Source organism: Ascidiella aspersa, chromosome 8, assembly GCF_963924565.1.
Source record: "Ascidiella aspersa chromosome 8, kaAscAspe10.2, whole genome shotgun sequence".
In the NCBI taxonomy this organism is placed as follows: Eukaryota; Metazoa; Chordata; class Ascidiacea; order Phlebobranchia; family Ascidiidae; genus Ascidiella; species Ascidiella aspersa.
The window spans coordinates 23338377-23482555 of NC_139454.1; the positions used below are offsets into that span (position 1 = coordinate 23338377).

The following is a 144179-nucleotide window of genomic DNA, read 5'->3' on the forward strand; positions in this document are numbered from 1 at the left end:
TCGGCGGCGAGCGTGAAATTTCGAATTTTTGCCATCATTGTGGCTTGTGCAATTAGGCCTGAGCTGAGCGTTTCAGAGCAGGAGCCTTAAACTTTTTTAATGCGGACTCCTATGAAAAAAATTGGGTACTTGGGGACCAGTCTCGCCATAAAAGTTTTAGATGTGGCGACATATATTGAGTAGACTTAAGTAACCTGCTGTTTTCATTGCAACAAATCTGAAACTAAAATGAAGTCAAAATTAATTCAACTAGAAGGCGCAAAAGCGTTTCTTTTTTTATTAAACTCATTTTTTTCATTGTTTTTTCTAGTTTTTTAAATACCCACCAAGATTTAAAATAGTTGGCCCCCTAAAACTAGTTTACCTTCACTCAAGGGGTTCATGGACCCGAGTTTTAAAAACGTCTGTTTTAGGGAGCAAGGACCTTTTTTGTGGTTGTAATTGAGTCCAGGTAGGGTGAAGTAAAACGAAACTTTGTGCGCCTGACGGTCTGGGTAGCGAAACAGTCGGAGCCTTTTTTGTGGCATCGGGGGCTTTACGTAGCGTGCGAAAAACCCGACTGAGACTTGTTTTGTGAATACGTGTACAGTTTTTTTTTTTGAGAAAAATGCTGAAAAAAACGAAATCTTGTTTTTGACAGCAATAAGCACTAAAAATGCGTTATGTTGTGTATAGGTAGAGATCAGCCCATTTCACGATAAAATGTAAATCAGCTGTTCGCAACAACTTTTTTATTGCCTGTAATGTAAAGAAGGAAATGACACATTGCTGCGCTATATGGCTTACTTTGTATCGCCGCAAAACCGCGTTGCAAGCGAATTATGCGTCAAGTCTGTGAAAACGTAAACCTGTGTACACAAGGCAATGCGCCCCGGGCCCAAATAGGCGGTTTCTGAATTAAGTCCGAACTGTACAGACTCGCCTTAAGCTTTGAGAATCAAAATGCAATGTTGTTATTATTGTGTCGGGCAAGTTGACAGGTCTTACTTCGAATATTTAGACATATAGATGAAATGGTATGAAAAATAAACCAAAAACAGCCTTCAAAGGGGATTTTTGCAGTGCGAAATGCGTTTCTGTGGTAAGCGCGCTAAAGTTCAGTTTTAATTTAAGACTTTGAGTTGTTTTTAAGTTGTAGGAATGTAGGTTGTATTAGCACTATTGAACGACCTAAAAAATAGGAGTTTACCAAACGAAATTGTTTTTTGCATAGTTAAATAACTTAGATTTTACCGTCCGTCATTACAAATGGTTTAACTATACTCCTTTGAACCATTTATATAAAAAACGATGACAGCTGTAACATGAAACATGGCCAGGTATATGAATAAAACAGATTAAGCTGAAGTGAATGACTAAGGCCAGGTTCTACACCGGATCTATTTTGTAAACTTTAAATTGCGAAAGTTTTTCCTGCGACAGTTTTAAACTTTTTCAAAATGAAGTATAAAAGCGGATTGTTGATAAATTAAATTTAAAGTATTGGCTGTTTAGTCTATACGTTAAAAAAAAACATCTTAAAATTAATACATTAAGTTCGTAACCTAACCTTTAAAGTACTAGGTAGCGTGAAATCGTTTCGTTTAACTCTTTATTCGTTTTTAATATCCTATTATATATTTGTTCATCCTAACATTGCAAAGATCGTTCAATTATACCTTTTGTAGCTTTAACAGGCCTGGAAATGTTCTAAAAAGCCATAAATTGTCTAAGTTATCTTATTTGAGGCGCGGTTGCTGTCCTTTCTATAAAATATAAACACAACTATGACCTAAAATTTCTTTAGCATTTTTTTAAGTGCTATAACAAAGTGCTTTACAAAAAAAACGTATTTCCAGTAGATTGTACGCTTGAGGGCGATTACCACAATTGCTTGACTTGACCGAGTGAGAATAGGAATACTCAATTTTCATCCCAATTACTTTAAAATATAGAATATCGCAGTCCGGTGAATTGTGTGGGTATGTATTGTGTGCACAGGCAGCGGAGCCATGTCGGCCGTTTATACTTTTAATGATCGATAATGGCCTTTTGTAAAGACGCCTGTCATAAAAACCTGAATAGGAAAATTATAAAGCGAGCGTTTACCTATATTACGTCTCCATACAGTGGCTGTATAGTGTGGCTGTGTATGGAGCATGATTGCCAATCGATTCTAAACTACTTTGTCCAAACAGCAGTGTTGTAATGACTTAAGTCAATGACTTAACTTAAGTCACTGTTTTCCAATGACTTGACCTTGTCTTTTGGACAAAATGAATCGACTTATAAATTTGAGTCGTTTGGACTAAATAACTTAATTTTTGAACAAATGGCTTGGGTTGAACTTGGTTGAAGTGTTTTAATTGAGCATTTTTAATTATAAAATTGAATTATTTATATTACGTTTTGCACATAAAACAATTTGCTTGCTATATATTGCGTTTTGTGTTATTTTTAGTTGAGTTATTGTGATTCATCGGACGAGTTTACCAGTTTTAATAGTTTAACGTTTAAATTTTTTTGACGAGGACTTGAAATTGACTTGCTCTAATATTGATTGACTGGGACTGGATTCGTTATTTTTTCAACGTTACTCGACTTGGACTTAAGTTTTTTCAAAAATGACTTGACTTCTAATTTTTTTTTTTTACAAATGACTTGACTGAGGCTTACGTCATTTCAAAATGACTTTTTTACAACACTGTCTTTTCAAAATGACTTTCTTACAACACTGTCTTTTCAAAATGACTTTTTTTTACAACAGCCTTAAAATGAAACGCTATCCCGTGTTTAACGTTATAAGGTGGTTAGCGTGTTTATTTAGCGGTCTGAAAACAAATTGGCTTTCCTGGTTTAAATGGTGATTTCTTTGTAGTTTTTCCACCAACAATAGCACTACGGCTGGCGGGCGGCAAATTGAAAAGTGCCAGTCTTTCTGTCTGCGCAGATATTAATTTCGCAAAAGCGTTTTACGGCCAATGCAATTTAGCAGACGTGCGCCTACAAAAGTAGTAAAGTTCTTGTTCATGAACAATACGTTTTATGGCTGTTTCGGCGACATTTGAGTTCCAGCCTAGCTGTAAGGGCTTTGGAAATATTACAGTATATTTAATATATTTTTTTATATGAATCGCATTGGTTTGAAAAGGCTTGTGCTTAGTGAGAATCAAGCGGCAAATTTAACACAATATGCTGTTGTATATTCAATAGAAAAAAAAGATTTTACCGCACTGAAGATGGCATAAGCACTTGCCGAAACGTTTGCAAATAAAAGTATGAATCTTTTATCTTTTATTTGGGCCACTCTTTTTCTTTTTCTATTGAAGATTATGAACAGATCCGTGTTCAGTGTTCCTGTCGCTTATGTTATTCAAGATCCCTGCACTTGTATTTTCTGTTTTTTTATTAGGGATATCTAATACTTGACATTTTATTCCGATAGCCGATATTTTGGACAAAGAGTATCGCGATTCGATTCGATACCGAATGACGTCATTACCGTGCTTAAACAAGAAAAATAGATAACAATGTAAGATAGAAAGCTATTGTTTTTTAGTTTATCACGCCAAAATTAGCTTTAGTGTTACGAAATTTAGTAACTTCAACATAAAACACATAGAGTTAATCACTTGTGAATCGAGTTCAGTGAAATTGAGTTCACAAATATTTTTTTGCTGTTTATCCAGGTAGCATTATGTTAAGAAACAATAACTTTATAAAAAAAAAAACTTGAAATAAAGTTGCAACCCTGGTACGTTAGAGTAGACTGACTGAATGAGTTTTTTGGAAGGCATTTTAACAGAAAACAAGTGTTATAAAGTGGTTCTTCTGACAAATATGTATCCAGTGACGGCGTTCTATACACCCTTCTGTAAGTTACAAGTCTTTTGCCCTGAAGAAGATTACCCGTATAGGTAATCGAAGCGTCGGCGCTGAAAACATATTTGTCAAAATAACCCCTATAATTGATAGAATGCCTGGCAGCAACGGTATATTCATTGAAAACATTTAATTTGAATCTAATCGCTTGTGAACTTTCTTGCCAGATCAGTTATTTTTATCGCAAATGTCGTTTTCACGCGACAGGAGCGTTTAGTGAGTTAGAAATTGTTGCGAAACGCACTTGGAGCGCTGCTGAAAATGCAGCGGAACCGCCGGGGAGCCACCCGATTGTGGGACTTCCGGAGAAGACAGGACGATTCGTCTGGAACCCAAAGTCGGCGCCAAAACGCCCCGTCGGACCCAGCAGGTGAACCCACGTGTGGCAACCTTGTTTTTCGATTTGTACAGGTGGATTTGCCTTGGAAGATTTTGCGGCAAAAAGCGAAAAGTCATCGCGGGTTTTAGCATGTTGTGTTGCGGAGTAAAAAAAATATCGAAAAAATGTTATTTTTTAATAGCTGAAACAACATAAATAGTCGTAACGTATATTTGACCCAAGTAACGTCCAATGAATTTGTTTATTGTCAGGAAGCTACTTTTGTCAACTGTTTTAAATTTGGGTTGACTTGCACAGTTGATGTGTTCTTTCAATCTCGTTGATTGTAAAGTTACAGTTAACCACTCAGCAAAAATACGAGCAAGCGTGCCGCGAATTATTTATAATTTCTGTAGGACGCCGCAAGCCAAAAAAAGGTTGCGAAACACTAGTTTAGAGTGAACTGTGTCATTTGGCCCAACACTCTTCAATAAAACGCGTAAAGTGGGCAAAAATGTAAGTCAGCAAAGCAGAGATTCCTAATTTTGGTGTATGCTACTGCTACATGAACCACAGTCAATTAGAACTACATTAAATTGGCAAAACGTGCACATTTCTAGAGCGAAAATGTTCACATTTCTATACGACACTACACGCTTGTTATGTCAATTTGCAAGTTCATTTTGACGTAGAACCAATAGAAAAGCTATAAAACAACAACGCAATACGTTGTAGTTTGTGGCTTCGGTAATTTACAAGTCGCATTTTGACGTAGAACGAATAGCAAAGCCTCTTCAGATCAGGTACCATTTTGTGAACGCTTCGTAAGTACAGGGCTGTACTGTATAGTTATGATGGTGCTGCGGGCCAGACAATCGAACAACATTTACAGTTTTTATTAAAAAATCGTGAAATATTAATATATTTTCAAAACACTGCACCCATAAAGTAAGATCATGTCACTGAATCATTACCAGCAGAAAAAGGCAGTTTTACTACAATGCACACTATGACGCAATAATGGAGGTTCCGTCAGTGTGACGTAATACAAATTGAAAAATACCAACGATTCCGTTACAAAAATAACTTATTAAAAAATATTAAAAATGAATGGGTTACTTGACGGATTCTGTGCGGGCCACGTAAAAAGGTAGCGCGAGCCGTGCTGTGGCCCGCGGGCCGTATGTTGCACGCCTCTGTTGTAGATGGACGTAGAATGAACATTAAAGCTCATACAGAAGTAGGAAGTATTTCTTGAACGTTTCGAATAACTCTCAATATAATGGTTTAAGGTTGTCGTTGGGCGTAAAAAGAATTTGTAAGCTCATATACATATAGTGGATAAGATTTACTGGACTGTTCGCATAAATGTGTTCATCAGTTATTTTTTCACAACGCTAAACAATTTATTGAAAACGTTTTCAAACGCAACCTACTTGTGTATGGGCTTTGGTGGTTGTTCTACGCCTAACTATGCAATCTCCAGCCTTTATAATTCATTGCTGCATTTTATCTGTCTACTTTCCCAGTCGTTTTTTTGTAGTGTAGTTACAAAACATTCTGCTTCGGTAGGTTCGGTTTTACAACGCTGAACAGAGGATAAATTTCAAGGAAAAACGTGACGATTTCCTGCTGAAAATGCAATTTAGTTTGCAGCTGTGTATTTTTTTTGTTCCATTAAACATATACTTTTCAAAATAACAGCTGCATGAAATCTAAAAAAAAGTCTAAAAACGTGGTTAAGACAAAACCGAATTCAGCATAAATAAAATAACACTTGTATAAAACAGGTTAAAATGGAAAAATAAAAACGGCAAATAATAATCGCACGGGTAAAAGTACTTTTAAGATCTGTGTTCATTTTAAAATCAGGCGTATTGCTTAGTCACGTTGACATTAAAAAACAGCATTGTACTGAAATGAGCGACTAGCAATATTGGCCTCGTAGAGAAATTTCGCACTTTGTCCTGGAGATATAACCGACCCATTCAGATTCAGAAACCGTGGACGGTGCGTTGCAACAACAACATTGTCCCGGGTTGTGTTGGCCAACACTCAGTCTCAGCCTGGAACCCTATAGTTGTGTTAATCCCTTAAATTTTAAGTGTTGGGGAATGCGGACCCGTTTGTGTGCATACCAAGTAATTTCAGGGGCTGGTCGTAATTATGAAATTATGTTTGTCATGTAATTATGAATGTATTTCGTCTTTGAAGATTTACCAAATTCGATAAGGCAAAAAGTGCACCTTTATTAGTAAAATTCGTTTTCAATCAGGTCGTATTAAGATTTTCTACCATTTTAAATATTCAATTTTCTATAACATTACTTTTAATTCTGTGTTTATTTACAATAGGATCCCGTGGACTGTTCAAAATATCAAAGTAATCTGCCATGCGAATAACGAAAAAAGTTGGAACTACTGCTTTAGCCATTTACTTGCTCTTGGTAAAAGTAAAGCGACATGCGTGTTCCCAGCACTTTTGTTGTTGACCCACTTGCACTTCAAAAAAAAAGAGCAAAAAAATTCGACAAAAACGGAGCCATCTTTTAAAACGGCCATATACGACCCTCGGCGCGTCTATTGACTGTACAATTAAAATATCTCAGTCGTGAACCCGTCAAGGAATTTTGAAGCTTAAGAGGAGCCAAATTTCCGCCTGCAATATGCGTCGTTTGCAATTAATCGAAGCGTCTCAAGTTTGCCTTGGGGGGCGTTTGTTTATTGGCATGAATAATTGATTGGCAGCGACATTGACATACTTCTGGAAGATACTTTCACTTGACTTTTTTTGGCAAATACTTTAGCCTAACGCTGTTCGGAGTTATTGAAAGCAGGGCTGCGGAGTCTGTTAAATATATTCTGAGTGCAACTTCCGAGTCGCGAGTCCGGTTCAGGCTCTACAGCAAGATATCAGATTTTTCGATGCCGCATCCGTTTAATTCCCTAATGTGGTGCCAGACAATGGGTAAACAACATAGTATTGTCAGGTATGCAATGAATAGTGCGCATTGGAGTCTCGCATGCTGGCCTGAATACCACTTGCAATACGAATAAATATGTTTTTTTGAAAAATTTGCAACGCAAAAAGGTTCCAATTAAATGGGTTCTGAGTGATGGAGTTGCAGTTATAACTTTAAAATCGGCCCACGGGCCAGATCCAGCCCGCCAACGCAAATCATCCGGCCTGCAACCTATTTCACAAACTGGGCACGAGGCCATTCCTCATATATTTTCTGGCTATTTCAACTACGTAAAAGCATTTTTTTGCGCTTTGCGTAAATCTTGTTCCTCGATCGAGTACAAATTGCAAAATACCCTAGTTTTATGCCTGATCAACTGTCGTTGCGGTTATAAAAAGACGCGTAAATTCTACACAGTTATTATTTAACGGCCAGCAGATAACTTCTGAGTTTGGTTTGGCCCGCAACGAGAAAAAGTTGCCCACCCCTGCTGTACAGCCTGTATTCCGCCCATTAACGTACGTAAATACAGTAGATATTCAGCAATTCACTCATAGGGGTGTCGTATAATTTATCCATCCACAATACGTATTTAAAAAATATCCACTTATATGCTATCCCGCCTTTACAATTTACGTGCAAATCAGATTCAAAATTTGCTACTGCGCATACACACGTCGGACTCGGGACTCGGGTAGTTTTAAATTGTTCTTACTCGAGTCCCGTGCTCGACTCCGCAGCCCTGATTAAAAGTAAAAAATATCTTCCGGTTAAGAATTACACATCTACTTTGGATATAAATGACGGATATTCTTTTAACGACATTTTTTGGTCTATAACTGTAACACGGCACGCCTACAAAATTATTGCCTTGCCAAGATTGTGGTTGATTTGCGATATTTTTAGTTTTTTGGGAGTAGTAGGTTACTGTTATTTATTATTTTGCCGGACAAAAAAATTAGTGAAAAGGCGCTAAACTGTTCCTTTTCTCTACCTTCCTCTAAAGAGAAGCGACGGTCCCGGATTGACCGGAGGTCGTGAGTTCGAACCTCACTGCAAGCTAGTTGTTTTTTTAGCCTGTCCTGCTTGCATCATTGATCGACAGTTTCGGTGAACATTCCCTTGGAGAAAATTAATTTTAAGTTACATTCATTCTATAGTAGTTTTACCGACGTTTGTGCCATCACGAGGGAAATGAATTTTTATCGACCAAATCAACTATATTTAACCACGTGGTGACAGAGAGTTAAATAACTTATAAAATTTCGTCCACCAGATGTCAGTACTGCGCAAATTAAATCCTTTATTGAGATCCGCAGCAAAACTTGCCCAAGGAAGTAGCAAGCGACGTTCGAGTGTTTTAGACAATACAAATGCTAATGTACGTACTACAGTATAAAGGTTTTTTATAGCAGTCGTTTTCATCCGGTTCACCACTTATAAAATCTAATATCGTTTTTACCAGTGCTATAATGACTTAAGTTGGGACTTGTCACTGTTTTTAAACTACTTGACTTAACTTAATCTTTCAGACAAATGACTTGGGTTGAAATAAGGTGTTTTGATGAAGTATTTTTTTTAGTTGAGCTATTTACGCTAATTTGTGCACTTTTTTTTTGCTTGCTGTAACTTGTCTTTTTTTAGTCCAGTTATTGCTCATAACCGTATGAGTTAATTCTAATAGTTTACTTTTTCTATGACAAGGGCGTGACTTGAAGCTGACTCGCTCTAACTGCGACTTGACTCGGGCTTGTTATTTATCAAAAAATACTTTACTTCGGCTTAAGTTATACAAATAACTTGACTGGGACTTAAGTCATTTTAAAACGGCTTGTTTACAACTCAGCTCTTCGCCAATCGTGCGCGAACCTTCGTAACCTTTGCCAGGTGTGCTGTGATTGGTCGAAAACCACGCGATCTGATTGGCCACCGCAGCGCAGGTGTTTTCGGTTTGCTTTCGCCCGCAAAGAACAGTCGCCATTCCGATCAAGATAAATCGAATTGCAAAACGCGCGACGCGGCTTTGTTTGCCCATTCAAGATCGATTGGCGATACTTTCGGGGCCAAAGTTGCGATGTAACTGCGCGCGTCGGAATATTTTGGACGCCTGTCGCTATTGATCGCACTTAGGCCAATTACTGCAGCAGTCCGGGATACGTTTTAACTTTGTTTCGATTGGATACGCAAAAAATGAATGTTCGTTCGTCGACTGGCCTTCTTTCTGCAGCGTATGCGACTTTGATTGTGAGTGTAGGGCGATTGTTGTTTGACCCCTGAAAAAAGGGAGAAATTTTGAAGTAAAAAAATGTTTTTTTTCATAAAATTATTAGTAATACTTTGATTTAAACAAGGCATTGTTGTATAAGGCATCATTGTTTTTGCGTCTATAGTCACTTTTTTAACTAAATGACAATTTCGACTACACTTTTTGTTAATTTTGTAAAACGATATTTGTGCATTTTGTAATCGATTTTGACTTGTTTTTGACCTGATGTGTAAATGGCTAGAAATTCAAAATTTTGAATTTCTAGCCAAGTCAAAAAGAAAAAAGCCCTCCTTATGACTTAGGGATGTATTATATATATACTTGTTTTTTTGTCCCGACCCCAGTATCATATATTCCAGGCAAAAGTACCGTCGATACGGTAGGATACCAAAATGCGTTCGCAAAAACGAAAAAATTAAATGGGCAAAAATGTGCAAACGTAATGCTTTCTTTATTAATTAGGCTCCGGAGAATTTGTTATTTTTAAATTTTAATATACTATGTTTTTTAAGAATCCCATTTAAAGAAGAAAACGCTTGGTTAAATAAATCATGGCTGAAATACTTCAATGAGTCAAGTATCAGATCGGAAATGTATGAGTGCCGATACTGCCACTTAGCATCGGACATCGGCACCGATCCAATTCTATATCAGAAATCTCCAGGCTATAATGTCTGGTACAGAGTTATTTTCTCTTAATATAAAGATGGGTCACCACGTTGTTCAGAAGCATTGTATTAAACTAATCTAGGCAAACACTATGAATGGTTAGCAATAGCAACCAATGTTCTTGGGGTAAGTGGTTGAACATGCTTGAGAAGTACTGTGCTAAATTAAACTATAGATAGACCTTATAAATGCTAAGCAATGTCAACCAGTTACGTCTCACGAAACACCTTATATCTATTATTTGCCAAATTGTCGATGTTCCAAGTTCTGACAATTAATAGACATTCGCGATTAACTAATTATAGGATTTTGAAACAGAGAAGCTTTTTTCGTGTGTTTTAGGTATTTCGATGTACTTTTTATACCAAAAGTAAAGCGAAAATTTTACAAGAACGAAAAAAAAATTGTTCTAACGTTAACCCTGGTTTTGGTTCAAATAGAACAGGCATCAGGTATTTTAGCATTTTAAGTAGATTTGAATTCATTTTTTTGCGCAACTTTAAAAGTGAATGAAAAATTGGACGTACAAAGCATAAACCGCGATTTACCATACAATCATATGGTCGGACTATAGTTAGCCTTAAATTGAACTGCCTTTCTAACTAATTGTTCACCTGCGCTCTTTCCAGCTTGTTAACGTAGAACAGCAATTTGTCATATTATCAATCATAGAGCGAACAATATACACGGAATATTTTATGAGTCATGTTGTTATTATTACTCCATATAGTACGATCAATATCTCGTTTTTAATTTGTTTTAACGCCTAGTGTGGCCACTGACCAACGTGTCTTACCAGTATTTGTAACCTAATAGTTATTTGCAGTCGATTTTATACTTTTTTTAGGAATCTCTTAGGTTACCCTAATGTGAATGTAACCTTATGTTCTATAGAGTCCAATGTTAAGTTCTAACAAATTCTAGTTTCTCGAATTGCGACAAAGAAATAAATTTTGGTCCGCTATGACAGGAAAAAAGAATGAATGGTTACTGATATAAAACAAATATTAGGTCAACCACGTCAAGAATAGTTGAAAATTTTGTCCACGAACATAAAAGTACTACAAAAAGTACCACCACACCACGAAAAACCCAAAAATACGTTACAAAAAAAATAAAACAATCCTTCTCAATAAAAAGCTGTACGTCATTTAAAAAAAGTTCACACCAACAAAACACACCTAAATTATGGTACGCGGTCTTCGAAATTCTAACAATTTCTATAATTAGCGATAAAACAAGCAATCGACACGCACAACGTAGCCGTTTACCACAAGCAAAGCAACCTACGTCGCAATTCCAAGCCATCTGGCGGGCCACTCCCCCTAAAACACCCCCCACACGATGTGGAAAGACGCCATTCAATTTGTATCGATCGGCCCACAACAAAACACCCCCCCCCTCACCCCAAAAGCGAACACCAATTCATAGTCGCAGGCCGCTGAAACAACATTAGCGCTATCGCGTAACAGCGTTTGAAATGATTCGCGCAAAAAGGGAAAAAGGGGCGATGTTTGTAAGCGGGCGTTAACGTTATAAAACAAGCGATCAGACCTAGATACCAGGGTGTCTCTTGGCGTTGTTTGCCTTTCGGCTTTACATTGTACAGCAGCCACTGTTATGCGGTCGCCAACGTGAGCTGAAAACGCGCGTTTTTTTGTCGAAGTTAGAGTGAACCTGTTTGCTTCCTAAACGATGGCGACGGAAAAGACGGCTCCGCCAAGCAGCGTTTTTAAGGATATGGGTGAGTTTTTAGAGCTGGAGTTTGATATTCTGTCTATTCTAGACCAGTGGTTCTCAAACTGGGGTCTGCGTATCCTCTTAACATGAGTGTATTTCAACCTATGGTTTGCAACCCATAATTGGGTGCCGTTTGATTTGGTAGGGTCGCCGAATGCAGTAGCGCAGATGGTTAGATTTATTGTTTCTTAGCAAAATTTGCGAAAATTACTAAAGCATTACAAAGACAGGAACCATATTTATTAAATTGTTATTTTTTTAAATTCTTGCGCGAATTGTACTAGATTGCGTTTTTCGGCAAATTTAGTCTAAGAGGCAGCTACAATCACTACGACTTAATTGTATTATTGTACCAGAAGCTGATATTGTAAAAAGCAGTTGAATTAGCAAGACAAATTTAATACCCCACTTGATATCACAGTTAAGACAGCTTAGCCGTGCTTCCACTAATGAAATATTGATTGCCTTAAGCATGATATCCTGTAGAATTAGATGTATCATGTTTCTAAGGGACGCGATTTTTTTAATGTGTGCAGTGCAGGGATCAGTAAACTTTTTGTATAAAGGGGCGGATAACTGCAATGACTTACGATGCCAGGCCGGCTAAAACTATTTTTCGAACCAATTTGATTTGATTTTAAGACTGTTTATAAAAACAGTATCAAATATAAAAATGATTTCTTAAAATTTTCAGAAATATATATTTCGCCGTATGAATAGGCATCACCAGTTTCTTTACAAAAAGAAAACATGTATAAAATGCAAAAAATAGTAGTTTAAATGTAAAATATATTTTTGGCATTCATAACATGTTTGCTTTTTGTACAGAAACTGATGATGCCTGTTCATAAAGCGAAATATATTTCTGTAAAATTTGAAGAAATGATTTCATGTTTTATAACTGTTTTCATAAACAGCCCTAACATCATTTACCTTGTGAGCTTTGTAAAGTTGTATCAGTAATGCTCTTGTACGTGAATATACAAATTAGTATGTATCTGATAAGATGTATATAGATTAATCTTCACAAGGTGACAAGATATTTTGTCTAAGTAAGATGTCTGCAGATTGTGCCTTGATAAATTAAGTAAGATGTCTGCAGATTGTGCCTTGATAAATTAAGTAAGGTGTCTGAAGATTGTGTCTTGATAAGTTACACAACGTAACGAAAGAAACGCTGTTCAATTTATTGAAACGAACATGTGCATTGGCTCACATAGCAGGCAACGTACAACTATATGACAAAAAATACCACATGTAGCAAACCAATTGTTTCACGTGCAAAAACCTATTTCTGGCCGGTTTAATTTTTTTTCCGGATTTCCATCTTATTTCGCATTCGGCACTTTTCCATTTTTTGTGTGGCCCTTCACCTTTTTCCAGCTATTTTTCCCTAAATAAGCCTATGAGGGTGCACCATGCTCTTTTGCTCCATCAGTTTCCTGTTTGAAGTGCGATGTTACCCATAGGCTACACCGCTACACTAATGCAGTTGAACTCGAATGGGAAGCATCTATTGCATCTAACAATCTTCATTCATAAAGTTTTACTTTTGTCACGTTGGTATGATAAAGAATTGTTTTGCGACCATTACACTTGTCTGGTATGTTCAAGGTGTAACAGACTTTTGCCACGCATATTAACTGAGAAGTTATGTTTAACAGCTGGTTTTGAATTAAGGCTGTTAATTAAATTGTACTGAGCTGATCGGCACGAGAAAGGCTTCATTGGAATTGTAGGAAAAGTTATTTCCGAATCCACAAGTAGACAGCACCGACAAAACTGCCGTAGTTGCAGCCTAGTAGCTCATTAGTTTTTTTAGTAAAAGCTGAAAATACGAATTAGTGTTAATTTGATGTGCGGCCCTCCTGTAAGCATTCCCTAACTGGCCCTTGTGTTAAAAAGGTTGCCCACCCCTGCATTAGTCCATAGTTTGTCTTATTCCGACCTGTAATTTATTTCGATGTCGTCGTCATTCTAATTTCGGTCTTATTGCTGGAATCAGTTCCGACGCTCGCAGCGCAAAAGCAAACGCGATCAGCTTTGATATCGGTCGCGATATGCAAAGTACATAGGCATTTCGGCTCCGAATCGATAAACACTGGTCGCAATAACATACAGCGATGAATGATGGACAGGGTTGTCGTGCTAGACGTGACGGCTTTTCGCAACGCGCGGCCCCTTTGTTACGTCATCCCGGCACCGACAAAGCTACAAATCATGTGCGAAAGTACTGCACACTAACGTTTGAAGGAAGTTAGAGCTTTGAATGTGCGATGCGCGGGTTGTTTACCTCAGGGCAGTGGTTCTTAACCTTTGGTAACCCTGTCGAACCCCTTATGTTATTCTGCAAGCGTTCGTCGAACCCCAAATTTTCGCTCAGTATTTGTTTCTTCCTCCTAGCAGCTGAAACTGGGCATATTTAAATTATAAACGTACATTTATATAGGTTAAATCGGCCAAACTTTCAATTTATACCGTCACATGACACCTTTGCACATAAAAGAAGTTCGAATTTAGCTTGAAATAACAGCATTTATGTTTCAGAGGACGTTTTCGCCCAGGTTTTTTTTAAGGTTTGGTTTGGGTGACCGCTAAGTAGTTTTAAGAGACCGCAAGTGTTTCATTTAAATACCAAAAAGTTGCAAGTCCAAAATTTGGGAAACCGCTGGAGAAATTTGGGGGGACCGTTTCGGCCCCCAAAACACCTTAAAAAAACACTGTATTTCGCCGAACCCTTGTAACAGCTGCGTCGAACCCCAAGGGTTCGCTCGAACCCTGGTTAAGAACCACTACCTTAGGGCATGGGTTCTTAAACTGTTTTCACCGCGGACCCTTATTTTTTTGCTTTGCGTGGACTACGGTAGGCAAGTTTTTCAGAGATGACGTCATGATTTGACTTCACAATACAAATAGACTTCACAAATCTGTTGATTTCGGTCCAAAGAATGTGAAAGTAAAAAGGAGTCTATAAATGCAGTCAGTGCAAAACCGTTTTATTTTTAATCAAACTGTTTTCTTTAAAAAAATTATTACTTTTTAAATATACTGTAATATATCAATTAGACCTCTATGAACCCCCTGAAACTAGTTCACGTACCCCCAAGGGGTCTATGGACCCCAGTTTAAGAACTCCTGGTTTAGGGTTCCTCGACCCCTTTTTTCGCGCCGACCCAAACACTATAAACGTGTAAGCGGACTCCAGACGTGAGACCGAATCTAGAACCAACATCAACGTCGGAATAAAACACATTAAGGAATAAGACCGAAATAGGACTAACACCTAATAGTCGTGAAACCGTATAAATAGAAACAAGTCTTAAACACGTCAAAATAAAACCTAAATGGTCAGAATCAGGGCTATATAACCTTTAACCTTGTGGTTCTCAACCGCCGCACTCTTCTAATGCCCAAGGGTGCCGAGAGACATTTGAGAATCTTTAAGAATCTGATTTTCGCTCAACTCTTACAACTTTTTGTGTAAGATTCAATTAAAACTCCTTCGTTGTTCAAAGTTAATGTATGTTGTTGCAGCTCCGTTTATTTTGACATTCTAGTGAATTACCTACGGAAAAATCTTGTAGGTGTGTCGCAATCTATTTAATATTTCTGAGGGGTGCCGCAAGTCATAAAAGGTTGAGAACCATTGGTTTAACCTAACCTCTAACCCGACCTCTTAGTACATCACTAAATCCCCTAATAAATTTAACCCTAACCTATTTTTATCCTCTACCATTACCCACCAATAACCCCAAACAAGGGAAAACAACCAATGCTAAAACAGCGACGCTCTAACGACGCCATTCAAACTAGGGCGCTCAAACGTCGACACTGAAACGGCCAATGCCAGACCGATGGTCCCCAACCGTCCCACACCCTCTTCCTATACAGTTTCAAGCGTTATTTTGGTCATTTACAGATTTAAGCGTTATTTTGGACGTATTCCGACAGGTTTATGTCTTTAACAAACGATTTAGATGTTATTCTGCCATGGATATTACGGCGAAGTTGGATTTATTAGGTAAATTGTTAATATTGGTGTTGGATTCATTAGGTAAACTGTTAATACCATTTACATAATAGATTTGCTGTGCATTGAGGGCGACTTTCAAGTTAGAATAATCGTTGTTTTATTGGAAGTGTGCGCAAACATTTTTTTTTTTTACTGTCACGCAAGCTAAAAGTTTGAGAGCAACTGAGTTGTGGTATTATTGCTTTGTATGAAGTGTACCCCGAATTTAAAATATCCCAAACCAAAAAATAAAGTAAAAGACCCACTGTTGTGAGTTTAGGTTAATAGGGTTGTGATTGATTTAGCATTACAAACGGTACACACAAGAAAAAAACTGAAAAGATTTAGCAATTTTATAAAGGTGATTCAGAAATACTGTTACAGCACACCGAAAGTCATTCGTGTACTAACAATAGATAAGACGCAATCGTTGGTCAAAAAGCAGCATTAGAAGGGCTAGATCACAGTTGTTGAACATACACATGTGTGTATCTTTCATTGAACACTGTTACACTACATTGCTGTTTATTATTCGTTTTACTTTGAAAGAACAACAGTTACACAGCCTTTACCCGTTCGGGTTTACAGTACACACATCAAGCGGACTGCATACCATAGAGGAATCCGTGGTGTAACTACTGTTCTGCGGCTGCGAGCGTTTTGTTAATGTTTAACAAAGGGAACCCTACTCCTGTATGTTTTGGCTTTGGTCCGAAAAGGGCCTTGTTATTACACTCAATCCGCTCGATGAAAAGCTGTAACAGCCTTTTATGTTTTACTTTTTTTCTAATATAATTGAGGCATGATAGGTTATGTTGTAAACAAGTAATTTTTAAAAAAAGTCACAATCATACCATTTGCAAAATGAAGTCCAAGTCAAGTCATTTAGAGTAAATAACAGGTAAAGTCCCAGTTTTAAGTAATCATTAGAGCAAGTCAATTTCAAGTCAAGCCCTTGTCATAAAACTTAAACGTTGAACTATTAAAATTGGTAAACTTGTCCGATTATTATGAGCAGTAACTCAACTAAAAAATAACAAATCACAACATATAGCAATCAAATTGTTTTATTTGCAAGACATAACATAAATAACGCAGTTTCATAAAAAATTGCTTGATAAAAACATTAATTTTATCCAAATAATTTGTCCAAAAGATGTAGGTCAAGTCAAGTCATTTTTCCATTTAAATTAAGTCAAGTCAAGTCATAAAGTGACTTAAGTACAGTCAAGTCAAAAGTCAGTACAACACAGCTGTGAACAAAGTTGACCGCTTGTGCGACGATGTATTCTTAACCTCCGCTATAGAAACTTAACGTCACTGTCGGCATGGAGTTGCAACACATACCTCTAATTGCGCCTTTTTTTGAGTTTGTCAAACAATTAGACAAGCGACTAATGAGATTAGAGATTTGCTTGGTTCAATTACACCCACAGGTAACGTATGGCTCGCCGATCGATAGAGCGCCATGGAGACAAACAAAGCCACGGTGTCTGGTTGCCTTGAACGTAAATTTTACGAGCGGAATAAGGCCTACGTAGCTACGGGCAGCCTACACGCAGCAACCCTGGTAAATAATTGTCGCTTTGGAGGCAAGGCGACCAAAAATGTCAGTTTAACGACGAATTGCGACCGAAAAATGCCTGTTTACGACGAAGTGCGACCGGAAATAAGTCAAACGTCGTAAATCCTGTTGTTCTGAGAAACGTTATCTACTTTGCCTTGTAAACATCCGCCGTGGCCGAACGGAGAATACCCTGGATAAATAAAACCAGTCGTCTAAGACAGGCGTTCTTGAACTGTTTTAAAGGCGGACCCCTTTTTATTGGTTTTGGGCCAGGCTCGACATGAAACTTTAGAGATGACGTCATACAACAAGTAGATTTTAGACATCTGTCGGTGTCCAAAGTGAACCGGAAATAAAGTCTAAATAAGTTTAAGCAAAAGGCGCCAAAGCGTTTATTTTGAAACTCTTGAAATATTTAAATAGAAGGTGCCAAAGCGTTTTTTCAACTAAACTGTTTTCTTTTTAAAAAATTGATTAATTTTTTTTCAACTTTTACACCAAAATTTTAATGAGGCCTTTATAGACCCCTAAAACTAGTTCACTTACCCTTAGGGGTCCATGTCACAGTTTAAGAACCCCTGGCCTAAAGGAAAAATGTCGGCATCTGGGCCACAGTGTGTTATGTCTTATACTTGGTTTTATGTTTGGATTGTAAAACCTCATATTTGAAGCAAAAGTACCGCGGTCCGCTACCAAATGACGTCATTACTGTGACCTGATAACCAAATTTGCGAAGTCAAAAAGTGGTAATAAACCCTATAGTGTTTTCCAAATGTCTTTGAATGGACTTTGAATCTAGTTTATGTGCAGCTTAAGTATATAGTTGAATGTGGCATTGTAAAAACGATATTCAAACTTTTATTATTGTGTTGACAAAAGCATTTTTTTTACTGTTTGGTTTTGAATTATTTTCAAAACACGTTGAGTCATTCAAATTTACGTTTTTAAAAACCTATGGATTGAGAATTTGTTTTGCCTTTAATTCATTTAAAGCTGTGACAACTCGGTCATATTACAAATAAATTATGGTTTATTCTTGGCACATTTCTTCGCTGCCCAACGTTATTTCCAATTATAAGACTATATTGCGAGACAAAATACCACCAGGTCCGCGCCTCCACCAGGTCCGCGCCATTGCGAATAGTCCCCCGCGGCCAACAAATAACGGCAAAGGTTGAAAATATTACTGATAACAATTCGTCTGTCGCTTGGAATTTGGCAAATGGAGGGATCCGTCTCGCGGCGTCGTTGTGCATCAGACGATATGACAATCCGGAGCGCCAGCGTAACCGTCGCGAATCGGCGTGCCGTCAGTCGAACAGGCTAATTTGAAATCCTGATAAAATGAAGGCTTGAAAAATGAACGCAGTATACGCACGGGAGTAAATACGAACGTATGAAACGCACATAAGAAAACACGCGCACACGCACCGTACACACACGCACACACGCACCGTACACACACTCACACACGCAACGCCAACACGCACATACGTTAGGGGTTGGGTAATATACTGTATCGGCCTGATTATGGCCATTGAAGTCTCATTCCAACGGGTTTAGGACTTTCCGAGTTGGACGGTTTTACGACGATTAAGTATGTATTAGTCCTATTTTGGTCTTATTCCGAACTGTGTTTTATTTTGGCGTTCATGTTGTTCTTAATTCGGTCTTAGGCCGGAGTCCTTTCTTAGCATTTGCGTTCAAAACACGAATGCTATACGCGCACGGGAAATTTGATTTGTAACGAAAACACGTTCTTGGATAAAAATCAGGAGAACTACACCCTATTGTAGCAGGAACGACGTTTAGGAGAAGCGCATGGTAGACGTATGACACGTTTTACACTCCTATACCTTAGGTGATTAATCGATTAGTCTTTAGTATTTGATTTGCATTTATTAGTTCTTGGAAAGACGAATCCGAGCTATGTTTTCGGCAAAAGGCTGCTTTATCGCTGCAATACTAAATCGAGGCAAAATAAAATGCTGGGCGTGCGAGGCTAAACTTGTCATTCAGGTCTGGCACGAGGCGAAATAAATAGGTAATTTTCAAAGATAAAAAACATCATTTCAACCTACTTGTTTGGCGCGCCACAGTCAACGACATGCAGTTATTTGGAAGCAAAGGTCTTAGAAACTTTAACAAGTTGAATCTAATCACATTCAACCCTGATGAAACAAGTACCATATGATTGCTTAACGAAACCATGCTACAAGCTGACACACTTTCGGGAGTAAAGAATCTCACGCAGACAATAATATGTATAAGAAAGATCCTTGCTTTCGTTCAGGCGCAGTTAAGACCGTTTATAACAACATATATAAAACATAAAATAATTTTCTAATTTTACAAAAATATATGTTTTGCCTTATGGATAGGCATCAACGGTTTCTGTACAAAATGCAAACGTCTAAACAGTGCGAAAAATATCAGTGGTATATTTCAATTAGTTTCTGAAAAAGGTCAGTAACTATGTTTTGTTTTGTAAATTCAGGTGTCACAACAAATTGTATTGTATTGTAGACAAGTTTTGGCACAACCGTGCTTCATCAGTTTAAAGTGTAAAGCCTTGTGGTACATTTGCTATTACCCGAATCTGTAGTATTACTAGAATATTCCAGTCAGAATATTTTGAGATCATTTTAACAGTTTTATGTAATTAAGCAATCCTGACCAGTGCACCCCGACAAAATTCAGTTATTTGAAATATTGAGTGCTTCGAATCAAACAATAATCGTGCTTCAAGTTACATTTAAGCAACATATGCTTTGACTAAAATGCAATAATAAAATAAATGATTGCATACGATTATATGCGTTTTGTTGTAAACTAACAGTATAGGCTTGTGCTAACTGAGGGGTTTGTTCTAGAATCTAGATATCCTGTTGTGCCCGACGAACCAACAGCCGAAACGCTTGTCTAATTTAAAAATGCCATTGTTCTGGCAATTTATTAAATCGGAATAAAAATGTAATACGAATACCAAACTCATACAGAAGTAGGCTAGTTATCCTTCTGAACGCTTCGAATAACTTTTTATTTTAAGTGGGCTTAAGTCAAGTCATTGACTTAAGTTACGCCAGTGTTTAGTCAAGTCATTAGTCATTACAAAACTGACCTCCGATTCTTTAATTGACCAGGGAAACCACGAAAACTTCGCGATCACTTCGATCAAATACTCAAGCATTTTTATTTCTTTCCAGGAAGTCGATTTTCGATCAAAGTATGTCCAAACGCCAACCAGTTGGTGCTCGCCTTCACAACCTTGCTCTTCTTCGCTTCCTTCGAGTGCCTTCTTCTCACCATAATGACCGTCGGTCCCGGGTTAGAGGGTCGCAGGTTCGAATCCACTCGCTGCCGAGGTGAGACTAACGCGGTGTTTCTTTAAATGTGGCGATTATACTGGAGCCGATACCCGTTACCGACTGGTAGTATCGATACTTGTCCGATAATAGGGTCTAGGGATGTTTGTTACTTTACATTTTATTTCGATATTGATACTTAATACTTTGAACTAAAAATATCGATCCTATCCAATACCTAATAACCTCATTGCATGTTCAAACAAGCAAAATAGATGAAATTGAACCGTTCAAATCAACTTTTTTCAGGTTACTAGACCAACATTTGCTTTAGCGTAAGGCAGCGTTTCTCAACCAGTGCGCCGCGGAGCACTGGTGCGCCACGAAAGGCTGCTAGGTGCGCCGCGAGCAAAAGGGAAAAACAGGTCGCAGTAAGTCCAAAATTAATCGGAATAAGACTTTAATGGACAAAATAACGTTTTTAGTCTCAAAGGCTGGAAGTCTCTTTAAAGATATGCAACTATAAAAACCTTATAATAAACAAATGCAGGCAATTTGGGAGAAATATCGGTTCACCTAAAAAATTTCGCGTTCGCTTCACTTGTGAGGCGCGCCGCCATGTTTTTATACGTCTCTAGGTGCGCCCCCAAGTAAAAAAGGTTAAGAAACACTGGCGTAAGTTGTGTATATTTACCATTTTTTGATAAATTTATCTTTTGAGGTAGAAGTCGCTGCGCTGGGTCGCAAATCATGCATGAAATTTTTATTATAATTTGGTATCGAATCGGCACCGATATTACCCTAGTATCGGACGAGTATCGATACTTACACTTGACATCGGGTATCGGCCCCGATCCAATACGAAGGAAATATAAAATTTAAGCTTTAATTTGCATTCAAACGCAGCTATTCCACATTGAAAAAGAAATATCAATTAAAACCTGGACAAAAATTTCCTTAACTTTTCAATTTCTTCTATTTGCATGTTGAGCGTTTTAATGACGTCATTTGGTATCTGGCTGGAATCGCGATACTTGTCCAAACTATCGGGTATCGATGTCCGAGTTAAATGTCAAGTATCGGAAAACCGTAATTTCAAACACCGAATAAAGGTTGAACCTTAATTAGTTCTAAACTGCACTGAGCGCCCGAATAAATTATCAAAAATCCCCTTATCCATTTATTTATTGTTATCTTTTTCAATACTACACTCAATATTGCTTATTTTCTGTTTTATTTCTGTCATAATTATGCCTTAAAATCCTATTGGCACAGCTGACTTGAAGGTCTCTTCAAGCCCCCCGCTGTTCCAGCTATGTTAAGGATGCAATTTAGTTTTATTTTCGTTCGTCAGTTGCCATTACTTGCTATAAAGCCCAGTCGCTATCTCTCATCTCAAGCACAAGGTTGCAAATTTGTGTTTAACCGCCCAAACGCAGCGTTCATCTTTTTGAGTCTGTTTAAAGCGCATTGTAGCCTTTTTGTTTTTCCATAGTGTTCAAATTTCCCCCATAAAAATCCGTTTTGTCGCAGTCATTACACCACTTACTGTGTTTTAAGTATAGACCCCCTCTAAAAACAATTTGTCGATGCAGTGATCAACTCCTTCTACAACGGAAACACCAGCTGCTATGTGAGCTCAATCTCGACCAGCGCCGCCAAGAACATCTTCCCGTGCCTCCAAATCTACGTCGAAGCCGCCAGCGCCGGTTCCGCTGGAAACCGAACTAAACGCGGGCTGCACGAGGGCGACGCCTCGCGGTCGAGCGGCGCGGAAACAATAAACCGCGCGATGGAGATAGAGCGCTCGAGGCGAGCTGCGAGCCAAGACGGGCAGCCGCTGCTTATGTTCCAAAGCGAGCTGAACTTCGCGGGCAACGATTACATGTACAGGCGATGCTCGTACTTGCCGCGCCACTGCCCGCAAGACTTAAACGCAATTCAGTCCGAAATCAGCAGCTACGAGCGCAAGTACGGCAGGATCAACCAGACCTACCAGTGCTACTACAGCGCTTTGCCCGACAGTAGCGGCGATTTGCGTGGCCGCGTAATGCGCCAGAAGCTAGTCAGCGTCAGGGACATGGTCTACTCGCTTCTCTGGCCTTTGCTGGGCATGCTGGCCAGCGCTCTGGGCTGTGTTGGCTTCTGGCGGCGCAATTACAAACGCATGAGTCGCTTGTTCATCTACAACAGCTGGTCGGCTTCGTAGGGCCGCGGAACCTTGCTGGTTTGATAGTTGCAAGGCAGAAGTGCTGTTTTGTTTCGTATCGTCGGGAGAGCGAATTGCGAAGAGGCGTTGGTTTTGTGCTCGTAAGATGAAAATGACGATAAAATAGAACTTGTCTTACAGCGGTTGAGCACAAAAGTAGGCCTTTTAGGGTGAAATTTGCCCGTTAAAATCAAGTTTGTCATTTTATCAAAATGCGTATTTCGTACACACTCGGTTAGTAATTTAATTATGCTTGCGAGATGAAAATGACGATAAAATGCAACTTGTCTATTCGCAAAAGTTGGCAGTTTGGGATGAATGGAATTGGCCAGTTAAGTGGATGAAATTGGCGCGGTAAAGCGCGACCAATTTTTTTTTATTTCTATGAAAAACGCATTTTTCGTACACATTCAGTTTTTGATTCAATTTGAAGTGAAAATAACGTTGGACTCGGGAACGCGAAGTCTTAACGTTGGCCAGAGAAAAAAAACGACTTGGCCGAGTGCCGAGTCCAAATACGAATCTGCAGCGCTTCTTTAGACCAACGCGAAAACACCTAGATATGTGGTCCCAAGAAATGTACCAAATATCTTAAACATTTTTGTAAAAGGTTTTTAACTGATCACTGATCACTATGGCGATTATTTTTTGACCTAAAAAATAAGAAATTTTGACCTAATTTGTAAATTTTAAGAAAATTTACAATTTTTTTGACAAGGCAAAAAATAATCGCTCTATACTGATCACCAATATCCATCTTATCGGTCGTTTCTTTCGATCTGTTAAACTTTTTTTAATGTTCCGTTTGTGTGTGGCCGCACAAAACTCCAGGCCCGAAGATTGCACTCCTGTTTTTTTTTTGTCCAAATGCCGGATTTCGCATTTAACCGCGATTGGGAAAGTGTAACTGTAACGTGTTTGCTGCGCGAAAATCTATGTTATGCAAACCATTTTGTTCCCGTTTACTGTATATATATATATATATATATATAGGCTATATACTGTATGTATACATAAGTTACAGATGATATACTCTGTGTGCCTTTCGATTCCACCGTTTAACGCTTGTTTTTCTGTAAAGATCGCCTTTTACGTGATTCTACATCGACGATAACGGGACAGTACACTGTTACGCTATTCACAAGACAATTTCGAAACGCAATCGAGTCTAAATTGCAGACGTTTTGCGTTTTTTTCTCAAAAACGTCTGCAAGTTTTCTGTCTTTGCGTTTTTTTTATTTAGGAAAATAACGTACAAATGCTGCATTTTAAAGCGCCTTTTTAAATGACTAAACCTATGCTTGACTGCACTCTTCTATTTTTGCCCTTCTATCCGAGGAAAAAAGATCGACGTTGTTTTTCTTGGTCGTTTTTGAAAAATCGTGTCATGCCCTTGGTCATTTTTAAATATAATTGCGTTCCGAAAAACCAACCCTTTGGATTTGCGATAATTAAGATTACGGTCAGAATTAGTAGAAATTAGTAGATAGTTAGGTAGTTAACCACTTCTATATGTGCTTTAATATTTCTACCACGTTTACCTTCGGCTAGGCTTCCCAGTCAGAAATTTTAATGCGGGCCTTACTCGAACTATCATCGGTGTTAGTATGGCCCATTACCAGATTACCACAGAAACCCCATAGATATATCCCAGCTGGGAGACCGGAAAGGTAACATCGGCCCATGTTAGATTTTCTTTGATTTCCCATACATGGCATCCCACATATGATTCAAGCGTGAAACTAGCCTGGCCAATTATATTCCTGCTTTACACCAATTTTAAAATAGCAAGCAATCAATATTTATTGTCATTAAATTTCCGCGCACAGATGCACAATAATAGCACGTACAAAAATATCAAACGGTTATTTAAAAATAAATGTTAAAAACAATTGAATAAAACGGCTTAAAAGAATAACTTTGGAATGATTAAATATAAACACAAATAGAAAAAAAGAATTATAAACATTGCTGTAATAAAAAAAACATGGATACAACTTTTGACATTACACGAGTTACAAACCGCAAAATACTAAACAATTAAATCATAAGTTATGGCCAATTCTTTCACAGAGTTTTGACAGTTGATGGAATGCTTAACCAAGAGGTTCGTAAACAATAAATGGCTAAATGTAACTGTTGACGGTATACTCATAAGTAAACACATATTAATGCAATTTATGCCTGAGTTTTGGTTTTCATATCCACTTGTAATTGTTTCTTGGTGGTTACAAACACAATATTGAGTGTTGAGTGAGGATATGGAACATCTGTAATAACATAATTAGTGTTAATGTATGTGTATACATGTATATATACACATAAATATTAAAACTATGTGCTAGTAAAACGTTTGAACTAACTATGTTTACAAAAGCAACAAACCAAATAAAGCCTTTTTCTTAATAAAAATAATTCATAAAACATGTAATTATAATTTAAATTTATGTTAGTCACTGTATTTTAGAAAAAATTCTTACCTTGACAGTTTATTTTTGTTCTTTGATAGCATTCGTGTAATCTCTGCATCCCTGTGTGGATGTAGCCTGTTTAGCAAAAAAGTGCTTGCAGGAATGCTTGTCTGTAGATGACTTTTTGAAGTGGTGCACTTCAAGTTCTAAACAAAAACAGTTAAATGGCAACAATTTTTATAAAAATGATGTGCTTGTAGTTGTACCCTCCAAATAATTACACAAAACACATATTTAACAATATAGCACACAGGAAAGTATGGCAAGTGTACACACAATTTTTTTAGTAGACCTAATCTGCACCCCAATTTGCCTATGATTCATAAGTGGGGTGAATTTTAATATTTTGTGCACTCTCATCAAAACATGCCATACTTTCCAGACTAGGTTATACTGAACCAAAAAATTCAATAAACACATTTAACACAATATATTATGTATGTAGAGACAATCATTTAAATCAAAATATTTATATAATGATATAAAACAACAAAACTTGGAATAATCCTCACAGTAACAAAAAAATAAACCATACCTTTTTGTACCTTTCATACTTTTTTCTGGCTTTCAATTATAAAGAGTATTCCACTTTCTGAAAATAAATACATGAAATATCTAAGGAATGTATATTTTTATACAGAAGTAAAATAATTGTTCTAGTGTAAACTGCTTCAATTATAACTTAAAACGAGGTCCTTGTAAGAATTATTTCTTCATTTTATAGGTATAGTAATAGTTTTTATGAACTTTCATTATGGATACTTAGTATTTTTCTGTTACAAAATCTTTAAAATCAAGTGGATTAACTCATAATTTAGCTAAAACTGATAGGATGAAACAATATAGTTTGAAGTGGTATTGGGATATTTTCTAGTTAAACATTTTAACATACAAATTTAACATTAAAAAAAAGAAAAACAACAGACATTTTGACTTACCATATGGGGATTTGGTTTGAGATGGACTTTACATTTCTTCATCATTTTTTCTGTTCAAAGACAATGTAGCATCGATCCTACAACCTTCCTTAGCTGCATAGTAAGTTTCGTTGTCCACAAGCTACAACAACTGCACTTAGTTTCATAACATTTTCATGATACGCAAAAACTTAAAAACTTGCGCTGCTTCTTCAATGCATCCGTTTGGTAAAAGAAAACAGTTCACTTTTTAAAAAAGGTCGAACAATTGTCATTGTGACGTAACGTTTCCCGCCAACAATTTTAAATTTGTTAACGGTGATTTTAAAAAGTGTTGCTGGTAATTTTAAATTTCATAACGACGAATTTTTTTTTAAGATTATAAAACATTTAAATAAATAAAAATGTTACACCTGGTAGTGGCCAAGAGCTTACACATAAAATGTTACGTTACGCTCGGTCGATTTTTATTTAAAAATCGATTTCCTGCCGGAGTCTCATTAAGAACAGTTTAGGTAACCAATATGTTTGGTATTATTAGTACAATGACATTTTCACGCTTGATCCATAAAACACACATTGGTTATATCACATGTTTTCCAAAAAAAATAGTTTATCCTCACCCTTTTGAGCTCATCGTAATTTGGTAAAACTTAGGAAGCTCAAAACATGGAACCCGTGATGAACAAGTAATATTAGATATTCAATTTGTTTAAAGTCATTGATGTGGGCTTAAAAAACATGCAGGAAATACCATTGACCTATCTTCGATTTTTCCGCGGGTTATTATAGAATATCATAGACACAGTTTACAAAAACCTCAGCAATTTTTCCACTTACAATAAAACACTACTTTTTTTGTCGCTAAAAATCTTTCTACTTTGTTTAAAGTGAATTATTTGAGCTTAAAAACCATGCAAGAAATATCATGGGATAATCTTCGATTTACCCGTGGGCTATCATAGAATATCATAGAAACAGCTCATAAAAACCTTAGCAATTTTTGAATTTACAACAAAAAACTAACGTTTATGTATCAAAACATCTACTACACAACATCTTACACTAAATTTCGTTAAGATAAGTTATCTTAATTTATCTAAGATAGGCCACTGCTAATTCGAACATGCCTAGTTTATCTAAGATAGGCCACTGCTAATTCGAACATGCCTAGTAAGGCCCAGGGATAACTCCAAGATAATTTCTGACTGGGTTGGACAACTAGATTTATTTCAGCTTTTTAAAATTAGATTAGAATTAAAACTAGAGCATTTTAGTTTTTCCCAATTAGATTAGAATTAGATGGTTTTGAGTTTTCTTAGATTAGAATTAGAATTACCGAATTCCTAAAAATCGAATTTCAACCTCAATTTGAACTAAAAACACATTTCATTATTTACAATCAATTTGATTTAATTGTAATTTTTCTTATAAGAACGTGAATCGTAAATATGCGTGTGCTAATTTTTATGCTTTTTAGACTGAAAAAATTACATACGGTACAAGTCGTTCAAACAAAAGGGATTTAATTCAAATTCTGTGTTTTAACTGAGAAAATGCCGTTGGACAAAGTAGCATATGTGGTAAAATCCGAATTAGATTAGAACTAGAATTAGAGCAAACAAGCAAATCACAAATTAGATTAGAATTAGAATTAGAATTAGTCGCATTTTGCTCTAATTTATTGAATTAGAAAACTAGAATTATCTAGTTGTCCAAGTCTGCCTTCAGCTAGGGATGTCAGACACTTGATATTTAATTCCAATATCAATACTAGATATTTTCAGCAAGAAGTATTGCGGTCCTATCCGGTATCAAATAATGTCATTACTATGGTCAAATTATTAAAATTAGTCAAACTGGAAAGTTCAGTGGTAATGATTTTGTTGGGTATAAAACCGAAATTTTATTTTGCGCTAAGAAGCATATTTATATTTTATTTTATTGGACTATTTTCTTGCAAATCTGTCTTTGGAGGTAGAAAACTCTTATAGGTTGAATCACGAATTATATAGGTATCGGATCGGCACCGATACCACCCTAGTATCGTACGAGTACCGATAGTATCGCTTTGCCTTTAGTATCGGCTCCGATCCGATATTGTTGGACATCCCTACTACCTTCAGGCTTCAACCATTATGCCCCAACTAATGGATTTATCTGCACTTCCAATTTATTGTTTGCTATCGTAAACCAGAATGATTTTCCTGTTGAGTGTTTTGTTTTTTTCGTAATAAAATTAGCAACCCTCCCAAAGCTGTTTTTAGGATTACCCAAAGGTTGTTTTTAGGATTACGTCAAGGCGTTGTGCTCAAAAATGACTGCAGTAGTTCACATGGTAAGATTTATTGGAGTTTGTTGTGTGCAAGATTTCTCCAAATTTGATAAAACTGCAGAGACCATACAAAGACGTGGTTCATATCAATTGAATTTAAACTTATTGATGCTAATACCTTATTTGTGTTTTTTGAAGGCCCTGTTCTTTCAGCGGAACTCCGCAATCAAAGTTGTTCGAACTTAGCTAATTCATTTTTGGTGCATATCATGTTCTGCCCTTTTATTGAGAACAAAATAACCGAACCTGCTCAATTTACTATTTTTGCAAACCTATAATAGATATTAAAAAAGTATTACATAGTTCTCATGGAAAAACAACCAATAAATTTTGGCTTTTATGGCTCCCTTAGCCAAAAAGGTTCCCGACCCTGTCCTAGACGTACATACGCGAGTTGCAAGATTAACGTCGCCTGTCGCTGTGGCGAAACAATTACTGTGCCGCTACGTGTAGCGTGATAACGTAGCGTTAGTGTTTTTTCGGGCGACCAATAACTTTCCTATAACGGTCGCCTTATTATTAATTGTCCATCAAATGGTGATGGACGAGCAACTAACGTGCAATGTCAGGTGAACATATTTCTCATTTTTTTATTCGTCCCACTACTAAGCAAGAAGGCCATGGCAATGCGCGTTTAATTCGCAACTTTGCGAAGCTAGACTTTATAATCTGGCGTGCAATAAAACGAAATTCAGAAATCGTATTTACGTTTGTAATGACATTCGCTTGTCTTAATATAAAACAAAGCCGAATAAAAAAATTGGCGGAATGGAAGAAAAGCTTTGCAATGACTAATTAAGTTAATTTAAAGTAAACTGATTCCATGATTTGTTTAATTCATCAAAAGTAAGTGCTTTTATTCGTTAGACTTCGTTTAATGGCTGTATTTATTATTACCGAGGAGTAATAAAACAAGTGAAAACATATTAAAAACAATGTTAGTTTTTTTAAAGCGAAGGGGCCACGAGGGTTAAGAGATTTTCAAAGGGGGCCACGGAGCATAAAAGGTTGAGAACCACTGACCTAAACTGACGCTATTGCAATAACAGAATCAACCGCTTCGTTGCAAAACGGAATAGATTTTACCTGCGCGACATGCGCATGGGTGGCATACCGGGGGGTGACACTCCGCTGTCGTGGTGACACAGCGGAAACGATTTGCGCCGGTTATTGTCCTTCTGCGATTTGTGTGCACCCATTGTGTGCACCTCGAAGCAACGTACATCGCCTCTGCTTAGAGAAGCTACAGCTTCAAATCAGGGAGACGCAATAAACGCAATCTCAGTATAGTCGGTACAGACGTAAAAATTAGCTCAGAAACCGAAATAGGAAAAGCGTTAGGGCAAAACGAGGCTACGACGCAATTGTTCAGCCGCACAAAGAATAGAACATAATTTGAATTAAAAAAGCTTTTAAATTAAAAGTGTTCAGTGTTTTATAAAGTTGTTATGTTTTTCCGTGTTGTTGATTTTCTGCGCAAAGCTTGAAAAATCTATTTTGATAAGTATAGAACCAGTTCTTTAGCTTGGCGCAACTAGAATATTACTAACAGTTGAAGATGTGTGCTGTAGGTGTTAGGGCCTGTTTAGGCCAGTGATTCCCAAACTGTGTGCCGCGGCACATTAGTGTGCCTCGAGAGATTCTCAAGTGTGCCGTGAAACTTTTTGTAACTTTGGAAAAATTGTATTAGCAATAGGCATACACGCAAGAATTAGACCAAGTACGCACTATCCATTACAAAATTGATAATATCAAGACATTGCTACATATAGTATGTCGTGTGTTAAGGGTTAAGTCACTATATTATTGTTCTGTTAAAAGTGTGCCGCGAAATGCTCAAGGTATTTCAGAGTGCCGCAAGCCAAAAAAGTTTGAGAACCACTGGTTTAGGCAATGGGTACAAACTGCAAGTTAAACTGTACTATTCGCCCTTTATTTAAACCCAAACCCAACCCTAACTGTTGGTTCATCCCTGCAAAGCATTCACCCCTGGATTCACGTTCCACCTGTGTAAAAACTCACTGGTTTAATTAGGTTGGCTCACGTAATGCAAGCATTTGCTGAAACATATAAATATTTAGGAATTAAATGGACGATGTTCTATTCTAACACTAAGAGAAAAAACAAATGCCTGCTAAATTGCGAGTCTTTCCGACGAATATAAAATTGGTAATTCCGAAAACAGTGAACAATTTCAATAAAAATATAAAAGCCATAATATTTGATAAAAGCGACATTTCGCAATTTACAGACGTTTAAGCAATAACTCATGCCATCATCAGTGTAAAAATCAAGTGAAGATAAAAGCGTTAAAACGTAAAAGAAACGAAAAAAGGACAAAAAATAGCAGCGAAAAAAGGCGATGCATGGGTCAATGCGTAGCACTAGGTATTAAAAAGATATAAAGGTGCCGAGGTTGTATCTATATTAAGTTCTGGTTTGCGATCATCAGAAACTCAAGCAAAAATGGCGATATTTGTCATGCCGCGAACCCAATATTTCCGGTTTGTTGAAATTAACCTTATGTGTAGGATTCGCGAGCAGATGGGCACAAACTTCCGACTTAGGTGACGACTGGTGTTCTTTCATACGGGTCTTCAGGCTTTTACATTTTTATTGAAGTTAGTAAAAAAAAAACGTGTATTGTGTTCCAGTGAACAATGAATTTAAGTTTTTTACAAGAGTCAAAAAAACTGTTAGTTACTCTCGATGTACCTGAATTTTCCCAGGAGCATTATATACAAATGCCAGGATAAGGCAACATGTTTTAAAAAAATCAATTCTACATTTTTCCCCGCGGTCCTCCCGAAACGTTTTAAAATCAACGTATGTCAAGTATTATCTGTGTGTAGTGGAATTGGTCACAACCGCCGCTGTTTAACATTGGGCTACGGAACATACTTTAATAAAGTAGACTGGTACATAATAAACCAGGGGTTCTTACACCGGGGTCAATGGACCCCTTGGGGTTCCGTAAACCAGTTTTATGGGGTCCATAAAGGCCTTATTGAAATATTAGTCTATATTTAAGAAGTAATCAATTTGTCATAGCAAACAGTTTATTAAAAAATAAAGTATTTAGCTCCCTTTCCACTTTCGCATTTTTTTGACCGAAATCAGCAGATTTATGAAGTCTATTTGTATTGTGACGACAGTTTATGACGTCATTGTTGAAATATTTTTGCCCACGCGAAACCAAAAAAAAAGGCGAAACAAGTTAGCATACAGCAGATGCCACTTGCAAATATCAACGATGGTAACAGTACAGTCGAAAGCTCAGAAGACGTTAGTTTTCAACCGTATTGCGGTCTCAAGCAGCTACAGACAATCCAAATGCTGACCACAGTGATAATGGCGAAACAAGCCATTTAGCATGTGACACTTGTGATAATGGCGGTGCGGGTTAGCGTTGCTTCGCATAAGCAATACTTCTGCCACATAAGCAGAAACATCATAACACATACGGTAAATGCAAAAGCCATTAGGTGGTAATAATAAATCATGCCTTCTGCACAGGCACGTAAGAAGTTTGTTATCCGTCGGCATGTTTACTTTTTTATTGTGTCTGTCTTTCGTTTGTACATTTTAATATTGCTATTGTATTAATAAGGATTTTCTAGGACGTACTTTTGCTGTCTTAATACATAACCAATAAAAGTGCGATAGGGTGGGTATTATGTCACTATAGAATCTCATTTATGATCTTTAAAACTTCATCGACTAAAATCGAACGGTCTGGAAGTGTTTTAGCGAAGCTTTGCACTGCTTCGCACTATAGTAAAGCAGTGTTCGTAGAATATAATAAAACAACTTATTTAAACGATTTAAAAATAGCTTTGCACGTGCATATAGGACTATAAGGATTACATATCAAAGTTTTAAGAAGAAAAAGTACACAACAGCACCGAATGATGGCTCAACCACGATGTTTGGCTGTTGTGCTAATGTTGGCTTCTATGACAGGTTAGTAGGCTACTAAACGAACATTTCTCCTGTTTTTCGACACCAATTTGACATAAATGCCCACTGTGCACACAATAAGACCTAGGGAACACACAATAGGATCTACTGGGAAACACACAATAAGACCGGCAAAGCAACAATACCTAAAGCACAAAAAAATTTATGATAACACAGCATTAAGACCAACGACATCGCACAGCTATATAAGCAGTAATACCAAGATAGAACAAGATCTAAATTGTCTGACTAAGACCTAAACCTGTCGGAATAAGTCCTTTGTTTATCATAATAAGACCAAAATAGTCAAAATAACGCCTGAATCTGTACAAAGACGGTGTGTGACGATCGGGAATCGTTGGTCTGGCATCGGCCTATCCATGGCAGTCTCTTTGTTTTGGCGCCGCTGTTTTGGCGCCGCTGTTTTGGCGCCGCTGTTTTGGCACCGGATTGTTTGACCCTGTTTGGGGTTAGAAGGGGGTAATAGTAGGGGTAGAAAATGTGTTAGGGTAAAAATTATTAGGGGGCTAGTCATATAATTACGGGTGGGGTTTGGGTTGTGCAATATGTTGTGTAGGCCTGATTCAGATCATTACGGTCTTATTCCGACGGATTTGGGACTCAATCCAATTATGCCGTTATTACGACTATTATGCATTTGCCTGTTTTTTTGTCCTACTTCGAACTGTGTTTTCCGACGTCGAGGTTGTTCTCATATTGATCTATGGCTGGTGATCGTTGTTAATTTGAAAACTAGTAACAATGTAAATAAAAGACAGATAGAGTTGCAAAACAAATGCACGTATTGAACTTACTAAAAACGCATCTCTGTAATAAAGGAGGCAGCTTTAAATTTATAGCCACTGTATAACTCATATGAAAAGTCGGTTTTAAATTTTGCCAAATTTTGTTGGCTATTTTGTTGTGCCTGGAGTAGCCTCTATTAGTTTTAAAATTCCAACTAAAACGAACCTATTTTTGCGTGTGATGCAATTTTCTTAATATCAAATGTTAGTGAGAATGCTATAACGCCACTCACGCTATGTTTAATGAAACTCGCTTGAGTGGGCTGCCGAAATGTTAACATGCGATTCACTGTTTCGACAATAGACTCGAAACAAGTCATTTGCCTCGATCCTGTGAAAATTCCTACTGCGTCGTTGTTAAGCCCGATCTATTAATTTAAGTTGTTTCCAACCTAAGCCACGTTAAATTGGCGATAGTACAAAATTGAATGGGAAACATTGATATATACAGGTATAAAAATACAATAGGATTACGCAAATCTGGCAATTTGACAAAGATAGGAACAAAATAACAGGTAACAATTCACATTTGTTGCAGTTGTTAAAGACTACACTACTTACTTGACGTATTTGTTTGTTTTTTTACTTACGAAAACATTTTCTAAAGGTTTTGTTACATCTCAAGCTTCCATCAACTGGGACTGTGGTACTGAAACTACGGTTGCCGGATTGGCCACTTGTACAAGCAACCTGGTAGATTTAAGAACTGCCTTGGCTATGTTTAATCCCACAGGTGTGTATTGAAAATTCGCAATTTAAAAGTTGTATCTGTTAATATTACTAATAACAAGTATATATATTTTTTGTTGGCAAAACGTGTAGTTGTATATTTTTGTTTGCAAAACGTGCAATTGAAACGTTGATCAATTTAAAATAATAGACTAGGAAAAGGCAAAATGGCCGTGATATTTTTTTCTAAATTTTGCAAACTTGTGAAATTATTCATTAAACTGTTACGTAATAAACGCAGGATTCAAATCTCAATAAGAAAGTGGTTCTACAATAAGCTGGTTGGACAAAACATTTTCACTTTCAAAATTAAAATCAATGGCACGACTCATTTTTCTTTTCGCAAATTTTTCTAGATAATTTTTGTATGTCGTCACTATAGAAGTTAGACACTTTACTACGCAGTATTAATGACTTTAATATCTGCTTTAAGAATTTTCTTTAAATGAGTAGTAAAACAACCATCGCACTAAAACTTGCAGTTAACGTTTTGACCGCGGTTTTGGTGTTGATCACATGATTTCGTTTTGATTTCCTAAGTGTGCTGAAACATGCAGGAAACACCGCCTGTTGTAACAATATATTTTATCCTAATAAGAATATCAAAGCCCATACAAAAGTAGGTATGAAAATTTAGTTATTCGAAACGTTCAAAATGAAACCTACTTTTATATGGGCTTTCATATTCTTAATAGGTGTTTTCTTTTTGTACAGAAACTGAGGATTCCTATTCATAAGGCGAAATATATATTTCTGTAAAATTTTAAGAAATTATTTCATGTTTGATACTGTTTTTTATAAACAGTCTTAACATCAAATCAAATTGGTTCGAAAAAAAGTTGTAGCTGGCCTGGTATCGTAAGTCATTATAGCTATTCGGCCCTTTATATAGAAAGTCTAGTGACCCCTGCACTGTGTCTGTACACATTAAAAAAACATCTTCTTTCTTTAATAGTGATCGACCCTTGCACGCAAGCCCCTGGCGTGTCGGGTTGTTTCGTCGACACCCAAGATATGCAGGACTGCACGTTTGTCGAAGCAACATTCGACGTCACTTGTGCCTGTCCCAATCTCGGCGTTGCTTATACGCAAGCCACACTTGCAAGTGGTGACTTGCCTGGTCAGACATGTGACGGTGAGTCTGCGTTACGTTGAACACTTATTTTATATCTTGGCATTCACGGGGTAAGTTGTTATGACTTGCTATAGTGTATTCTGGTGTTTGTATGCAGAATAATCCTCTTGTGGAGTTAGCTAAAATGATGTATACTTGGATGTAAACCCTGTTTTGCGGCAGGTATTTTTAATTTAAAAAGCTTTTTTTTACTGATTTTAAGGTAATGCAAGTGTAAGTATCTCTACTCGTATGATCCTAAGGTGGTATCAGCCAACGTGATGCCAAACAGGTATCATCGGCTCAGATAGGTTTTACAACACTAAGAAAAACCTAGCTCAGGACGCCTATATTTTGCGTTTTTTTTTCGGTAAAAGTTTTTAGGTCCCCACAGCAGTTTGACGAAACGCGTGTGTTTGTCATCGCTTCCGTGCGGAAAAAAAAGTAAACGCCAACAGCAATCAAGTGCCACGATGCCACTCTCTTTCACAGCGACAAATAAACCAATAAAATAGAGGTTCCTAAACTGCAGTGGTCCGCGGACCAACTAGGGGTCCATGCAAAAGTTTCGGGTCCGCAATGGGAAATTAGTCTTTCGGTATTTAAACTTTAGGCTTTAGAGAATGTTTTCAAACATTGTTCTTTGTTTTAAACATGATCTGCCATCATTATTAGTCTTTAATTTATGCTTAATAAAAACGAAGTGTTTTATGATGTCTCTTGTGACATCAGAGGCATATATTATGTAGTTACCCCCTATCAGCGAATTGTTCGCATTAGCTAGAAAGTTGTTACATTCAAAAGAATCGTGGCTGCACTAGTTCTACTATGAAAAACATGAGTCAACTGTCCCTTGATTTTTATAGGGCCGCGAAAAATGACAATAATTGCAAACCGGGAAGTTTTTTTAGAAAAGTTCGGGAACCGCTGCTCTGAAAGAACGAGTATATGCCTGTATTTCAGATTTGGACGAATGTGCCACGAACCAGGACAACTGCGATTCCGTCCGTGCCACTTGCACCAACACAGTCGGATCTTTCACGTGCAGTTGCAACTTCGGTTTCGTAGGCGACGGTCTCGACTGCTTGCCCGTTTTTGACGAGTGCAACATCCCCGTCGAACCGACTTGCGATCCGATCGCCACCTGCGAGACAGTGGATCGTAAGCTTTGATCTAAAAGAAAAAAATAACCTATTACCTAACTATAATGGTTGTAACTTTCTTTGCATTTTTTATGCATTTTTAGTAGTATTTCGGAGCATAATGGTTCGAGGTTGTAGTAAGACGTAATAAGAATATCAAAGCCCATACAAAAGCAGGTAGCATTTTGAACGTTTAGAATATGTCTTTATTCGAATAAGATGTTGAAAATGAATAAAGACTTATTCGGTAAGTTCAAAATGATACCTACTTCTGTATGGGCTTTGATATTCTTATTACGTAGTAGTATTTCAAAATTTAATCGAAATTTGTCACCGAAAACTTTTTCAGGATTTCTGTTCTCACAAAGCATCAATGTATTACTGTTGGTGTTTAAAATACAATTTGTCTTGCAGATACAAATTGAGCTATTAAGAGACGCTTTACTTTGCGTGCTGTTGTTGCATTCCTGATAAAGGCATCCTGGATAGTTAGCCAACATGTCGAACAAACAAATAAATACCAGGAACACTTATTTTCAGTATTTTCAGTAATAGCTGCCGACGCACTTGACGCGACGCGACTAATGCTTCTTTGAGCGGATGCACAGCAGTTTAGCAGCACATACCCAAACTCTTGCAGAAAACGTCATTTTTTGACTATCCCCTCCGAGCGGTGTTTTTGTCGTTGGTTTGCTAGTTAATTTGGCCCGATAAGCATTTCTTCAATGAGAAACATGATGCTTGTGCAATCATTAGTTTTACACAAATTTCTTTACGGATATATCGAAATCTAACGTACTTCGAAACAAGTCAACACAATTCAGCCGCATCAAGTTCAGCAGACCTTATCGTTCGGATTGTTTGACCCTTTCAAGCAAGTTTGTAAATAGCCTTTTAGAGGTGGCGGCCAATATAAACTTTTCGTTGAAAACCGCATCGCGTGGTCTCCAATAAAGCGTTAAACAAGCTTTATTTCAACTGTAGAGAAAATATAAACCGATTGTTTGAAAATTCGCCACTGGAATTAATCATCGTTTATGGTCGCATGTTTTTGTAGTGTTGTTACCCGGCAGGGGTGAACAAACGCACTTCATAGTTTGTAAACGTTTGAAAATGAACCCCCAACATACGGATACAATACTTTTTCTTATCGTTAAGTTAGCACGATACTTTCGATGATGTTTAGTTTTTTCATTTTTAGGGTAATGAGTGTCCTTGTTGGTTTTAGAAAACTTCCAAATTTAAATGTTTGCTTGTTTATTAGTTCGAGCTGTTTAAAGTGAACGCCCCGGCCTTAGGGAAGGCTGATGTTAATTGGAACAATATTGGTAACACAATTCAAACTAGATAGGAGTAGACAGCCGAAAAGAACTAAAACGATGACGTCACACTTTTGGTTTTGTTCCCCAGTTAAAGGCACCTAGAGGTGCGGACTCCTAAACCTTAAATACGCACCTACATATCATTCTACGCCATGTCTGAAAATTTGGAAGTTCTACGAGATTTACTTTTTCTATGAAGCTTCGGACAAAAATCGGTCTAAAACATACCAAGCAAGCCAAAACCATAGCAAACCAAAAAGCAAACCATAGCAAACCAAAAAGCAAACCATAGCAAACCAAAAAAGAATACTAGAAAAAACAAGAAAATATAAAATAAATTCCCGAAAATACATTTTCGGCCCATATGAACTGCGATATTTTTTGGGGAAACTAACGGTCGCCTGATTCAAATCCATCTCCCATCATTATAGGCAAAATTTATAAAACATCGACTTACTATGGAAATATTTGCTCCATATGTAATGGAAATGAATTTGATTTCGGCCAAGAATCTTGGTAGAGTTAGCTTTAAATTATTTCCTAAAAAAAAATACTTTTACTATAGAAGAGCTTCGTTGGATTGCAAAATTTACTAAATAAATTGGAATTGAATCGATATAAGCACCACTCTGTTGTTTATAATTAACTTACAAAATCAAAAGAATACAAGTTGCAATTTGCAAAAGTCACGAAGCTTACGACAAGATACCACTCCAAAATAATATATTATTTTTTATTTTTTTTGGTTATTTTTTTCAATAAATATATTATTAACGTAATAAGAATATCAAAGCTCATACAGAAGTAGGTTGCATTTTAAAAGTTTCGAATAACTCTTTATTCAATATGTTGTTGAAAATTAATAAAGAGTTATTCGAAACGTTCAAAATGATACCTACTTCTGTAGGGGCTTTGATATTCTTATTACGTCTTACTACAACCTCCAACCAATATGCTCCAAAATATAATAATTGGTATCAGGTAACGGCTCTCATCTAATAACTTAACTCCGCTTCTAGGAACGGTGGGATGCTTCGCCCTTACGGATTTGGCCGGTGTGCCACCAACTTCATTTGCTGGAGCCAGCAGTGCCCTTGAATGTATAGACATTTGCTTTACCGGAGGATTTCCGTTTGTCGGCGTTTTGGTAAATAAACCAAACCCAACACACTTTCGAGTGTGGCTTTATATTTTTAATTCTTCTGACAAATATGTGTTCAGCGCCGACGTTTCATATACCTATACGGGTAATCTTCTTCAGGGCAAAAGACTTGTATCTTTACAGAAAAGGGCAAAACTTTTTTTGTCTTTTGTTTTTTATTGGACTCACTATATATATACCCTTTTGTAAAGTTACAAGTCTTTTGCCCTGAAGAAAGATTACCCGCATAGGTATATGAAACGTCGGCGCTGAACACATATTTGTCAGAAGAACCCCTTTAGAAATATTATAATGCATTGCAACAACAGGATATTCAGTGGTTTTAGCATAATGACCGTTCTTTTTAGTCGGTCAGTATTTTGTAAAATGTTTCTACCTCCAATATATAAATAGATATTTATGTGGGTATTGGTAAACAAAGAAAATCTTGGTTAGGCTTAAATATTATAGAGTGTGTATAAGACGATAAGTGTAGCGAACTTGCTGATCGCCAAATTCACGTTTTCTGTGCTTTTTTGTCAGAATAATGACTGCTATTGCCGAAACTCGATGCCATCTGGAACGCAGGGAACTTGTGACATTGCATGTGGTGACGGCACTGCATACACCTGCGGCGGTGGCACTACCCATGCCACCGTATATCGAACAGGTACCGGTCGGTTAAAGTTGAACATAAGGCAAAACAAATTAGGGGTCCGCAGTGAAAAAAGTTTAAGAACCTGCTATAGATTATTTATTTATCAACTATCAACATCCAACTGCGTCAGAAGTTACGGAAAGTAAAATAAAAGAGAAATTTTCTCGGCATAACCAAGACAAATCTCGTCGGGTTAATCAAATTGAGTAACACGATGGATGGATCTTAATTTCTTCATTTATTTGGTTTAAATATAGAAGAAAAATATTTTTATTGGCGGCATTGCAATTTTTATGTTTAGTTTGTATATTGTTTGATAAAGTTAAAATTCAAACCCCCCAGGATATCGCAAACGAAACTGAATTGGCTGCAAAGTATTGAGTTGTACTTTAGTAACTATACATACTTCCTTAATACATGCGATGTCCTAAGCCGATATGAACATGGCCTCTGTTCAAAACCTTCCATTGAACTATAAATGAGTATCGGCGCAAACGTGTTCACTGCACTAATTATTTTATTTTTTTAACTTTTTTACAATTTCAGGTGTATATAAAAAGAGTGTAACCAATTATTTGACCTCTGATTGGGATTGTATCACGCAAGGTTGCCAGATAGCGAAAATAAAAAAGCAAAACTTCGTAAAAAAAGCCCCAAAAGCCAAATTTACTAAAAACTAGAACAAGCCTCTGTTATCCTGAAATGAATAAAAAAATGCAATAAATGGTCATGTTGGTACATTGAATTTCTCATTTTGTGGCAATTTTTGCTCAATTTTTTTCCCTTATTGTAAATTTTTCGCTTTTTGAGATTTTTTTGATAAGTTTTCTCTTTTTCTGTTAGTTTAATCTCTTTTTTAAGATAACACTACTAAGATTTGTGAATAAAACCAAAAAATGATTTAAAAAAATAAAATCGAACGGGGTTTAAAAATGCCTAAATGTTCAAATTTGGCTTTAAAAAATCCTGACTGGCAACCGTGGTATCATGTTGACGGTTTGGTTAATTTATCATGTGCCGGAACAGGTGCTGGACACACCTGTACCTGTCCAAGCGGATATGACGGTGACGGCTTTAACTGCGCGGATGTCAACGAGTGCGCTAGTCTTACGGTGAACGATGGTTTCTGTACGAATACAGTGGGAAGTTTTGTGATCACGTGTAACTCTGGATTTCTTTTGGACTCGTCTAATCAGTGCGTTACACCCCTCAGTAAGTTCCAAGTTGAAGATATTTCACTAGAAGACATTCGACGATTTGAAATCAAATGTATAAAACAACTTGGCCCCAAAGCAAATCGTTTAGCCCTGTGGTTCTCAACCTTTTTTCTTTCGTGACCCATTTACGTTGCAAACAAATTATATTGCCCAATAGTTTTATGAAAGAAAAAAACTGTAAAATTGGTTTCGAAAAAAACACCGCAGAACATATTTTAAAACAGATTATTTATTCAACCGTGCATTAGTGAGATACTTCCATATAATCAATAAATTTACATTTCTTTTAAATTCCTCACCAAGCCATTATTCCTGCAAAATTACATATAGTGACACAAATGAAACTAAATCTAACTTTTTTAAATTGGTCTGTGGCCCACCTCAAATGTTCTTATGGCTCACCAGTGAGCCATGGCCCACTGCTGGTTGAGAATCGCTGGTTTAGCCACATAGGTGATCAGTCAAGCCGAGTGAGTTTACAAACTATACGTAAGAAATACACGGCATATCCGTACTGCTTGCATTCCTCATGAGCGCTGCATTATTGCGACAACGTTTAAGCATCCCGCATATGGCGTGCAAAAGAGAAAGGACACTTCTCTCTCCGTTACGAATGCTCCGATTTCTTTGTCGTTTAGCTAGACCTTGCACACCTGACGGTGATGGGAATACCTTGGGAGCCTATGAAAGATGGACGTCCGACTGCCAAACAGTAGGACTGTACGACTGTATCGCCCCAAATGGTGAGTTACGACTGACGACATGTAACCAGGGCTGCGGAAGTTACGACTGACGACGTTTAATCAGGGCTGCGGAGTCGGCTAAAAATAACCCGAGTCTGACTCCCGAGTCCCAATTCCGACTCCGATCAAATGTGCGATTCCGTCGAGTCCCGAGTCCGACCCTTACTTTACAGCCTGTATTCCGCCAATTTTGGCAACTAAAGTAACATGGATATTTAGCAATCCACTTATAGGGGTGTCATATAATTCATTTACTCACAATAAATAGTTGAAAATATTCCACCATATGCTATTCCACCTTTACAATTTCCAGTTTGCGGCCATATCAGTCTTAAAATTTGGTACGGCGCATGCGCATGTCGGACTCGGGACTCGGGTAGTTTTACGTGGTCTTACTCGAGTCCCGAGTCCGACTCCAACTCCGCAGCCCAGCGTTTAACAGTGTAAAGAAGCACCAAATGGTACAGCTGCGGTTTGTTACCCGATTTTGGAATCTATCTAGAAATTGGACAAGCAGAAAAACCTAAGGCGGAGATTTAAATTTAAAATAACTGTAGAATGTTCTTTTGTGAAATCATTTTTCGCACAAAACAACCAATCCCTGCTTGCACAAAGTGCGTAGGTAAATACGTGAAATAAATAGATCGATGCCGAAACCAAATTGTTGTAGAATTTTTTTTTATGCAATTCACAGGAACGTTGTTTACTTTTGAACACTAAACACGGATCTGTTCATAATCTTCAGTAGAAAACTTCTTCAATTTACTCTACTTTAAAGTGAAAATCTTCAGTAGAAAAAGAGTGGCCCAAACAAATGATAAAAGATTCATTATTTTATTTGCATACGATTCTTCAAGTGCTTATGCCATCTTCAGTGCGGTAAAATGTGGTTGAGATAAACGCGTGTCATCAATCTTTCATCATTTATTTGGTCCACTCTTTTTCTACTGAAGTTTTTTACTTCAAAGTAGAGTAAATTGTAGAAGGTGATAAAGTCATTTTAACGACAAACCAAGTTATGTCTTTGTCACTCTGGTCTTTGTACGTTTGAATTGAAGAAAATTTTTGAGTTGACAGCAATCGGACAACCGTGTAAGTCGAACAAGATTCGGGATTTGAATGATACTCACTGTATCGCACACCCGTAATAAGTGGAAGTCGACGGGGGCTGTTTGCAAAACTTAAAGCAAGGCTTGGTTTAATAAAAATAATTTCTTCTAGTAATATATTTGTCGAAAACCAACGTTTCAACTTACTATACGGCAAGCCTTCATCAGGGAATGACACACATGAATGCTTGCCGTATAGTAAGATGAAACGTTGGGTTTTGACAAATATGTACCAGAAGAACTTATCTTTATTATTCTACGCCTGGTAGCAACAGCATATTTATCAAGGTTTGGTTGATTTACCAGGCTCGCCCACGGTAATCTACGCTGTCACCGCTTTCACCAATGGGGCTTGCGGTTCAAACGGGTTGGAGTCGACGGTCACCAAGGCTGATTTCACATTTGAAGACTTTGTCACGAACAACAACGGTTTTCAACTGCTCCGTCCGGCGGTGGTATGCGGACAGGATTCCATGTCAATTAGGTACAATTCGCTTACTTGAAGCTTATACCGCAGCGGTTCCGAAACTTTTCTAAAAAATTTGCTTGGCGGACCCGTTGCAATTCTTTTGAAAATTCGCGGTCCTATAAAAAAAATTCAAGGGTCAGATGACCCATGTTTCTTGTAGTACACTAGAGCAGTCACGATTCTTTCTAATGTAACAACTTTCTAACTAATGTGAACGATTCGCTGATAGCAGGTAGTACAGCATAATAGATTCTTTATCATATCACAAGAGACATCATAAAACACGCTATATGATCGAATAATTAAGCATAACTATAAAACAATTTTGATGACAGATAATGTTTAAAACATAGACGAAAGTTTAAAAACATTCGCTAAAGCCTAATGTTGAAAAACTAAAACACATGGGCAGGTTTTTTTTTAAGGTTTGGTTTGGGTGACCGCTAAGTAGTTTTAAGAGACCGCAAGTGTTTCACTTAAATACCAAAAAGTTGCAGTTCCAAAATTTGGGAAACCGCTGGAGAAATTTACACCTTAAAAAAAAACACTGCATATGGGCGTAATTGACAAAATACAGTTTTTTCTTTGTTTTTTTTTCTCAGAGATTGTTAAGTGTACTTTTTGTAATTTTGGAAAATAAGTTATTTGTAGTACACGCAAGGATTTTAGACTTAAATACGCACTATTCATAACAAATTAAAAATATTGAGACATTTACATTTAGTTTGTCGTGTGTTGAGAGTGATTGCAAAATTACTGTTTTGTTGTTCAGTTAAAAGAGGCGAAATATTTAAGATATTTTAGTGTGCCGCAAGCTAAAAAAGTTTGAGAACCACTGGCTTAAACAAAGGTGTATGGTTGGTTCAAGGTTTAACAGTCGAACATTTTTTAAGCTACTGTATTACCGATTGCAAAAAAAAATTAACTGGATCTGTTTGAGTAGTTTTGTTTTTTCTCGTCTTTATATAATAGTGGTGCCCATAAACGGAATCTTGTCCAGATAGTCGTTTCAGTAGCCTATACGTGTAATAACCGTGTTCCTTCTTTTTACTTTACAACAGTTACCACCGCAAAATAAATTGGTAATTTTTTATGCAAATGTAAATTATATATCTAATACAGGGTGGGCATTCAAATCTGGATTACCTGCAGCGAAGCCCATACTTGTAATACCAATTGGATATTTATAAAAAATGAAAACAAGTTTGACGGCACCCTTAAAAATGTCTTACGGCCAAAAGTTTGAAATCGGTGTCATTATAGACCAGTGCTTCTTAAACTTTTTTAGTTTTGTTCACCCCTAGCATCTATATCCAGATTTCATTCACCATTGTCTAATGATATCATAAAACTATCTCGTCTTTATATAACAGCACAAAATGACTTAGCAAGGTATGGATGACTTCGCAAGCTATCATCCATTTCTGACGGTTCACCCTTATTCACCCCTTTTACATTAAAAAATTTTTTTTTACTCACCCTGGGGTGAACCATTCACCTGATTAAGAAACACTGTTATAGGCTACCACATAAACTGAATAAATATCTAATTTACCTTTCACACAGCATCGACCGCTTTATAGCAAACTTCAATGGATTTTACCTGCCCGACCTGGGCATTGGCGATATCCCAGGAGGAGGCACCGCTAACTTTCCAGCTGCCTGCAGAGGTGCTAGGTTTTATGCCGATGGAGCCTTTTACCAATTTAAATTGGACTTGACATCGTCAGAATGCGGCTTCACTGCTACTCAGGTAAGACTCACTTATCAGCCTAATGCGGGATTTAATTCAGTCTTTAAAAAAATTTGCTGAAGAATTTTCTTGACAAATAATAAAACTTTTTTGGGAACACACAATAAGAACTAAAACGCAAAAAAAAAACACAGAAAAATCTATAAACCATAGTATTAAGACCAACGACATAATACAGCCAAATACGCAGTAATAGGTCCTGTTTGGGGTTATTGCTGGAGAATGGGTGGGGTTAGAAAATGGGTTAGTTTGAAATTATTAGGGGAGTTAATCATGTACTTAAGGGTGGGGTTTGGGGTTAGTTCAAGTGTTGTTTATGCCTGATTCTGAACTTTTAGGTCTTATTCCGACGGATTTAGGACTTATTCCGATTTAGACGGTACTAATACCATTAGGTATAAGCCCTATTTCGGCCTTATTCCGAATTGTGTTTTATTCTGACGTTGGTGTTGTTCTTATCTTGGTCTTATTGGCTGGAGTTACAAAAACTCGATTTTGACCTACCGGGAAACAACCGAATCACACAGATTTAGAGGTCAGAATTTTTTTAAGCTGCAATTTTAAAGAAAGGCAATCTGGTTAACACAAAGCAAATGTAAATCTTGACATTCAGCGCTTCTCTGAGCGATATATTATACTTCTCTAGAACAACTTCACTGGGGGGTTACGCTAAACATGCACTTTAGTACAGGGGTTCTTAAACGTTATTTATCGCGAACTCCTAAATTATTGTTTGACGTCGCGTGACCCACGATAGGCAAAATTTTCAAAAAATGACGTCATAAATTGACGTCACAATGCAAATAAACTTCATAAATCTATTGATTTCGGTCTAAAAAATGGGAAAGTGCTGAAATGTAGTCGTTTTTAATTAAACTGCTTTCATTGAAAAAAAGAATGCTTCGTAAATATACACTAATATTTCAATTAGGCCTTCATGGACCCCATAAAAATAGTTTACGGACCCCCAAGGGATCCATGGACCCCAATTTAAGAACCCCTGCTTTAGTACAATGCCTAAAAAATGTGGAACTACAAACGAGTTTGTAAGATCAGCTGTATTCAACTAAATTTAATTACCGTGGCAAAGTGTAGAGTTGCCGAAATTATTGTAATTACGCGCTTGTTTGCCTTGCAGGATAGTGCCACCCAAATATCCTACACCATGAAAATCACCGGTTCAGTTGGTACAGCTGGCGCTACGATCGTTAGACAACGCAACATGGATTTTGCGGCAACGTGCACTTACACTACGACAAACACAGTGGCGTCTTCCACTTACTACATTTACAATTTGCCGTCCCGCAAGAAAAGGTAACGGAACTTGATCGCACACATACTCAAATTTGCGCATAATATGACTTGTCTGACCTGTCATATTATGACATGTATGTATTATTTATTGCTATGTACGTCGCAACTTTTCTTCGCCAATTTAAACTCATATATTGATAAAATAGAAAGGGTCGGCCTCTTTGTATAACCACTTGTTTTTTTTTCAAACATTTCGGCCTATATGGTGATTGTATATTTTTCATTATTAGTTTTTCGGAATTGTAGGTTTGTCAGCGAATATAAAAAAGTTTAGCTTAGTTTGTATTACGGCGAAATATAAAACTAGTAAAACTCACATGGAAACATAGCGTACTTAATATGAGTGAGAAATTCAAAATATAAGTTTCGCAAGGTACTCAACACTTATTAAAAAATATAAACTACATTTGCTGGCTTAGATAACTGAATACACAAACAAAAATGAAGTTTTTAAAGTAGGGACCTATAATACTGAGACAAATATGCTGATATTGTTGCTTTTTGAAAAATATTGAATACACTTTTTTTTTAAAACACTTTCGTTAGTAACTTGACATGCATATAACTTATTTGATAATCGAGATACCTGGTTTGGCATTGTTTGCAACCTGTTTCAGCTCAAGTTTCTGCAAAATCTTCACCTACCAAGACATATACTTACAGGTCGACCAGCGAAGCAGTGATCGAGTTGCAAGCTAAGCAAGACGCTACCTTTTCTTCGGCTTACGACGATCAGCCGATCACGTGGAACCAAATGGCTTACATCGAAGCCGCTTTGCAGCCAAACCCGGAAGATCGCTTCTCCATCCAGTGGTTGCAGTGTTGGGAGAGTCCTTCCAATCTTGCCATTGACCAAAGACGTAAATACATCTTAAAAAATGGGTGAGGATATTTGGTATTTTTGGAAAGATGCCGCGACTGGCGGGTGAAGTTGCGCTATTAGACTTTTCCCGACATCCGTTCAACGTCGTTATGACATACAAGCTATCAAAACACCTAAACAGATTAAAGGGCCTGCACAACACAGGCAAAAGCTATTCTGTCATTCTTAATTTGTTTAAGGCACTCTCTAATATAGTTTATAGGTTGATATTTTCCGCCAAAGATATTTAAACAAACATGAACTGAGGGGGTTCAAAAGAAATATAAAATCTCCTCAGAACGCTTACGTTTTCCCTAGTACAACGAACCCATAGCCCACACCCGTCGAACAATGCTGCAAACTAAGCAGTCTAGAAAAACAACTATAGCCTGCAGTGAGGTTCGAACTCACGACCTCACGTCATACGGGGAGCGTCGCTCTACCAACTGAGCAAAACACAGGCTCAGAGAGGAGAAAGTCGAGAAACAACCATACGCCAATACTTGCTCAATCTGTTAGTACAAGCAACTTCGTATGGTGGTGAGTTCGAACCTCACTGTAGGCTAGTGGTTTTTCTAGCCTGCTTTGCTTGCATCATTGATCGACTTCGGTGAGTCTGCAATGGCTTTCGGTGTAGTAGTCTGCAGTGAGGTTCGAACTCACGACCTCACGCCATACGCGGACCGTCGCTCTACCAACTCAGCTACACAGGCCCAGAGAGGAGCCAAGCAACAACCACACGCCAATGCTTGCCACATTCTGTTCGTACAAGCATCATCACATTAAATTAAATTTTTCATATTCCATAGATGCGACATTGACAGCGATGTCTCGAAGGGAGGAGTTACAGTGTACAGGAACGCTAAATCGACCGCTCAACTTGGCTTCAATCCTCATTCTTTCGGCGGCGGCGAGGCTGAGACCGTCTATGTGCACTGTCTGATCGACGTCTGTGACAACTCTTCAAAGTGCTGCACTGACGTAAGCTTTTCTTCTAATTATTTTCAAAAGCAAACATTCGGTTGGCATTATTGCGGAAAGCAATGTCTCAAGAATTATAAAAATAGGTTTTTTTGGTAATACATTTGTCAAAAACCAACGTTTTCATCTTATTATTTATAGACGTTTGTGAACGTTGTCTCGCACATTTTAACTTCTTTTGTCTTTGTGTCATTCTATTTTGCGATCTGTTGGCCATGTGTGTCATTCCCTGATAAAGGCTTGCCGTATAATAAGATGAAACGTTGGATTTTGACAAATATATTACTAGAAGAACTTATTTTGATTATACTATGCCTGGTAGCAACAGCATATTTATTAATATCTCAAGAAATGTCAGCGGACTATATTAGATATTTTCAACGTTTGTGATATGAAAAGTTGGCGTTGGTAACATGATGAGCGATTGTAGCATAAATTGGATATATATAAACCTGCCATAAGTAGCTCAAACAACAGAATATTAATCATTATAGATACACTATCATTGTGGCATGTTTGCTGCTGCTAAGCTACCAGAATACATAGAGCAAACCAGGCATCATCAAATATGTTATAACTACACATATATCTGCTTGGCGTCCAAAATAGTTTGCCTTGGTTTTAACAATATTATATCTCAGAAAACGTTTGTTTGTATGACTAGCTGAACGAAAACAACAACCAATTAGTTAAAATCAATAGCTTATTTGCGATTTAGAAAGTTTACGATGCGCATCTTTGCAAAAACAAAAGAAAATTTGATGACGGACAATTTACTGACAAGCCACAGTTTTAAATGTAGGAAGTTAAAAAACATTGAATTTGATAAATTCTGCCTGAGAAAGCAGAAACCAGTAATGAAAAATAATAGTGCTTTAAAGACAATAGACTCGAACCTACGCCAGTTTATGGTGAACGGCGAGCACTTTTTGATCTTACATATAAACTACCTTCAATAAATCAAGCTCTGTCCACCTATGATCCAAGATAAGAGCATATAATATTTATTTTATATAGCATAATTTAAAAAAAGTGATGCTATTTTACCCACCCAATTAATGTGGTTACGCAGGTGGTATAATGTTTGTTATATAAAAACACCATAATTTCCTTTTTTATACATTAGAGCCCAATACACTTTGGAACACAATACACGTTTTTTTAGAAATTCCAGTAAAAATATCAAAGCCATAATATTCGATAAAATCGACATTTCACAATTTACAGACGTTTCAGCAATAATTCATGCCATCATCAGTGTAAAAATCAAGTGCATGCCTTTTTTCGCTGCTATTTTTTGTCCCTTTTTCCTTTCTTTTTATGTTTTATCGTTTTTATTTCACTTGATTTTTACACTGATAATGGCATGAGTAATTGTTGAAACGTCTGTAAATTTCGATATGTCGATTTTATCGAATATCATGGCTTTGATACTTTTATTGAAAGAGCCCAATAGTTTTAATATGCAAAAACAATTGCTAAAGCCGTTTCGATTCTTCAAGGTCTGTAAGGACAGAGCGGGCGACAAGTCTAGCTTCAAGGTCGACCCGACCTTCAAAATGGTCACGTCGGGCCCAATCGTTGTGAAGGACACGTGTGGAGGGAGCAGCAAGGGGGGTTGTGAGCAGCTCTGCTCAGTTGCAGAAGATGGAAGTGCTTTGTGCAGCTGTGTACCTGGTTTCGAAGTGGACCCGGAAAACAAAAGCGCTTGCCGAGGTACTAGGCCTACTGTGTTTTAATCGGAAAGTAATTTTATTTCACTTCCATCTCCCGATATTTAAAAACCGTCGTCATTACTATAAAAACAAGTATCTCTGACCGCTGATATATTTAAATTATGACCAACCTAATAGGCAAACCGCAGCTTCTGCAGCGTTTGTTCCATGGTTGTTTTAAATTAAAACAAGACCACAACAATTAAAGATATCGTTTAAGGCGATTTTAATCGTGAAGAAATTAGAATTTGCTTTACGGTCAAAATGACCGTTGGCGGTAATTTAAGGTAAAACGCTTCCCTGCTCGTACTGTGATTTCTAATAAACTAAAAATTTTTGCATGCTATAACGTGACCTAGACTTGGGAACAGTAAGGAAATTTCAGTAGTGTAACAGTTATACCTGAATTTTTTGTGGTGCGGGTCAAAAACCAAAGCACTCCGCGGGCCGCATTTGGCCCGCAGGTTGCACGCCCCAGGGCTATACAATAAATCCTTGTGTAGGTTAAATAATCAAATCGAATAAATTTGTAACCATGCTTATTTAGTTTATATCAATCTGAAAAGCTAAATTCGGTACCATTGCTACAGACGTTGCGTTGCTATTCAAAAAAAACAACAAAAAAACGATAAAGAAACAGAGTTGCTCATGGACCTGCCAAACCTAATTTTCATTTATTTCCACAGTTGTTAAAGAAGGTTCAACTTTGTCGCAAGCGGCGGTCCAGTGGTACTATGTCGTCCTGCCTATCTTCGCGCTCTTGCTGATAGCCGTTGCTCTTGCTGTGGCGCTTAAAATGCGCCAAAAGCCCAGCTCAGCTTACAAGCTTCCTGAATTGGCAGACCTGGCCGACGACTCCTAGGCGCGTTCGCTGTAGTTTGTCGTTTAATCAAGTGCTTCCCTGTTCGTAAGCTATCATCCATTTCTGACGGTTCACCCTTATTCTCCCCCTTTGGTTGGTTCACCTCTGTAAAAAATTTTATTCACCCTGGGGTGAGCCATTAACCTTTTTAAGAAACACTGGTTTAAAGAAATGAGAGCTATTTGCTGTGTTCCCTTTTTTCGATTTTTATCGCCACTAGAGTGTGTAAATTTTCTGTTCGTCGAGGCCTTGGATGATTTCTGAACGGCGATCAACCCACGTTACCTCATACATGCTAAACGTATATGTATTTCTCGCTTAACCCCCCTTTATGTATGCACGCAATAAACGGATTTGTATAGCGTTTTCGTAGTGCTATTTGTCTTGGCTTGCAGTAATTTGTTTTTGTAACATTTTATATACATAACATGAAAATAACGTCGCCCTTATTTTTGGAAGCGACGAAAAAAGGTTGAGTGCCCATGAGATATTTTATCTATACGGCTGATCTAAGACATGTTTTACCAAAATCTTTGCATCGCACGTTTTTAGTAAGAAATGGAGGTTGTAGCGATTAAAAATATGTAAAAATGAGATTCACTGCAAATGTATTGTTGGAGAATAGAAAAGTATTTTAGTTAAGTCTTCGGTGAGAAAGAAATTCGTAGTCAATGATGAACACCAAATTATATATGTTATAAAAGTATACCGTACCGACAAGGTAAAAGGAATTCCATTGGCAGTAACAAAACTTGAACAGTAATAGTATCGTGGACGATACGCTTTAAAAGTAGGCTACTGTAAGCAGGGAGGCAATTTAACCCACATTCTGCCAATTCGAGCACCGTGACTGTTTTTCAGCTCACAGTTACAGTAATTGACCTGTAAAAAACAACCTTTGCCCGCAAAAATCGCTCAAGGCTGTCCGAAAAGCAATAAACCTGTTAACCTTGTGCATTGAGCTATCTGTTCTTCTGCACTTACAGCATCTTTAAACGAGTTAGCTTTTATATTAAGCGTAAAAAACTGTTAGATTTGTACTAGAAAAAAATGAATCTTTATATGCTCACCAAATGTAAGTCTTGTATCATGAGATAGCAGTTATAGTGTACAGTTTATCAAGCAAAAACAGATAGGTTATAGTAACTGACTAATATTGTCCAATGCCCAATAAGTCATGCTTAAGTACAAATAAAACTTAAATGAGAAAAAAGAGATGTAAGTGACCTCTCTGAAATTGTAGCTGTTAGCTTATGCTACTGGCACTACCCTGATCATTGTTCACGAACAAATGCAAATATAGCTGCATCCGCTTTAAAACGTGGCATAACAAACGCTGTATTGTGTGCACCAATGCGGCGTTGTTGACAATTAGAAGCAGCTCTTTAGTTTTACACATACATTAACTGGTAGGCCTACATTTAAACTTCGTTAAAAAGTAGAAAGAAATAGGTTATTTAAGCAGTTTATCAGATACTGAGTTTGCACTGTTATATACCGTTCATTCTTCCCACCAAGCTATATAATATTATGCCTTCACACAGTTTAATGTTAATATATCAAAAGTAATTGTTGGTTGTCGTGATTGCCGCGATTGTTTTATATTGTGAACAAACAATGGCAATTGGCTGTTTAATAAACTTAGTATTTTCTGACAATTGGCTGAATAACAAATAGAGATTTTTTGGCAATTGGCTAAATAACAATTTTAGTATTTTTTGGGGAGGACTTGCGTGCCATTTTTTATTAGGTCGCGTGCCACATTTGGCACGCGTGCCGCTTGTTGGACACCCCTGGTCTACTAGCTATACTCTCAGTTTTAACGCTAGCAAATTTTACTAGCCTGTGAGTCATGTACAGTTAACTTTGTTTGACAACAGTTTCCCGAGTTGTGGTAGGTTGTACTGCTTCCTTTAGGCGAATTCAAATTAATTCGTCTGCCTGAAACACGTTTTGTGCCTGTATTTTGTGGCTAGTCATTCCGCCGTTCCGCAAAGTGGTTTGATTATTGCCATGACTATATAAGGTTGAATTCTTACCAATTGATTTATTTTCTGGCAAATTAAAATCTCTGGTGTTTTAGTAGTATTGTTTGTCCCAAGTTTTGTATTTAGTTTTGTCTGTTTCTTTTCGGAATATCATGTAAACTTGAATACCTGCAGGACAGACTGGGACAGCTAAGAAGTTTTTCAGCTTCTTAGTTTATTGGGACTAAATTTAGAGTTTTTTAGTTTCCTGAATTAGATTAGAATTGACGTATAGCAATATCAATATCAGAGCCCAATAATAAATTTCAAAAGTTGGTGGTCAGGATTGACACTTTAATTCAAGTGCATTGTTCGAAACTTGTTCCGAATGACAAATTAAAAAACTTTTTTAATAGCTTGATAATTTGAATTACGAAGTCAAAGAGTTCGTAGGTCGACATCGTCTTGATTAGGACGTTTCAAAACAAGTTGTATCCTCTTCATTACGTTTGTATCGAAACTTCCTATCAAGATTATGTCGATCTACTCGACTTTTTGAGTTTGTAATTCATTATCAAGCTACAATAATACAGTTGTCCAAAGTTTGCTGTTCGATAACAATCGTACGTTTTTGTTGTTGACATTCTCGCTATATTGCTTTTGTGGCGACTAACCAATAGTATCCTTTTGTACTCTCCAGTCAGCATACCAAGTCGATAAAATTTCGAAGAAAAAAACTTGATTAAAACATGGTAGCGGTTTCGAAATATGCGAAAATTAGAGTCGAACTCAAACTAAAACAATGCATGCTAAAAATTAGATTATAATTGCCAGAAAATCAGTCTTAGTTGTGGAATTAGATTTCTAGATTAATACAGCTGTCCGAAGCCTGCTGTTAAATAACCAAATTACGTTTTTGTCCTTTAACCTCTTGTTACTGTTTGACTTTGCAGCAAAAAATAAACAGTATTGTCTAATCTCAAGCAAACATTACAAGTCTTTAAAATGTCGAAAGCCGAAGACGACGCCGACAATAAAGCTCAACAAGAATTTCTTTTGGCGCGCTTTCTGAAAGGCATCCACTTAGTGGCGCCAGAGCACCAAAGGAAAATGCCCGAATACGTCGAATTTTGTAAGAAGTGGTTCGGGAAAAACGCGGGAGGGCCAAATAAGCACGAGGGTTACTTGCTCTACCCGGGGTTCGAACCCGCGACCGCAAAGTACGCGTACGACAAGTTGCAAGTGAAGTCAGGAGACGTGCTGGTCGCTACATACCCCAAAACAGGCAAGTTTAAACTGATTCCGGTAACTAAACGTCCGTTTTGTTAACGATTTGATTTGAAACGACTTAGGTGCCTGTCAAGACATTTGAATAACTTAATTTTAAAGTCAGGTTATTATTAGAGCTAGTCAACTTAATGAAACAAAAAATGATGTTAAACTATTCAAATTGGCAAACTCGTGTATAAGCAATATCTCAAAACATAGGCCTAAGACACTAAACAAAATTTCTACTTGTTTAATTCAAACATAGGCACTGTTTGGGTTGGTACGATCGTCAGGCATATACTTGGACGCAAAGATCCACAACTGCTGCAAAAATACATGGACAGCCTTTTTTTCTTTTCCTTTCTATCAATCGGACCTGGTAAGTTGTTTATTATTTGTTTTAAACTAACCTCTTTTATATAGTTATGAACTTCAGTTTAGCAAAAGAAAAAGTTCAACCATTTTAATATGCAACTTTAAGTCAGAAAATCTTCTTTTCCAATCAAAGTTTTATATCACAGGAGCCTACATATGGGTTGATATAAAGTTAACTGCTTTTTGCGTTTATTGGAAAACCATGTTATGCAAAAAACGTTATCCAAATGTTTGCTAAAAAATAATTTATTTTGACGCGTTTAAAAGCAACTTATTCCTATTAGTCCTGCTTATAACCCCCGACAAGTATTTTTTGCAGGGAGTCGAACCGTTTGACTTTTCCGGTTCAGGTTCGGTTCGGGTTAAGGTTTTTTTCGGAATCCGGTTCAGTTCCGGTTTCGGTTTGGAGGAATTTAAAAGTTCCGGTTCAGCTCCGGTTCGACCATCGCTATTACAAAACCGGTTCATAAAGTTCCGGTTCAGATACAATATATAATTTGCGTGAAATTTCAAAATGTGGGTCGATAAATGTAGAGAATAATCTTTGCATTGTAAGTCATTTAATCTAAGTTCCGTGACTTATTAAAAAAACAGCAACTCATTATTCAAATATCTAAAAAATAAAAAATCAACGATTTTTTCATTCAATATTCATATATTTTTCATAAAATTTCGAACATGACGTAACTTGACTCTGTAAAATAGAAGTTGTGACGTCATGCAGGAGCGAACCGCTTTTATTTACAGGTTCGGGTTCGGTTAAGGTTCAGGTACTTTCAAATTATTCGGTTCAGTTCCGGTTCGGCTCCTTAAAATCTTATAAAAACCGGTTCAGGTTCGGTTACGGTTCGGAAAACATTGACCCTAAACCGGTTCATAAAGTTCCGGTTCGGTTCCAGTTTGACTCCCTGATTTTTTGTTGTAATTAGTAAATTCGGTAGACTTCAAAACTCTGAGTTACTGGCAAAACGTTTAAATTCTGTTTTATTGAAATGCAACAAACCAAGATTGACTAAATAATTTGTCTCATCACGCTTATTTATCACCATAAGGTTTACATTTCAAGTTTCAAAATACGAAGTGGTGGAGAACCTGCCTTTGGAACGTATGGTGTACGGGTCGCACATGCCAGCACCATTAATCAACATAAAGAAGTTTACGGAGAAAGGAGCCAAAGTAGGTTAAACACAACAATGCAACTAATAAAAAAATATTCCATTTTAGCCTTAGAAAAATCTTTGCTAAACAATTCCCGAGTAATTTTTATTTAACAAGTAGACTGTACCCAGGTCGATCTTTTTTGTTATTTGTTTTGCGAAATATTCAAGTGCTTAATTGAGATTCACTGCTAAATGTGCGCCTCCAGCGAGCCAGCTCCAGGCTGTGTCGCCATTGTAACACTGCAAATGCTGCATGCTATTCAAAAGGGGTCATTCGCTTTTTTTAACATAAAGGGCCGGAAATGTATCAGGGCACAGGAGTCGTACGATACCATGTTGATCGGATATTATCAGACATCTGTAACACAATGATATAAAATGATAAAGACGGTGACTGAATCCACCAAAGCCAACTTGAAAACTTTTCGCTTTAAGCACGAACCCGTAGGCGACATCTGGTGGTTTCACGAACACAACGACCCAGCAAAATCAAACAGCGACAAAAATTGGGTCGCGACCCATTGGCTGAGAAAAACTATTTTAGAAATCAAGCTTTGCAATACTCACTTCTTTCTACTATTGCTTGCGTGTTTAATGACGATATCCAACGTAAAATTTTTGCGCGGTTCAAAGAAACAACAGTGTAAAGACGGTGCAGGTTTTCTGTTATACGAAATTGAGAGATAAAGTTTGCGTCTGAACAGTTTCTTCGTATTTAGAAATAACAGCTTTATATATCATTTGGCCCCAAAGGCTACAAGCAGATTTGCATTTTTACGTGAAAGGCGCGAACTAGCGCGCCTAATTCAGTGACTTTGCGTATATAATGCGTCGCGCAAGAACGAAAATGTAGCTACAGCGAAAGGAAAAAAAAACTTACTACTGGGTGAGATTAAAATCAGGGGTTCAAAATACGGTCTGGAACGATGTTCTGTAAAATATTTTTTGGGGTACGCTGTACACCGGTAAACAAGGTTTATTTCTTCAACAGGCCTTTTTTCGTTTTTCTCAAGGTCATCTCGTCACCCCCTTGAATGAAATTATGATTTTGGTTGCATATTAGTGAACAACATAGAACGATTCTAAAAAGTGACTTGTTTCGGACATCCCGTTATGACGTAACTATATGACGTCATCTCATTAAATGTCCATTCCTTCCGTTAAGAATATGTTTCATCGTTCCGAGAAGAAATTATTTGACCTTCAATCCTGGTTAAACATTACAAGAAAATCACAGCTATGTCTGAAAGTTGAACTATTAATTTATAGATTTCCACATGTGTTTTAGGAAGAAACACTACTAGTTTCAATTTATCATTTTTACAGGTGATTTACGTGATTCGCAACCCAAAAGACCAAGCTGTTTCCTGGTACAACTTTATGATGACGCATCCCCAGGCTAAAAGCGAGTATTGGAAACCCCTGCTTCCAAAAAATGAAAAGGAATTCTACGATCTCTACATTGCCGGTAAAACAAATATAGCTGTCGTTACCGTTAGTTCTTCATTTTGTAAGCTTTACATGTTGATGTATTTTTTATATACGTACGTATGTTTCAAGGAAAACAATTCGTATTCGCGAAAAAGGGCGAAGGTTATTTGGAAACAGTCCGGGAATGGTATGAACACAGAGGACAAAAATGTGCTCTTTCTAATGTTTGAAGAAATAAAAAAGGTAGGCTGGATAGTTGAAAGGAACACTGATTGCTTAAATATTGGTTTTCTCACGTGTCCCAAAAAAACATCGGCAGTACCGAGTATGGATTTAACTGGATATACTTAGAGTTTTTTACCACAAGAATATTTAGTACCCTGAAAAAAATCCAAACTCTTTCTAATATATAAGAAATTCGACTTTTAGGATTCTGTATACATCATATTTCTACGATTTAAATATAAATTAAATACAATGCCATAAACCAGCTTTTAGGTTGAAATTTTAAATTAAACTTTGTACAAAGTATTCCATTAAAACAACCTAATGACGAAATTCCAAATCAAGGCATATATGTTCGAATACCTTTTTTCCATAAGACATATTTAAAAATAGAGGAATCAGGTGGCACTGTTTAAAGACAAATTGTATTAAATTATTATCGACAAGCTTTCGCACAACCGTGCTTTATCAGGTCAAAGTAGAAATGAAAAGAATTAAAATGCACGTAAAAGCACAAGCGCGAGTAAAGCCTGATTCCTCTATTTAGAATTAAACAAATGCGGCCATTTACATAAATTGCTATTCAAAAACAGTGACTTAATTGCACTAAAGTCAAATCATTACACAATGAAAATATTAAGCATTTCACTCATTATCCAATCCGTGTAAGGCGGAATGTTTAGTGTATCCAGTATCCAGCTATGACAAAATAGGAAAGCCAGTTAACAGTTTGGTAATTGATTTTAATTTCAAAGGATCCTCGTGGCGAAATTCGTAGGGTGGCGGAATTTATCGGGGAATCCCCCACCGAAAATGAGTTGGATTGGATCTTGGAGAAAACCTCGATTAATTCGATGAAAGAGGTCGAGCAAAGCTCGCTGGACCAAAGCGAAGCCATAAAAATAGTCAGAAAAGGTGAGAATTACTTTTTTGCCTTGGGTTTCCAGTTAAATAAATCTGCCAACAAGTCTAACTTAAGTCCAAGTCAAGTCGTTACCAACCTACAGGCCTAGCAAGTCTATTTGAAGTGTCATTCATTTTTATTCAAAGTAAAAGATAACTTATTAATTTGATGAACGCGTTTTATTCTGAGCAGTTTGTCGCACAAATTAAACCCAACAAACGAAGCAAATAGCCAGACGTTTCTTGATTTACTGATTGACTAAAATTAACCAAATGATTAAAGTGTCATTTTTCAAAGCACTCAAAATTAGGCCAAGTCATTTGCATAAGTCCAAGTCAAGTCAGTTGTGTATATGCCTCAAAGACTTAAGTTAGGCCAAGTCAAAACAGTCAAAACCAAGTCAGTGCTTCTCAACATTTTTTCGCGGCGACCCAAATATTAAGTGTGAGTATGACAACTAAGCTTTGGCGACCCAATTGTTTTTTTTTTCTTGTAAGCGAACTTAAAATAGGCAGTATTAAGAATTTAGAATTTAAAAAAGTTATTATAAGATATCATTTTTATTGCTTCCTTAATTTCCAAATTGATAAATCTTGCTCAGAACCAATCTCAATTGATATAAACATGTGAGCTACTGCGGTCAGCGACCCAACCAAATCAACAGCAACCCAATTTTGGGTCACGACCCATAGGTTGAGAAGCACTGACTTAATTCGTTACAACTCTTACTATAATTCACATGAGTAAATTAAATGCAGCACAAATTTCGCGTGTGACACAAAAAATTTGACAACGTTTGAATGCATATAATCTAACCATCATGAAGCAAAACAAGATTAGTAAGAAAGATATCCTTTTCAACACGATAGTAATTCTAATAAGAGACTGTTTAAATATACCTTAAACACGACTGAAGTACATGGCCGATTATAATCACCTTGAAAATAAAGATTCCTACAAAATTTTATATTTTTATAAATATGATAAATTCCGTTTCAGGCGAAATCGGTAATTGGAAGAATCATCTGACCGCTGAACAGTCGGACATTATAGATCGAAAAGTTCAACAAATCCTCGGCGACACTGATATTAAGTTCATATATGAGTAGAAGGTGGCCAGCTTTTAATTTGGTTAAAAACAAATAGTCCGACTCCGGCGAAAAAATAAACCCGCGTCTGACTCCGGCAAAATGTTTGATTTAAGTCTCGAGTCCGACTCTACACTCTACAAAGCCTGTATTCCGCCTATTTACGTAACTAAATACGGTGGATATTCAGCACCCCACGTGTAGGGGTGTCATATAATCCAGGGGTCGGCAACCTTTTTTGAACTGCGGGCCGGTTTAAAACCGAAATTTTGTCGCGGACCGGCCTTAAAAACAACACAAATGTTCAATAAAGGAAATTTGTTTCAATGAATTAATTAAAGTGCATACGTTTTTTTTCCAGTCTGAACATCAAAATAATAAATCATTTTATAATGGGACATTGTTTGCATGATTTTATTTTATTGCACTTTGAAGTGAGCACGCTTGAACATCAAAAAACATGATGTTTTGGCTCATTTGTCGATATATTGTACATGCGAGGAGTTAGATTTTACAAAAAAATAAGCATTTTGGGTGCTGTGAATGTGCTATGTAACTCATATGGCCACAGCACACTAGTTTCTTTTGAACCTCACGAGTGCTTAACACAAATTGTGATATTTTTATCATACCGATGAACTATGGAGTATGTTTAAACGAAAGTGAATGTGTTTTAAATATAAAAATACATTTAATTGTTTTTAACGTATTTCTGGCTTTTACGTACGGTTTGGGTTTAAATCGAAATTTTAATCTGGCAACCCGCCAAGTACCGGTAACAAACTCCTCGCGGACCGGCGGTTGCCGACCACTATAACCCATCCACTCACAATACCTGGTTGGAAAATATACGCCGTATTGTATTCCGCCTTTACAATCTGCAGCAAAATCAGTTTTAAAATTTTGTACTGCGCATGCGCACGTCGTACTTGGGTAGTTTTACTCGATTCCGACTCTTGCAAAACAAATCGACTCCGCAACGTCTGTCAATCTATTTTTGTTGGCTAGTTAGTCACTTTACTTTAAAACACAAATTAAATTTAAGGTTTGATATAGTAAAACACATTAAGGTGAAATTGTGATAAGACACATTTAACTACAAAGTACGTAGCCTAAGAGCACAAATTTTTTTTTGGTTAGACCGATTTCTTGTAAAAATACTTGTTTGTATTTTATAGATTGTATAGTTGCTTTATAAAGAATTGTTTATATTTTATTTATGAATATTTTGTTTACTTGAGTTGTACTATTAACACAAATTATTCAAGTATTTAGGTAGTGTTCCTTGAACTTTTGCCTGTAGAAACCGATTTGCTTTCTGCAAATTGGGGCGGTCGCAGCCTGTATTTTTAAACGGGAAAAGTTAAAAAAAAATTACTACACTATTCAAATCATGTCAGCAATGCGTAAAACGATATAATTGAAATGTAATGTAGCTTATTAGCGGATCCTGTGACGCCCAACGACTCCAGTTGGAGAACCAGTGGAGTAAAGCAAAGTTTGTCTGCAATGCTAAATGCTGAGCTCTAGTTTCCAAGCAAAATAATAAGGTAGTAAAAGAGAAACATGTTTGCGATAAGCAAATTACATTTTGCAAGAGGAAGACCTGATTTCGATCCAACTTATGAGTAAAGGGCGCTAAGTAGTAAAGTCAAATAAAGTAACGGTTTGTAAACTCGCTGGCCTGTAAACAAGCGTGATTTAGTTTTCAGAAAACGTAGTCCACAAAATGTTAAGGCAGTTCGTAAAACTCTTACTAACAAAAAAGCAGTCGATGCAACAACTATTGCATTTCAAGTCTTCTTTCATGCAAGATTTACACAAAAGCATTTTTGTTTATATTTTTTTCCGTTGTGCTTAACCATGTGCGTCATCCAATCATTTTTTTTTACTAAGTAGGCTACTATACGAAAAAATACAATGGGAAAACCCAAGTTTTGCAAAAACCGCAAATATTTCATGACGGACATTTGTTGTTAAAGTAAAGCAAGTTTTAACAGGAAAACAAAAAGAAATAATTATCTGATCTGATTGGAAGAAAAAGAAATGAACCCCTATTTTGCAACGTGTAAGCACCATTGTCCATGATATCTAAAGGCTCTATAAAGCAACGGCTTTTGAATGTCAAACTTAGAAAGTATTACTGAGTCGACAGTATGTTGCCCTTCATGAAGAGCATATACTTCAAAATACAACTGTGAAGAGTGACGTAAAAAATAAATTGAACCTTTAGTTTAACAAAAATCAATGTCAAACAAGAAAAATACACAGAGCTTTAAGATCAATAAACGAATGCCAGGTGTCAGCACCATTAAACTTAAGCATTTGTGCTTCAAGGTGTCGCGATTGCCAGAAAAAGCGTGCTGCCTTCAAACAACAAACATGTTCGCTTTAATTTTAAAGACTAAAGGCACAAAAGCGAATGAGCAAGTGGCAAGGGTAAACACATATAGATATCATGGTTCATTGGGCTGCAAACGCGAAAAAACTTCTTTCTGCACTTTTCTCCCTGATAAAATACCACAATATACTCAAATCCAATCCTTTGTACCCAGACAACCTTAAGGCACCAAACGAGCCGAGAGTGCAAAAACAACAAGTTATGGGGTTAGGATATTTGACATTTCAATCCAATATCGATACCCGATATTTTGGACAAAAAATTATCGCGATCCTATTCGATTCCAAATGACGTCATCAATATGCTCAAACAAGCAAACAGATGAAATTAAATCGTTCAAAGGTAAAGTTTCCCAGGTAAACATTACATAAGTTTCTTTTGTGTTATTAGGTTAGTTACTTCGATTTTGTTTATTTAAAAAAATTGTGTTTTAAGATAAAAATTCGCTGGTTGAGGCAAAGCCGAAATTCATATGTTGATTTAGTTACGTATCGGCACCAATACCATTCTGTATCATCCGAACGATAATACCACCCCAATATCGGACGCGTACCGATACTACCACTTGGTATCGGGTATCCCATTCGATATTATCGGACAACCCTTATTAGGGGGTAAGAGGGGTTCAGGTTGGAATCCCTATGTTCATTTGGTTTGGATCGGCACCGATACCATCCTAGTATCGGACAAGTACCGATACTGCAACTTGGCATCATGTTTTGGCTCCGATCCGATATTATCGGACATCTACAGTTAGGGGGTTAGAGGGGAGTAAAAATGAAATTCTGGTGTTGATTTGGTTTCGGATCGGCACCGATACCACCCTTGAATCATCCGAGCAGTAATACCACCCGAGTTTTGGACGAGTACCGATACTGCAACTTGGCATCATGTTTTGGCTCCGATACGATATTACCGGACATCTCCAGTTAGGGGGTTAGGGGGGTCAGGTTGAGGTCAGAGTGAGGGTAATTTGCTGCTGATCCCGTGGGTTGTGGAGGTACTCGTCTACACTTTGGACCTCAACTCGTCTCCTTCGTTTCTCGGCGCACTCGAGGACTTGCTTGTTGAGTTCTGAGGCCTCAAACCCGATCAGTTGTTTGAGGTTGCGGACGAACTTGTACACGAACCGCTTGCCCGGAACCTGTTTTATATGGTAACCACTATTGTGAGTTGTTAAGGATTTGATCCATTGCTATACCTTCAGTTGTTAAACTACTGTTTTTAGGTTGATTTTTAAGGGAGAATCGAAGATATAATACTAACGAATCATTTAACAATTTGATGATTGGTAAAGAAAGATGAAAGTGAATGCAAAATATCAATCAATCAACCAACCACACATATCCAATAAAAACTTGAAGTTTGTATAGTAAGGCAAGTATAGAAGTTACAAGTTTAATAAAACATATAGACATTTCATTAGCTGCAAATTTTAGGCAGTTAAGTGAAATGTTTATGGCAATAAGTAAACTTGATGTAGATTTGTTTGCTACCTAAATACTTTTAAAAGGCAAGCAAAGGCCGAAGGTCGTTCATTTTTCCACTAAAACGACAAATAACGCCTAATTCAGACAGCGGTCCAAATTACCTTTGATATCATGTCACCGTCGTAGTAGTAGCGCAGCGCCCTGGATAGCTTCTCATAGTTCATGGCCGGCTTGTTCTTTCGCTGTCCCCACTTCTGAGCCACGACCTCAGGCGCTAGCAGCTTAAACTCACCTTCATCGCCGACCCAGCGTATAAAGTCAATACACGAAGCGTCGGTGAGCATTTCAAGCAGGAACTGCCACAACTGGGTTTGGCCGTTGTTGCCCGACCTACAAGATTTTTGAGATCATTGTCCCAGTCCAGTCATACGTAAAAATACTTAAGTCCAAGTTGAGTAGTTTGTAAAATAAATTAAGTCAAAGTCAAGTCATTTGTAAAAAAACTTAAGTTCAAGTCATGCCATTTGTGAATAACTTAAGTCTAAGTAATGGCATTTGTGAATAACTTAAGTCTACGTCAAGATATATGTAAAATAACTCAAAGTTTTTTCAAGTCAAGTTTTTCGAATAAATAACAAGTCAAGTCATAGTTAGAGCAAGTGAATTCTAAGTCCTACACGATAAGCTATTAAAAATGGTCACGATAAGCTATTAAAAAAAAGTAATACCTTAACTAATAAAATGCCAAAAATGCAAATACAGCAAGCACAAATTTTGTCGTATATCGAATAGGCACGGAGGCATGCCAGCTTTAAATAGACAATTCAAGTGAATGTATAATGTGCTTATAGTATGTATGATTTGTGGTCTGGGGATTTTCCGACATGTAAAGGCTATTGGGCCTTGGTGGGTTGAAATGGACCATGGCTGAAGTAATTATAAAAGCGACTGCGTTGATATCTATGGTATGAGTTGCTTCTGTGGAGTTCTACATTATTTATATGAAGTGAAAAATGTGCAATTTTTAGGTTTTTATTGTGTGTTATTACATATTGAGTTTTTGTATAATTTAGTGATAGTTTATTTGTCCTCATCCAGTCATCTACTTTAATTATTTCCTGTTGCATTTGTTTTTGTAGGTCCTTTGATTCAAGAGAGGCTGCATAAAATATGGTATCATCAGCATACATTTTACATGTATGTTGTAACTTCCTGAGTAATATTGAGTGATTTACTGTGTCAAATGCTTTAGATAGGTCCATGTATACAGTACAGTGATGTTGTCCATTATTTAAAGAATGTAGTATGTTTTCATAGAGGGCTGCAGTTACTAATGAGGTTGAGTGTTTTTTGCGAAATCCAAACTGATCTGGTGTAATTGTATTGTATTTAGTAAAAAATTTGGTAAGTTGAAAAAGAATAATCTTTTCAAAAATTTTGCTCAGTACTGGTGTTATTGTTATTGGGCGAAAATCAGCAGGTAAATGGGGATATTTTACTTTAGGAACTGGGGTTATATGATAAGCTATTAAAAAAAAGTAATACCAACTAATAAAATGCCAAAAAACGCAAATACAGCAAGCACAAATTGTGTCATATACCGAATAGGCACGCAGGCATGCCAGCTTTAAATAGACAATTCAAGTGAATGTATAATGTGCTTATAGTATGTATGATTTGTGGACATGACAACATGAATGTTTCGCTTTCTTACTTTTAGTCAAGGTCTTTGTCCCAGTTTCACAATAAAATACAAGCAAAATTTATTTATGTTGGAATATATTTGATTACAATTCAATAAATTCTTAAACCAAATTCAATACATGATTTTATTTTCTGTGAAAAAGCTTGAAAAATAGGTTTTTCGCAAGCAATCACACAAACAAATAGCTATAGGTATTGTACAAAGATTGTCGCTTGTTAATGGTTCATTGTTTAATAACAATCAAAAATATTAACACCGAAAAATTTTAAACAATAAATATAGCTTAATTATCGCATAAAAACAAAATTACTAATTAAATACAGTTTCACTTACACTTGTAAGGTTTAGATAAGCAGCATGGGCATACAAATAGCAATTACAAAAAAACAACTTTAAGTTTTACTAAACAAAACTTTTATATAAGCTGAAAATTAGCCAGGCACATTCTCGCTCGGTTCAGTTTCGCTGCTAAGGTTTTGAATCCTGGTCATAACAAGATTTTTGCAGCGAATATAAAAAGCATCAAACCAGTTTGAGTAAAGTAATGGGTTCACTGCACTATTAATGGGGAGCAAAATGCCAGCACTAATAATGTAAACATCTTTCGAAAGTGGAAAACCAGATACAGCCAAAAAGCCACATATGCATAAAGGAATCCAGCAACAAAAGTCAGTAAAAAGCAAGCGAGAAATTCGCCTTTGCAATTTAGTGTTGGCTTGTTTCTTTTTAGCTTTCGACATGCTGTTACTTTTAATGTAAATGACAATATAAGACACGAACATAAAAATAAACAATGTACAGTTAAGGGTTATCAGAAAGGTTGAATATTGCCAAGAAGACTCATTGGTTGAAGCAAATAACCTAGGCATGCAAACGCTAGTTTCACCATAGTAACCAAATTCACCTTTGATAGGAAATCGTGGAAATGTTGAGCTTATTAGTTGTTTTATGTCATACCAAGGTTTATCAGTAAAATTTTCCTTTAAAATTCGTTTTGCAAGGAGCAGTGTTTCGTTTCGGGGAACTCTGGACGTTTTATAAAATAGATTTGGAAACCAAACATGAGAAATAAAGTAACCAGATGGGTAAGGAATTAAGGGTGCGGCTGCAAGCAAGATACTTACAAGCCATACAGAAATACAAGACAAGTAAACCTTATAGAGTTTTATATCCCTAGTTTCAAATGGATTACACACAGTATAAAGTCGATAAGCCGTCATTGTTGCCATAATTAAAGCACTTGCATCAGAAGCTAGGATTACAAGAAAACCGAACAAACAACAAGGAATACTGGTTCGCCATGCGGCATCATTCAAACAATAATCACCTGAAATTTGGGCGCATTTAGCAGCAATACCAAGCAAATAAACACCCATCAAAAAATCGGCAAAGGACAGATTTAAAATAAAAAAATGATTCATTTTCTTTACTTTATTGCATTTCTTGTGAGTAGCCATTTCCTTAAAGGTGGTAACAAAAACCGCAAAGTTTCCACCCACAGCTAGAAAACCCATGACCCAGAACATACCTCTAAAAACAGGGTTTGCAATCATTTCTTTTACATTTGAAAAGACGGTGTCATACTTGCTAACATCCGGGCATTCGTCACTTCCGTCCGAACACTGTTGTAATCCATCTTCAACCAAGTCGATGTCGACCGACAATGGTTCTTTGTTGACGCAATAAAACCTTGTGTCCTTGCATCGAGACTCCAGTTCATCTGTTTCGTCATCACAGTGGATTTTTCCGTCACAAAGCAGAGTGACGTCAATGCTCCCCAACTTGTTGTGCCGACAATTGTAGCGTTTCGGGCAAAGTTTTTTTCCGGTTTCGTTGCATAATGATTCCTGTTGCTCTCCCACCAATACACCCCTGCAGGATAATTTGTCAAATAGACTACTGGTCGTACACAGGTCATCACAGAACGGGGGTCGGGTTTCACAATCATAACATTCATCAGTAAAATATTGACACTCGGGTCTTCCGTCGCATTTCGTCGCCTCAGCCAACCTATAACTGTAATAATTGATACCAAAAACATTACACGTGACTATTTCTGCGTTTTGATTCTGTGAGCTGCTACACCAAATGTTGGACTGTCTCACACAACTGACTTCTTCATTGCATAAAGCTTCTTCAATATCTACGCAGTCAGTTTCATTGTGACAATGTATTTGGTTGGGAGGGCAAGTGTCTCTAGCGTCGCCCAATATTGCATCACAAACAGTCTGGTTTCCACATAAACATTCATCTGAAAGATCGTAGCAGTCCACAATTCCGTCGCAGACTTGTTGTTGAGATATCACCAGTCTTTCATCCAAGCACAAAAAGCACTTAAATTCACCCTCAACGAAGCACAAATCCGACTCGTCTCCACATTGAGCAAGATCGTCGTAAAGATTCGCTTGCGGTAAGCGACATGTATTTGGCTTATGCGGTGAGAGCGTGACTTCTAAACATTTAAATCCAAAGGCAGGTTTCGGATTGAAGCAGCGGTCGTGTTTATTGCCAAACAATCCGTCATTTCGCTCGTAAAAATTTTTGGTAGCCACGTTCGAGCAAAGCCACTCTCCAGTGTAGCAACGTTTGTCTTTTCCATCTTCACAAGGACCAAGTATTTTGCTGCAGTTGAATTGTTGATTGTAAGACCGAAACGAAAGCAGAATGTCCATTTTAAACTCATCCGAACAGCGCCAAGAATTATGAAAGTAACTTGCTTCAGACCAAATACAAGGTTCGTCGTCTCCTTCCTCACAATCCTTAACTCCATCTGCAAGTTGATGTTCCTTTATGCATTTCCCGTTTGGTTTGCATGGACTTAGGAGGGATAAACAACCGCACATTAGATGTCTACCAACCTGACATGTTTCGCAGTTTGACTCGTCGCTATTGTCGCTACAATCCTTCACTCCATTACAAACATAGCATTGATCAACACAAACGCTTCCATTTCCACATTTCCATCGACCGTCGGGGCAAGTTGTACAGTTTGACTCGTCACTGTTGTCTTCACAATTCTTAAATCCATCACAAACAAAACTTTGCTCGATACACTTGCTTTCCTCTTCACACAGCCAAGCGTTGTTTTTGCAAGTTGTACAGTTCATCTCGTCACTGTTATCTTCACAATTTGCAATTCCGTCGCAAATCCATCCCTGAGAAATACATCTGCTCCTATTTTGGCAAAACCAGTCTTCGTTAAAGCATTTTCCATCACAGTTCAACTCGTCGCTTCCGTCTTTGCAGTCTTTTATTCCGTTACAAATCGACTGGTAATCGATACATTCACTCCCGTCTTTGCATCTCCACTGAAAGTCATCGCACGATATCGTGCAGTTCAATTCGTCACTATTGTCGTCGCAGTCCTTAAGCCCATCACACACCGACCTTCTAGTAATGCATTTGGTGCCTGTTTTACATTTCACAGGCCGATCTTTGGGGCAAGTTGTACAGTTCGACTCATCATCACCTGCCAAACAGAGCACTGAACCATCGCAAACGCGACTTGGCAGAATACAACGTCCTGCCAATTCGCACCTGAACGCGCCTTGCTTGCAAGTTTGGCATTCCAATTCGTCCGTAAAGTCGTCACAGTTTCCAAAGCCATTGCAAACATCGCATAGGTCGATGCAGGCTTTTTCAATTCTACATTGCCACTGATTATCTTGGCACCCTGAAGAACTGATTGACAGTTTCACAAAAGTGAGTAAAGCAAGAAATGCCAACCTCATTTCTGAAAGTTTTACTTTTTCGCTAATTTCCTACGGGTTTTTAAAGCTGTACAAAGAAACCCAGGTTAAAAAGGTTATTTACATGTAACAATACTCTAAGAGGTTTTCAGCCTATGGGCCATGGCCCAGTAGTGGGTCACGGAGCTTTGCATATAGTAATGTCAAAAAGCATGTCATTATGAACACATTAGAGTCCGACAGACAAATAACAAAAACCTCGACCTAATGTTATATTTGTAACATCATTTCTATTTATGGCAATCGCCTTGCTTTCGTATTATTCTTTGTTACGTTTATTGTGCTACGCAACCGGTGTGCCGCGACGTTCCCGTAGTTGTGTTAGGCCTATTTGTGTTTCAAGATACTTTTCAATCAGTCGTATCGTAAGTATTTTGACCTTTTGCAATATTTCAGGTATAAATTTATGAACTTCAATAATAATTAAAACTTTTTTGAAACCCATATGTTGCCTTTCATCGTCTTAACCACCAGGAACTACTATGAGTATAAAAATAGAACAATTGTTTCGGATTTTACACCAACGTGGAAAGGGAGATTAACCATGCGCTCGAAACCCCAAAAATATCATTGTAAAAATATTATTGGCATTTTATAATTTGTCTTGGGAGTTGTTTCGAAAAATATCTGAAGTTGCAAAATGTCTGGTTTCATTTTCCAAATGCTATCAAAAGCCCTCTGTTTTTCGTCAGCTGTTGCAAGGAAGTACAATTTTTAGGACTCTAACTGGTTTTAGAAATTTTCAGAAAGTCTGTAAAACCGCAAAATCAGAAGATAAAGGAATGTAATGCGTAAAATTTCCGGCGCCTTTGGCGAATTTTATTATAAACTGCTTCTTTTTTTATTGGCTGCTTGTGATATTTACTGCCCTGCTTTATATGTTGAACTACTCGCCAGGGCGGTCCCAATCCACGTCATTAAGTATGGGGCGACGTAACACATTTGAAATAATGTATCGGTACAAGCTTTATTAATTTATTGTGCTGTTGAAACTTCATGTTTTTCATTAAACTTTAAATGGGCCACCGCCATTTTTTCACTAATTTAGTGGGCCATGAGCAAAAAAAGGTTGAAAACCCAGTGTTGTAATGACTTAAGTCAATGACTTGACTTAAGTGCACTTAAGTCACTGTTTTCAAATGACTTGACTTGACTTAAGTCATTTGGGCGAAATGACTTGACTTGACTTAAGTCTTTCGGGCAAATGACCTGACTTGACTTAAGTCTTTTGGGCAAATTACTTAGGTTGAATTGAAGTGCTTTCTGTAAGTCTTTTTTTAATAAAATTGAGTTATTTATCCAAATGTTTGCACATAAAACAAATCACTTGCTATAAGTTGCGTTTTTCTCATTTTTTAGTTCAGTTATTGCTCATAATCGTACGAGATTAAAAATTCCAATAGTTCAACATTTTATTTTTACGACAAGGACGTGACTTAAAGTTGACTTGCTCTAATTATGACTTGACTTGCGAAACTGATGACTTGGACTGGGACTTGACTTGTTATTTATTCAAAAAGACTTGACTTGGACTTAAGTTATTTTGCAAATAACTTGACTGGGACTTAAGTCATTTCAAAATGACTTGTTTACAACACTGTGAAAACCCCTGCTCTAAGTGATACACTACATGATACTTTCTAAATAAATATGCAGTGAATGACTTGATTTAACAACACTTAAGTTACTATTTTCAAATGACTTGACTTGATGTATGTCGTTCGGACAAACGACTTGGGTTAAAATGCTGTTTAATAAAAATACCTTGGACAAGGTAGTTTACAAATTACTTGTTTTGGACATTAGCCATTTCAAAATGACTTCTTTACAATACTAATGGAAACAGTGGTCTTTGTCAACATTTATGTTTTGTAACATTTTAAACAACTTTACTCTTTATTTTCATTTTTTTTATTCAACATCATAATGAAATTAAAATAGCAATATTCATTGATATGAATTTAATTGTATTGACTAAAACACTTAGTTTTTCTAACTTTGATTTTTATATTATTTAGAAAAATATTTAAAAGTTTACTAACAAAACTTAAAACGTTTCTAACGGTTAACTGTAATAAAATAGCTCAAGTTTGTTATAAATAAACACATTTCTTGCATTTTCAGCAAAAGTCTGACTAACAATATTAAACAAATCTTTTATCAACCAAATAAAATATATGAAACTAAATAGTTCAACAACCTTCCAAATATTCCACACCAAATGAGAGTTAGTCAGGAAATAATTTTTTCCAACTCGCTTTTTGTCAACGAGCGTATTTTTTTCAGTAGTCAAATTACATGTGCCAATGTAACCATTTGAATTTAGGCTTTTTTCTCTTTATTAAGGTGAGCTGTGTGTGTTTGATAGTTGTTTAACATATTACACATAACGTTATGAACTCTCTCGGCCAAATACGCTCACAGTCAACTTGGTACAACGTGTTGCGTTGCACCGTGTACTTTAGGCAAATGGGTTTATTGTGGCCGTTTGCGGAAGCTTCAGTGTTAAAAACCATTTCGGAACAAAATGTGATGTATGCTATAACGCTTTAACGTAACTATAAATAGAAATTTCACTCGGAACTTCCTGAATTGTCCTTGTTTAACCCAGTGCTTCTCAGCCTGTTTTGCAAATACCAAGCGTAAATGTAACAACGAAGCTTTGGCGATTTAATTTGCTTCGCAACCTTTTATAAGGTTATGGCAAAATAGCAATGGCTTAACGTTAACTTTGTGCGACTCTTTTCTGCCATCTTGCGGTAGTTATAAACAAAATTATTACAGCTTAGAGGCGAAACTTTTAATGACATCATAGCTACTAAATTTTTTGTTGTAATCGTTTTACAGACAAATAAAAATCAAATCTCATTTTTTTAACAATAAATACAATATATTTTTGAAAATCGTTTATTTGGATTTTGACAAACGTTAAATCATGGGGATTTGTGAAAGAGAGTCAACTCAATTGAAAAGTGGTTAACGCGTGAATTAGTTTTTTTGATAGACTTCCAAAGCGTATTTCACAAAATACATTTGTTCCAACGATTGTAGATTGCCAAGCACAGCAAATGGTGGTGCTGGTCTAGAATCCTACCACAATTATTAAACCAACGCACAATATTTGGGTTAGGGTGCGAGATAGCGTTTGGGTGTGGGTGGGTCAAGTGTTATTATATTCATTGCTAAATGATAACACTTGACTCACTCTCATCCAAAATGCTAACCCGCACCCTAAGCCAGATAATGTGCGTTGTGGTAGGATTCTAGACCAGTGCCCAAATGGTTTATTTGTGTTTTAAAACCGGCACAGTTTAAAGTGCATAATACCCTGATTTATAAAATTGTGCCTTCCCGAAGGTTTATTTGTTTGGGAGAAATATCACTAGAATTATTCATTCATAAGATTGTCTCATTAAATTTTTACCTAATTTTTATTCAAGAGTGTTTTGTTGTAAATACTTCCACTTATGAAAATGGCTTGGCGCTGGTCTAGAACCTACTACATTTTTGTACGAGGGTTTCTATTGCTAACATTATTTGGGTTAGAGTGCGACATTAGTGTTTTAGGTTTGAGTGAGTCAAGTATTATTATTATTATACTTATTCTCCCATATTTATTTCTCACTTGCAATTTTAATTTTACCAACTCGTTTCGTTAATGTAAAACAAAAGGCGGTAGGCTTCTATACCACCGCCTATATTGTTAAAACTTTAAACGATTGTACATTGCCAAGCACTGAAGCTGGCTTAAACGTTTTGCAAAACCTCTACAGTTTAAAATGCATATTACTCTCAATTTAAAAAAAAACGTGGGATTCCTTCCCGAAGTTTTATTTGTTTGTGAGAAACGTTAATGGATTTAATATTTCAAATGTTTCTCTCAATAAATTCACATTTTTAACCTGATGTTCGATTAGAACACAGTGTTCTGTTGTTATCTGTTCTGGTAAAATCAGGACTGTGAAGTCGTTTCAAAATAATTTGAATCCAACTTTTGAGTCTGACTCTGGCCAAACAATGAACGAGTCCGACTCCAATCTATTTGCTGATTATGTTGAGTTTTGAGTTTGTCTTTGACTCTACTGCCGTATTTTACCCCTAGTCTGTCTTTTATGGCATTTATTTCCACCGAAGTATGGCAGATCTCAACCAGAACTTGCGGGTGCACGTCAGAAAAAAAAATTGGGTGACCGAGTGCAACAAAGGTCAAACGTTCACCGGTCATTGTACCATATGGAAAAACCGGGTGCATATTCATCTTCTAGGGATGCAGAAAGTTACTCTCTGCTTGCTAGTAACTTCATGTTGGCTACATGACGGTTATCTCACGCCGTTGAAAAGGTAAATGAGGCATCAAAGGCCTTAGCAAGCATGGGTTTTTAATACCCAGAGCGCACAACTAGACACTCAGTAAACACAGCAGTATTCCAAAATACTAATCGACTAATGTTAGCTATTCTTTCCAAAAAAGCCCAAATAAGTATTACGTTATCGTTTTAACAGCACGCTTTCTTAAAGTCCCACATTTACAACACATTATGTGGTTGCGTACGAGGGTAAATGTTCACATTATAGAATATAATAAAATGACACCACGGGTAATCTGCAATATTTTTTGTTCTTAGCATGTTTTAGTAACTCTGTTGACACGTATGCAGAAGGTTGTATTTTGTTCTTTTTGTTGGTACATACCTGTTTCCAGGGGGGCGTGTATCATAGTGAGTGGCCAGTCGTTTCACTGATGAAATTTCCAAAACTTCTGGCTGTAAAATATCGCATTACTGTGCGTGACGTTAAATAGCACATTTATATTGGTGGTAAATGTTATTTCAGATATTTATTAACTTTTTAGGTACTCTAGGAACGGATCTGTAATGTAGCTTGATAATAGGTTGCATAATAAATTCCGAGCCAAAAACGTCAAGTGTACATCATCTTGATAAAGACGTTTCAATGCGTATTTGTATCATTATGCATCAAGTAGGTATCGATTTGGCTTTAGATTCAACTATTTCAGTCTAGATTCATTATCAAGCTTATTAACTTTTTCTTTGTGAAAAGCATAGATGTTTGTATTGTAGTGTGACAGCTTTTTGGCAGTTACCACGAATCGTTGATTAAACAAAAGTACTAACTACGGCATATGGCTAGTTAAAAATCTTATAAAAGTATCAATAATATTATTATTCTTACCGGTGATATTGCTACTTCGGGTCTTACAGGCGATTTGTTTGCAGACGTTTTGATAAGCTTCTGTAACCGAAAAAAAGAGGGTTGCAACAGCGTTTACATTGTCAAGCAAAAAAAGCAATATTTAGCAGGGCCGTAGAGTGCAAGTCGGACTTTAGGAAAGTTAACATTTTTTAATCACAAATATATCACATCCTTATTGGTGGATGCTGTATATAGCCCGTTTTTAGTTACGTTATATCTTATATGTAGGTTGGACTGGAATCTAAGGCTGCATAGTCTGAACCAAACTAGGGATCCAAAGGAGTTGGGTTATTAAAGTCATAATCGGACTAAAGTTTTTCATTAAACAGACGTCACAGCCCTGATATCTAAATGTCCAAACAGAAAAGAAGGCAGAGACAAATTTAGTTCCCTCATAAATCACTAATAATGGAGTAACGCATTCTGCATACAACATTGTGCTTGTTTCATTGCCACGTACTTCACAACAAAATACAGAAAACATTTTTTTACAAGGAGTCTGCAATTTAGTTTAACCGCGATATTATCAAAACTGTTTCAAAGGTTAATTGACAGAATATGGACATGTACTTATGATATTTAATAAATTAAAATAGGAATTCTGCATCTAATTGCAGGGCCTTAATCTTATATACATTTAGAATAGCAAACTTTAGATGTATGAAAGTTTAAAAAACATATTATATACTGCCGCACCATTGTTTTGAACAAAACTTCTTTGAAAACATATTTCACCCTATTTTGCAATAAACATACATTTTTTACTTTAAATAGTAAAATTTCGAATAAAATATAATGTTAAAAATCACGAATCATTATTATTGAACTTATCAATTTAGTAGATTGGTTAAAGGATATCTTTGTATTGACTTGAACTTCAGTACTTTTTGGCAAATTTTTTTATTATAAAATATAAAGTATCATTCAACGACTCCAATTATATGAGACACCCTTTTTATATAATAATCCAAACCTTTAACAGCTGAAGATGTGACCATAAAATGTTGCCATAGGGAAACTTTAGCAGAAAATCGGTCTGCGTTAACTTGCAAAGATCCTGCCCCGTGATCTGGTAATTGCGTATGATGCTTGTGTCGAATTCAAATTCATTCGCAACCCAAACCATCCAGCGATGCACCTGTTAACAGTGGGTGAAAATGTTTACTTTTGTCTGAAGCTTTGGGTAGTTTTTGTAAAAGCATTCCCACTGCAGGCAGCAATGTTGTAAAAATAGACCATTTTGAAAATTCAGGAGCAAGTCATTTTTTTATTTGATATCCTGTTCCAGTTAAAGTCGTAAAAAAATATAACAAGTCGTTGCTTTCAAAATATATTTTTAGTAATGATAATTTTGTATCTCGGCCAGAACAGCTCACATAGTAAAGCAACTGTATAAATTCAGACAAAATACTGTATAGCAAATGTCAACTGAAACGTTAGCTAATAGGCTCTTCTATCAATTGAGAAAAGGGCAGTTTTGTGTAAATTACTTAGAAAGAGCTGATAAAAGCTGTTTCGTTTTGATTACAAATTACAGATGAGGAAAACACCCAAATTAAAAATACTTAAATTAAATGATTAACAACATTTACAACTTACCTGTGACGTGTTCCACAGACTAGGGTCGCCAGGAATTCCTAACACACTTTCTTTTTCGGTTGAAACCGCAGTTGTATTCGGTTTTTCGTGAAACACATACTTTCTTTTTCTTCGACTTGCTGGCAAGGCAAAGAAATAGAAGATACTTACTAGTAAAAAAAATGGTACTAAACTAGGTAAAGTCAATAAAAAGATTAAAGCCATTTTATTCCATAAAATCGACACCAAGTAAAGGCATTTGCAAAATACCACTAGCTTGCAGTGTTGTTATGACTTGACTTAACTTGAGTGACTATACTTAAATATTTTGGACAATAGAAGACAACTTGGGGTAAAATTAAGTAACTCTAAATATTTTTTAATAATAAACACTTATTTACCTCAATTTTTGCAAAAAAACAAGTTTCTTGCTATATACTGTATTTTGGTCATTTTACTTGAGTTATTGCTTATATCGGTCAACTTAACCAATTTTAATAGTTTAACAGATCATTTTTTATGTCAATTACATAAAAATGACCAAGTCTAGTCCTAGTTATTGTCATAGCATGCCAGGTTATTAACATTAAAAAAAAAATGTAAATAGGTTAACAGCAATTCTTTAGTTAGCCTAAAACATGTTTATGTGCAAAGACTAAAAAAAACAATCAATTTCTAAAAACAAATTAGCAAGAATAAGGCAAAATTTGCTTAAATTCAGTCAAGTTATTAAAAAAGTCATAACTTAAATAATGTACAATGCTGCTTACAGCCAACAGTGGATGAAGTAGATGGGACGATAGCTGGCTTGTTGATATCCACAACCACCAACTTTGGGTTTGTGTCGTTCGTTTGGACTTGGATGCTCAGTTCTACACTTCCTGTGATCTTAAGAATAAAGCATGTTTAGTTTGGGTTATTTTGCAACCAAAAAATGCAGTTTAGACAGTTTCTCAAGTTTCAGGTCCACCTTTTTTTTAATAAGCAAATCAATAAAAAAAAGTTTAAAGACTTAAAAAGTTTAAAGACAAAAGCCAACACTGACACACATAGTCGAAGCAAAGTTAAAATAGTTGAGTTATTAGAGGTTGCATAATTACCATATTCACAGGAAAATACATATATTTAATAACATAAAGCCATTGTTTTTAAGGTTTATGTAACTGTCAACCCTTATTTTGAAAGATAGGTGAATGTAAAAGTCAATCACACCTCAACGCCATGTTCAAATAAACTCAAATCTGCATTGAGCACAGTGTCCTGCAAGTAAATATCATGTTTGCTTAGGTCTGCCTTGCACAGCCGGTCACCGACCAGTTTCCGTAGAGTTTTTAGTGGAGCCTTGGTATCAATATCTTGAACAATTACTGCATCTAGAAAGCATATATAAACATAATTTAACTTGGATCCTAAAATATTTAAACACCTGAAGTTGTACTTTTACCATCTGACAGTGTTGTAATGGCTTTTAGTCAATAACTTATATACTGTTTTTATATGATTTGACTCAAGTCGATCGGACCCACTGTGGAAAGTATGACAAGTGCACCGGAGAGCTATTTTCAACCTTTCAAAAGTACACTCCGCAAAAATTCTAAACCACACCGGAAATATGTCAAACGCTTGTGCGGCATACATTTACAGTGCAATACAGAGCGCATTGGAAAATCATAAAGTTCACCCTAGATACACTTTTCTGACCTATGTTGCACCCGGTCACCAGATTATTTCAGCCATGCACCCGCAAGATCTTGTCGAGATCTGTCATACTTTCCAGACTGGATTAGGAAAAATGCCTTGACTTGCACTTAGGTCATTGTGTTGTATACCTTGGTTTGATATTAAGTGTGTGGTAAATTTGTGCCATGTACCTTATTCTATGTTATGTATTACGCTGTGTTTATTTGTGACATGTTGTGTTGCAGGTAATGTTTAGTTTAAATTCAGTTCATAAAAACCTAGCAATCCCTAGGTCACCACAAGTGTTTCATGCAATTTTTTAATAATAATTTTGTTATTTATTTTCATTTTAGCATGTAAAAAAATTGCTTGCCATACGACTTTTTTGTTGTTTTTTATTTAAGATATTGGTCATAGAGGGAAGACTTAACCAATTTTAATTGTTCAACATTGATTTTTATGTCAATGACTTGATTTAAAGATATGATTTTATAATGACTTGAGTGATTGACTGGAACTTGACTTATGTAATTGATGACCTTGACTGCGAATGGACTTGGGTTATTTTTCAAACGACTCGACTGGGACGTGAGTATTTTCTGAATGACTTGTTCACAACACTGCTATTCGATCAGATATTTCGGGCATCGCAAACATTAAACAACCAAAAAAAGAGAAGTCAATCAGTACTAAATTCAAATACAAATAAGCATTCATACTCACCCTCTGAACAAGAAGGTAATAGTTCGGCCATTTTAAGATTAAAAGGTAAAACAGAAACTTTCTAGTACTAAACTTGCACAACTTAAAAAAATGTATATGTATTCTTTAACTTTTTTCATTTGTTTACAAATTTTGATCGACTTTGCTGTAACGAAAATGAAGAAACTGCAAATACAAAATGGTAAATATATTATTTGTTTAACAAACCTAAAATTTGGTCGTTTCAATTAAATTAAAAATTACACAAGATAATATTCCCATTTAATCACTAATTTTGTTACAAAATATTATTGCTAAAATATAAAAATCCGCTAGATAGTGCTCTTCATCCAAAAGTCCGAAGAAATCAAGCTGAGGCGCATGAATTACATAATTTAATAAACAGGCCTTTGTGAATAAGTGGAATGATAGGCCTGTGGAACCAAAATGATTTAACGATTTAAAATGGTTAAATCTCTTTTTTAAGCCAAGCGGTCGCTAAAGTTATTTTTTTGCAGACACGTTAGAGCAGAGTTTCTCAACCGGTGCGTCGCGGCGCACTGGTGCGCCGTGGAAGGTGGCCTGGTGCGCCGCGAGAAAATGGGGAAAAAATGTTACAAAGATTCGTAGCCCTTATTGAAGTCCCAATGGTTGATGTTGGCTCTTCGCTAACAAAGAAAGAGGAACTATTGCAACATATCTAGCGGTGCTTCCGCCATAAGACCGCAATTAAAACAACAGCAACCTCGGCACAAAAAACAGTTCGGAGTAAGACCAAAATAGGACTAATACCTAATACTCGTAATTGCGTTTAAATCAAAATAAGACCTAAATTCGTCCGAATAGGGCCTAAATGGCAAGAACAAGGCCTTTGCAACCTTTTTGCTTAACCCCAAACCCCACCCATAACTTCAACACAAACTCCCCTAATAATTTTAACCATAACCCAAATTCTAATTCTACCTATGACTCGCGCCTAACCCAAAACAAAGGTAAACAATCCTGTGCCAAAACACTATGGAACCCAAACGTCGACACCCAAACGGCCGACGCCAAGAATATGTCCTTTAGTCGTCCTATACCCTTTTTTTACAGTTTTGGGCGCTATTTTGTATATTTAGTTTTTTTTTTCGGTTACATTTTGGATTTATTCCGAATTGGTTGTTGTTGCTTTTGGGGTTTATTCTGTGTTTCAATCGAACTTTAACTAACATACCGTGTGTTTTATAATTTACAACATGAAAGGCCTATTTCATTTCTTTTCTTTATCTTTAGGTATGTCTTATTGAGCACATCGTATTTTATAGCAGGGCTGTGGAGTCGAGAGTCATATTTTGGACTCGACCTACCGTAATCGATTTGTTTTGCTCAAATCGGACTGATGGAGTTTCGAGTCCCGAGTCCGACGTGCGCAGTACCAATTTTAAAACTAATAATGCCGCCAAATGCAAATTAAAAAGGCGAAAAAGCATATGGTGGATATTTTCCAGCAATGTGTTGTGGTTGAATGAGATATATGACACCCCTATGGGGGGATTGTTGAAAATCCATCTTAATTTAGTTACGTAAATGGGTGAAATAAATGCTGTAGGGTTGCAGGCGGACTCGGAATTTGACGAAATCACACATTTGGCCGGAGTAGGACTCGGGAGTTGAGTTATTTTTAACCGACTCCGCAAGCTGCTTTATAGATAATAGAATTGGGAGCCTGATGTAATGAAAATTGCTAGCAAAAAGCAAAGTATCCAAACAAAGTTAGCAGTCGACTCGCTCGTCAGGCGCGCCGCCAGGGTTTGAAAGGTTTACAAGTGCGCCCTGGGGTGAAAAAGGATGAGAAACACTGCGTTAGAGTTTAAATGCACTTTTGACAGAACAATGAATAACTCTTATTTTACATCAATGCTTTTCCGGTAAAAAAATAAATTTGAGAAATCATTTTTTGTTGTAGCTATTTGTCAAAAAACAGGACTTAATGACTCGTCTTGTCCGGAAGACCAAAATGCCGATGTAGATTTTACTGCAGAGGTAAAAGATATAATTGAAAGGCTGGTTTTGGAGCTCTATCTAAACTGCAGGATATATGTCCGTAAGTACTACTTTCTACATTGACCACCAATGAAGTGGATAGTTATTGTTCAGGTGGGTTGTTTAAATGACATGGAGTTAATGCAATTCAACAACTTAAAAACTAGTTCATAAAGAACATGTATAGGTTAGGACTGCCTACGAAGTGGTGTTAATAAAACCCCAGGAAGCCCTGAGCTAGATACTTAGCAGCTTATCCATGAATTTTGTGAACAAAACACAATGTTTTTTTTTGGTAAGGCTTGCATGTTGACAGCAAGTCCAACAAAATAGGCTACAGATATTTTAACAATTCATGCCTTACTGAATCATTTTTTCCCTTTACTTTTTTTCCTTTACTTAGATATATATGGGCCTATTACAGGGGTGGGCAAATGTATTCAATGGAAGAGCCATTTTCAGAAAATACACGTACCAGAGAGCCTCAAAATTATTTCAATATAAAAACCGTGAATAATGCAAGTTCTGCAATAATATCGGAATTGTACCATAACAAGTTTGATCTTTACATTTTCGTTTAGCACTAGATGTCATCGTTTTTGTTTTGCAGTGTATTCAAGCATACTAAACGTAGCTCAAGCTTACTGTCTGAGCAATGAAATTGCGTTGACTTGCTGTTAACTAACTCTTCGGATTCTCTGTCTAGTGTGCGTCATAAACGAAATGTTGGCCTAAATTAAACAAAAGAAAAATAGAGAAACGTTCACAAACGGTATCTTGGTAGCCTTTGATTTTTTGGAATTTTACGATTCGACTAGAAGAGCCACGAAAACCATGCCGGAGAGCCACATGCGGCTCGCGAGCCGCAGTTTGCCCACCCCTGGCATGTTATATTAAACAATTGTTATATCAATATTTATATTTACAGTAGGTATACGAAACATTATTTTAAATTCAATTAAGTCAACTGCTTGAAGTATCTCGAACAAAGGTACACGTATAGCCTTAAATTTCACCATAATATAATAAAAGGATGTTAAAATGCTAACAGTGTGAAATTAAGCTGCACGAATGAAAGGAACCAAATGTAGAGGTAAAATTTATTCCAGTCATCAGTAAATAGTAAACAATAACATCACATCTTCAACAGTATGAAAAGAAACGGAAACAGCCCGCATATAGCACAACGCGGTTCAGCTAGCACTTGAGCTTACGATATATAACCAAGTGGAACAAAAAACACGTAAAAACGCGTATAGCAAAATAGCAACGGAACACGTGTGGTCTCTCACAAGAAAACAGCACGTTTTTATCAAAAACGGTTGAGGGAAGTCAAAACGAGAATAACAACAACACCTGTCTGTGTGACTGACCGATGCAGGTCGCATTCGCAACTAGACAGCACCATCGTTTACTGCAGTTTAGCATCTCTTCGCTTGATAACACTTTGCGGCTTTACAGAACACGTGTAGGACTTGAAACAAGCCTGCAATATTGCAACCACAGCCGATCACCTTCGGTTCTTAACGCCATAGGAGCGCAACCTGATTCCCAGGCTGTTCAGGCTGCTTCGTCTGCCTTTGCGAGACTTTTCGCGAGCCGACGCTTTCAGACAGTCCACAGTGTTGGTGATGTCATCAATGTCGTCATCATCGCGCTCGTCAAGGGTCGGCATGACGCTGGAACCGGGAACGTATCCAACTATGGCCTCACTGCTGCTCAAACCGCCCTTTGCGAGCTGGGAAAGCAGCTCGACCCATTCGTCGCACTTTTCCGGGCTCGACGCGCGCAAAGTGATCGCGTTGGTGCTGTCTGCGTCGTCCATGTGGTTGCCCGGCACCACTAAGAAGCTGCAATCGTCCGCACCCTGGCGGCAATCGTCGGCGCCGTGGCAACACCGCGTGATGGCGCTGTTGACCAACTTCACGCAAGCGGCCGGCTTCGAGTACTTGCGATTCGAGTCGTAAATGACCAGGTAAGGACTGGCGGCTTTTGTGTACACTGACACCTTCACAAGGCGCGGTAGTTTGTTGGCCAAAGACCCGCCGCTGCATCTGCTTTTAGTGTTAAGCCGATCAGCAGTTTTGGGCGGGTGCATTGGCGGCATACAACCTCCCTTTAGCATCGCCAGTCTGTTGTTAGCGGTCGGCTTTCGTGGCTCGCTCAGCGGGCAGAGCGCCGAGTTGTTCCTGTTGTTGTTGATTTGGTGGAAGGCGCCGCCCGTGCCCGAGCACAAGGTCAGGTAGTCGGTCTTCGCTTCGCCTGTGCAACTCGTCTCGTGCAAATCGTCCACGGGCGAAAGCAAGGTCATGTTGCGCATAGCAGTTGGCAGATGCTCGATCATTTGGGGGCAAAGGTTTCGTGTTTTTTCACCTATAAGGTCAAATCTGCGAAAGAGAAACAGTCGAGTTTAATAAAGTTGTAAGCTTGGCTGATTTGTAAGTTCTCCTGAATAAACCTACGATTTATATACACTGCTGAAAACTGGTGTACACTTCTAGTCGTGTAAATCTCGCCACAAATGCTAACACAACAGTGAAAAGAATAACAACAAAAACACAACCATGGTTTAAATAAACAACCACTCGTTAAGTTAGCAACGACTGTAAACGTGTAATTTGTACAACATGCCCCAAATCAGTGGTTCGAAAACTTTTCAGCTCTCGACAGAGAAATGATGGGTTTCATACAGTTGCTACGCTTTGCTGATTGGCACGTTTGCCTGAACAAATTCCTCATTTATACACACTGCTGAAAAGCTGAAAACTGGTGTACACTTCTAGCCGTGCAAATAGTTTGGTTTTGATAATGTGGGTATTTTTCTTGCCACAAATGCGAACACAATAGCGAAATGATTAACAACAAAAACACAACCATGGTTTAATTTCATCACTTGGTAAATTTTAACTTTACTGCTTTGGTTTATAAATAACATAAAAAACATAACATAACTTGAAACAACTCTATCTCAAAACTCGCTATAGTTCGATGTAACAAAGTACAGAAAAGTTACATAACTGAGAAATTTTTCCATTTTAATTTGAAGGACTGGTCTCAGTTAACGTTTCATACAACGTGATAAAACGTTATAATTACCTACTGTGATGGCTTTCGGTGTACTAATGATACATAAGCCGTAATCATTGGTTAAAAAGCATATTCAGAAGTGCTAGATCACAGTTGTTAACACATATGTGTGTATATCTTTCATTATAATAACCTTATAACGCATTCATCCGGGAACAATTCAATTTAAGCATGCCTCACCGCGGCCGTGTTTAACTAAACGCTGGCGACTGCTCTCCCAAAACAGCACCGATTGAAATGTAATAACCACGAGTTGTGGAGCGTATACAAACACATAACACGACGATGGCCAAACATGGACAGCACGTGCTGTTGATTTAACAAAACACAGACGTTTCCCAGAAGGCTGGATAATATTACTGATATCACTCACGTTCTATTTTTAGTGTATGAGCTAAATTTTTAAGTTCTAAAATTAATTTGGCAGTGTTACAGAACACCAGTTCAGCGTGTAAACACTGACCCGTACAACGACCTATCTTTGCACGTATTTTCGGGCGCGTGTTAATCTAAGCCAGGGGTGTCCAACATGTGGCACGCGGCCTAACAAAAAAATGGCACTCGAGCCCCACAAAAATACACCCAATTGTCAAAAAATCTAAATTTGTTCTACAGCCAATTGTTATTGTCTATTTACAATACAAAACAATCCCAGCAATTACGACACAAACAATTACTTCTGATATTATAACATTATACTGTTTCTATTTTATGTATAAAAGCTCTTTTAATATTAGAAAAAAAAATGGTTTCTAAACTTTGGCACGGGAAAAAGTTATAAAAGAAAAATTGGCACGTCGGCATGTTTGAGTTGAACACCCCTGATCTAAGCGAGCCGTAGTGGGCGCTTATTGATTTGGAAACTTTCCATTTGTGTAAGCGGAGAGGCCAAACCGCAATAAACAAAGGAAGCAATGACGTGTGCTACTAATACGCCCGCGTTTTGCCGTTATTGTGTGCGGCCAGGTCAAACTCCCAGCACTCTTGGAGACCTTTTCAACAACCACAGCAGCAACAGCTTCCCCAAGAACCTACGTGACTAATATTTCGAAACAAGGGATAACAGGGTTATGACTCAAACACGACCAGGACGCCCCAAAGCGAGACTCATAAAGTCCGCTCTGGCAATTTCTCGTTGTAAAGCTTCGCGTTGGCGTAGAAAGCACCAAATTTTACCGCTCGGCGCATTTTGAAAACTTTGAAACTCGGAACTATACTTTTAAACGATGTGAACTTCGCGGTTAAACAAATCAAGTTGAGATGTCTTACCGTTTTGTGTTAAAAATTCGAAAACCAGACGTAACAAAATATAACAGTTTTTCGACTTTTAAAGTGGTAATTATAATTTGCGCGAAAAATACCTATTTTTTAACCTATGCTCAAAATTTGTACACGAAAAGTTCATATATGCTAAAAATCCATATATATATCATTATTCAGAAGAAATTTCGAAAACAAGACATAGCAAAATACAACCGTTTATCGACTTTCAAAGTAGTAATTGTAATTTGCTCAACATTCGTATCCACACAAAAAGTATGATACAACACATAGTGCAGTGTTTCTCAACCTATGGGGGGCTGTTTGATTTGGAAAGGTTAAGTATGTTGAGATTGCCTCTGACCAAGGTTTCTTAAAAAAATGAGAAAACTGGGAGTGAAATACGAAGGCAAGGCTTTTATAAATTAAATTCGCATTTATGAGAATGATGCCTTAACTTACAAAACGTACAATGAACAGACTTGGAAAGTTTCGCTTAGTATTTGGGACGACGCTTAAAAAGGTTGAGAAACACTGACATGAAGTGAACCGGTCACAGTGTTTGCGTTACTCGATGTTTTGCAGAGCGCGCTGCGGCGTAATGCGGCTATAGCTTCAAACTAAACGAACGATTCCTGTTTAAACTTTTACCAAGTTTCTAAACCTTTAGCAATTTATAAGCATTTGCTTTGCTGGCATTCGACTGAGCCTAAAGTTTGCCATTGGGGACTTGGCAACAAACATACCTGCAACACAACAACCAACTCTGTATGCAAAACATTTGACGCTTCACAAGCTAAGGCTGCCTCCTACTCACAGCTCATCCAAAATCCCACATACAAAGCTTTCGGCAAACAACAAGTGTTGCCAACCCATTTCCACTTCATCATTTTGACAAGCCTATAGGTTGTGTAAACCAACATGCGAAACGCCAATGTTTTCCCTGCGCGCCTGTTTGAAGCTCCAAGCGTCTGCCCTCCTTGCGCTGAAGCGTCGGCTCTGTTCTGATACATTAGCGCACGCCGGGCTGCTGTTTACGTAGCGCGGTGCCTTTTTCTCTCGATGTATCTTTGCTCGTGTATCTTTGGCGCGCTCAGGCCGAGCTTTGTACGCAAACCACGCAAACAAAACCAGCTCTCGGGGGATATTGATTTGATGAGCTTACGTTGGCGCTGACCTGCCGTAACTCGCACATTGAATGAGTGAGGGTTGTTATCGTTGCATAAGCCGTTTGGCAGTGTTGTTATGACTTAAGGAAATGACTTGATTTAAGTCACTATTTTCAAATGACTTGACCTGACTTAAGTGTTTTGGAAAAATGACTTGGGTTAAAAGCAAGTGCTTTCATTAAGCATTTTAATAGTTTAACGTTATATTTTTTGACAAGGACCTGCCTTGTTCTTTATTCAAAATGACTTAGCTTGGTAACTTGACTTTGTATTTTATCCAAATTAATTGTGCTTTCCCCCTTTCAAAATCAACGCGTCAAAACTAATGCAAAATAAAAAACAACGTAAAACACAAATTATTCTTCATTACAGTGTTGAACACAAGTCATTTTTAAAATGTCCCAGCAGTCAAGTCATTTGAAAAATAATTTAAGTCCTAGTCAAGTTATTTGAAAACAGTGACTTAAGTGCACCTAAGTCAAGTCATTTGACTTCAATCATAACAACATTGCTCTTTAACTTATGCATACCGAAGCATACAGCGATAAGCGTGTTCATTAAAACTGTTAAACATTAAGGGCCCCGAAAATTTAAATTTAAAAGCACCACAGACTAATAATCTGCTCTATGTGTTGCCGCATTTGCACCAATGTACACAACGGTGTGTTTGCACAGCTTATGCAATAGCTTACAAACACGAGTGGCTGCAGGTTTTGCTGGCAACATGCCAATGCGGAAGGTTTTTAGAGTATATGACGTATTATCTTTGACATTTTTGTAATTATATAACCCAATTCGATTAAACTTACTTGTGCAGCAAGCGGTCCAAAAATTACAAAAATTATATTGCTATAATCTAAGGCTACTTTAAATATATAGAGCGTAATCAACTTCAGCATCTAACCGAAAAATTTGAATTTTCAGAATAAGGGCAAAACTATTTCAAAACTAAGTAGGAGTGAGACCTAAACTAGTCACAATAAAACCTAAATGTCAATCTATTTACGACGTTTTAAGCATATATATACGATTATCCAACTACAAGTAAGCGTATACTGAAATCACAAATTCATTGATAACCCTCACAGACTAAAGACGCAGCTGCTGCAGACAGTTCGCACGGTAAGATTCCTATTTAAACACACGAGGCCTCCAGACCTGAGATTCCTAAAGCGGGGCCGTTAATGTGCTAAGAGGAACGCGTAAAGGCCAACATAAAGTTCACATACATTGTTACATCTATCAAGATTGTACTTTATCGATTTAGTTCCACAAAGTCCAAACTACTTCATAACCCTATCACAAATCGAGGTGCGCTTAACTTACAATAATTGCCTGCCTGGTATGAATATCGTTGCTACCATTGTCAGTCGTTGTTTGAATTGTAACATTGTTATTTCGGCTTTGTTTTCAAGTACCAACGTTTCGACCACCTATTTGGGATTATTCAGGGCAATTTTATTGCAACTATATAGGCGACAAATTTCCGTAGGTTTTCCACTGTCAAAATACAAAAATCTCGCGCAAAGATTTAATTTAATTAACAAAACGCGGTCGCACACTATACAAAAGCTTTGACTACAGCCCTGCCTTAGACAGGAAATACAATATAAATCAAACAGCGCAACAACAAGGCACAACGGTCGATAGAAATTCGTTGACAACAGGTTAACAGCGCAAAAACAAACCTCAGAGTCGATCAAAAATGCTCGGGCACCAGATTTGTTTGTTCACTTGTCAATGACCCGACGCGGTACAACCTGTGTTGTAATGATTTAAGGTCATGACGTAATATAAGTGCATTTAAGTCAGTATTTCAACTGACTTGGCTTGACTTAAGTTTTTGGAACAAACGACTTTTTAAATGAAGTGTTTTCGCTAGGCATTTTATATAATACAATTGGGTTATTTATCCTAATTTCGCGCATAAACAATTTACTCGCTATATTTTGGGGTTGTGATACTTTCAGTTAAAGTATTGCTCAGATTAAGTTATTTTACAAATGACTTGACTTCGGACTTAAGTTATTTTACAAATGACTTGGCTTCGACTTGGGTTATTTTACAAATGACTTGACTTAGATTTAAGTCATTCAATAAATCACTTGACTTAGAGGTCGTTTTAAACTGACTTGTTTACAACACCGCGTACAACATCGGTGTATTGTTCGCTCCGCTGCTCGTATCGCGTTTAGCGCGAGCGCCGAATTAAACACGGCCCGATGATGACCGAACAATCACACGCACTGTCGCGTAATAAAGCACACGCGACGCGTCATAGGCTGCCGCGCGATTTGTGTACTGCACCGACCGATCGATCGCTAGGCTTCGGTCATCAACACCGTATAGAAGAAGCTCTTTAAAAGCAGGGGATTTGATTAACACCGGCTCAGCTGCCATTGCGCTGAACAAAAGGCTCCCGGACAAAGGGAACTTAAACACAAAAAAAAATTATAAAAAAATCGAATTTTGGTTTGGATTGGGAGAATGACCTTATTCGTGCATTGTGTGCTATCTGCACAATTTATATATTTATTTTTTATGGATTTTTTGCAGTAATAAGAAATTTCACCCAGGGGCTGTTTTTGTCGCCCTCCAATGCGTTTCTCAAATCACAACCAATGCGTCTAATGACAAACTGCTTTTGACACGTCGGACTGCGCGAGAACAACTGCTTTACAACCGTCTCCTGTTTACGCAAGGCAACTAACTGATTGGCGGCCGAACGGTGCCGACGTTCATGTTATTGGCCACTGGTTAATGCTTGACGACCGCTCTATTCCCGCTAAGTGCCGTTGTTAGTTGGGAGAAAGTCACTTTTGATCGACTTTTGACTTTTATTGCTTCGTCGTCTTTCGGAACCGTGACTCATCACACACGCATGGACACACGCGTTTGTGTGTGTGTGTGCTTGTTTTTGTGCGTGTATGTATATGTGTTTGTACGTTTGTTTGTGTGCGCGTGCTCGTGTGTGTGTGTGTGTGTGTGTGTGTATGTGTGTGTGTGTGTGTGTGTGCTTGTTTTTGTGCGTGTATGTATATGTGTTTGTACGTTTGTGTGCGCGTGCGCGTGTGTGTGTGTGTGTGTGTATGTGTGTGTGTGTGTGTGTGTGTGTGTGTGTGTGTGTGTGTGTGTTTGTGTGTCTGTTGTCTGATCCGATATTACTAGCATTATTGCTAATGTTGAATAAACAAAGCAAATTAAAAGTTACAAAAAGTGTTATTCTTAATATTGAGCCACTATAGTTGCCTTGGCGGTCAGCAGTTGTTAGCAACCTCACGAAACTATTTTACAAACTGGACACGAGGCCATTTCTCATATTTTTGCTATTTCAACGATAGCTAAGCATTTTTTACGCTTTGCGCAAATCTTGTTCTTGTTTCTCCACCAAGTGAATATTGCCAAATACTAACTTTCATCCCTTATTAACAGTTGTTGAGGTTGTTACTTTAAAAAGTTCAACGGACGGAAAGACCTTTCTGAGTTTGATTTTGGCCTACGATTAGAAAAATGCTGCCCACCCCTTTCTACGGGTATCTATGATACCAACTGGTATGGATTATCGGCTCTTATCTGAAAATATTAGCCTTCTCCATTCACAGCGTGTAGCGCCTTTTTGGAGAGGCTGAAAATACCCCGTGCGTTTATACGCCATAACTCTCATGCAATATTCACGTATGACGTATGCTCTTGCGTATAAAACGCCACTATGCCGAAAACTACAACAGCTCACCTGTTTCAGCAGTTCGCGCATAATTCTAAATCAGCGACGCTCTTAGCGACCGCCTTTCTGAATTAAGATGCAGGACAGGTGCTTTGGTCCCAAACGAACGGCCAGCTCTAAATGTTTAGTGCCTCGACAACAGGCCAATATTTGGAGCCTTTGTGGTGGCCGGCAAATAAGTTCGTTTGTTGTCAACAGAGACAATAAAAACTCAAAGTTTGAAAACCAGAAGAAAATACCAGGATCAAACATTTTTTAAAGGAATATATACGTCGCCTATACTGGCTTCGTCATCCCTATAAGTAAAGTAAAGTACAATGTATTACATATTCCTTTAAAAAATGTCTGATCCTGGTTTCACTCGGGTTTTCAAACTTTGAGTTTTATTGTTAATACACGCGTCAGCGGAACAGTGATCGACAAGCAGAAACCTGCCCCCAATGGTTTTTTAGTCCATTGAGATATATTTGTATACTCTTCACAGAGAAGTAACGATGGGGACAAAGTTTTAGTGTTTAACAACGTTCCAAGTACCTAATTCTTCTCACCACACCGCCTAGCACTTACACGTAAACGTTTTCCACATAGTAAATGTGTATATATACGCGTATGTCAGGCGTTTTTGTTCGACAAACGATAATAAAATGACTATAATCAGTATTTCCAAACTGAATGCCAGTATGGTAATGATTTACATCAATCACTTGACTTGACTTTTTTAAATTTTGTAAAATTGACCATTTAAATCAATTATTAAATATAATATTTTTCAATTTGCTATTTTTCGTGTTTGCTTTAAAATATTGGTCAAAATATTATACAAGTCATTGCAGAAAAGACGCCTGGCAAGCTAAACGAAATACTGTCATGCTTTTGGGGAATCCTTTTAAAGAGAGGACTTACATCCAAAAAGACTTGTCGCATTTAGCACAGGCTTTCGTATAAACAGCCTTAAATTTAAGCGACAACAAAGTTGTATAATTTGACGTCCTGGTCTTTAAATTCGCCGAGATCAACGCAGATAAGCCAATTCGCAATGACCTATCGCCATATGACAAACGCAAGACTCCAGTTAACGACTTGACTTAACTGCACTTAAATCACTATTTTTAAATGATTTGACTTGACTTAAGTATTTTGAGCAAAATAAATTGACCTCACTCAAACTTTGTAAAAAGGATTTGGCGTATGTTAAGGTGCTTTAATTAAATACTTTCTAGTAAGATCTGTTTATTTAAGTCAAATATGAAATGTAATATATGTTAACTTGCTATTTGTTACGTTTTTCGGGTTTGCTTCAAAATATTGGTCAGTATGTAACGTGTTTACCATTTTTAGCAATTTAAGATTCAGTTTGATGCCAATGATGTGACTTAAAATGACCTAAGTCATCGCAGAAAGACTTATTTACAACACTACTAAACACGCCTATAATATTTTTGGCTTACAAAGCACAATCAAACTTTACATATCCTTTATATTAGAGACCTGCTAAAACGAGCCTGGCATGCAAAGAGTGTCATGCTAATAAACCTCATTTGAAAGGAGGACTTATATCAAAAAACATTTGTCGCATTTAGCACAAACCCTCGTATGAATAGCCTTGAATTCAAGCGCCCAATAAGTTGTATAATTTGACGTATTGGTCTTAAATTAAAACGCCGAGGCCAATGCAAATAAGCGAATTCAAAAAGACCTAGCGTCATATGATCAACGCAAGACCCCGCTATGACGAAATGCGTAATGAGAATTCCGTTTCATGGGTCGCTAGCCACTATATCTGTTGTATAAAGCAAATTTTCCCAAGCTGACAAACACTGACTGTTTTTTTGGTAACCACTGGTCGCTAGCCAACAAATCTTCGCAGTGTACCGAGCCACACAGAGCAATAAAAAGAGCAACTTATTATCGGAACGAATATCAAAGCTCATAGAGAAGTATAGGTAGCAATTGGTGAACGTTTTAAATAATTCTTTAATTCATTTTCAACGTCAGATTTATTAGAAACGTTCATAAAACGCTACATACATTGGAAAGGGGCGCCACGATTTAAAATCTGTTTAAGTCCGCCCTAAAGTAACAAAAAGGTTAAGAAACACTGCTCTAAAATATCGAAACGACCATACGGACGCAAACAACTTTAAATAAATCTGCGTAAAACTCTTTCGACAGAAGTTCGCGACATAAAACTTCAACAGACGAAATGGCGAACGATACGCGGCGACGTTTCCAGTAATTATACCTTGGGGAATTCAACTAGAACAAGCCCAGCCCGGTAATTAGAGTTTGTCCGGTTCGTTTTTTCGGCGAAAAACCAAAATTGGCCTTGTCCTGCCGTGCGTTCATTCGCTGCAGAAAGCGCTGAACATCGAAAAGAATTTATTAAACCGTAATTGTTTGGAGAAGCTGTGTGTTAAGCTTGGAAGCAGTTGGCTTCACTTTTCCTTACAAGGGTTTAAAATCACTAAAGATCGTCATTTTTCATTTTTTTAATCTCGTCCAATTATGAGCAATAGCTAATCCACAAAAAACAAAACCGCAACATGTAGCAAGAAAATTGTATGACTTAATCAATGTCCGTGTCAAGTCGTTTGTCTAAAAGACATAAATCAAATTAAGGTATTTGGCCCAAAAGACTTAAGTCAAGTCAAGTCATTTTTTCCGAAAATCTTAAGTAAAGTCAATCTGTTTTGCCAAAAAGACATTAGTCAAGTCAAATCATTTTTCTCAAGAAACTTAACTTAAGACACATTATTTTGCCTATTATACCTAAGTCAGGTCTGTACAACACAGGTTTTCTCTTACGTTTACCCATTTTTGCTCGACTGAAATCAATCTAAAAATCCCCAAACCTTGCAACCTGAGCTATAGGCGCCTAATAAAGACGGCCTGGTAAAGTGTAACGCATTTTGTTAAATTATTTATAAACGAACTTGCTAAGAAGATAAAACAAGGCACGTAAGGTGAGTTAAAAAAACTGACGCTTGGGTATTTGTAAGTGGATGTGCGCGAATGATGGCCTCCGGTGAATTACAAGACAAGAGCCGGTTGTCAATTGGCAAATGATAGGCTGTCCAGCTGCATCAAACCACTCGATTGAGCCGCGTATCGTTATAACGGGACAAGTACAAAGAGTGCTCTGTGGACATTTCTAGAAGCATCCACTTCAGAAAACGCCGGGCCCCGACTTGTTTTGACTTGTGAGAATCTTGAGGCCTTGAACTATTACCAGTGTCGTCAAGTTATTTAGAAATTACTTAAGTCCCAGTCGAGTTATTTGTAATATAACTTATGTTTAGGCCAAGTATTTTTAAAGAAAAAGGTCGCATTTCAGTCCAAATCATGGGTTGCCGAAGTCATGTCATATTTAGAGCAATTTAACTTCAAGTCAAGTCCTTGTCATAAAAATAAAGCGTCGAACTATTAATTTGGTAAACTAGACCGATTATTTTGACAACTACATCAACTACAAAATTACAAAAAACGCAACATATAGAAAATAAATTGTTTTTTTTGTGGAAATATTAAGATTTAATAACCCAATTTTATAAAAACAAGCTTAATGAAAACACTTTACTTCAACCCGAGTATTTTGTCAAAAAGACTTAAGTCAAGTCAAGTCGTTCAACAGTAATGACTTAAGTGTACTCAAGTCATTGACTTACGTCATTACAACACGTCTTTTTACTGAACAACACGAGTTATTTTCGGCTTGTCTTGAGCCCCGTACAGCGCGGCCCTGTATATCATGTAGTATTAATAAGATAATGTAAAGTCATCTGGGAAAGCGAAAAACACAGTTCCGGAGTTACAATGCCAATACATTGATTCGTTTGTTAAGCTGGTCTCCAATTCTAAATACGGCGCCTGTTCGCAGTCCATTGATGTCAATTCGTATTCAATTATAACAGCATGCAAATGAGTGCTGTTCACCATACGTCACTTAAAGGCTGGCAAGTCGGGGAAAATGTTCGCTTGTGCATCTCGAAATTAACCGCTTGACATTCGCTTTGGTCGAGGAAACAGCTTTTTGTTCGTGGCGATGAGATGCGTGTACAAGAGTCTTAAACACTCGATGATTTCACGATGAAATCAACAACACAAAATGACTTGAATATCTGTTGTAAAAGAATAGTGCGTTTTTAAGTTTTTGTGCCCCAAAGTTATTTACCGCCCTTTGCCGAATTCTAGTGTTGTAAATAAGTCATTTTGAAATGACTTAAATCCCAGACAAATGTCAAAGTCAAGTCCAGTTCAAGTCATCGTGAGAGCAAGACAATTTCAAGTTATGTTATTGACATAAAAATGAAACGTTAAACTATATAAATTGGTAACCTCGTCCGTTTATGAGAACAATTCAACTAATAATAACACAAACGCAATATACAGCAATCATATTGTTTAACGTGCAAAACTCGAGATAAATTTTAATGAATAATACTTAATTTGACTTTCACAAAATAACGAAGTCAAAGTCATTTGTCTAAAAGACTCAAGTAAAGTCAAGTCAATTTGGTCCAAAAAAGGTCAAGTCGAGTCAGGTCACTTAAAAACAGTGACTTAAGTGCACAACACTGCAAATTTCCCACACATTCACAAAGGCCACTAGTGATTCCTTCGTACCATAAAAGCACGATAACATTCTCTCGTATTTCTCAAAACCAATCGTTAACCCGAAAAAGGGGAAAACGACCACACAGGGCTTAGTTGGCCATTCCAGGCTGCCTTTTAGGCCGAGATTTGTTCAAAGGGCGACAGTAGCAGGAAATAACCTGTGTAGCACCTGAAAAACCTGGTTTTAGTAGAAGCGGGGCTACTGTTGTTTTCGGGTTTTTCGAGGCGTTTATCGGGCGATTTCAAAAGCCCGATCAAAATGTAGTAGGAAAAGTCAGTGCGCCAAAAACGGCAAACTGCGTTCTCCCTAAAAATGGGAAAGGATTTACACGCTTACGTAAAAAGCAGTTTAAAAAAACAAAGCATAAATCAAAAAAGCCTTTCAAGGCGATTTGTGCTATTTTAAAAGCGTGGCAATTAAAGTTCTTTATAATAGTGGAAGTCATTTTTTTTGTTATGAAAATACAAGGCAAACTACGTCGCGCCTTATTGACGATTTACACGCTTATTTAAAAAAACAATCCAAAAAACAAAGCCGAAATCGATTGTTTGTTTCGAGGTTTTCATCGGGCGATTCCAAAAGCGCATTAAAATTGTTGCAGCTAAAATCCATTTTTTAATACAAACATGACCTGAATGGTAAATATCCAACTAACGAATATCGGAACAAAAATCGATTACTTCTGTTATCAGCATCGGTTTGAATCAAAACACCAACAAACCATCGATGACGTCACAATAGCCACAGTGACGTCACAACTCACATGTAGTAGCACGCGGCGAAAGCTCCCCCGCTGAGGTCAGCCAACCAGAACAGCCAATGGCGGCTCGGAAGCGCAGTGTCAATTTTGTGTAAAAAAATGCCTTAGTAAATAACTAATCGAAAATTACAACTCTAAAAAATCGATAGTTGGTTTCGAGACGGCTTTAGGGCGTTTTCAAAAGCAAGCGCGGTCAAATTGTGGCAGTAAAAGTTATTTTTTGCGAAAAAACAAGGAAAACTACGTCGACTTCAGTTGTAAACAATTTAACGCCGATGTAAAAAAACAACCCGAAAAACAAAAGGCCTAAATCAATAGAGTTTTCCGGAGGCGTTTTTGGGCGTTTTCGAAAGCGCGATCACATTGTCGCGGCTATAGCCTAATATTGTTCCAGCTATTACTACTTTACTAATGTTCACTAAATATTTACACCGAAGCCATATTTGTTTGTTTTTCTGAAGATCGCAAACAAATTTCATTTTATGGACAAAAATTTGAACAACGGAGTTGGTACTAAAGTGACTACTAAATTTGTATTATGTATTTCTCCGAACGAAGAGTCTACACACGGTTCTATTAACAACAATGTGAGACATATATTCATACGAAATTAATACACTAAACCAGTTAAATAAACTATATGCGCGGTGCGTCCTATTTAAACAAGCACATAAAAACACAATGCAAACTGCGTAACCTCCAATAAAAAAGAGTTACATGCTTCCGTAAAACAAAACCATAATCAACCAAGTTTTCCGTATAGGAGTTTCAAATCGTAGGGGTCAAAATGGTGGCAGATAAAGTCGTTGTTTTTCGATAAAAAAACAGCGTTCCAGCTACTGGGCGATAAAAGACGCATAGGCGCCTGGCGTCATTGCAAACGTGATAAAAAGGCGGTGTTTATTGACACAGGACAAGGCGACAAAAGATCGGACGTAAAACGCCAAGGTCCTTGTTGATTCGCGAGGCAAATTGTCGGCTTCGAAGTCGCTATCTTTTCGCAAGACTTGTTATTGTGCGACAGGGGCGGGTCTAGGATTTTTGTTTGGGTGGAGGGTGTAACGTGTTGACTAACACTTTACACACCTGAATTAATTAATTACCATAAGCCAAATCTTGGAGTTCGTATTAGGGGGCATAAATTTTACCAAAAATGACGTCACAAAGTTACGTAAAAATGTGACGTCACAAAATTATCTTAACGTGGCGTGAAGAGTAACCTTAAGAACACCACGCAGTTCGTTTATTTTGTTAGAGTTTTACGTTAGATCGGTGATAATTGCAACACAAAAACTACATTGCAAAGATGTAATCGATTTCGCGCAACGCTAAAAAACGCAAAATGTTCATTTTCGACGGTGCGATGCGACGCTGGGCTAAAACGATTCAATTCAATATGAGCTAACACGTTATGCAGTTTTGAGGGGCACGCCTCCCCTCATATCATCCCCTGTCGTGTGAAGCCTTTGCCCTGGCACGCGTTTTGTCAGAGAAAGGAATTCACTCGGCCTTCGAAGGCACGTTTCTAGTTCTCGGCTTCTAGTTGAAGTTTGCACGTCAGAAGACGTTCAAATTACAATATTCACATATCGTCATTGCAATCAGCATCAAGCGAGTCAATTTCGCGTTTGAATTTCTGCCGTATCAAAAAAGCGATCATTTTATACTGTCGACAATGCTGCAGGTATTGGGTGTCGTATTCAGTGTTGTACAACTTAAGTCAGTGACTTGGTTTAAGTGCACTTAAGTCACTGTTTTCAAAATACTTGACTGATGTGTTTTGAGCAAATGTCTTGACTTGACCTCAGTCTTATACTTGACTTGAACTTTTTTTTTGACTTGGTGGAAATTAAGTATTTTTGTTTAACATTTCGTTCTAAAATTGACCTTTTTATCCCAAGTTTTGCACGTAAAACAATTTGCTACATGATTATTTTGCTGTTTTTATTTTGAGTTATTGCTCATAAAGAGTTCAAATTTAATGGTTTATCGATTTGACTTGACTCAATAGAGAATTGGACCGGGGCTTGGCTGGTTATTTTTTGAAAGACTCAACTTGGACTTAAAATTTATCACAAATCTCAAGTTATTTCACAAATCAATTGATTTGGACTTGAATCATTTTAAAATAACTTGTTTATAACACTGGCCGTATGATTTACCTTTACCCGTTTTAGCCCAACGAGCGGCGACAAAATTACTATAAATAACCAGCAAAAAGCTTCGTCAAAATGTAACTAAACAAAAATCAAATATTAAAATTAAGCAAAAGCAAACAGTGAATTCAACGCCTATAGATAACTATATATATATAAATATATATACAGGCGTTGGTTAATTTAAACAAAGGAAAGGGCCTTTTGTAATCAATTTTCGCCGTTTATAATTCAATCGCTTTCAAAATAACTTAGTATTCCACAATAAAGATAGTGCTTACTTATAGCCAATATAATTAGGATGAGATTAAATAAGTCAATTCAACACTCGAATGTTAATAATATCAATACAATTATTGTTACCGTTACGAGTGTATGGCGTCTTAATACATTCATTTTACAAGTTTTGATTACAAAATAATTACCCGAAAACCGTCACAAAAAGTAACAAAACAAAAAGCAATTAGGAATAATGAATAAAGAGTTATTTGAAACGATCAAAATGATACCTACTTCTGTATGGGCTCTGATATTCTTATTACGAATTAAGAATACAATAACGTTTTATACATACAAAGGTAAGATTTCTTTGTATTCAATTCTCGCCGTTTCTAATTTAATTTATTTCAAATTAGCACGACCATTCTTCAATAAAGGCAGGACTCACATATAGCCAACATAATTAGAATGACAATAAATAAGTAAATTCAACTCTCGGATGTTTATGGTATCATGGCGATCATTGTTATCAATAAAAGTTTTAATTACAAAATAGCCATCCAAAAACTGCACAAAAAATAAATAAAACGCCATTTAAAAAAAAATTCACCAACTTATTAGCCTACAGGGCTTTTTTCAATCATTTTTTGCCGTTTGTTACCCAATCACTTTTAAATTAGCATCATGGTTCTTTAATAGAATTGCGACTCACGCGTAGCCAAACTAATTAGTGTGACATCAAATTAGTCGATTGACTGTCGGATTTTCACCGTATTAAAGACCAAATATTCTAATCAATATAAAGTATAGATAGGGCGTCTCATAAATTACTTTTGCCAATTAAACTGTAACATAACCGCCAAAAATGCTGACAAAATAAAAACTATTTACTTATTAAGATTAAAAATAGCTTTTTAATTTACACAAGGTATGAGGGGCATGTTATAGTTAACTATTTCTGTATTCTTACACAAAGCGGCCAAAATGCAAGTTTAACTGATTTAATCATTGTAACCTGTATAAAACATTTTTTTTAACCTTTGGCAATCTTGGCATTTTTTATTGACTACTAACTTCAATGAATTACCAATCAACAAACAGAGTTTTAAAACAAGCAAACCCGGCTGACCCTGTAAATTCATCAAAGAATGACGTCAATCGCCTTCTGGATCGTGACCCTTTTTAGGCACAATAAAACATTTATCGCGCTGTAAAAGAAACGGAATTTGAACGAAAACGTCTGTGGACCGGAAGGCGTCGAAGACTGATCGAATCTGTCAATCAATAATGCAAGCAAGACAGGCTAGAACAGGGGGCAACATGGCATTTTGAGACAGTTTTCGGTCTTACATAATAATATGGCCCGCCGCCACAATCTACCGTAATCCCCTCCTACTTGCTTACTACGTCAAATAATAGTGACTGTTAGTTATTCTTTAGTTTTTTTGTTTTCTTTGTGTTTTTAAACACACATATGTGTTTAAGAACTGTGATCTTAATGCAGTTCGCTGGGCATAAGGCCATTCTGTCGGATGTGGGCAAAAGCTTTTGGATCTGCCCAAATTTCCTTCCGGCGCCCAACCTAATTGCCCTTTGTGCGTACTTCGGGACAGCACGTATCGTACATTGGTGGGAAATGCGCCAATGTTTTGTCCTTTAGGTTTGTTTCTTAACTGCAGTCGGAAGAGGCTAGACCAGTGCTTCTCAACCTTTTATGGCGGCACCCCTATAAGATTTTTCTTTAGGTAAATCACTAGAATGTCACAATCAACGGAACTAGAACAACACACATCAACTCTACGCAACGTAGGAAGTTCTAATTGGATTTATTTCAGTATGTCTTTACAAAAAAGTTGTAGAGTTGAGCAAAAATCAGATTCTTTGAGATTCTCAAATATTTTTCGGCACCCTTAAGCATTAGAAATGGCACCCCAGGGTACAGCGGCACCCCGGTTGAGAACAACTGGGCTAGACTATGTCACTTGAAAATGCAAACTGAATTTTGATTGCATTGTTAATTGAACTACAATTTTATAGAGCTCAACATAGTTTTTTTGTTAAACAACATTAAATTATAAAGTTTGCGAGGTGTATTACTGGTATGCTGCGGCAGCGGAAAAAGCCACTGTCACAGTAACTAAACTTTCCTGTGTCGAAATTATACCCGTACATTTAAAAATTAAGAACACTGATTCGGCGAAATGTTCACATTAACAATTACGCAATTTTCAGCTTTAAACGGGCGTATTAGAGTGACAAACATCGCTAATTTTGATTGACATTTCTCAGGAATTCCCGTCTAATTCTAGCGACCGTTTGGTTCCGTGATGTGGCATTAAATACGAGCGCTAAATGCTACAGTTATTTTGGTAATGGAGACGCATTTTAACCCGAGTCGTAGCTAAATCGATTGCAAACCGTATGACGCAAATATATTCCTAGTTCCAAAATTGTCCGCGAGGCAATTTCTACACGCGATTAGGCGATGATTTGAAACCATTACAATCAAATGGATCCAGTGTAAAACATGTAAGACAATATTAGATTGTTGGCAGTGTTGTAAACAAGTCATTTAAAAATGACTTAACTCCCAGTTAAGCCTTTTTCAAAAGTCAAAGTACTAATCAAGTTATAATTAAAGCAAGTCAAGATCATGTCATAAAAAATAAACGTTAAACTATTAAAATTGGGAAACTAGCTCGATTACGAGCAATACCTTACCAAAAAAGTGAGAAACGCTCAACATTTAGCCAGCAAATTGTTTTATATTTACAAATTACGATATATAACCCAATTTTGTCCGAAACACTTGTCATTTTCCCAGAGGACTTAACTCAAGCCATTTACAAACACTGACTTGAATCATTACAACACTGGTTATTGGACGTGTTGTGTGTCAAGTTTGGTCAAAGTCAGCTGTTGTCGTGTGCTTTAACTAAATTGAAAAGCTGATTTTCTGGTTAAGCAACCTGTCGTCTGGCGCTCAGAGACAAAACAAATCAAGTTAATTAGCTCTAATTCTAATTGCGCAAGTGATCAGGCGCACAAGGACAAACAACTCTTTATTGCTTTATGTGGTTTTGCCACAGAATACGTTTTCTCGTTATTAACGATTTCCCAACCGAGGCGAGTCAAACTTGTGCGCGGAAATGTATTTTCGCAGTAAATATAACCAGTGTTGCAAACAAGTCATTTTGAATGACTCAAGTCCCAGTCAAGTCATTTCTAAGATAACTTAAGTCCAAGTCAATTATTTTCGAATAAATAACAAGAATAAATCAAGTCATTATTAGAGCAAGTCAACTTAAAATTAAGTTCCGATATTTTGTACAAAATGTGCCGCGATTTGATCCGATACCATATGACGTAAATACTATGCTAGATAAATTATATTGTGTCGGACGACCACCGATGCAACCAATTGACATCAAATATCGGTTCCGATCCAATATTATCGGACATAACTTCCGATAACTAGCGCAGATCGGAACCTACCCCAGCGATTTGTAAACTTGGGTGACGACAACTAGAAACAAATATGCCTTTTTTTAATTGTGTAATAATTAAATTTAATCGTAGCTCAGGTTTTAATCTAAATTTAAAGAGCCTTTGCGATTTAAATAAATCTAAATTTAATTTAGGAACACTAAACACGGATCTGTTGATTATCTTCAGTAGAAAGAGAGTGGCCCAAATAATAGATAAAAGATTCATTCTTTTATTAGCAAACGTTTCGGCAAGTGCTTTTGCCATCATCAGTGCAGTAAGTGAGACTAAGATAAAAACGAGTCACTATATGAAACGTTTGCTAATAAAAGAATGAATCTTTCATCTATTATTTGGGCCACTCTCTTTCTACTAAATTTAATTTAATTTGGGAAAACTGAAATGATCATTCAAAATGAATTAGTAAAGCGGTAAATTCTAGTTTTTAAATTCTGTAGACGAAGGTCGAATAATCTTCAGTCGCACATAATTAAGCAACAAGCGCAGTGTTGCATGCAAGCGCCAGTATCAGGCAGAACTCTATTACATCGATTTTGCTACCCCCTTTAACTTTCGTGTGCTGTCGATCTGAATTCAGCACAATGATGCCACAAAGAACTCGGCCACTAATAATCTTCAAACCCACAATAGGTCTCGGAAAAAAACACATGAAATCAACCTTCGCCCTCTGTATAATTTGGCATCTATGAATTTTTATTGTATTACTTCGCGGAGCATGACACCTTATTATGTCGATTGCATGCAAACCTGCTATTGGCGATGTTCCCTCGAGAGCGGCCACATACAGCTTTAAATGACAGACTAATTTATAAACCAAGCAACAGAGATCACAGCAAAACAATTAAACTACTAAATCTAGTCAAAATAAAACAATACTGTGTAACGCCAATAACCGCGTTAAATTTACAATTGACGTAATAAAATTAACATTAATTCTATTATAAGATTTATACAGTGACTGTTGTAAAATACCCTATATACATGGGTACACTATGCACGGATCTGTAATGTAGCTTGATAATAAATTGCAAAGCCTTGTATCATATTCAACTAATGTCATTAATTAAAGATGATACTTGTTCGTATCGAAGCGTCCCAATCAAGATGCTGTCGATCTACTCATCCTTTTTGGCTTTGCAATTCATTATCAACCCTATATGCAGTTCAACGAAAAGTGTATACAGTTCGACAAATATGCTTAGTAGCTTTGTTTGCTGGGAAAACAGTATAGCGCAGTGGTTCCCAACCTTTTGGCTCTCGCGATCCCCTGTATGACTTTTCGGAAACTAACGCGACCCCCCAAATTAGATGTAACAAGCAAACCAGGGTCAATTAGAGTCGTGTTCAAAATGGCAATATTTTCGCTTTTCTAGACGGATGGTTCTTAAATTGGACACGCATGAACGGATTTACGCCAAAAGTATGCACAACTATAACTAAAATTACGGTAACGTTTAAGCCATAGTGGTTCTCAACCGGGGTGACGCGACACGCTAGGGTTCCATTTCTAACGCCCAAAGGTGCAGCGAGATGTTTCCAACTATTGAGGTTTCTAGTTTTGCATTATTAGTGAGTTTTTTGATACAATTTTTTGTGCACGATTAGAGTGCAATAAATCAAGAACGGTTTTCTAACCTTGTGCACAGTTGGTGATTGGTGTGTTTCAATCCCGTTTATTGTGACGTTACAGTAAATTGCTGAGTGAAAATTCTTGTAAAGATGCCGCGAACTATTTATAATTTCTGTGGGGTGCCAATAGCAAATAAGGTTGAGAACCACTGGTTTAAGCGTTCAATTTGAAATCAGCGTTTTTGGTAAGCGCGTTCATCGCAATTACATCGGTACCAAGCGCTGCTATCCCGTTCTTTCGATTGTTTTTTAATCCCAATCCGACCCACAATAAACATCGCTGGCTAATCTAGACAGAGGTCGATTTGCGATTGAATTACAACCTTAGCGTGTTATCATTAGGCGCGACCGCGTACCACAATTAGACCGATTCCATTTCACTGGTGTCGACCAAATTGCGGTTAACAACGGCATGGGACCCGGTAAAGCGGAAACGGGAGAGTAATTTGGCAAATAAGGCGTATTAGCTGCTCGTTTTGTGCCGTTAAGCCGCCAAGGGGCCCGCCAATCACGCTCGCCTTACGTGACACTTACAGAGTTCACGACCGAGCGGCGAAATCGCACCGAAAACACTTGGAAAGTAGCGAACGGCACGTTTTTGAAGCCACTTCAAAAAAAGCTGCTCGTTTTTAATGCAATTTCGTGCAATTTTGGCAGAGTTAGACACGAACACAGACGGATCAGAAATGGGGACCGATTTCCATGGCAAATGGGCTGTCAAAATGGTCTTTAAAACTGGGTGGTCTTAAAAGTTAAGCCCGTGAAAAGCTGATGGGTTGACGCGCTGATGGGTAAACGATTTGTTGACTGTTTTTAATGCTCAAGATTTTCAAATTGTACGCAAAGGAGACGCTTTACTGCTTTTTCGAAGAAAGAATTTGCACCTGAAAATTATAGCTCAAAAACGGTTAAAATGCAACCGCGAAGCGCTGAGTTCTGCAAATATGATTTTATGTTGTTGTGTTTGAACAACAGATGCTGTTTTTTTCCTCGTTATCTTCTTTTCTGTCGTCTGCCTCAGCGGTATATATATATATATGTAGGCTTACTTAGAATCAATGCCTTCCGCTATGTTTAAAATGAATAAAAAGTTATTCGAAACGTTTCAAATGCTACTTTTGTATGGGCTTTGATATTCTTACTGCGTCTTACTACAACCTCCAACTATTATGCTGTAAAAATGCAGTTTTGATGCGCCTTAAATAGGGTTAAAAAGGCAAAAACTTCGACTTTGAAGCAGATATGTGGACTGGTCTGCCCCAGACTTGGACAATTAGAATCAATTACCTTTTCGCAATTCGATTAGATTTATAAATTACTGATTTCACGCAAATTAGAAGGTTAACTCAAAACTTAAACTAGAATTGCTTTCATCAATTCACAACATTTTTTATTATCAAATTTAATTTTTTTTAACAAGAATGTGTGTGGTTTCGCACGGCTTAAGGATGTATAATAATTAACCTAATCTGGTAAAAAATCGCTTTAAATGAGAAACTGAAAAACGCTTTTGGACAAAGTAGCGAGCCATAGTTCGATAACCCTGAACTGGACAACTAAACCAATCTGTTGTGAAATTGTTGTTCCGGTAAAACTTTGTTAAGGTAGCAACGTTTCGACTAACTATTGATTGTCCGAATAGTGGCAGCAACAGTATATTAATACTACCTATAGTGGTCCAAGGGTGCCCGAACAGGTGGTCAAAACGTTGGTACTTCAGTGAAGTTTCGCTGAAAGAAAAATTGATACAATGCCTTGCTGATCCAGTATATTCATTTAAACTATATCTAGATGTCCAAGGGTCGTTTGCCAAAGGCACATGCGCACCGCTCATAAAACCGCTGATGTGTGCAAACGGCTACGTGCAGAAGTCTCGTGTGCGCACTACACGTCTGCAAACATATTTACATCGTTGGCAAGTTGTTTTCAACCGCGCATAACCTACAGCTTAGTGTTGTAATGACTTAATTTAAAGACTTGTGTTGAGTGCACTAAGTCTATGTTTTCAAATGACTTGATTTGGCTTAAGGATTTTGGACAAAAGAGTTGACTTGACCAAGTTTTCTTGACAAATAACGTGGCTTGACTTAAGTCTTTCGAATAAATGACTTGGGCTGATATGAATTTCACAAACATTTTTATTTATAAAATTCGGTTCGTTATTCTACTTTTTGGGCATAAAACAATTCGCGTGCTGTTTAATGCGTTATTTTCTTTTCTTTTTTGTTAGTTGAGCAGAGCTATTGCTCATAATCTGACGAGTTTACCAATTTTAATAGTTTAACGTATAAAGGACTTGGAATTGACTTGCTCTAATTAAGGTATTTTGAAATAACTTGATAGGGACATTTCAAAATTACTTGTTTACAACACTGCTTTGTAGGAAAGAACTAAAAAAGCCCGAAAGTAGAAAATAGCTTGACACGGTTAAACACAAGACCAGAATAGTATTAAATACAGGTTTACAAGACTGTTGTCGCCTTTTATTCGCAAAACACGAAACTAGACTGTCGGGAAAAACAGCACCGACACACATTGGTGTAATTGCACCTTGCGCCGGCCCTATTAGCACTTAATAAGGCAAGTTAAATACCCGGTTATGTAGGAAGACGACTATAGATTAGGTATTTATCGCGCTGGTTCTACATATTCAACCCACTTTTCACGACACAAACCTGTAAATTTAGCACTAAAGATATGATTAAAGTCACCAGCTATTTCATACAATTTATATAATGAGCTACTATACTACTACAATTGAGCCAGCTTAGTTTTGGATGTTCTAAAAGCTACAGGCTAAATTTTCGAAGCGTGCTTACTTATTTTTGCGCCTTCCGCTAAACTGGCCTGCAGCAATAATAAATCACACAAAAGTAGCTTAAAAAAGAGATCTATAGTATAGGATTTTAATCGCCATACAAACTATCTGTTGTGAGTTCTACCTGAGCACGTCAACTGTTCTTTTCAATCAACAAGCGATCAAATATATGTATATTGTATATAAGGCACCAATTACCAGAAACACAGAACCAGTAGCGATTCCTTCTTTGTATTTCACCTGTTTTAACCAACAAACAATCAAAGATTTATACACAAAGCACCGTTTACCTGACATCAAATAACCAGACTGTAGTTCCTGCCAGTTGCCTATATACGTAATAACTGCCTACAGTCCTGCTATAATCGAATTGCCAGCGGAAGAGGTTTGACGTGGGCGACTGGGCAGAGATCACTTCCGCTATTTCGCCGCTGCCCATGTCTTGATTACAGTGTAACCTACCGGTATTGGGAAGACTGCAGGCCTTTTGCGTTGTACTGTTGACTTCAGCCACTGATTTTAAATGAATTGACTAGAATCTTTTGAGCAAAATAACTCAATGTTTAGGCAATGATTTACATTGTGTTTTTAAATGACTTGACCTGATTTGGACAAACGACTTGACCTGGACATTGAGGCATTTGGGCAAATGACTGCTTATAGTCTGAAGTGTTTTATTTAAAACAATTTTGCGTAAGTCCTTAAATTTTAATTTAAATCGACAAAATTCTAGATTATCCAGAACAGAGATACATTCGAAACGTTTAAAGTGTTAAACAACACTAAGTAAATGAAAGCATGTTCGAAACCCTTACAACTACTTCTATATGGGCTTTGATATATTACTGCTGTAGTATTTGCAATCTCTTTTGGGTAAAGCTGAAAACCGTCTGTCCAAGCGTGCAATCAGCACGGCACCGTTCGCAGGTGCAAAATTGCTTCAATCGTTTGTGAAGCAGCTGGTTTAGTTGACAACCCCTGCCAGCTTAAATTGGCGGAGAGAGGATTTCCTTTAAAGATGACGGTATAACTTGGTGGAAGCGTTCTCCATGCGTTCATCAAACTGACGTTCTGCGCGTCTGTGGTTGTGAACTTGACAGGTTTTCTTGCGACTAGTGATTCAGCTAGTGCGGAAAGCGTACGGTTAAGTTTAGGGAAATTCAGAGGGTAGCATTAAAGGGTCTTAGTTCGAAAGAAAACTGCACGGCCACGGTTTCGAATTCGGTTTTGGATATTTTTGGGGGCTAAAATAAGTTATAATATGCTGGCCACAAGCAGTGTTGTAAACAAGTCATTTTAAAATATGATATAAGTCCAAATCAATTCATTCAAAAAACAAGTCCAAGTCAAGCCTTTTCAAACAAACTACAATTTTCTGGCTTGCTCTGCTTGCATCATAGATCGACAGATTCGGCGAGTCTGCGATGGCTTTTCGGTGTACTATTGATACGGAAGCCGTAATCGTTGGTCCTAAAGCTACTTCCGAGGGGCTAGATCACAGATGTTATTAAACACATATGTCTGTGTGTGTCTTTCATCTAACCGATAACTTTGATTTAAGTTCTTAATAACCTATTGTAGGACTGTGTTGCTCAACATTTTTTGCTCCGACCCAAATGAAAAACATAAGAATAAAAGTGCAGATTTCACCCTACTCTCTTTACTAAACTTTTTGCAAATGAACAAATAAATTAAAATGTAATTAAATTTGCTCAGAACCAAACTCAATGAATCTAACCAAGTGAACTCATTGCAGTCGGCGACCCAATCAAATATGACCAACCCCAAATTTGGGGTCACGACCCATGGGTTGAGAAATACTGGTGTGGGACAAGCGTACACTTTTTGCTTTAAATATCTTATTTTTGGCAATGTGCTTTTTGTGTCACGCAAGTGCAATCCGACTGAAATTTTATCTACAAGTGCAAACGGTTTGTAAGTTGGTTCAGTAAGATCCCAACGCAATTTATTTATCATTTCTGAGGGGTGCCGCAAGCCATAAAAGGTTGAGAACCACTGCTATAAATTTAGTCAAAATACTGTTTTAAAGGTATTGCTTGTCAGCTTGCGCGAATTAAAATTAGCCAATCTAGGTTGATAGCCGAATTTGTTTTCAAAAACTAAACAACAAGTATAGCATCGTATACAAATTGTATTCTAACGTTGACAAGCGCACGTACGATCGTGCTTCATCAGGTCAAAGGACAATAAAATCAATTAAAATACACAAAGCAAGCGCGCAGCATAAAACGAAATAAAAGGCACTCGGTCAAACTGTTTACAACACACTCATTTGCTATTACGCGCACGGACTTGCGTAACAGCGCGTATCTGTTCATTCTGTTGGCTGTTAAACAGTATATTGTGCAATAAAATTAAATTGACGAATGAGTGATGACATCAAACTTGTTTTACAGTGCATTTTAGTCGATTTTATTCTTACTTTGACCTGATAAAGCACGGTTGTGCAAAAGCTCATCATCTTTAAAATGCAATTTGTGTACAACGCTATACTTGTGTTTTGTAAATTTAACAACGTTTTGTTTTTTAAGGTTTGTTTTTATGATAAAGGGTAAAACTATTTTTAAATCGAAACTGTTATAAAAAGGCAAACAGCATAATTTCTTTGCGAACAAAAAATTGAGAAACTAATACGGTTTGAAGGTCGTTTTAAGTTTATTTCAAACTTTTTTTAATTTAACTCTCAATATTTAACATTAAACAAACCTCAGATTCAAACAGCCTGCAAACAATTATATTGCAAACGACAAACAACAATTGAAAACCACACGACTAAGTTCCTAATGCCCATGTCAAACAAAATAGCGTTCGGGGGGAACAAGTGATTATGCATTTCGCGGAGTTTTTGTAAAACTAAAACTGCTTTAAATTATATAGGCGAATGGACACAGCTTTGGAGCATATGGTTGGAGGTTGTAGTAAGACGTAATAAGAATAAAAAAGCCCTTACAGAAGTAGGGAGCATTTTGAACTTTTCGAATAAGTCTTTATTCATTGTCAACAGAGTTATACGAAACGTCCAAAATGTTACCTACTTCTGCATGGGCTTTGATATTCTTATTACGTCTTACTACAATGCGAATGGATACAGCAATATTTTTGAATTTGTAGAAAAAACGCCGGTTTCGAAGGAAGAAGATCGATAATGTGCGGGTTGATGAACTGTGTGATAAATGAGTTATTCGTGCCATTTCGAACGCAAGCGTACAGCCGAATAACACGATCGCATGGACCGCGAAAAAACACCGGACGGACATTTTGCACGCGCTGACGCACTTCCTACCACAGTTTGCGTTGACCCTGTGCATTATGGATGTCCGCTAATATCGGTTTGGAACCGATAAACGAAGCTAGTATCGATACTCGTCCGATACTAGGGCGGTATCGGTGCTGATCTGACATAAAATGCGATTTTTGCAGCCCAACGTAGAGTTTTCTACTCTGAATAAATTCATTATTATAAATCCGAATTAAACCTGCTTTCAAAGTTAAATTAGTTTGTATAGGACACTATTCTAGTAATGTCTAGTTTATTTTTTGTTTGCCCTGAAATTAAAATACACAAAGTATAACAAGATACAAACTGATGCAGGACGCGGTCGGAGCAGCGATCTGTCCAATTGACCTTCAAGAAAACACATTACCGCGTTTACATTGTTGAATGTTGCTTGTTTAAACGTGTTAATGGCGTCATTCGGTATCGAATCCAACGGCCGTTGCTTTTCTCCGTAATATCGGGTATCGGAAAAAAATACAAAATATCGGACAACCACATCCCACTGTGAAATTCAAGTTAGCAGCGGCACTCAAGAAAAGACGCCGCCGCTCGAATTTCAAGCTGTGTTCTTTTGCCAAAGCAAACTCACTGGTCTAACTCTGCTTCACCTTCGACTTATATCACATTTCAAAGCACGCACGTATGCCGAAAGTGTCGTTTTTCGTTTAGGCATGTTGAGCCTAGGTTTGCAAATATTTGAGAGCATCAAGTTATTTTAGTGCCCCTTTCGAAAACCGACAGTATAGTATTGAGTTACTTGGGTCATGGACCTGACTGGAGTCCACTCGAGATTGGAGTAGATTGTTAACTGTAATGTTTTAACATGCATGTTAAACAGTAATGACTTCACTTTCTATGGCGAAAACTTAACCTGTGACATGACCTGATACTTTTTGCAACTGAAATTACTGTAGGGCTATAGCATATGTATATTTTAGCAGAATTTGTTGTTACTTCTTTGGAACAAAAATGTCCTCCGAGGTATACAAAAAATGCCCCTAAGTTATGTATTTTGACTTTTTGTGTCGTTTCGACATAAAGCTGTCAAAATCAAATAACTATTTACAGCAAGTTAAATCAAATGACTATATTTGGCAATCAAAGACAGAAAGCTGGCGATTAAGTCTTGTTTGCTGTCATTTTTTGCCGTTGCTTTTGCATGCAAATAACTAATTCAGTATAGTTCCCGACCCTGGCTCAAACGACTCTTAGAGAAAACTAATATATTGCAGCACCGCTAGTATAGCATTTCTATTGAGTGGTTTGCTGTTAGGTTACCATAAACGAAACCGGCTCGAAACATACCAGCTTTTGACACAAACTAAGAAAATACAATTTAAAGTAAAATAGCTTGGAAAGTCAAAAGGTTTGAGTATATCGATATCATCTTGATGAAGACGTTTCAAATTGCATTTCATTATCAAGCTACATTACAAATCAGTAGATATGGTGTACAAAATTTAAATTGTTTGCAAAATAATCGCACGACGCATACAGACAGATGTATCGAGTTACTTGGTACTTTGAGCAGTATAAAAAAGCCCAAGAGTGTCCGTTTGTGAAACCACTAAACTAAAGTATCCAAACAAAGGTGATTTTTTTAACAACAAAAATATCTGAACAATGGTGCGTAATGGTTGGAAGTTGTAGTAAGACTTGGTAAGAATATCAAAGCCCATACAGAAGTAGGTATCAACATGTTGAAAATGAGAAAAGAGTTATTCAAAACGTTCAAAATGATACCTACTTCTGTATGGGCTTTGATGTTCTTATTATATCTTATTATATCTGAAAAAATTGTCCCCTTTTAAAGCGATGCAAAAATATGTCGAGCCCACTTACCTCGGACTATCGCGTTTCACGAAAAAAAAAGAACATCGCCATTCCAAAACACGCCCTCCGTCACTTTCAAAACACCGTTGGGCCAAAACACGTGGCCTAAATCCCCCCCGGGCGGTTTTGGCGCCGCTCATGGCGCATTAGTGACGCACGAAGGGCCCGCGGTGGTCCCATCCATCACCCTTAACGCCTCTTACCCCCTCAGGGCCCCAATTCGTCTTTCAACGGGCTCAGACGCCTTCGTCAGCTGTAGAATGACGCGTAACTGAAATGGACCTGTCGATATCTTCTGCCTTGGAAGGTTATTACAGGGGCGCGATTATGTGCATTAGGAAGCTATAGCTTTTCTCTCGCTATAGTATACGGTATTGTGCCGTGAAAATTAAATAGACGATTACGTGATGATTAAGCTTGTTTCACAAGTTGTACGCGTTTCTACGCGTTTGTGCCATGCCCATAACATTGTGCATTTTAATTGTTTTCTTCTTATTCTGATTAGACGAAGAACGGTTGTGCGAAAGATCGTCATCTTTGAAATACAGTTTGTCTACAATGCTACTTGCTTTTTTACATTTAACCAAGTTTTGTTTTCAAGGTTGTTCTTGTGATAAACGGGTGAAACTTATTTAAAAACAAAACTGTTTAATTAAAAGCAAACAACATATTTTGTTTTGGCAAAAATAAATTGAGAAACCAATTATGGAGGTTCGAGTTTTTAAAGTTCAGTATGTAATGTGAACCTAAAAGTTTCAAAAATGTTGCAAACATCAAACAGCCAATACAAATCACATGACAGCAGAGTTGATATTGCCTATGTCAGAAACAAAACAACGTTCAGGGAAACACAAGTGATCATGCATTTAGCAGAGTTTTAAAGACCTGTTTATCAAACAAATTTGAAAAGTGAAACGGTTTTAAGCAATATAGGTGAAATGCACGGAATCTTAAAAAAACTTACAAATAAACACTAAATAAACACTGAATAAACACTGATGGATTATAAGTGCGTCAGAAATCTACACCTTGTCTCCCCGCATCCCCATCAGTATGGATTAGGTTGGGCAAGCAATGATTTTTATGAGTAATATGCCTATGCAGCTGCCCGCATTCGAATGACGCGAAATGCAGTGAAATCGATTTTTTCAATTTCCCTTTGAACACTTTATATCTTTACTGTTTTTTTGCTATGCTAATCAAGCTTAAAGTTTTGCACCGAAATTATTAATTTAAACTTTCGCAAGTTACTTTTTTATGATTTTTCCCTGTAGTGCTCACAAATTTGAGCAACTTTCGATCCCAAACAAGTATTATCTGTGGTGAACTACAAATACGAAAGCTTAAAAAACAATTTGGTTAGTCTGTTTCTGGTGTACTATGATCCGTAAGACGTGATCCTTGATTAAAAAACGCCTCCAGAAGGGCTTGTTCACAAGTGTTTGTACACGTATGCGTAGGTAAAATTTCTTGATACTAGAAAGCAGTGTTGTAACAGGTCATTTTTAAATAATCCAAGTCCCAGTCAAGTGATGTAAAATAACTCAAGTCTAAGTCAAGTCTTTTTGAATAAATAACAAGTCAAGTCATAATTAGAGCAAGTCAAGTCGCAATTTTCAATTTTCAATAAAACGTTAAACTATTAGAATTTTATAACTCGTACGATTATGAGCAATAACTAAACTAAAAAAATAAGAAAACTCAATATATAGAAAGCGATTTCCGTGTGTGCAAAAATCAGGATAAAAAGTTCAATTTAAAAAATAAATCTAATAAAAACGTATCATTTAAACCCAAGTCAATTGTCCAAAACACTTAAGTCGAGGCAAGTCATTTTTCCGAATAACTTAATTCAAGTCATTTGAGAACAGTGACTTAAGTCATTAAAACACTGCTAGAGAGCAAAGTTAATTGGCAAAAATGCTTGTAATGGCGCTAATAGAAAAAAATCGCTTGCATCAATCATTGACGAGACAGACAGTGATATTGCTTCTAGGAAGATATCAGCACGAACCCATTTGCAGACAGGTGCGAGAAAAATGCAATCAACGTCAGCCTTTAAACGCGTGAAGCTTGCATAATACCCACAAACCGCACGTCCCATATTAATCTTAAACCGCCTGAGCGTCCGGTCGGATATGCGGTCAAAAAGGCCGGTCATCATATTTGTTGTTGCTTCTTAAAATGTAAACAAATTCGAGGCCGGTGCGACTTCAACGCTATACTTAAATGATCGTTTCACTTAACATGTAATTAGTTCATTATTTACAACAGTTTAAAATTTATTTTGAATGGTTGTGAGTTTATGACCATCAGTTTTGTAAACAAGTCATTTAAATATGACTCAAGGCCAAGCCAAGTCACTTAATAATTGAAAAAATTTTTAGTTCCCAGGACAAGTTCAAGTCCCGCGTCATTGCCATAACAAGTAATTCCAATTCAATAGATTGGCATCTCGTAAATTCATCCCATTCCAGGCAATACTGTGCATAGCAAACACAAAAACGAAACAAATAGTAAGCAACGTATATATAATTAAGGTGTATAACACAATTTTAGAAAAAAATGGTTTTATTTAAAACACTCAAGGTTAATGTAATTTATTTGCTTAAATCACTTAAATCTAAGTCAAGTCATTTGTCCAAATGAACTAAGCCAAGTCAAGTAGTTTTAGCCGGAAGACTCAAGGCAAGTTAAATCTTTTAAAAACGGTGACTTAAGTGCAGTGATTAACTTAAGTGATTACACCACCTGATATGACTGGTCTTATTAACGGACAGTTAATGGTAAATAATAATTATTAAGGAATGAATAATTTTGATGGCTAGAAATAAGTGAGGCTTTTCATGTGCTTTAAATCTGCCTCAAACAACTTTAAAAGTAATTAAACATCCAAAAAATAATAAAAAAATATGCCAAAATGTCACCCTTGAAATGTGCATTTAAGTGTGCCTTAAACTTTTCAAAATAGGCCAATGTTTATATTCATCATTTTCGTCGTTTATTTTGATACTTCAAAGTGAACGATTGGCTTACAAATCGAATTTTTTGCTTTCGTGGCCCATTTACGTTGCAAAAAATTCTGTGGCCCAACATTTTTTTATGAAAGAAAAAACTGTAAAATAGGTTTAGAAGAAAACACACAGCAGAACATATTTTAAAACAGATTATTTTTTCAACCGTGCATTAGTGAGCACTTGCGGCTGAACAATAAATTTACATTATTTTTTAATTACTTCCCAAGCCATTATTCCTGTAAAATTAACTATAGTGGCACAAATGAAACTAAATCTAGCGTTTTTTTTTAATTGGTCTATGGCCCACCTAAAATGTTCTCATGGCCCACCAGTGAGCAATGGCCCACTGGTTGAGAACCGCTGACTTAGATTGAGGATTAAATTGGGCCTAGGGATTTAAGTCGAGCTGTGAGGAATTCGGTAACATCAGTTTGAACAGAGCAAATCTCAAAACAGGCAGTTTTTCGTGGAGGTTTGCCTCGCCTGGCTGGTAAACATGTTTACGGGCATATATCGCCGCAAAACGCACTCCTCTGCGAATTACGTCCGCTCATTCGCCGCTGGCGAGACGCGGGGATCGAAATGAGTCTTCCCGGCGTGGTCCGCCTTCAGCTAAAATGGTGTTTCTCAGTGCATGGACCATGACCCAAAAATTGGGCGCCTTCTGATTTCGTTTTGTGGTCCAATAAAACTTTTGAGAAGCAATGCAATGACATGATCCATATTAATCCAATTTCAACTAATTAGTGCGAATATCTTAGATTGATTTAGATTGGTTATGAGTAGGGCGATTATTTTTTGACTTGTCAAAAAAAAGTAAAAATCAAAATTTGCACGTTTGGGCAAAATCTGTCAAAATTATTTCTAATGAAAATCGATTAAAAATACATATAAATCGCTTAGTATTTCAACTATTTACACAGATTTTTTTTAAATAACAAGCTTGTTGTTTTTCTTTGCCATTTTAGTAGTTGTTTGTCTTTTTTCAATGACAAAAATATTAACTATGCGTTTATATAAGTTTTGCATAACCCGAAATATAACTGATTTGTGTTCGACCGGTAGTCAGCAAAACATCAAAAACGTGTGGTTAACGACGCCAAGACACTAATGCACTACTTTAAAAAACAATATGTTGTTTAAATCAATGTATTTCTAATAGGTCAAAATTTTGTCAAAAAAATATATTTTCAGGTCAAAATTTGTCAAAATTTCAATTTTTCAGGTCAAAAAATAATCGCCCTAGTTATGAGCAAGATTTCGCTGATAGGAAGTTACAGAATCAATGCCATGGTGTAATGATTAAATTTAAACTTAATAATGATAATATTGTATGGTTTATTCGCTTACAAAAGTTTAGTGAAAATTTGGGTTGCCAAATGTTTTTTTTCTGCCCATGGGTCTCGATCCAAAATGGGGCGCCGTTCAAGTTGATTGGATCACTGCCTTTAGTATTTTACATGGTTAGATTTATTTAAATTGTGTATGAGCAAGATTTCTTCGATATAAAATTATACAGGCAATACCAGGAAACTAATGAATTAAATTCAGGCTTATTAATGATAATATATTATACATTTATTTGCTTACAAATGTTCACTGAAAATTTGGGTCGCCAAACGTTGTTTCTAAACGCATGTACCTCAACTCAAAATCGGGTTGCCGTTTGATTTGGTTGGGTCGCCGACTGCAGTAGTTTACATGGTTAGATTTATTGGTTTCTGAGCGAGATTTTTTCAGTAAAAAATTATAGTGGCAAAACCATGAAAACATATTAATTCAAAAAAAATCATGAATCTCCAAAACACGCTTTTCTTTCGAGTAGTTCTATATTTAACCGTAAAAATTCTTATAAAAATTAAACTTTTTATAAGAATAAACCAGAGATTCTCCAGGGTCAAATTTTCTTTAAATACCTTTTCTTTTGGGTTTGTTACAGATAAACAGAACATTTTTCAGCGGATATCTGCCCGCATTTCTTGAATAAATGTGCAACTTATTTACAGTATAAAACAATTAGATGTTTCGCACTGATCATAAACTATATTTTTTAAGATTATAGAAATAACAGTTTGTTTAATAATGTTGTATAGACCTATAGGCCTGCCAAAACATATTACGAAATCTGATTTTTTTATCAATCTTTCTAAAACTTAAAGGGTATATATTCTTCTAAATTTCAAACGGGTTAAAATTTGACGTTTTCAGAATCCCAATTGTACAAGGGTCTTCAAACACGCCTCATTTTCAACCCTGCGATCGGCGCGTGGGAAGAAACGGCCAATCAAATATCTGGCTTCCTCAGTATTTCTGGGTCGCTATCCAATGCTTATCACGGCGCAGGTGCAGGGCGAAAGAAAGGGGAAATAAATTGCTTTGTTCATTTAAGGCAAAAGTCGAGATGCTGTATTGCCGGTGATACAGTGTATTTGCTTTTCTCATCTTTATGTTTTGATCGATTTTATCTTGACTTGACTTTTTACACTGATAACGGTATAAGATGTTGACGAAACGTTTATAAACAGCGAAACCAATTTAAGTCAGCGAAAAATTCAAATAGGATTTTAGGTCGCCAAAATCGTCACTGTTATATTCATTTAGTACAGTGTTTCTCAACCTTTTTGTCTGCTCAAACATTTGATAAATATTGCTTAAGGAACCAATCCCGATAAATCTAACCATATAGATCTACCACAGTCGGCGACCCAACCAAATGCAATGGTGATCCAATTTTTGGGTCGCGGTCCAGGGGTTACGAAATACTGATTTTATATTTGGTTCGCCGCGAAAAACGGTCGAAAACACTGCTTTTTTGCTGTTATTCAAAACTTTATTTCCGCGTCTATCTTTAAGTAAAAACTACACTTTTTTTAAGCACACTTTTTAGTTTATCACAACATTTACATTTTGAACACATCTTTGTTTATTTTTTACAAGCGTTTGCGGAATTTAAAACAAGCCATCTTGAATTGCAGAATGTTTGAAATTGAACAAAGCGCCAGGTAAATTTCCTCGAGTGTAAATCTTGATACATTGCATAACTCGGAATTATGCTAACTTTATTTAAATTTTAAACAAAACCTTGTAGCGTTTCACACACGAATCCTGCAGCGCGCTCAAGTTTATTGATGCGCTCACATTTTGTTACAGAGTTAACCAAGAGTGTTTTTCAAAAGCGTGTTCAGTTTGCAAGCCACACAACGTTATACTTGTTCATTCGAACTGTGTTAACCAGGTATGCGCGAGCGTTTAAATATCGAATCAAAATTGCATTTTTTATCTTAATTATCCTCTAACTGTAAAGTCGTTACAATAGGATAGACGCATTATAATGTCTTAAATGATGATTTCGCATAGGGTTTGCAGCTATACTGGTTTCACGTAGTTTTCAGTGAGGCTACTGTATAGTGAGTACAACATCTACACAAGTATAGGTAGCTTAGTTCGAACATTTCGTATAATTAACCATTAAGCTATTATCATTGCTCTAATAAGCAAATAATGTTCAAAATATTAGTATCTAGGAAAAGCTTTCTTTGATGAAATTTAATTTAATCAGCCTTTTGATTTGAGGGCCATTGACCAGTATAAAAACAACGACGTGCATTTACGTGACTAATAATTTGCATGAAGCCTATAGTCTGCAAAATCACCTTACAGGACGTCATAACGTATACGTCTGTGATGATAATGTAGCACAACAGCGCATAGATGTCGAATCAACGGACATCCATCTGCGAGTCTATGCAATACGCTTGTATAGCCTTTATCTGTCACAACCAAATGCGTAAGTCCACCAACACGCAAAAGCAACAAGGACGGTGAAATTCTGCAGGCCGCGCTACTAACAAATCCCCCTGGTCTGGCATTTATTTCTACCGCCATGATGTATTAATAGAAGTGGTAATTTACCAGGGGCGTCAACCAATTGTGAGTGCGGCGTGAATTTGTGAAGCCATGAGTTTCGTGTTTTATCCAATAATTACGCAATCCACTTTGTTTATTATATTGTAACAATCCATTTTGTTTATTTTGTGCACCACGTGACAGGTCGCCCACCGTTCACCCCATGCACCTTCACCACACCATGGCGCTGTTCCCACGCACTTAGCAGGTAATTATTACGTCAGCAGGACGTCACATCGCGATATGACGTCATCACACGTCGATCAGTTGTTTCAAAGATGATTTTCACAATTATTACGTCACCGCTCGTCGTAATATGACGTCACAACCAGTGTTTGTGTATAAGGTTGTCATCTATTCTTTCTCAAGCGCCCTATTGTGACGTCATACTGCAGTTCTGTCGCGTCACAGTTACCGTGGCTGAAATATTTCAGTAAAAAAATGCAGTATCACATTTTTTGTTGAGACCATATGCCAGTGGCTCTCAACCTTTTATAGCTACCGGCACCCCTCAGAAATAATAAATACATTGTACCCCCACAAGATTTTTCCGTAGGCATTTCACTGGAATGTCGCAATAAACGGAACTGGAACAACACACATCAACTCTACACAACGTAGGAAATAATTATTGGATTTATTCCACTCTAATCTGACTCAAAATGGTGTAAGAGTTGAGCAAAAATCAGATTCTTCATAATTTTTAAATATTTCGCGGCACCCTCGAGCACCCCGGTTGAGAACCACTGCCATGCGCCCTATAGAAGTGTTTCTCAACCTTTTTTCGCAGCGACCCAAACACTAAGCGTAAGTAATAACACTAAATCTTCGGCGACCCAATTATCTTCACATTTTGTTATGAGAACAGCTCAGAACCAATGTCAATAAATCTATGGCCACATCAAACTATCACATTCAGCAACCAAACGAAAATCAGAATATAGGTTGAGAAACACTGTCCCTTGGTTATCGCTCGCTTTTAAATTTGCTTTTCCTTAATTACCTGAAAGAGGTTCGGTTAATGTTAATGTGACGTCGTAGACATACACCTCGCCCTTGTTGCTATTAAGCTTTGAGTTTGGAACTCATTGCAACCTAAGAGGACTTCGAAACTTGGTGGTTATTTATTTTGATCATTATTGATTTTATTGACCGATCTCAGACTGTTTTCTGGGGAACAACCAACTAAAGCAAGCCAGGACAAAGCTATACTCCGTCACGAATTTCCCCTGCCATCAAGTTGTTCATTCTAATGTAATGGACTTATTGCGACCGATATCACTTTTTCGGACCGATACCCGATTTGTTTCATTCATAAAATTATGTCAAAATTTGAATTAACCTTAGACCAACAGGGTCAGGGGCGAACCCAGGTGGGACATTAAGCCCCCCTTAAAAATCCACCCTTAAAACGATATTTTTGCCCATTTTCACTATACGTAAATACAATTCACTTTTCTTACTCAGTTTTTTGTCTATTTATACTATGCCCGAAAAGCGGTGATTTTGTAAACGTCGTGCTGCACTTATAGGACTATCCCTATTTGCCCACCAATGTATTTAAAGGTCTCACGAGTGGCATTTTAAAAGCGTTCGCGGCCGCCCTCCTGTCCCGAAGCTGGCATATTGGCTGTGCATTTCACGCCCACCATTGCTCAGCAAAATACCCGAACTGTGGGATTACGTAACGGAAATAACCGGGTATATTTTGCACGATGTGTGGAACTGATTTGACTTCTGGAAATGCTGGCTTAATCACTGTAACAAATATATTAGCGTCAGAGAAGGCAAATCGGTTTATCGCGTTGTAATAGAGCAATTTTGAAACGACATAAAGTCCAACAAATAACAAGTCCATCCCAAGTCAAGTCCTTTTCATACAAAATTAAATGTTATACCATTAAACTCGTCCGTTTATGAGCAATAAACGTCAATAACAAACAACAAAATCCAACATTTAACAAGAAAATTGTTTTATGCGCAAAAACTAAATAAATGACTAAATTTATAGTTAAAACTGTCCTTAACGAAAACATTTTGTTTCAATTCATGTCAATAGTTTAAAAAAACTTAAGACAAGTCTTTTACCCAATAGACTTAATTTAATTCAAGTGATTTTGCCCAAAATATCTAAGTCAAGTCAAGTCATTTAAAAAAAACAGTGACTTAAGTGCAATGTCTTGACTGCAGTCATTCAGCACCGTTTTTATCGAGCAGTCTGTTGCAAGAGCGTTAATAATAACAAACTGAAGCCTAATCGGACACATTTCGCGATAGAGCTACGTTAATGTAGCTATTATTTACATTACAATATAACTTCAAATAGTAAGTTTGGAATTGTATCACAATGGTAATATTGTGGGCTACTTACGACGATTAGCACTTTTAAACATCTATAATTTAATGGTCAGGCCGTGAACAGAAAATTTTAATAAATACTGCTCGTTGCCGACACCTAACGGTCAAAATATTTCACATTGTTTAATTTTTGCATAAGTTTAAAGAAGTTATTTAACAATTAATGCAAAGTAGAAAATTATTGATTTCTCGTTAGACAAACTGCCAATCAATTTCCGTTTTGCCTCTTTTAATTTTTTTTAGTTTATTTTAACAACATTTTTCGATTGCAAGGCGGTTTTAAAAACTGGAAAGGTGATCGGGCAACAAAGTTACAATGTACCACTAATAATGCTACGTTGCATGTGAGCTTGTCTCCAATCAAGCCTCAACTTAATCTGATAATATCCAATATGCCAGCTCAAGTTTCGCATTAATAGTAAATATTGTTTCTTTTCTCAATAATTTGTTTTTCATTCGTTTGGTCCAATATCTTATTGTGGGTCGCACAATAAAACCTACATTAAAAATGGTTGCGAACAGAAAAAGGTTGTGAAGCACTGGGCTAGATCTTGCGAAAGTTGTCAGGCATTCACTATGCCTCTTTAAAATTACTGTTATATGTTTTAAGTCCGCTTCTTTTTCCACATACGATGTAAACGAACTGCTCATTGGACGAAAGCGCAATGGTGTTTGTTATAGAGACATGACGTCATAATCAGTTCGCTGTTTTGTTATTGTTGTCATTTGCGCCGTTTCCTTAATGGCGCGGCGTAAACTTGTTGTTTTGTGATTGTGCGCGACGCATTTTACTGGTGTTGTCTTTTGCGAGCATCTTGTATGAATTAAAGCGTCTTTTTGCAACAAAAACCCGAGTACGTCCAGTTTAGCTTCAGCAATTTTAACATGAAACTAAATAAAAGCCAGTTTGCATGTGGCAGATGCAACCCCGAGATTTTTTGAAAGCATTTTGTGTTCACACTTGAATAGCAATTTGAACTCCTAAATTCCAGGAAAAGGTTGATTTGTGCTAGATTCCGGAACTTAAGGTGTGCTAAAACCTGCACACTTCATATTTGGCGCTGTACATCTGAGACCTTGGCAATAAATGAACATGGAAATGCACACAAAAGGGGGCAACCTTTGGATCTAGATTCTAGAATCCTATCACATTTTCATTGGGCTTTATAATGCCAACATTGTTTGGGTTAGGGCGCTAGTTAGAGGTTATGTTTGGGTATAGGTCAAGCATTGTTATTAGATTTATCGGGTAACACTAATTTACGGAATGATGAATTGTCGGAATGGTCGGAACGCTCACAGTATTATTATTAAATATAATAACACTTGACCCACCTTCACCCAAACGCTAACCCCCACCCTAACTCAAATATTGTGCGTTGGTTTAATAATTGTTTTAACGGGGTAACACTTAAATAAGTGAGCGTTCCGACCATTTCCACCATTCATCATTCCGTAAATTAGTAAGTTGCAAAGAGCACGTTAATGTATCCGTTTTTCTGGAATTCAAGTGTGCAGGTCTATAACCACACATTTAAATAATTATTAAATCAATGCACAATGTTTGGGTTAGGCTGGTAGCTGCAAAAACAGTCTTGCAAAATTGCTCGATTTGAATTGAATTTTTTGGACAAATAACTTCGGTTGAAATGAAATGTTTTCAATAAGCAAATTTTCATAAAACTGTTATTTTAAAACAATTGACTGTATATATGTTACAAAACTGTTGTTATTTTTAATAGGGTCATTGGTCATATAATTAGACAAGGTGTTTAATAGTTAAATGTTTTGGAATAAAACGCTCACTGGGACTTAAGTTATTTTAAACCTACTTGTTTACAACACAGTGGTAAAAAGTCAAACTATTATCCACACCACAGTACACCCATTCAAATACCTGACTAGCAAGCATAAAGTCTTTACAACTTAGTATTTCTGCACCTGCACTTGTCTTAAAAAAAAATTCACCCAAAGATAAAATTGCTTTTTGTTTATCCCCAAGTCTAAACTATTGAGATGCATTAACAAAACAAAGTTATTTTCAACAGGCCTTTAAACAAAGTTAGTGTAACTGATAGTGAGTATTTTTAAGTTGCATCCAGTGTCATGGAACTTTAACAGTATTTTTTTATACATAACTTACAATGGGTCAACATCTCGCTCGCCGAGCTCTAGGTTCAGATGATAACTTAACGACAAACTGCTGGAACATCGGACCAAATAATGGCCCAAGTAAATAAATATTCTTTGTTTATATTAATTTGTGATACATTATATAAATTTCAAATAATATGGTTGGTAAAACTTAAATTGAGTTGCCTTAAAATAGAAAACGCCAATCTAACAAATTTAGGTTGTAAAAACAGTAAAAATACTTTGGAGCATAATGGTTGGTGGTAGTTATAAGAGTAGTAAGAATATTAAATCCCATGCAGAAATATCACATCACAATGCCAAATCAATGTAGACTAAGCCTCAATACGTCTTTTCGTTTTCAATATCTGAGTCATGTCAATGGGCCTTATCTGTTATCAGCGATCTACGTACCTGTCACCGTATAGTTGTACACTGACTATCTGGGTTTAGATAGTATTTTCTCCTTGTTTAAAATGATACCTTCTTCTGTATTGGCTTTGTATTTTTACCATGAAAATGTAGTTTGTGGGAGTGCTTAATTTATAAATGGGTGTTTTTCATCCATAGGGGGCACCACAATGATATTTTGTTTTAAATATCCAGCCTTAAAACCTAAATTTTTGATCTCAATTATGAATTCCTTTATTGTGATTTTTCATTATGCATTTTTTTCAAACATGTGTTGCCACAAGATTTAATAGCCTATGGAAGGGAGCTTTCATAAAATTTCGAGAACCACTGGTCTCAATTATGTAAACTGTAGGTTTCTAACAGTAAATAGCAATTACAATTTATTGCAGTTTTACTCTGAAATCAATTGGCTTTTATTTTTGCAGCTTAAGTGTCCTAAATAATACCGTTTCTGCACTTGCATTTTTTGTAATTTAGAAATAAACTTTTACAGGGATCAGCATCCTGAACAGAGTTCTTCGAAACAGTCACGGAAATTTCAAAAAACCTTCGCCCCTTACAAATTTTGTCGATTTAAATCTTCTTCCGCCGGAATTGGGATTGCAGGTATAAACACTTTTTTGTTGTAAAACATTAACCAATTCTAGTTTTTACCACTTCAAAAGTATTCAGTTTTCGTGTAATTGCTTTATTGTCGATGATCCTAGATATGTGAAGTTTAGCATATAATAACAATACAACGACAAATGCTAATGGTAACTTTTGATTTTCCGGTTTAAACTTTGGCCTAAATTAATAAAATGACAAATTTCTTGCAAGCATTTTAAAATGTTTTGCCTTTATTGTAACATAGATTTACGAAAATGTTATTTCCATGCCAGGTAAAGATCAAATAATACACTCATGAATACTTGTATTAAAAAATTTGTTTTATATTTTCAGATTCTCAAAAACCTGAATGCAACAGATCTCTGCCTGGCATCTTGTGTGTGGACTGATTTGGCCAATGATGAAAGCCTATGGGAAGGGTAATATCCTTGATAATGACTCCATTTTGAAATAAATTCCCCTGAGTATATGTATATTAAAACTGAATGTCCAATTGCTGTATAGAGCAATATATCGGTTAAGTCTTCATGTTTTAATATTATAGTTGTTCTGTTAGTGTTATCTATAAAATTAGGTTGAAATGTCATTCGAAACAATGTTATTTAAAATAAGTGGAGAACCATCGTAAGTATTTAGTGTTTTGCACATATTTAAAATGCTTCTTAAATAGTTGGGCCCGCAAAATCAATAAAGTCAAAATTTTTTAAGGAGCTCGTCTGTCCACGAATCAAAGAATAAAGTTGTGTTTAGCACCTAGGGTTTATAGGTTAAAATAAAGTTAAAATTTACAATAAAGTCAAAATTTGTCAAATTGTGGCTTTTGACACAGTTTTTGTGTTTCTTGAGAGTAATTTTTGTAAAAATCGTCGTGAAAGCATTGTAAATCAGGAACTGTGACATAATTAAACCATATTAACCCATAAAAGCAGGCAAAATGTCACAATGCCCACTTGAATCAGCAGTAACTTTTATCACAAATTGTCCATTTTTTTTTATTGTTACGTAATTAAATAATTCTTATAAAACACTTTATCTTCATAAACGTGGTCTTTTGGAAGATTAACGGTTTGGATTTTAGGAATAGCCTACTGACATTCTGTAATACAAAAATGCCTAAGCAAGCTAAATCGTCTTCAGCAAAAGTTAGGCAGATTTGTCGAGATTTTTCTGATGAATTTATTGCAACTCCCGGGCGTGATTTTCTTGACTTTTCGACAAAATATTCCGCTTGGGTCTGAAATCGACGAAATATTATGTTTGGGTAACTGGTATCAATTCAAAAAGAAACTGTAACCTCTACAAATAAGCAATTTCGTTAGGTTTTAAAATAAAGTTAAAATTTGATAATAACAAAGTTAAAAAAAAATTTTTAGGTTAAGATAAAAATGGCCCTAGTTATAACGTATTTTTGAGTAAGTGTTTTTTAAAATGAAAACAATTTGTTGCAGTTATGTTATTTTAGGATTGATTCATTTATCAAAAATATCTAAGTGGTGATTATGATTATGCTAATAGCTGAAACTAATTAGCCAATCAAAATAGTATGTGGGTGATGATTGAAAGTATTTATAGACCATATCAACATCTGTAAATTGAGATAGAACTAATCCAATTTAACAGAGAACTGCTATAGAATGATGCATTTCACATTTAAGTTTTGAATAGTCACAAATGAATGCAAAAGTTGCGGCTTTTGTATTTTGTATTAGAGCAGGGTTTACCAAAGTATGCTTTAATTTAAGATAAAGTTAATTGAAATGTTCGCAAAAACAATTCTCAAATAATTTTCAATGAAAGTTTAAACTCACAACAATTTGTTTACCTCACTACGGTTGTGGGTGTATTTTCTTCTTTAATGAAAAAATGCACAAAATTGAAATCACAAAATGTTCTGCAATCGTCAGGTCCTAGAATTATCCTGTGCTTAAGGGAATTTTTTTTAGAATTTTTATTCTAACTAATTCTTTTAAAATAAAACTACAAAAAAAGATATATTTATTGTAAATCATTTATTCCTCAAAAGAAATTAAAACAAGCTGTCTTTACATCTAGGTTGTGCAAAGCCTCGTGGGGATTTTGCGGTGCCTATCGTTATTGGAAGAAAGATGGCCGATCGTTTAAACGACTTTTCCTGATGCTGGATGAGGGAAGTTTGACCTTCAATACACAACCTCTCAGGGTTAGCATTAAATATTTATAGCAATCATAATATTTCAATATTCTAAATATAAAAAAATAATGCGAACGGTGTTAAACATGTGATTCTGGTCTCAGCCAGTAATAAAAAAACAATACAGAAACTAGTTAATTTGGCGATTAAAACCAAATATATTTTACTCCTATCAGTTCGTTTAAATTTTATAGAGCTTTTAAATATAGATCTTTTTAAAAGAGTAAAATATATTTATCTTTTAAATAAATTTTAGTTTTTATGTTTTGTACAATTTATGATAACAATTTTTTTAAATAAGACATGTGTAAATTATATGTCTGACAATATATTGTCATATTTTATTACTGAGCTGTTTAATATTGTTTATTTTTCGTTTTAATAAATTGACACAGAGCTTGCAAAATATTTTTAATGTTAGGTTGGCACAATCATTCAGATGTTTTTTTACACGAAATTTATTCAACGCCCCCCAAAAAACAAAACAAAAGCAATTCCAATAACCGACCGAACGTAATGTTTTTATAGGTTGTGATTTGTTGCTTTATACGTAGGGCATCGACTATCTCATCGAGCACGGAATAATGGAGGACAATCCAGAAGATATTGCCATGTTCTTTCATTCCACAAACCAGCTTAATTGGCAGAAAGTCCGACTCTATATCAGGGACAGGTTAGACTCTATTTTATTTTATCATATTTCAAGTAAAAACAGATTTCATAATTGGTTTTATCTCTGTATCAGTCCTTAAAATGTAAAAAAATCGTTTAAATTCCATGTTCAATAAAAAAAACAAAAAAAAAACACTTTGTTACTTTTTATACGATACTACATTACGAAGATGTTATAAAAATGTCTTTATATCGTTTAAGTTGCCCAAACTTATACTTCGGATGGCGCGATGGGACGCGATTTTAAATTAAAATGCGATAAGACATACTAGAAATGAATTGAGAATCGCGAGAAGCTAACATTTTTTGCATTTAAGTAATTAAAATTGGCAAAAATACAGTTTGTGGCAGGCGACCACGTCTTCTGCAAAACGACTGTAGAATACCAGGAACTAGAGACGCCGTAACATTTCTGCTGATTCTATTTACGCCAAATGCACGCGTTTCTAATTGCCATCATCAAATGCCAATCGCTTCTTTGTGTGGCCTGACTTGCTCACCGACCTTTACAGTTTCCCTTCAATGGCAATTGTGTTTTACACTTCTACACTTCTATTTACAGACCGGACGTTTTGGAGGAAGTAATCAAGCTGCAAAGCTATCGGAATCAATTTCTACCCAATGCACTTCGGTACTTTGCTATTTTTTACGCTTTTCCCTACAATGAAAAATAGGAGTATACTGTTGCTGCCAGGCATTGTATCAATTATAAAGGGGTTCTTCTGATGAATAAGTATTCAGCACTGACGTTTCGATTACCTATGCGGGTAAATCGAAACGTCGGCGCTGAATACATTTTTGTCAGAAGCCACTTTGTTTTTCGTCTTTTCACTCACTGTATTTTATATACCCTTCTGTAAAGTTACAACTTTATTGCCCTGAAGAAGATTACCCGTATAGGTATATGAAACGTCAGCGCTGAACACTTATTTGTCAGAAGAACCCTTTTATAAGTGATAGATAGATTTTTGATAATGAATTGCAAAGCCAAAATCGTCGAGTAAATCGACCTCATCTGGACAAGACTTTTCGATACGAGCTTGTATCATCTTCAGTTAATGTGAATGAGAAGTAAATCAAAGCATCACTTGTTAAATGTGCGACAGTGGGTCATGTAATGAGTAACGTCATTGCAACACTAACCGATACTATCGCTTGGTATCGGCTCCGATATTATTATCGAACATCTCTAGCGTCATGTTAAAAAAGGTTGAAAATCTCTCAATTTACTTTGCAGCATAATGGTTGGATGCTGTAGTTACTTGACTTAAGTCACTGTTTTTTAATGACTTGACTTAAGTAAGTCATTTTGACAAGTAACTATTAAGTGTTATATTTTAAATGTTTATCTTGACGCCCTATTTCAGACACATTAAGAAACAATACCTTTCGGTCACGTGCTAAATCACCACAAGTAATTTTTAAATCATCGGTTATAAAGCGAGATAGGAGCACACAAGATTAAATTAAGTGTTTTTCATTAAAATGTATCTCAAGTTTTGCACATTAAACACTTTTATTGCTGTATATTGCGTTTGTGATTGCTTATAATCGGGCGAGTTTACCAATTTTAATAGTTCAAAAGTTTGCTTTTATGTCAATAACATGACTTGAAATTGACTTGCTCTCATAATGACTTGACTTGGGAAACCGATGACTTGACTGGGACTTGATTTGTTATTTTTGCAAAATACTTGACTTGGACGTTATTTCACAATGACTTGTTACAACACTGTACAGTAAGACGTGCTAAGAATACCAAAGCCCATACAGAAGTTTCGAGAAACGTTCAAAATGATACCTACTTCTGTATGGGCTTTGATATTCCTTAGTACGTCCTACTACACAGTGTTGTAACAAGGAGGCTGTATAGTAAGACGAAGTAAGAATAAAGCCCATACAGAAGTAGGTAGCATTTTGAACGTTTCTCGAAACTTCTGTATGAGCTTTGACATTCTTACACGTCTTGATATGCATTAAACGTGAATGTTTACTTGCAGTAAGTTCTTCAACGCAGTCGATTCACCCACTTCACGCGGCGAATACCTTTCAATGCTCATCGACAAGTTCTCGAGGAGATTTTGCTGCGATAACCCAGAATTGCAGTTTAACACTGGTAAGTTAGTGTTTTTCGACGAGAAATATCGGATCAGAGCCGATACCCAATGCCAAGTGGTAGTATCGCTACTCGTCCGATACTAGGGTGGTATCGGTGCCGATCCGATATAAAATTATCATAGGAATATAGAGAAAATTTTGACTTTAACTTTTGACTAAATATCAAAGCCCATACAGAAGTTGGTAGCAGTTTGAACGTTTCGAATAACTCTTTATTCAATTTCAACATTGAAAAATAAAGGTTGTAAATGAAAAGAGATATTCGAAACGTTCAAAATAACACCTACTTCTGTTTGCTTTGATGTTCTTACTAAAGCCCATAATTCTGGAGCATAATGGTTGAAAGTTGTAGTAAGAATATCAAAGCACATACAGGAATAGGCGGCATTTTGAAAGTTTCAAATATCTGATTACTAATTTTTCGATGAATAAGGAGGTATTTGAAACGTTTAAAATGATACCTACTTCTGTATGTGGCAGTGTTGCAATTAATATGTGATAATGGACATCACCTTGACCGTTGCAAGATAAATGTCGACCTTAATTGCCGATCAGTAACAGCAGAATACTCTAACAAAGCTAGCAATTCAGGTCAGAATCAAATTAAGATATACTGACGATGCCTTTGCTAGATATTCTGCTGCTAATTCTGTATGGACTTTGATATATTCCCACCATAATACCTGACGTTTTTTGTGTGTTCTCGCAGAGATCGTAGCCATCCTCTGCTACTCTCTAATCCTTCTCTCAGTCGACCTGAGCAGCCCGCACGTAAAAAACAAGATGTCCAAGCGAGAGTTCATCAGGAACATTTGCCGGGCGATCGAGATGGCCAACCACCACCAACCCAACAACCAGCAACCACAGGACTTGGTAGACCGAGATTTTGCAGGTCACTTGTACGACAACGTGTACCTGGTTGGTCATGTAGCACCACAGCGTTGGGACGACCAGGACAATCTGCCGCCGACGCGAAGGCACTGATTTTTTCTTGGCTTTTTTTGTATTTTTGCCCACTTTGCAGAACCTTCGCCGCACACTGCTTCAAAAGCTATATACTTAGCGCCTTTTTTGTTTGTTTCATTTTCAACTGTGATTATATATGTTGAGCGCCTGCCGATTGATCGATTGTATGTTTCTCTGTAGGGCTGCGCAGTCGGTTGAAATTACTCTAGTCCTGCTCCGGCCGAAAAAATAAACCTGAATCCGGCCAAATTGTGCCAGTATTCCGCTAATTTACGTTACTAAATACTGTGGATATTTTGCAATCCACTCTCAATAGAGTTCCGTCTTCACAGCCCTGTTTCTCTGTAAGGGACGGCAGTTTCAATTTTTGTCCCAGGCTATCGCTTCTTTATACACTTTGTTTAGGCACGTTGTACGCTGCACAACAAGTAATGGGAAAACGGACGTGTTTTGTGGCGTGTCTTTCAATTAGGGATGTCTGACATCAACGGTGTTCGCCTTTCGCATGTTTTCGCTTGAAATTTGCTATAAGCCTGTCAAAACAAAAACTTGGCTTACGTTAACCCTGCTGTTATTATACAACGTAATACCTATCATTAAAAAAACTTAACGTCTATTACGAGTTTCAATAGCATTTCGTACTGATAATATGACACACGCAAAACTAGCTATGGGTAAAGACTACTGTATTGTCGGAACATCCCTTATTTTAAGTTACCTTTCTGTTAATTATAATTTAAGTATCACGATGCACAAAGTATTCATAAGACCAATTGGAAAATAATATTAACTTCGAAAAAAAAACTGTAAATATACTTTTTGTGCAAACATATTCTTTTAATTTATTATTCAAAAAACGTTGGAGATGAAATATAATTAATCAAAAGGGCTGTTTTTGATTAATAATATGCCTGGTAAAAAGAGTTTAAATATTCTCACAATGTCTTAATCACGTTGCGGAATGTCAAGAGATTTTTTTCTTTCCTTGTACAACTTTGTATGCTTGGTGTCCGTTTTTTCTCTGCCTTAATTTCTCGCCGCGAAATATATTTACAATAAGACGTATGTATTTGAGAAGCACAAACGTGAAGAGGGATTGTTTAAAAGCACGAGGGGGTGGTGAAACACGATGGAAAATGACATAACACGATAAAGAACGATAATAATCGTTGGAACATAATGGTTCAAACTTTAAAGCACCTTTGGAACTAGCACTATTGCCTTAACAAAACTAAAAATCAACTATTTAAAAGTTAAGCAGTAGGTAACGAGAAAAAAAGCCACTTTTAGTGGTAACTATGCACTAGATACACTATTCGGCTATCTGTCATATTTTTGTTCAACATCGGTGGCGAACAACAAGAAGCGAACTTAAACACCTTGATTTCAAATCGAAAAATGCTATAGTCACTCGGTGTTAAGAATATCCGATAATATCTGATCAGGACCATAGCGATCAAAAAGATTTTTACTGAAGTACTACCAATATGGATGTCCTATACGTGACATTTTAATCCGACATCCGATATTTTAAACAAAATTTATCCGATACCAATGACTTCATAACTATGTTTAAACAAACTAAATAGTTTAAATCAGGGATGTCCAACCTACGGCCCGTCTGAAGTTTTTGTGCGACCCGCTAGTCATTTTCACTCCCAAGCATTTTAAACGTTCAATATAAGCCTAATTAAAATGTACCAGTCAGCTTTTAGGGGAGCACTAATAGTATACTATGGGTAAAAAAATATATATAACTCTAAAGAGCAATACTTACTCTTGAAACTTAATAGGTTCTGCGGCCCATTAAATTATTTCAAGTGTTAATGCGGCCCGCTATAATAAAATGTTGGACATCCCTGGTTTAAATTAAAACATTCAAGCATAATATTTCTCAGGTTGTTCGGTTAATATTTTTGTAGTTTAAAGAAATTTAACTAGCAAAAGTTGTTAACGTTTTATTTTAATTCACCTTGAACGGTAGAAATTGCTGCATTGGGTGACAAATTATGGTTAAAATACCAATATTAATTTAGTATCGGACGAGCACCATTGGGCATGGTATATCGGCTCCGATCCGATATTATCGGACAATCCTAGTCATCGGCCCAAAATACTCAGTAAAGCCATGCCTACTAGGTCAAACGTTTGTTTGGGGTTAAGAAGTTTAGTTACCTTCAGTGGTTAACCTACTATAATTTTCGTCAAGTTTACATTTTAAGTTCGAAACCTATGTTAGTTTGATATCGAATCGGCACCAGCCCAAAATACTCAGTAAAGCCAGGCCTACTTCATGTAGTGCGAAGGGTGATGTGGGCGAAGGTCGTGAATAATCTGCGATCCTGACATTGGCGTGAACTCCTGGCCGTGTGCCATCATTTGCCCGTCGATACTTGTCAGCATTCCGTGGTCCGACTCCAGTAAGCGACTAAAAGTAGGCAGAATGTCCTGCTGGTGAATGTCGCCCAGTCCAGCCGGCATCATTATGCTGCTCAACAGGTCTTCGTTACCCACTGGGTGCATCATGATGTCGGACGGGTTCAAATGCTGTCGGACGGGTTCAAAGGGAAGCTCCTGACCTTGTATCGAGTGCGCATGGCCTTGGTGGTTAGCATTAGCGTCTTGCGGTACGCAGCTAATAGATTGTCTGCTGTTTTGCCACGCCCTAGGCCTTTGTTGGGCATTTTGAACGGGTTCGGGTACAAGACTGCATTTCTTAACACGCTGGATTACCTTAATCATTTCCTTTTTTGCCTTGTTTAAAGTCTCGTCGTCCGAGCAGGATTGTACAAGCGAGAGAAGCTCCTGAATGCTCTTTTGCATTTCGCCACGGATTTCTTTGCGCTCGACAAAGTCATTGGCGCTTGGTGTGGCAGCAGATGTATCAGACGTCGTTACGGATGTCAAGTAAATGTAATCGTTGATCTCGTCTTCAGTTGGGTAGGCGGGCTGGCTTGTGGAGTAGCCCACGTTGTTTCCCTTTAGCAGGTTCTCTATGATGTAGTCTTGCACGATGAGCTGGATATAGCGGCCTTTGTAAATGCGAGCCGAAAGCAGCTCGTCGATTTTGCACCGCACCATGGGGTCCATGATTCGGAGTCGCGGTACCCCGGACCCATTTGGGTGATCGGCGTGGGCTTCGGGTAGGGGCAGGTGCATGTAGAAGCGGTGAAGGGTTTCAAGACCGCCGGATGCCATTGCCTTCCTCAAGCGATAGATCAGGTTGCTTTTCTCCTTTCGATTGGTGTGCTTAGAGCAATTTTCAGGTGGCAAGGCATACTCTGGAAAAAGCACTAGTTCCCTGATGTACATGTAGGCTGGGCAGTTGCGCTTCTTGGACGGCTTTGGCCTCCTGCGTTTCTTGAGCAAATCCAGCTCGGCGTTGCCAGTCATTAGCACTTCGGGTTGCAGAATCTCTCGACTTTCTGTAGGCTAAAAGGTTTTGAATTTATAATAGGGTTTGTTGACTCGTTTTTGCCAGTCCACTGCCAGTTAAATAACTTATCTGATAGTTGGAACTTTTGTAATACCCTCTGTCCCTGAATTATTATTATACCCTTGCTTTAACTAGATTGTATTAGTCTGATCAGGGCTGCGGAGTCGAAGTCGGACTCCGGACTCGAATAAGACCGCGTAAAACTACCTGGGTCCCGAGTCCGACATGCGCATGCACAGTACCAAATTTTAAAACTGTTATGGCAGCCAACTGGAAATTGTAAAGGTGAAATAGCATTTGGTGGAATGTTTTCCAACCATGTATTATGAGTGAATAAATTATACGATACCCCTATAAGTGGATTGCTGAATATCCAAGTTATTTTAGGTACGTAAATTGGCGGAATACAGGCTGTAGAGTAAGGGCCGGACTCGGGACTCGAGAAAATCGCACATTTGACGGGAGTTGGACTCAGGTTATTTTTAACCGACTCCGCAGACCTGAGTCTGATAGCTGAAATATCTACAATATTATTTAAGTTATCTGAAGCAGCCAACCAACACCCATATATACCTGGTTTGAATGTTTATGAAATCAAAAAAAAAATGCCAAGGTTTTTCTAGCTCTTTCATGATTTAAAAAAAATGGTATTAAGTAGATATCGACTGATATAACTTTTACAGACCATGCGGATACCCATTTTTAATGTTTTTGCCAACCGTTATCCTTTACTTTTTTCTTTTTTTTCAGAAATGTGGCTCAAAATTTGTATTAAATAAAAATAAAATTTGAATAACATTTCGGTTTATCTGCCTATAATTGATAAACTCTTAATAAAATTTATTGTTTATTAGTTTGTATCTTAGTGTAAGCTTAACAAAGCCATGCTTATTTAAATAATTTATTGGATCACTGGTAGAAAAGTGTAAAACGCATATTTGTAAAAGGCAGAACTGTCCAAATGCTAACTTGCTACATTGGCCAGAAAACAAGTTAAGTTAATATAGACACTGTTTAAATAGGTTCTTTGAACAACATATAACTTGTCTCGCTGCCCAGCACCATAATTTTTATGTCATTGGAATGCTATGCTATTAGAAAAGCCTAAATAAAAATTTGCATATACCTAAATATATGGGGTTTTTTAACGAAACATGGTGGGCATTGCTAATGTTTCTATAAATTCATAAATCTGGCTATTTAACAAATTAATAATACAAATATAGTGCGTTAACATTTTAAAACAAATTTAAATTGTAACCATTTGAGTACATTTTCCCCTTGGGATAACTTTGCCAACAAAATAGTTGAAATGTTTTACAAAATACTAAATTAGTGTTTTGAAATGCACAGAAAAATTGTAGACATCTATGATCATATACAGGCTGAGGTGTTTTGTAGCTTGAATAACGACTAGATACCTTTTGTGATTTAAGTTTGTAGTATTGCGATCCATGCTGACAGTGCTTTACTTGCGAGCTTTTGGTGATAAAGGGCACCCCGCTAAATGGCACAACAAGGTTTCGGTTGTTGAATTCCCAGTAAATACGGTCTGCAACAGAGATGTCATGAATGTTAATTATAAGATGTAATTAAATGTTATTTATCTAATTTTAAGATAAATATTGCTGATATTATGAACCACAGATGGTATGTTTTGCCGGTAGTTTCGTGTTTTACACAATATGTGTGACATTTAGTTTCAAATTTGTCAAAAAAATATATTTTTAGGTCATAATTTGTCAAAATTTTAATTTTCAGGCAAAAACTTCTCATTTTTAGTTAAAAAAATATTCACCCTAGTGATTACTAATTATCTATAGGACATAAATTTGCAGACAACATACTGATATTTTAGACAAGTAGTATTTCACCTAGTTGGGTGTGGATTAGTAGACACTCCCTTGACTGACAAATGCAAATATAATATTAATTAACCCTGCAAATATATTGTTACAGTTTCACAAGTGATAAAAAATAATTATTAAACATAAGACAAATACCTTCGCGTCCATATCTTGTATGACTAACAGTGGCACCACCAGAGGGACAAGATACATGTTTTGCCTTTTTGCACGACGACCGAATTGTAAATCTGGTGCCAGAGTAGTGATAGTAGTCGGACAGAAATGCATTCAATTTATCTTCACCGTCCACATATCCCTTTATGTAGTCGTCGCATTTTTTGCCTTTTTGTATGTACTGAGCCAGCACCCGGTAAACGGATTTTTCAGGTAAGTACTGCGCATTCATTTCAAGTTAAACGATCCATGTCAAACTTTAAACCCAACACTGTGAGGTGTTTATAGCCCTGCTTGAAACTTTGCAAAAAAATAGTTTAGTCACTAGGTAACCCAACTGGAAAGTATGAGAGATCTGGCAGGTGCACAAATGAAAAATATTGGGTGGACGGTGCACCAAAAACCTTTTTTAACAATTCACATAATCTCTAAAGCCATTTTGCTCTTGTAAAGAACTAAAACTTATCAATCTAAACCAGGGTGTGTATTGTTAGTTGTTACCTGTAGAAAACATTGTGGTTCTACATGGCAAGGTACAACTTTGTAATAAAACTTTTCATTGTGAAAATGAAAAGTTATTACACAAAAACTAGTATAGTGCTAGACATAGACACAACCTTAAAATGTAAAAGTAGGGCTATTTGCATCAACTTTTGACAGTTAAAGTGACCCTATGGAATAGGTACCCGTATTTAATGGCCATTTATGTTAAATGTATGGTACCAGGTTGGTCTGTAGGATTCAAGGATTGTAGACCTCAAGATTACGCAGATGCGTTGGCCAAAAAAAAAAAACAGAGTGATGGGATGCTGAAATGGTCAAAAGTGCACCAGGCTGTTGTAACATGGATGCACAGTTGAAAATGGATGCACAGTTGATTTTTTGGGGTGCGGTGCAGGGCGCTGGTCTAGAATCCTACCACATTTATTTTAACAACAATGAAATGAGTTGTCAAAGTTGAAATTGTAAAGAAGACATAAATATAAGATTAATACTTGACCCAATCCAAACCCGCACCCTAACCCACATAATGCTAGCAATATAAACCACCGGACGAAAATGTGGTAGGATTCTAGGCCAGCGTCCCTTACTCTAAAGCAGTGGTTCTCAACCGGGGGTCCACGGACCCCTGGGGGTCCGCAAAACGTTTTCAGGGGGTCCGCAAAAACTTCAAAATATATCTTTATTAAATTAATTAAAGCTGGGATATCTGCTTAATCACATTCTTGGTAAGTAATAAAATCACATTGTAACATGTTGTAAATCATATTGAGTATGACGTAACACTTCCATTGTGATATAACACAAATAGATTGTAAAATAAAAGGAAGCATTACAACAGTTGACAGGTACTGCATTTTGGTTTAACTTTATGCTATCGTTCGGAAAGATGACATGTGTCTAGCATTGTCAAAAACGCAACCACGCATCAAGACTTGCTTCGTAGATGCAGAAATCACATTGAAATAAACGTGTCATAATAAAGCAATTTGGTGTTTTATGTTACCTTATTCAACATACAGTGCCCTACGCAGATATACTGGACTATTAAAAAGAACTAAACGCACATACTGTATTCAGCATAAAAATGTAAGGGGTCCGCGACTATTTGACGGCATCAAAAAAGGGGCCACGGGTACAAAAAGGTTGAGAACCACTGCTCTAAAGCATTTTTAAGCAGTTGACGCAAGATGTCTTGTGCACATGAGTACATGTGTGTAATCAAGCTTATATGAACAGTTGCACACCAAAGGTATGGAATCTGTTTCACACTGTAACCATCAATACAAAATAAGTATACTTTTCTGAAAGTTAGGTGTGCACACAATTTGCTGTTAAAAGTGGCCTGCCACAAAATGCATGTGTAATCAAAATAAGGTACATTTATAGTATGAGTATACCTGCAAAATGTGGCGCTCGTCTAGAATCCTACCACAACGAACATTATTTGGGTTAGGGTGCCGGTTAGCGTTTGGGTGAGGGTGGGTCAAATAATATTATGTTTATTATTAATAATAACTTGACCCACCCTCAACCAAACGCTAACCCGCACCCTAACCCAAACAATATGCGTTGTGGTATGCGGCATTTGAAGAAAGTTTTCTTTTTTAATAATTTTCTCGTACATAAGTAAAAGAGCGCCGGATTCTAGACCAGCGCCCAAAATGCTTTTCCAAACAATAGATTATACCAAAATATATATGTTACAAGTTTATTTTGGCTAAAGTTGTTTTTGAGTATATATAAACAAGATTATTTTTTTGCAAAAAATGCGATTAACTACGTAATTTGATCAAATTGGTGCGACACCTAACGGGAATAGAATATACATAACCTGACGATGTTACGGTAAGTGGAAAATATAAGTTTGTTGCGGGGTTTCCAGAAACTGTAATTAAAAACCATAAAAGTAAGAAAAAAAAAGAGAATAAAAAAATATTAACTAGTTGTATTTTTAAGTTCGAAACACGTAAAAGGATGAAGGGCATGGATTCTCAACCGTAACATAAAACGTTTTTATTATGACTGTAAAACTTTCTTGTAAAGTTTTGTAACACCTTTTTCTGACACGTTCTTTGACTCCTCAGTAGGGAAGTTTAAAGTAGAATACTGGATAATTTTAATCGTTTTATTGCGGAAAGTTACGCTCAATCGTACGTACGCGAGTGGCAAGTTTGGATGAAGGTGTCACTGTGGCAAAACAATTACTTAACTGCTTTATGTTTGTAGCCATGTAGTATTTATAACGTGTAATGCCAGGAGCAGAAATTCATTTCCTTGAAGGGCGTTAAGTTGCAAAAGAAATATTCCATCGTCAAACGCATAAAGTTCGCTGCAGAGTTACTTAAAGTCAATATTCAGCGAGATTGTGGACATCGTATTTGTAAAGAAATAGTAGGCTAACGCTCAATAAAACGAAAATCAAGAAATCATCTTGTTGACGAATGTAATAACATTCGCTTGGCTCAGTACAACACAGAGCCGATTATAAAAAATACCTTGGTAAAATCTTTGTAGGCCTATTGAAGCTTTGCAATGACTAACTATGTTAATTTAAAAAAACATACCGCACTACCGTACGATATAAAATGACGCCATTACTGTAAGTAAACCAATAAGTAGAACTAATAAACCATGGTGTAAAGGTAATGTTTTTATAATTATACACCTAAATTTACTAGCGTTTTGAGGCTTAGGTTAGTAAATTTCCTTTGGGTCGATTATAACTAAGTGTATTAATTGTTGCAATTTACAGATGATCTTTATTGGTGAAACTGCCTATATATAGCTGCTTTGAAACGGAGGTGTGATTAATCGCGTACAGCCAAATGTTTTCTGTTTTCTGTGACAGACTGACCTGACTTTATTTTGTTGTTGTTTTTTAACCTAAATGAAATGTCTTACATTAATCATCTTTGATGACCGTTGAACGGTTGTAAATATAGTCAGCTTGTTACCGGAAACGTGTACACTCAGCTTTGAAGGATCCAGAACAGTGATTCTTAACCTGTATATAGCGATTTTGCAAAAAAACTCTTTGTAATTTTTTTGTATTTTGAACTTATTTGTAGCCTATTACAATAGACTTGTAGTCAAGCATATTAAATGCGCACTATCAATTAGAAAACTCATAAACTAAGATCTCTTGTGAACTTATGTGATTGTTAGCAGGACAATTTATTCGGTGTTTCATTGATTGTTTAAATCTTTTTGTACACCTTCAGCATTTTTATTGCCATGTTTACTATAATATATGCTAAAGATTGCTCGGAACCGGATTTTATTAGTTCGGTATAGCTATTTTAGATGCTGATGATCTATTTTCTATATTTTAACTTGGTAGAATATACCCAATTACCCAAACTTGTTGAAATTTAATGAAGCTATTGTAAAAGTTAGTTAAATTAAAAGGATGTATTTTTATTACCCTAATAACATCTTTGAATAAATAGGTCTTATAGGCAACGGTATATCGGCTTAAAATAACTATAATTACTGCGCCAAAATAGTAATTACAATTACTGTGCCAAATAGCTGTGATGTCCAACGTTTCTAAAAAGCCCTCCAGTTTGAAGTCACGATTTTTGCCCTTGATCAATTGTAATTCGTGATAACGATTTGCTTTGCCTTAAAGTTATGCCTTTGAACAGGAAATTCCCAACATTGGAAGATTAACTAAGTCGTTGGTTTTGTTTACTACAGTATCGGGTTTTTATCTGGACTAAATAGTAATTCTGGTTTTATGTTTTATACAAGCCTTTTTGTATTTCTTTTTTTGTGCTTGCATTTTTTTGATAATGCCGTTTTTGGCGTAACTGTGGTGTTTTGCATTGTAATCAAGTTGATCAGTAGAGATTTTTCATAGTTTGTTTTGTTTTTTATATCGCTGGTAGATTGCGAGGGTTGAATTCATTATCGCCCTTTTTTCAGCTTAAGTTTTTATTGTCGTTTGAAAAGTGGCATTATTTTATCATACTGGAAGTAACAGTGTAGGGGAGATGTGGGACCAGTGGATCATAGGGACCAGTGACTCGGGAGCTTTTCTCCCCTTTCCATTTATAATAGATGTTTGAAATTTTGGATGTGGTATTAAGATGCAACGCCATCTTTGTCTACGAGTTTTCGAACAAGACAATCTGTGTAAGATTTGAGACAATAAAACGATTTTTAAGGCAAGAAAGTAAAATTTTCACATTTAATAGAATTTGAATTATGTATTAGAATTAGAGCAAAGTGATTATATATTGTGGTTAAGTAGGAAATATGTATAAAATGTATTGCATTTTAGTTAGCTAATGGCAAATAATACACCTGAAAAGCTAGTCTAAGTTTTAACTCATGCCATGCACATTCCTAAAAAACATGGTCCTTGATAGTTTTTACTGCAACACCATTTACCGTTTTTCATCTTCCACAGGTGTAGGATAAACTCAAAAACAGCGCAAGATTTTAGTTGCACACTGGAGTTATCGTTTTTTGTTTATATTTAATAAAAACAACAAAATAAAGGTTATTTGGCGAAAACTGCATCTCTGTCTCGACAACTTTTCAACCTTCTATACACGTTTTTTTGCGTATTGTTATATTCATTTATTGAAATCGTTGCAGTTTTAGCTCAACGCACTTTATTTGCTTAAATTGATGACAAAACATGGAGTGCAATAAAAGTCTACCAGGGGAAATCGAAGACAACGAGAAGGTGCGAAATAGCCTAACTAAAGCATGTACGGCTTTGGCTTGGTGAGTATTAGAGCGATTAAAAACAATTTTACCGTAATGCATGAAAACACCACTTATTCCACATGACAAATAAATATTGATTGAAAGATATCGCCTATACTAGCCATACAAGTAAATAACGACAATGACTTCAAAGCAAGTATTCTTCATTCTTTTCAAGCCTGAGGTTACCAAACTTTTTACATTTAAGGACAGTTAACTGTAAGGCTTGACGGTCGCGGGCCGCTACAAAATTTTGTCTTTAACTTTAGTAACTTGATTAGCGTTAAACAAATGAAATATAAATTTTTTCAACAAAACCTGGAATAAGCTTTATTAAATTTGTCGTTCAGTTGACAATTTAATCATTTTTTTTATATTGCACCCGACAACATTTCAACAGTATACTTTATCTGGGAACACACAAAAAGATCTACAAGGCAACAGTATTTAAATCAGAATGATCTATAATACCATATAGTATTAAGACCATAACGACATAACAAAGCCAAATACCCAGTAATGTCCACGACAGAATAAGAACTGAATTGTCTGAATATTACCCAAAACCTGTCGGAATATGTCCTAAATTCATCGTAATAAGACCAAAATAACGCCTGAAACTGTAGGTAGAGGGTGTGGGACTATCGGAGGACGTCGGTCTGGCATAGACTGTTTCGGTGTCAACGTTTTGACGCCCTGCGAATGACTTGACAGTACGCGGCTTGTCTCGACTTAAACTTAAGCTATTTTTCAAATAAATTAACTTGAACTAAAGTTTTTTTCAAATAACTTAATTGACTTCAGTCATTTCAAAATGACTTGTTTATAACACTAATAATACCTAAAAAATAATAAAAAAATTATGGTAAAATTTACAGGTACCGAATGCAAGACAGCGTTTTTAACCACGTTTCTGGCTTAGCAAAGTCTCGTGATGGCGACGGTGTTGTGGTTTTGACCGTTCCGTATGGAATCATGTGGCAAGGTGAATTCAAGGTCACGTCACTGAACGTTTTTACTGTTTAACTAGCTTTGTGACGACCTTGTGATTTAGTAATAAGTAAGCCATGGTCGGACAATGCGGTTTTCGCAGCTAAACATTTTGTCTGTTCCGTTCGGAATGAGGCAAGGCGATTTTAAACTTGGTCAGGTTTACAACTTTGATGTTGTTTCCTATTATCATTGGGATGGGTTGACTGTATGATGCAGTGGTGCTACTACTACTTAACCTCCGAAAAAAACCTGTCAGACATCCTGTGTACCAGTGGTTCTCATCCGGGGTACCGCGGCGCCCTGGTGTGCCATTTCTAAGGCTGAAGGGTGCCGATTCTCAGGTATTTGAGAATTTTTAAGAGTCTGATTTTGCCCAATTGGTAGCTTCTTGATTGATACAAATAGTGGTGTACGATTAGAGACCGTTATATCAAATGACTTTTATCTACATGCTTTAAGATAACTGTGTTGTTCCAGTTTCATTTATAGTGACATTTCAGTAAAATACTGAAAAAAAATTCCAGTGAGGGGGGGGGGTTACGTACAGACCTCTTTTCAGTAGTCTTGCATTTCATCCAGATACCTTGAGCAATATATGCATTTAGGTGTTTTCACCTTCCTTTTGTGTGATTTACAGAAGTAACTCCCGAGGGTTTGATCGGAATAGATCGCGACACAGGCAAAGTGATCGAAGGACAAGGGACAGTGTCCGAAGTTGCGATGGGATTACATCTTACAATACACAGAAGAAGGCCAGATATCAGGGCTGCTTTCCACGCGCACCCCATCAATGCAACAAGCCTGTGTGAGTTACCTTACTGAGAGTTAGACGTACAGTTTTTTTTAAGGTGTGACTTTGGTGGCTGCTAAGAGATTAATATATTGCACCTGTGTGCAGGTCTGCGGAGTCGGTTAAAACTCCGACTCCGGGCAGAACAACGAATCCGAGTCCGGCTCCGACTCAATAGCCTGTATTTTTACTAATTTACGTAACTAAAATCAGGTGGATATTTAGCAATTCACATATGGGGGTGTCATATAATTCATCCACCAGCAAATACAATATTCCAACATCTTCTATACCACTTTTACAAATTACATCTTGCAGCCTAATTATCAGTTTCCAAACTTGGCAATGCGCATGAGTACATTTATTTCGGGACTCGGTTAATTTCATGTAATCTTGTGCGAGTCTCAAGTCCCGAGTCTAAAAAATAGGAAATATTCGGTATATTACCTTCGCTCAGTCATTATTAGTTGTGCTTGGCCCAATTCACCAATGGATTAAATAAGGCAATGCGGATTTTACTCTTATTTATAGGTGCAGACACCGCTAAATTTTTGAAGTGACTAAACTCTTTGAAAAACACTTCAATTTAGCAGGCTGTTCATATATTCCTAGGTTGTCTGAAGGACTTTAAGGTTCGTTGTCTTCACCCAAGCAGTATGGGCATCATTGACGACATCGCCTATGACCGGGATTTTGACGGAATTCGACCACGCAGCATGGAATTCGATAGGATTGCTGATTGTTTGGGAGGTAGGAGCGCAGCAACAAACATTTAAACTAGTGAGCACATTTAACAGCTAAATTGTTTTAAAAAACTCGGCGCTGTAATGACCCAATTAAATGACTTGACTTTAGTGCACTTAAGTCACAGTTTTTTTCCTATTTGTAACATGTTCAAAAATATGGTTTTAAACGCATTGGCTTGTATTGACTAAAGCGTCGTTAAAAGGCTATTATACATACAAGTACGAAATTATACTTGAGTACACTATGCACGGATCTGTAATGTAGCTTGATCGATTAGATCGACATTATCTTGATTAAGACGTTTCGATACGAGCTTGTATCAGCTTCAGTTAATGTTAACTGAGCAACTAAGGCTGATAGGCCTACAAGCTCGTATCGAAACGTCTTAATCAACATGATGCCGATCTACTCGACCTTTTTGGCTTCGCAATTCATAATCAAGCTAAGAAATTATACCTTGTAAAAAAGCAAAATAAATCACAAACCATTGCATCAATGATCGTGTTGTGGTAAACGCCCCCAAAAAATTGGAAAATGAATTATCGGTTTACGTCACAACTTCTTTGTGAATTTGACTCACAGCCGAAACTTAAACGTTTTAAAACAGGAAGTGAGTCGCACGCTATTCCGCTGAATCCAAGAAAATGTTCAGCGGTTTAGAGTTGCAGGAATGCGTTCTTTCTAAAATCACAACATTTTTGTTGAAGACCTATCAAGTGGTCGGCAAACTGTGGACCGCGGCTCAAATGTGGACAATTTAAGTGGGCGTCGGAATATTTTTTGATATTTCAGTTTTGTCATGCAGTTGTGGGCCGAAAAGATTCAAATCGTCGCGGCATGACCCATTTTTTACACTTCGCTAATATTTGGGTCGCTGCCTATACTTTGGGATGGCGAAGTAACGATAATTCGTGACTCTATATTCGCTCTATAGTATACCAAGACACTTTTTTGACACAGAATCCAAACGGATCCTTATGCTAGGAAACCACGGAGTTGTAACAGTGGGTGAGAGTGTTGCAAAGGCCTTCGATTTGATGTACACAGTGGAACAAGCTTGCAAGATGCAGGTTCGTGTATTGCAAAACCCTATCTTTATGAATAGGTTGTTAGCCACACAAACTGTTAGGCTTTCTAAATGGGCGTATTTGTCTAATTCTCACTAGGGAATTTAGGTGGCACTATATGAAGACAAATTGTATTAAATTCTCGACAAGATTTCGAACAACCTTGCTTCATCAGGTCAAATAAAATTTAGTTTATACTTGCATCCGACAAACATTTCCACGAAATTTTGCACTGTTTTAGAAAACGTGCTTATAAAACTGTTGTTTTGTAAAAAGTATGCCGCGAATATTTTGACATTTTAATGCTTTGCAAGCTCAAAAAACTACTGCTTTGGGCTCTAACGAAATAATTACTCAGAAAAAGTTAAACAATGTTTTGCCGAATAGATAAAAGCACTCAGCACCGGCTTGGAACTGAACGATGTTTCAATGGAACGAGCCAAGTACTACCAGAAACAGATTGCTATAGCCTACAAAAACGTCTCGCAGCATCATATGGATTCGGCGTCTCGTGTGGCACAAATGAACAGTAAATTCTAGTTGGATTTGCACCGATTTTAAGAAGCGATTTTGTACATTTGTGGATATTCAGTGTATTAAGTTAAATTCACAAAGGATGTATTTTGATACAACACGAGGCCTTGCGTAATATAAGCACAGGTAACAGTAGTGGATCAGAGCAGAATTGGACAACTAGATCATTCAAAGAATGGTTCGTTCGTTTTGTGTTGCAACTACCTTTTAGGATCTCTAAACAAGCGCAAAACAGATATTTACTTATTGATTCTATATATAGTTTAGCAATAAAATTTAAAAGTAAGGCCAATGATTACAAAGTAAAAATCAAAATCCTAACCTGCCCCAAAACATGTCCAGAATGTTCATCATCAGTTGGAAATTTAATAAAGCACACAGCTTCTTTAACTAATTTATCATCATTATCGTCTAAGATGCTTTTACGTAAAAACTTTAGTATCAAAAGCAGAAGAGTTCTATCATAATATTAGTTGACATAAAAACTTTTAGGAGCACAAAAACGAACACCACAAAACGTACTTGATACTGAGGAAACCTAAATACTTCTTTAATTGTTATTTTGGCCTTGCAATCCATTTTTTTGGAACATTGCACAATAATATTTGTTTTAAATGATTGAGGGTGGTCCAGCAACTGAAATAATCATATTAATTATACTATACTTATTATTTTAAAAGGATATTCACTGAGTAAATAATACATGTTTAGGAATTTTTATTGCCCTTCTGTCATTGGTTGCTTTATTATAATCTGTGCCATGTTGACGGACTAATTCCTTTCTTTGTATCACAATATATGGAGTTAAACTGTCATCCCATTGAAATGGAGTCTTCGATAAAGCTATCAAGAGAACAATAAAATATATATACAGTTTACCATTAAACAATAGGCATGCATACCATGAGAGTGGCTAGTATACGATATAAACTTGGTTGTTGACACAGTTTCAAAATGCTCAATAGCCTCTTCGCCACTCTTCATTGATGAAAACCACTTCCAACAACACAAAATTAGTTTAGTTCTATTTAGCGTAATTGTTTAAATAAAGCATTCTACCTTAGTGTTTTACTTCTTCACTTTGTCAAATGCTGTAGTATTGTCTTGTTGAATAATATCCTAATTAACAGATAATTATGTTGTTCTTGCAACTAGCCAAATTAAATAACATTTACTTACCAGTGTTTCAGAATTACAAGTTGTTAAAAAATATCCCTCATTTTTTTCAAAATTTGCATTAAAAAGAGACTTTTTGATAGTCTGACTACACTTCCTCTTGTACCATGTAGTAGTCCATTCTGTTTCTGACTAAAAATAATTTGGTTCATCAAGGCATAATAAAAAAATTGGGAAAAATATTTTATGTACGACTCTTTACTTATAATAATAAGTATTTCTTATTCCTAATGGCTACAGTTCTTAATGTTCAACTCATATTATGGGATTACATAGAACAAAAATATAATTTCTTACCTGAAATTGTAGAAATAAGAATAC

At 36.8% G+C, this 144179-nt stretch overlaps 7 protein-coding genes and 1 pseudogene across 9 annotated transcripts; 4 read left to right on the forward strand and 4 right to left on the reverse strand.

Annotated features, from left to right (window-relative positions):
- The first annotated feature begins 3998 nt into the window (after positions 1-3998).
- LOC146136935 (uncharacterized) lies at positions 3999-23367 on the forward strand. Of its 2 annotated transcripts, none has more exons than XM_083395483.1 (3): positions 3999-4231; positions 20603-20761; positions 22297-23367. In XM_083395483.1, the coding sequence occupies exons 1-3, from the start codon at positions 4123-4125 to the stop codon at positions 22908-22910; spliced, it is 882 nt and encodes a 293-aa protein (XP_083251609.1). In that variant the 5' UTR covers positions 3999-4122; the 3' UTR covers positions 22911-23367. The 2 variants fall into 2 exon arrangements, with proteins under 2 accessions (XP_083251609.1, XP_083251610.1); XM_083395484.1 differs by lacking the exon at positions 3999-4231 and adding an exon at positions 11613-11821.
- Positions 23368-32544: 9177 nt separating this feature from the next.
- Positions 32545-50530, forward strand: LOC146136936 (uromodulin-like). Its single transcript, XM_083396292.1, has 14 exons — positions 32545-32596; positions 34007-34132; positions 35084-35263; positions 36206-36403; positions 38726-38853; positions 39391-39517; positions 40532-40717; positions 42881-43058; positions 44610-44796; positions 45935-46110; positions 46774-46992; positions 47782-47953; positions 49456-49669; positions 50355-50530. Exons 1-14 carry the CDS (start codon positions 32545-32547, stop codon positions 50528-50530), a joined length of 2319 nt encoding a protein of 772 aa, XP_083252418.1.
- A 2972-nt stretch (positions 50531-53502) lies between these two features.
- On the forward strand, positions 53503-58983 carry LOC146136937 (amine sulfotransferase-like; annotated as a pseudogene).
- A 1170-nt stretch (positions 58984-60153) lies between these two features.
- On the reverse strand, positions 60154-77545 carry LOC146136938 (GA-binding protein alpha chain-like). Its single transcript, XM_083395394.1, has 9 exons — positions 77430-77545; positions 76239-76399; positions 75797-75914; positions 75048-75166; positions 74422-74586; positions 73428-73487; positions 72927-72997; positions 62942-63170; positions 60154-62494 (listed from the first exon to the last, which is right to left on the reverse strand). The coding sequence occupies exons 1-9, from the start codon at positions 77458-77460 to the stop codon at positions 62297-62299; spliced, it is 1152 nt and encodes a 383-aa protein (XP_083251520.1). The 5' UTR covers positions 77461-77545; the 3' UTR covers positions 60154-62296.
- LOC146136939 (uncharacterized) lies at positions 63425-67213 on the reverse strand. The gene has a single exon (XM_083395393.1). It carries the CDS (start codon positions 67155-67157, stop codon positions 64917-64919), a length of 2241 nt encoding a protein of 746 aa, XP_083251519.1. The 5' UTR covers positions 67158-67213; the 3' UTR covers positions 63425-64916.
- Positions 77546-80519: 2974 nt separating the features above from the next.
- On the reverse strand, positions 80520-84738 carry LOC146136940 (uncharacterized). The gene has a single exon (XM_083395180.1). The coding sequence runs from the start codon at positions 81775-81777 to the stop codon at positions 80944-80946; it is 834 nt and encodes a 277-aa protein (XP_083251306.1). The 5' UTR covers positions 81778-84738; the 3' UTR covers positions 80520-80943.
- Positions 84739-120594: 35856 nt separating this feature from the next.
- On the forward strand, positions 120595-127985 carry LOC146136941 (F-box only protein 8-like). The gene is made up of 8 exons (XM_083395251.1): positions 120595-121021; positions 121830-121942; positions 122279-122364; positions 123998-124124; positions 124670-124788; positions 125350-125418; positions 126788-126903; positions 127615-127985. Exons 1-8 carry the CDS (start codon positions 120934-120936, stop codon positions 127887-127889), a joined length of 993 nt encoding a protein of 330 aa, XP_083251377.1. The 5' UTR covers positions 120595-120933; the 3' UTR covers positions 127890-127985.
- A 1697-nt stretch (positions 127986-129682) lies between these two features.
- Positions 129683-133623, reverse strand: LOC146136942 (uncharacterized). 2 transcript variants are annotated; one of them, XM_083395651.1, is made up of 4 exons: positions 133311-133623; positions 132690-132859; positions 131358-131376; positions 129683-131269 (listed from the first exon to the last, which is right to left on the reverse strand). In XM_083395651.1, the coding sequence occupies exons 1-4, from the start codon at positions 133558-133560 to the stop codon at positions 130158-130160; spliced, it is 1551 nt and encodes a 516-aa protein (XP_083251777.1). In that variant the 5' UTR covers positions 133561-133623; the 3' UTR covers positions 129683-130157. The 2 variants fall into 2 exon arrangements, with proteins under 2 accessions (XP_083251777.1, XP_083251776.1); XM_083395650.1 differs by lacking the exon at positions 131358-131376 and having other exon boundaries at positions 129683-131303; positions 132729-132859.
- Positions 133624-144179: the final 10556 nt, after the last annotated feature.

What these genes read in the sequence shown, in the direction of transcription:
- LOC146136935 (XM_083395483.1), top strand. Translation starts at nt 4,123, where the DNA reads ATGCAGCGGAACCGCCGGGGAGCCACCCGATTGTGGGACTTCCGGAGA. An exon ending in CGCCCCGTCGGACCCAGCAG is followed by an intron (nt 4,232 to 20,602) that starts GTGAACCCACGT and finishes ATTTCTTTCCAG; the next exon opens with GAAGTCGATTTTCGATCAAA. An exon ending in CGAATCCACTCGCTGCCGAG is followed by an intron (nt 20,762 to 22,296) that starts GTGAGACTAACG and finishes TTGTCGATGCAG; the next exon opens with TGATCAACTCCTTCTACAAC.
- LOC146136936 (XM_083396292.1), top strand. Translation starts at nt 32,545, where the DNA reads ATGGCTCAACCACGATGTTTGGCTGTTGTGCTAATGTTGGCTTCTATG. An exon ending in GGCTATGTTTAATCCCACAG is followed by an intron (nt 34,133 to 35,083) that starts GTGTGTATTGAA and finishes TTTCTTTAATAG; the next exon opens with TGATCGACCCTTGCACGCAA. An exon ending in CACCTGCGAGACAGTGGATC is followed by an intron (nt 36,404 to 38,725) that starts GTAAGCTTTGAT and finishes CTCCGCTTCTAG; the next exon opens with GAACGGTGGGATGCTTCGCC.
- LOC146136939 (XM_083395393.1), bottom strand. Translation starts at nt 67,157, where the DNA reads ATGGACATTCTGCTTTCGTTTCGGTCTTACAATCAACAATTCAACTGC.
- LOC146136938 (XM_083395394.1), bottom strand. Translation starts at nt 77,460, where the DNA reads ATGGCCGAACTATTACCTTCTTGTTCAGAGG. An exon ending in ATTACCTTCTTGTTCAGAGG is followed by an intron (nt 76,400 to 77,429) that starts GTGAGTATGAAT and finishes TATGCTTTCTAG; the next exon opens with ATGCAGTAATTGTTCAAGAT. An exon ending in TATTTGAACATGGCGTTGAG is followed by an intron (nt 75,915 to 76,238) that starts GTGTGATTGACT and finishes TTTATTCTTAAG; the next exon opens with ATCACAGGAAGTGTAGAACT.
- LOC146136940 (XM_083395180.1), bottom strand. Translation starts at nt 81,777, where the DNA reads ATGATCGAGCATCTGCCAACTGCTATGCGCAACATGACCTTGCTTTCG.
- LOC146136941 (XM_083395251.1), top strand. Translation starts at nt 120,934, where the DNA reads ATGGGTCAACATCTCGCTCGCCGAGCTCTAGGTTCAGATGATAACTTA. An exon ending in CGGACCAAATAATGGCCCAA is followed by an intron (nt 121,022 to 121,829) that starts GTAAATAAATAT and finishes AAACTTTTACAG; the next exon opens with GGATCAGCATCCTGAACAGA. An exon ending in TTTCTACCCAATGCACTTCG is followed by an intron (nt 125,419 to 126,787) that starts GTACTTTGCTAT and finishes GTTTACTTGCAG; the next exon opens with TAAGTTCTTCAACGCAGTCG.
- LOC146136942 (XM_083395651.1), bottom strand. Translation starts at nt 133,560, where the DNA reads ATGAATGCGCAGTACTTACCTGAAAAATCCGTTTACCGGGTGCTGGCT. An exon ending in TACAAGATATGGACGCGAAG is followed by an intron (nt 132,860 to 133,310) that starts GTATTTGTCTTA and finishes TCTCTGTTGCAG; the next exon opens with ACCGTATTTACTGGGAATTC.